Source organism: Cervus canadensis, chromosome 1, assembly GCF_019320065.1.
Source record: "Cervus canadensis isolate Bull #8, Minnesota chromosome 1, ASM1932006v1, whole genome shotgun sequence".
NCBI lineage: Eukaryota > Metazoa > Chordata > Mammalia > Artiodactyla > Cervidae > Cervus > Cervus canadensis.
The window spans coordinates 86,800,837-86,945,015 of NC_057386.1; the positions used below are offsets into that span (position 1 = coordinate 86,800,837).

Below are 144,179 nucleotides of genomic sequence, written 5' to 3' on the forward strand. Positions count from 1 at the left end.
AGTTGTTTTTCATGTTGTTATATGAGCTGTTTATACAGATTGGATATTAACCCCTTGTTGGCCATTTTATTGTTGTTCAGTCACTCAGTCGTGTCCGACTCTTTGTGACCCCATGGACTGCAGCACACCAGGCTTCCCTGTCTGCCAGTAACTCCTGAAACTTGCTCAAACTCATGTCCATTGAGTCGGTGATGCCATCCAACCATCTCGTCCTCTGTCGCCCTTTTCTCCTGCCTTCAGTCTTTCCCAGCATCAGGGTCTTTTTCAGCTCTTCACATCAAGTGGCCAAAGTATTGGAGCTTCAGCTTCAACATCAGTCCTTCCAGTGAATATTCAGGGTTGATTTCCTTTAGGATTGACTGGTTTATCTCTTTGCTGTCCAAGGGACAGAGTCTTCTCCAACACCACAGTCAAAAGCATCAACTGTGAGAGTTGGACCATAAGGAAGGCTGAATGCCAAAGAATTGATGCTGTTGAATTGTTGTGTTATTGGCCATACTATTTGCAAATATTTCCTCCCATTCAGTAGGTTGTTTTCGTTTATGGTTTCCTTTGCTGTGCAAAAGCTTTTAAGTTTAATTAGGTCCTATTTGTTTATTTTTGGTTTATTTCCTTTGCTTTAGGAGACAGATTCAAAAACATACTGATAGATTTCTTTTCATAGGTGGTAACAGTTTCACCAAAAAAAAAATTATTTACCAAATATCTACCAAAAAATAATAAATATATGTTAAATTGTGTTTAGCATTTATAAAGTGGTTGATACAATAGTGTATGATTTCCTGAGTCAAAATAAGCATGGCATTTTAAAGCATGGTGTTTGAGAGGTATTTACTTACTTTGAGTATTTGGGACTATTTGAGGCAAAGATATGCCCACCAGCATTTCATATGAAAAAGAGAAACAATTCAAACCGTAAAGCTGAAGTAGAGCCAAAATGAGCAAGAAACAGAGGAAAGACTACACAGAGGAGGAAAAACACCAAAGAAAAGATCTTCTTTGTGAAGAAATTGTCTCACATGGTTCTAATCCAGAAATCAGAATCATCAGCCAGATTAACAGGTAAAATAACCATACTTAACCCATAATTAATAAATGTCATATTTAAGATTCAGACTATATAAGCCAAGTAGTAGTGAGAATATTGGGATAAATCAGGGATACATTAGGAAGGATGGTATACTTTCTTCTTTTACCTTTGCTTATTTAATTTGGCATTACTTATTTATGAAAGCTAACCAGATTATTTACTTTATATCACAATAATACTGATTTGAAGGTTTTGCATAGTGTCAGTCTAAAGTTTTAAAACATTAGTTTTAATTGCCGTCATTGTCAAGAAACAGTGATTTTAGGTGATTCTCTTTAACTTTCCAAGTAATGTGTCAGGATATAGAGAAAATTATTCTTTGCATTCCTGATAAAGTGCTATTTTTTTATCATATATGCATATATTTTATATCTGTAAATGTGTGTGCATGTGTGTCCTACAAATGTATAGGACACTAAAGTATCTAATCCCATTCTCCCTAGAAGGCAGGAACTAACTGACCACAAGCCAAATATATCGTGTTATGTTCATAGTCATTCAACCAGTATATTAACATAGTATTTTAAACCAAGATAATTAGCTTTTCTTTATAGAAATTCATGAAAGTTCACATATAAAATTCTTCGTATACTCAAAAACACACAAACTCATCTATGTGAATAGATGAGTTTATTCTGTGAGGCAGCAGGGTCCTGGGGCTGGAGACTGGAAACGCTTGGTTCTACCACCTACCGACCCTGAGCACGCTGCTTAATCCCTGCTTGTCATGCTGTGAACTTTAAATAAAGTAATGCACATAAAATACCCAGCAGTGCTTCTGTCGTTTGACAAGCCCTGGGTAACCATCTGCAGGAGTCTGGAGGTCCTCTGATGACTTTGTGGCATGATAAAGTCAGTTATTACTGTGGAAGTTATCACTATGGAGATGGCGTTGGCAAGGCTGCAGCTAACTGGAAGGAGCAAGACTTGAATCAAGGAAGCCAGATAGAGGCTGCTGCAGTAATCCAGGCAAGAAATGCCATTGAACCATACGGCAGCAGGCAGTGGGAAACAAGAAGCAAGAAACACTAGAGATACTCTGTGTAATATGTACACCGAGATCACCACTGGGCTACGGGAGTTGGAGAGATACACATAGGTTCCAGGCCTGGATGGCATTCTGTTAAGGCAGGGTATAGAAAAAGGGTGAGTTCCCAAATCTCAAGCACCTGCACACGTCAAAAGAGGAAGTGCCTGACAAGCGGTCCCCTAGAACTCAGGAAAGGCTGGACCGCGGCCACACCACTCAGCAGCCCAGGGAACAGTCAGTGTCGAGGAAGCAGATAACACACTTGCTGTTACCTTCTTTTTCAGTCAAAGGTCTGGTCTGCCCCAGGCCAGGGTACATCATCAGATGCAGCTCTGAACATTGAAGGGAAACCACACTGAAGTTTTTGACCTTGAAGTTCATCGCAGTTTGCTGCAGATGGCGAATGTCTCAGAGCTAGCTGTTTTCTGAGTGATCCGAGTAAAACCGCGGACACGGGTCCCTGGCGCCACATTTCGCATCACATGTTGCACAGCTGCCAGCAAGAGGCCCTTCCTTTGGCTCTTGGGGACTTAATTTCCCTTGGGAACCATTGTGATTATTCAACTTGAAGACCTTGTAGGAAGAATCAGTTATTTCTCTCTGGGGTCTTACTCAGAGCAAGCAACACGGAAGTAAATAGTCACTAAGGAGGAACAAGGAGAAATAAGCATTTAGCCAAATTGATGAACAATTCATGTTATTATTAAAAAAAAAAAAAAAAAACACCACTGGCCAGTTTCACAAAAGTTTTAACTAGGAATTGTACTACTACCCTGCTGTCTCCTGTTCATCATAATATATATGAGAATTCATCTCTGTGTCACCCTCACCTCTTTTGCTGTTCCCAGCACAGAGGTGCACTGCATCACATGCTAATGCCTCCATGTAGAGGTTGAGTAAAGACTGTTTCCAGCAGAGAGAACACCAGACTAGGAAACAACAACTGGGGTTGCCCCAGTACTGCCAGTGCCTGATGCTGTGATCTTCTTTGTAAAGAATGGAGGTATCTGTTTTTTGCCATAATATTGTGGAATTCTGTGATCAAAATAATGCATTTAATGAAACCGTTCTTTGAAAAATAATTTTTAACAGTCTCCCTGTCATTCAGGAGCAACATGTATTTTTTTTGCCTTAGAAGGCTTACCAGTCAACATTATGTTGGAGAAATAAGTTTCTTATTCCTAATCATAAACATGACAGCCAAACATTTACTAACTGCCTGCTGCATGCCTTCTATGAGATGCTCCATGAGCTTGCTTTAAATACCAGAGCAACCCCGAGGAGATGGTAGGATGTCCCTCTTCTTTTTACAGACAGGAAAACTGAGGCTTATAACCATTAGGTGACTTAGCAAAGGTCACGTGGCTGGTCAACTACAGCTTAGCCTTTAAACCCACATGTCTCCAACCTGACTAAGTTGCTTCAACTGGTTGTTTTCAGATCCAACATTGTATTCTGTTAAGAACTCCGGCGACGGGACACCAAGATCAGACCTTGATTTGTCAGGGTGTCACCATCAAAGCTGAACCAGAAAGCAGCTCCGTGAGCCTGTGCTCGTCCGGTCTTGTCATGCACCCAGCAGTCTTCATGCCAGTGAGACAACCGACACGCACCATCACAGGAGACACTGGGTACATGTAAATCTAAGTATTTAGCAAAACTAGATTTCAAACGACACTTTAAAATGTATTGCAAAATGTACAGCATTTATTCACATACAGACAAAAAGGCACAAATTCTACTAAATAGTTCAACAAAAAAATACAGCTGTCCTCAACTAGTTTTATAAATACTTTCAAAAAGGGGGTAGAAATAAATACAGGATTGGGCCATGTAATATAAAATAGTCATCTCTACATATACTTTTTGTTTAATTCTGATTTTTAACTCTTCATGCACCTTTTTTTTTTACCCAATTTTAGCTGAATGGACACCAAGCTAGGCACATAGTGAAAAATCCTCTGTACAAGGTTACAAATGTAATGACAAGTTTGTCCATTTCAAAATAATTAAGATTTGTACACAACACATATAACCCTTCATTTAGATTTTGTGTTTATAACCTAACAAATGACATTCCAGGCAACTTTACAAAAGTTTAACTAGCCTACATTTTTGACATAATACATTGATCATAATCAAAGATATTTCTTGGTCAGGATGCACACGGAAAGATAAAGCTTTAAAAAAAGAAGAAAAGAAGAGCAAATGGTTCCATACTGAGAGTGCAAGTGGGCAGATTGGGTTGGTTGCCGCTCATACACCTCAGAGTTCCCAGCAGGACGTGAAACTGACTTACAGAGCTGTCATTACACTGTCAGAGAAACTGTACCATTTGCATTTCGAAGCAGGAATTAAAAGTGTGGGCTTTTTGTGTTTGTGTGTTTTGTTTTTGTGTGGGGTTTATTTTTGTTTTGTTTTCTTTTTGGTTCAGCATAACTTGGAACGTTTGAAAGCTTTTCAACCTAAATGTGGGGAAAAAACAGGTAAGGCATTATTTTTGCACAAAACTAGCATTCCTAATAGTGCAAATGAATCTGGTACCTCTTATAAATGGTGAGAGGTCATAGACTTACTAGAATTTAGATTTTCTTTCTATGGCTTGACAGATTATCCCTCTATATATCCTACTCTCACCCAGAGCTGTTGCTGTAGTCAAAAAAGAACTGTAAAGAGTCCACCTTCTTCTGTATCCAGCAAAAGGTTTCTTGCTCATATGCAAAGAAAAAAAAATCTGATTTTTAAATTATGCTGAGTTAATGTACAACTTGGATTCATAAGAAACTTCTAATATCTGTAGCAACAGTTTATCTGGACAACATTCTTTGAAAAATGAGCCCCATAGCTCAAAAATAGTCAATCTAAAAACCTGGGTCATTCTTTCCCCTCCCCTGAATCAGTTACTAAAATGTATTTGAAAAGTTAAGACTTAGTTTGAAAATGTCATACATACAATGGGGATGTATCAGATCTACTATTTGATCATCTGATAAAACTTGCATAGCAAGATGGAATTCAATAAGCCTTTTTTCCTTGTTGACAGTCATCTGGAAGACTTGAAAGGTAACTACTACAGAACTCAAAGCATCACTCGTTAAGTATCAGAATGTCCCTGCCACATGGAAATAAATGTATAAATGAATCAGGAATCTGAGTACTGGTATTAACAAACTAAGGGATAATTTAGGGGAAGTTGGGCTTGTTCCAAGTGCCCATAATTCTAAATCTCATTGCTACTTTTAATTTTCCTTCTTTTAAGTTTGATTCACAACTACATTGAATTCCAAAGAAAATTAACAGGACCTTAACACTATCCACTGTCTTAATACAAAACGCACTGCAGTGAGTGCAAAAACAGAACATTGTACTCAAATTTAATGCTAAATTTATTATTGCTGATAACTTACTAGTTATTGCCATTTGCAATCAGAAAGTCCAAGTTACGAATTAGAGCTTAGAACTCTGACTCCAGAAAACCTGTTACACTTCAATCTCTTTCCTGTATAAACTTGGTCAAGGGTTAAGAGGTTATCGCAACTTATTGCCTTTCTATTATTTTTAAAATATAACCTATTTGGGGTTTTTTTCCTTTTTTTTTTTTTTTCATTTTCTTTTTTTTCTCCCAAGGAATCCATTCACGTTGGAAGGCCGGATTCCCCAGCATATGCACTAGTGGTTGGCTCTGGAAATATGAGTCACCAGAGTCTGGAAGTTCATTGCTTAAACTTGAACAGCCATTGTGTTGTTGGAAGCCAGGTGGCCAGGTATTGCCAATGGCCAGCGGTCCCAAGCTGGCCCAGAAGGCAGTGGTTAGGGAAGAGAAAGGTCGAGAGGACTGGTGAAGATGGGACCTCAACTGCCCTTTCTCATGGATGGAATCATGTGATGGCTTCACTCTCCACCTGCCAGAACACAGTCAAGAGCTGCCAGCAGCAGGACCTTGCTTCTTCCATTTACCCTAAATCTCCAAGCTCCGGCAGCTCTACCCTGTACCTTCAGATCTTCCGGTAATGACCTTTTTAAAACTTTTCTCTTCCCTCATCTGCTATATTTACACATGAATCCCCTAGAATTACTGAAGCTTCAGAGCTACTGCCTGTATACTACAATGCAACAAAACAGTCCGTGGGCCAAAGTATAAATATGATTTCAAGATCCACCACAGTCCTAGAAAATAAGTTTTATGGGCTATTAAATGATTCGTGAGGGTTTCTCAAGAACCATCTCTGATTCCGTATATTCAGGTAACTAAGAGTTTGTGCTTTGGGAAGGATACAGAGGGCAGTAAGCACTCGTGAGGCTTAGTTCAGCCTAGCCCTCTTTAGAAACTTACTTCATCCATTCTTATTTTAGTGTTTAATTCAGCCTCTAGTCTTAGCAGTGTCTTACAATCTACTCTTGTGTTTCCTCAACAAGTTGCAAATAACACACTTCTCACAACAATGATTTATAAATGACTCTGAAAAGAAATTCAATCAGAATTGCAAGTAAATGTATTTGTGTCGCTCAGGAGTGATGGGTTTCCACTCGTCCCCCCGTGTCAGAGCTCCCGTCTCCTGCACCATCATGCCCGTTTCATCAAGAGGCCAGAATGCTTCTCCTGATGATGTCTGTCCTCCTGCTGATCGAGCTGCTGGCGTGGACACACTTCTTCTCCGAGGCCTCGCTCTCTGAGTCACTCAGCTCCGCGTCGGGGACGTACCCGTCGTTCTCGCTGTCGGGCCTCAGCTTGCTCTTGGCCCGCTCCTTGGCTGGGACTCGGCCGAGGCCCAGGTAGGGGTAGTCTGAGTGCTGGTGGCAGGCCCCCTCCGGGGCGTCTCCCGGCGGCTGCCGTTCCCCCTTCTTTGGAATCCGGAATCCGCCCCAGTTCTTCACTGGGCTGGCAGGTGTTGTAGGCACTTTGACTGCAGACTGGGTATAGTTCACTTTGATGAGGGAGCCGTTGCACTTGGGCACCGCCTCCTTCCTCGTGCCCGGCGCTGACTGCCCCGCCCCAGGGGAGGCGGCAGCTCTGGCGTGTTCCGCGTGCCTCTGGGACACGTCTGTGGACCTCAGAGGCTTGTGACTCTGTTTCAAAGGTCTGTCCTTTAAGTCTCCCTTGCTGAGGTCACAATGAAAACGTTGGTCTCTTCTGTTCCCGTGGTCTGGCGTCACCACGCCATTTTTCTGTTGTGCTGATACGAGCCGTGCTTCTGCAAAGGTCTTTTCAAAACCCAGAAAGCTCTCTGGGCCCACTGTCCCCTCCCTTCTGCCCCCCAGGTCTGGCTGCTTTAGCGGGGTTTTGCCTTCGCTCCCTGCGCTGTTCTGCAATGGATCTCGCTTGTGGGGCTTCTTCAGCGAGTGAACCAAGGAAGTACCCATTTGCTTCCTGAAGAACGCAGAATGCCACTTCAAGTCCTCTATCTTGGGAGCGTCAGGGCCCACAGAAGGACTGTTAAACAGAAGCATGTTTTCCAGTGAGGAGGAGGAGCAAGAGGAAGAAGGCACACCTGTGAACATAAAACCAGAGAAAAAGAAATTACAGCAGAAGCAAATCCAGAAAAATAAAATCTTAGACCCCTTAGCATGGCCCACTAATACAGACTTCCCACCCCAACAGTACAACATACAACCACCCAGTTTGTAAAAATTTGGTTTTTATAGTAAAGATACTACCTGCCTTGAGAATCTGAATGCTCTAGATGCTCTTTTCTAAAACAGCTTAAATTCACGTAATTTTTTTCATGAAACTGTCTTTTCAAGGAATACATTTGCCTTCAAACAAAATAACTGATCTGATTTTCATATGTGATTTACTGCAGAATCTTTCCATGGTCAAATAAGCATAGCCTCCACCACCACCCGGTCTCAGCACCTGCCTTGCCTGCCGCCTGGGAGCAGCACAACCACAGGGGCAGGGAGTGGGGCTGTTAAGCTGCTTTCTCCAAGTTATCTATCCCTCACAGGGCTCTAATGAGGATAAATACACATAAATTGTGAAATGAATAAAGGAAGGTGTTTAAAATCATTCTTGACACAGAGTACATATGTTTACTCATTATATGTACAGCACTGGTGGAATTAAACTGAATTATCATCTAAACAAGGATAAGTTAAATTGGTGTTTTTCAAGCACTTTTTATGCAAGTCACATTAAGAACTAAGTTGCACAATCATAACCCAGTAAAAGTGCACTTTTCATGCAACCATGTTAGCCTTCATCACCTGACGTGCACTCTGACATTTTCTGTTCTGTTTCACTTGTTTTAATGCTGGTGCTGACCTGCTAAAATGCATCTCACAACCCAGTAACAAACTGTAACCCCCAGTTTGAAAAATACTGGGTAAATCCCTAACATGCTAGAGTTCATCAGAAGGACCATGTTCCTGCAGAAGCCTCCAGAGCCTCAAAACAGTTGTCATATTCTCTGAGCCATGAGCCACCAGGAAACGAGGTTTCGTCCAGAGTAGCACAGGAGCCCATGTGAACCTACTGCTGAGCAGGAACGGACAATCGCATGTAGACAGAATGAGCTAGCAACTCTAATGGGAGAATCACCATGACCACAGGGGAGGGGCTTTTCCCATCTGCTGCTTCAGAAATGCCTGCTTTCTCAGTAACCAAACTTACCATCAACCTTCACACCACATTTGTATGTCTTTAACTCAGTCACCTGCTGTGGGAAAATAAAAAGGTAAGAGGTACTGTCCTCTGATTTCCATCGTGACTCGGGATCCAGGCCTCTGAGGAGCCTCTGCTTCATGACTCCCACCAGCACCGTCCCCACTGAGGACACTCACCCAAGCAGAACGGCCCTGCCCATCCCAGAATCACAGCAGAGTCAACATGGACCCTGGGGACACATTCGAGTCACGGCCATCTGCTCTGCCTCATTTGGAATCCTCTCTCTCAAAAGGTAGATCAGGTGAGGCACAAGTGAGAACACAACTGAAAGTCTAAAACTGGAAAAAGGAAAGGGGAGAAAAGGCATCCTAAGGGGCTTCCACTTCACTCCCTGGGACATGGCTGCCAGCCAGTCAGCTGGGGGCAGGAGGACCCCGCCCCCCATTCCTGTTGTGGAACGGCAGAGGGACTTTGGAACGGAGGCCTGCATCACAGCTGTTACACAGACCACTGCCTAACCTTCAGAGGCTCAACCACTTCCCCAAAGAAACGCTGCCATGAAATACAAACAAAAAAACAAAAATGCCCTACAATATCTGTAAGAAATCACTCAAGTAGAATCAGATGAAAGTATTCTTTACAGCTTCCTTTTACAGCTTATTTTCCAAGGCAAACTCACTCATTGGAAATCACTCATGACATAAGGGCCAGCAAGTCAGAGAAAGCCCTCCAGGAGCAAAACTCCGTGGGCACGGCTGTGCTGGCGATCCTGGGCCTCTGCTGGAGGACAGCACGCCACACCAGCCAAGTGGACACAGGCAGGGAGGGCCCCCTCTTTTATTCGCATTCAAGTAGGAATAATGAGACATAAGTTCACTTTGGTGAATCAAACTGCTGGTACTGGGTTGGCCAAAGTGTTCTTTTGGGTTTTTCTGCACCATCTTATGAAAAAAAAAATACAAACTTTTTGGTCAACCCAATATTTACGATACTCTACCTGAAAATTTTTATTTCAAAAATTTTAAAACTGAGCTCACAAATGTAGCTATTGATATAACCTTGACAGATTTGGGGAATATTTACTCTTGCAAAGGAAATTATCTAGGATAAAATTATTAAATAAGTTAGTGGTATCAAAACAAGGATATCTCTTAAAACTTGCCAAGCTTTTTTTCCTCTTTGTTCAGCTGACCAGTTACTTCTGGTCACATATATCCAGATAGTTTCAGGTAAACCCAGAATGTCAACATAATAGGTTACGATTATTTCTTTGTTGAGTCCATGTTTCATATTATTTGTACAAAGCCACAAAAGCAGAAGGTTAGAGTAAGCCGGTTGACTGTGCACAAGGAAAGCCGTGCAAAGAGAAGATACGAGCTCCCAAGACCTGGGTAGGTCTACACACTCAGCACTCTTCCTCCTCCTCTGAAATCCTTATAATACCTGCTTTCTGGGGCTTGTGAGCACAGAATGTTAGCACTTACAGGCCTTCAGAGGCCAGAATTCTGGACCAAACCTCTTACAGATGGACAGACTTCAGAGAGGTTCAACAACTTGCCCCACTATGCACTTGATCTCAAAGTTACTGAAGTGCTCTCCAAAGAGAAGGAAGTCCATATATTAGTTTTTTTCTTTGCCAGGGAAATGCAGAAATAGGTGGCACTAAATAAATACTTCGTGTGGAATCTCAAAAATATTCAAAATTCCAATTACACCAAAATAATCCACTGTAAATGTTATCTAAACGTGGATATGTGCGTTAAGTACCCAATCCTAGGTATATTTACCATATGTTACAGGTAGACCCAAAGGCTAGATAATCAATACATCTTTTTAGGTATCGCCAAGACACTGTACATTTATCAAGTGCTTTACAACACATAAGTTGCTCTTTGAGTCTCACACTAGTCTTCCCAGGAGGGAGCTGGAGATCTTATCCCAACATTACGTGTGAGGAAATGGAAGAGACTCAAACTTTAGACTCACTTGTGTTGGGCATGTAAGTAGGGAATATAGGATTTAACCCATGAGGCTGAACCCATAGCCCCGTCCCCTAGACCACAGTGCCTCAAATGCCTGAGACTTCCCTCAACAACAAAAGCCTTCCTTTTGACTCTTCTAGAGTAGAAAAGAAAATTAAAAAGACACTAGCATATTTTTCCCCCTTAACAGAGTGTTATGGCTTACAAACCCCTGCCCTGTTGTTTGACCTACCAGGGCTTAATGCATACCTGAAACTCTTTCTTGCTCCAAAAGCTTAGTGTAAAGATTGAATATCTGTTCCTGGACTTTGCACACAGATCGTTTAATCTTTTCCCTGCGGGTCACCATGTAAGTGAGGTTCCGAACCTGGAACGTAGAGAATAAAGATTCTAAGTGAGCAATATACATTATTACAGTACTTTTTTTTTTTAACCTGGGGGGGGGGCGAAAATGTGTCCCACTAGGTCCTTGACTGACTCTTGAAATCAAAATATAAATGTTTTATGTAATCTCTGACCTCCCTTTGGGATGCTAAGAAGTACCACAGAAAGGGCCTGTAGGAGGGAGCCATGCCCCCAACACCAAACCGGGCCAACGGCCTGGCCATCGGCTCATCCCAGCAGAGAGACACCCAGCGGTGTCCAAGGCCAGGCATACCAGCTCTTGCCAAAGGACTCTGCTCGTCACCCCCGATATCCTCCCATGAATTCTGTCAGAAGCTTTAGAGCAGTTCAGAAGCCACCCCAGTTGCACTTTATCAAGCATCTTCTGAAGATGCAACTAGGTCAAGGACCATTACAGGGAAGAGCCCCCCACAAAAACATTCTTGCGTGGGGCCCACTAGCATGCCAAGTCGTCACCAAGAATCCAAGTGAAGTTCCATCAACTGGACACTGAGCTCTCTGAAATACCTTGGAGTTTACAGGTAGCTAATTTGTTCCTACAGAGCAAACACCTAGGGAGGGTCCTTGCTTTGCCACAGATTTGCTACAGCAGCATCTCAAGGCCTGCTGTCTGCATCACCGCTGGAAACACTGACACTGCCTGCTTCCTGATCCATCCGTCGGTAACAGAAAGAGCCCAGCGCCACGCGCTCCACTTGGCATCTGATGTGCAGCCACTGGGGGACTGCATGCATATCCTCATTAACCTATCCTAACCAATCAACAAATGTGTTCCCCTTTTTCAAAGCCACCTATGATCAGTCAATACAGAGTCAAATTTAATAACTTAGTCAATAAACTCCCTTCAGTCTCTCAGTCCTAAAACTTATTGGTAAACCCAATCAGTTTACACGGGCCTGGAAACACAAATGTCAAATGCAACACACCAGATACACAATTAAATCTGTCTTCAAGATGTGGACAATACCATCCCACTAAGCTCAGTGGCAAGACCGAGAAAAAAGGCACAACTGTACTCTCCCACCACTTGGGCAGTCCCATCCCATCACCTTCTCGAAGGTCACTCATCTTTTGGCAGCGAGTGGCAACAAGACACACACAACCCTGAATTTTGGCTTATGTTCAGACACCGCCCCTAAAGAACCCTCACAATTCCATCTGTTCTTCCCCAGCTGTGTTAAAGGCAGCCTCCTTTGCAAAAGGACACAAGGTCAGCTGGCTTTCACGTTTGCATTTTACACATCATAAATGGTGTAATTTCCTGGCCAACAGCAGAAACACCAAGTCAGGCTTCTCTTGATCCGAAATGATTCACTATTTGTTTAGGAATTTTCTAACACTTGTTAATAAAAGTAATTGCAAAGAAAATCAGCCTGTCTCAGAGTAAATATTGTTTCAGTGTCATTCACCCTGGTTAAAACACATTCTGACAGCCTCACACTCCAGGCCAGGAAGTAGGTGTCCTTTTTAAGAATTCTGACCAGTTTGGGGATGGAGGTAGGCAGTGGGTGAGATTCTCTTTACAAATATTCCACCCAGAGAAGATTAAGAGTAAAAGCTCAAAAAGAGGAAGGAGTCAAACTGAGATCCTTATTACAGGCTCATTAATTACTGAAAAACAAATGAAGACATTAAGACAGGGAACCCAACTTGCAGAGATAGGAAAGGTAAATTCTCTGACAGCCCAGTAGTAGATAAGGTTACTCTTCTATTTAAGTCAGATGTACAATAGAGATACATCTCTTTTTCTTTAAAATTGTCAATGGAAATAGAGAACTTGCACTCTATTACTGAAATTTAACTTCGGTGTCTGCAACTTCTCCCAGCAAAGATGTCCACCCTGGCTGCTAAGTGGGAAAACCACACTTCCATTCCCCATGATCTAGGAGAGAGACATCTAACTATGACCCCAGGGTTTTCTATTGGAAAAATCAGCCTCTGAATAACCCAGGCCTGGGTGGCCACAGTAGAACAGTGAGTGCCCTAAACCTCACCTCTCTTTTAGCAGCCCCTGTATATCGAACTGAACTGAGGCTCCGTCAAGACACACACCTTGCCTGGCCTTTCTGTGCCCCACTAGACAGGACTTCCTTCCCCTCCATCTTCTCCCAGTCGCCAGCGAGGTGGTACCCAAAACCAGATCTCATACCATGTTAAACCCAGGACACAAAGCAGAGCTTCCCATCATGTAAGGGCCCTAAAACACAGAATGCTGGCCTCCACATCCGGAATCTCTGCAGTCAGAGGCGGGGTCCCAAAGTCAGCAGGTCACACTGCCGCAGGCTGAGGGCCACATGCGGAGAACCACTGCCCTCAGGACCCCAACAATGATCTCAAGTTTTCTTGAATCCCAATCACTGCTTGCAACATTAGAGCTTAACTTGCCTTTCATGGACAACTGTAGCCTCTATCCGAACGTCAAAAGTGACCATCCCACCGCATGTTGGGCAGAACAGTCCCCCAGGACCTGCTGTTTTCACTGCCCCAGTGCAGAGGTGGCACATTCTTATCTGACCAAAGTACTGCTTTTGCTGCTGAATTCATATTTAGTGCTTCCTTCAGAAGACAATGTTTTGGGGGAGAGCAGTCCCACCAGAGTGAAGTGGCAGCCTTGGCAACCTGGCATGGCACCCACCACATCGGCAATCGTGTCTTCAGGTTCCCACACCGTTGGGAGTCCATTCCTGTCACCTGTCTGGTCCAGAACTGGAACCCAGGTGTGCAAGGCGCCCCCAAATTGTGTATTTGCAGGAACAACCACCATTATCACTCAGCTTGTCTGCATTTCTAATGAGGCCTACTCACTTGTCAGTTCTGAAGGGACCACATGCCTTGATCCTGCTCCTTCATATTAACCACTATGAAATGTTGATTACCTAGTGTGAGTTACACTACCTAGCTAGTGTGTGAATTACCCAACACTCTAACTTATTTGAAAACAAATTTATGATTTGTTATTGTCACCCCTGCTCTGATGAGTCTTTTGCCCAATACTGTTTATAATTACAAATAACTGTACTCTCTGCAGCACAGCCAAGATTTCCATTTTTTTAAAGCCTCCACCCTAACAGGCCTTGTGGCACATTTTGTAAAACATGGTTTTCATTTTAATAAGCTTATTTTCAACTGACACTATATGCCCTAAAATCTTAAAGACTCTTTAAAATAAATGCAAGTAATGCCACACAGACAAAAATCCTGATTTATTCCCTATTCTCATACATCATTGGCATTCTACTTAAAAAGCAACAGTGATGACTCAAAAAAAAAAAAAAACTTTAGAATTACAAGTGCGTGTTAATCTGAGTATCTTAGGTACAGAAGAGTTAGTACACCACAAGCGTTTTCTACACTTTTATTCTGTGGTGATTGAGACACACACAGTCCAAACATCAGACTTCTCGTCCTCCCTCCTGAGGACGGACTCCAAAGCTCATGCAACCCCACGTACAGCAGTTGTCGGGCTGGGACAAGGCTTCTCACCAGGATTCCACTTTATCCTTCTGAATCCTTTTCTCATCTCTAACAAAAAGGTCCCACAGACCTGTGATTGAGGCGAGGTCGTCTTCACACTCACCACCAGGGGGGGCACGGGAGCAAGAGCGCCTCAATGCCGCGCCCCTCACCTCCCCCTGCCTGAATCCTGGTGGGCTGTCACTGTCAGGCTCTAGAATGGTCTCTTCTAAGGAAGGCCCACCAGTACTCTCACTGACATGCCTCCTCTGCCAGGTCAGTGCTGGTCTCCGTGAGAGCCGGGGCTTTTTGGTTCAGTACTTCTCCCACGCATCCCTATTCGTTGCCTACGCTCTCACTTCCAATCAGCTCTGAGTCAGATTCTCTCCCAGGCAGGTGAATCACTAATAAGTGAGGTGCATGGGGGAGATGCATTAACCGTTTCAGGCCACTTGGGTGCCTTTCAGCACAGGCTGCTCCTCCGTTCATCTCCCGTGCTCTAATGAATTTAATCGGAGCCGGCTGTCGGCAGTGGGGCAATCGGGAGCTGCCGCAGAAGGTGCTCGGAGACGCATCGCCAATTAGTGAGCTTCAGTCAAAAGCAACCTACAGGGAGCAGGAGGCCGGGGGGAAAAGACAGCCCGCTCCTGATTATTCCTGTAGCAGGAAAGGAGGTCCGGACGGGGACTCCAGAGATGCTGGAGAGCCGGGGAGATACAACGTAGCGACAGCAGAAGGGAAGTGCCGCCAGCGGAGGCTGCGGGCAGAAGTGTGATCCAGAAGCGTGAAACGGAGCGTGCTAGCGTGCCCAGGGGCTCCTGGGTCAGATCACAGGCCTCTGTGCACCAGCAGTCCCACCCCGCGCCCACACCAGACACAGCACACAGACACGTGGACACAGTCACACGTACAGACAACACATACAGCCTCAGTGACGACTTAGCACCTCGCTGCGGGAGAGCCCTGGGGAAGAGACACGCACGGGTGTGGCGGTGACGCGCACACTAGCACCCACACCTGCTCTGCTCAGTGACTGCAAGGGGGAAGGCCCCGTGAGGAGGCCGAGGAGCAGGGCTGGGCCAGGGAGCCAGTGACCAGCAGCCTGAACTTGCCCAGGCTGATCAAAAGACCTCCCTACCTCTGCCCGCCTGCCCCCACCCCCCGCACCATTACATCCACTCTGGCTTCTCAGCCTGTCAACAATTCTAAGCCCATCCCTTGGCCATTTCCCTGGGGCTCTGTTCCCTCTGGCCCTAGAATGAAGGAAGGGAAAAAGACACCCCATGTGATCTCCCAGAAGAACAGTTAAGAACTACAAGAAAGTGTTTAAAATTAAACCAGAGAAGCTCCCCATTCTGTGGTCATCTTGCGTGTGTGTACATCGAGTTTCCCAGCCCATAATATATGGAACCAACACCACCTCATGCTGCGGTATGTACAGGGTCTGAGAGTAAATGAACCGGCTACCGTCCCTTGCTCTGGGCAAGCGGCCGTCTCTTTGCCGTCGTCTTCTCTAGGTCACTACAAGGCGTCAGTGTCGATTATTACCCTCTCCAGGTCCTGCCGCAGGTGCGTGAACAGCTGCAGCCTCCTAAACAAGACGTCCTGCTCCCGCTTGGCCAGATTGTCCTCCTCGTCCTTCTTTGGGGTGATGAGGGGCTTGTTGAAGTTGACCTTCCGCTTCAGCTTCCAGTACTGGTACAGGAAGTCCACCACCTCCTCGGGCAGCCGCAGGGCCCTAGCTACGTCCAGCAGGTTGACGAACGTGTAGAACTCGTCCTCCAGCTGCTGCAGCTTCTGCTTGCGGACGCTGACCCGGTGGGCCTCCTCCCGATTCTGCTCGAGGCCAGTGAAGGGCTCCAGCGGATCCCGCGGGGAGCACTCAGGAGCCCCATTCTCCTGAGCGGTCCCCTCACCAAGGCCCTCCTCGGCTTTGCGATGCGAGCTGTGCTTCGGACAGTAGGACTTGAACTTGACTTCGTCGTTCTCTGCCAAGATGGTCTTCATCTCTAGGCCCCGGTCAAACGCACAGGTCACGTGGAAGGCCGTGCGGCAGTTCTTCACGGAGCACTGGTGAGAAAAGAGAGCGAGAAGTGGGGTTGGGAGCGACCGGACCCGAAGCCCTGCCGGCGGGCACCCTGGCCTCCCGCACACACCCGGGAAGAGCTGCGCCTGGAACACTCAGGGACAGGAAGGCTTCACGTGGATGACCCCGGGCAGATCTAATCGTGTTTTAAATAAGCTATGGCTTAGGATTCAGGAGGCTTTTTTTCATTAACCAAACGGTAACTCTCTTACAAAAGCAACTGCATCCAGAATCACCTCATAAGGCGGACGTAATTATACAGGTGGCACGTGCAATGTTCTCACTACACAGAGTGTATTCTGCGGCATTCACTTGTTTTATCAATCTGAGTTTTTTTAATGTGTGTATTAAAAGCCTGAGTAGTGAGAATCTTCTCAAGAAGGAGGACACTAGTCAGAGATGTTACGGGATCATGGGGGCCCTTCCTGTGCCCACCAGGACAAGGCCCAACACAGGTGGCACACTCCTTCCAGCAGTGGGGGTTACTCAAGACCCAGGAGGTGAATTAAAAACTCCCAAAGAGATGCAAGGAACCAGAGACAGCAGGAGACTAGCCTCTGCACCCTAGGGAAGCTCTGCCAGATGCAGAGGCCTCCAGGCCCATGAGGCCGAGCTCTGAGACCTGGGTGCACTGCGCCTGGCAGTGCAACCTGGAGGGACCTACTGCCAGCAGGTGGAAGGAAGGTCAGCCCAGAGGTCAGGCATTACCCAGCCCCATCTCCCACTCACTGCCCCACCAGGAGGACCATGTAGTGCCTTTGATCCACACAGCAAGCTGGAGGCCTAGCAGGAGAAAAGTGATTAACTTGTCCCCATCTGATCAGTGCTGGGAGAATGCTGGGGAGGAGGTTCCTGGTGGTGACTGAAGCCAGTCCCTTAAAAAGCAATACGGTATTGTGTGAGGCCAAGTGATCCTGGGCGCGGCAGGGCTGTAGAAAAGAGAAGAACCTGCAACCCAGTGGCTTGGGGCCAGTCAAAAAGCTGAATTAAAGTCATTCAATGGAGCCCTGCACAGCATCATCACAGACTGCAGAGGCTGGGGCTGGGGCTTCTTCCCCTAATTCTTCAGCATTTAAGAGGGGACTCAGTACCAGTCGTGACTTCTTCCATTATGACAAAGTCTCTTCTACCCTCAAGTACAGAAAATCTAGCTCGCTTCACAGAAAATCAGTTCCCCCAAGGGTACACACTTCAAGCACATGAACTAACATAAATCTGTAATTTTGTCTTTAATAATAACCTCAATTCCAAGCAACGTGTGAAATCTGCTTTAGTGGCAGCACACACACACACACCTGGCCACTATCAGTAAAAGGCCAAGTGCTCCTCCTCCTCAGCAGGCAGCCAAGAGGGGAGGAAAGTGGAACAGACGACGGAGACACTATCAGTGTTTGGCGCCAACAACACTTTAAATCAGCGCCCCGACCTGCAGGAGGAACACTCCACAGCAGAACATTTATGCTTGGCTTTGTAAAGACGCCAAATGGCCTTCCTCTGGGTTTTCCCATTCAGGTTGACTCAGCAAACAGATGTTACAGAAACGTAAGCCTGAGTCTTTCCAGCTGCAGACATCTCAGGCAGGAATTCTTTAATAAAATCAGTCTATTTTGTGAAGATATGAAAACTCAAACTTCCTTGGCCTCTCCTCCTTCAAATTAATGTCTGGGAAAAAGAGGTCAATGGCAACAACAACAAAAAACCATCATTTTATCATCTCTGTTTAAAAGAGAAGCATAGATCACAGTCGCCTGCCTCCTGTAAGCATCAGTGAAGGACCTGCTCAGTAAAGGGTGCAATTTCTATCCTCAGAACATCAGGTACCTCGGAAGAAAACGATTTCCATTTTCCTTGGTTTGCACAGCGTGTTTCCTGAAAGTGTTCACATGGGCAGTCGATACACACATACATATACCCGCTCCAAGGTCTTTTTTTTTTTCTTTTTACTTTGTGGCTTTTAAAAAATTTCTCCTCCGTGTCCTCTGAATACAATTCTCAGGCCAAAGGCTTTTGTCATGTTTTAGTTTTAAGCAGATTCCATTCACATACAAAAAAATCTGCACTATTTTCAAGGTCCACAGCCAAATCCCACCAGCTGTCTCCTGCCTCACCCTCTGAATATTTTTGTTACATTTTGGATTCTTGAACACCAGTGGAAGTGATAATGAAGAAAAGCACAACTGCTTGGCGTGTAAAATGAAAACTTTTTAAAAACCACCATTCATTGGATACCTTACCGAGAGGAATATCTATCAGCCAAAATACAAACTGATTTTGTCAAATGAGGTCATTTCTTTCAAACCCGCAACTGGTGGTCTGACGAAGCTTGTGCAGTGTACTGAGCTGCCGTGTTTCCTGCATCAAGAGAGAAGCTACCACCCCGAACCAACACCTCTGCCCCCAAGATGCAGCTCGGGGACTGAGGAGGAGCAGGGAGGACGGAAGAGGAGGGGGTAAGGCCATGGCCCTAAGGGGGCACCTCCCACAGGAGGAAGCCAGCAGGGCCACAGGCAGGACTTGGAGACCTTGGTGGAACAGCACCTCAGACCTCTTAAGACTGTCTAGATGCCAAAAATGTAAGGCCCAGAAATTAACTTCTCTAGTAGTGTTTTACACAACACGGAAAACCACCAGGCCGTCTATATTTTCTCCTTAATACTTCCTACATTATGACCTTCCGTGCTTGCCTGCGCATGGACACAGAAAATGCAGGCACAATTTTTACAAACAGGCTCCCCACCCCAACCCCACCTCCCACACACAGAAAAGGAAAAAAATCAGAAATCCAGGCTGTGCAGAACCCTAGGAGCAGCACCTCAGGGGTGCCCCCGACCCAAATGGTGCTCCAAGGAGTCCCTGTTTTACCAAACATAAAAGCATCAGCATGCCAAGCTGATTCCAAACAGTGCACCAGGACTAGGAACCCACGTGCACACCTCAGACACCGGCGGGGTCCCTCAGCAGGTAAGGGGGTGACTGTCCCTCAAGTGCCAAGCCTCCAGCTCATCCCCAGGGTTGTCCCCACGACCCCAGGCTTGTGGCAGCAAGGAGAGACAGGCACAGACGTTACTGCTGGGCAGCCCAGGCAGACTTCTGAGCTGTCCTGTGATGCTTACAGCTGGTGTTCCGGTTACAATCCACCAACAGACGTGTATACCGAGTGTGGCTGCACCCCCCACCCCAGCAACCTCAGAGGGCTGTGGGAACCTCACCCTGCTTCCTGGAGTCCAGTCCCATCTCCGAACCCTCTGAGAGTTAGTACAGACCCCTGCCCTGCAATGCAGGGAAGGGTGGGCACACTGTCCCAACTGAGCTGATTACCTGTATGGATGCCCCAAACTTCTCATTGCAGAGGCTGCACACAAGTGCCCACCGACTGCTGGGGATGTGGGACACCTTCGTGATGGGCTCCATCTTCTCGGGGCTGCCGATGCTCACCTGGAGGCCGACACAGCAAGACAGAGCGGCAGAGGTCATCAGACAGGCAAGGGCAGAGCACAGACAGGAGAAACCTCAGGATGTGTGCCTTCCCCACGACTCTCCTACCAGGGGGTCCCAAGGGGCCCGCGCCCTCCTAGCACAGGTAAAATCCCACTTGAAAGGGGCGAGTTCCACACCTGGGGAGAGGGGCTGGGTTTCTTCTGATGCAAACATCCTGTTTGTAAAGACATTCAGATATACCAACGTTCACTGCTCACCCGAGTGATAGCTCAGATGTGTACGTATCAGAACAAGGTAAGCGAGTACACCTCTGGCCCACAGAGACGTGGTCAAGGCTGGAAATCCATCTTAAATATACTAAACACATTGTGAGCAACTGAGCAAGTAAATACTGACTGCTTTTAAATCAGTCTCTCTCTCTCACTCAAGAAAAACCATTCTCCTCAATCAGAAATGTTTACTACATACTAAACAGAAAACTACCAAGATAAATAAGGTGCCCTCTCAGTGTTCGGCCTGGATCACTGAACTGTATCCTGTTAATACCAAACTGTGAGACCCCAAAAGTCCTGAAGCCTCACTTCAAATCACTCAGGTAACTTTTTTCCTCAGCAGGAAAATGCACCAAAATTACACACCAAAAAATGCTAAAATTTGACTCACAAATGATATTCTCAGAGTAAGCCATGCAAATTAAATTAGTCAAGGTCTGGGACTTGAAATAAATTACACCAGACCTGAAATTAAAAAGGTCAAGGCTAAGTAAGAATTTTAATAAAAATCACACAGATGTGACCTAGAGCAGTGGTTCTTTAACCACAACTGTGTGGCCTGCATGGTTCGCCAGCTCCAGGGGATTACAGCCCACCTCAGGGGAAGGCCACAACGTGAACGCCATGGGTCAACTCCTGGGAGCCCATGAGCAGCGGAGGGTCAGCTGCAACGGCATCTGAAGACAAACCTGAACACCTCCACCCAGGAATCCAACTAGCTGTGGCTCCCAGTTAACATTTCTACAAATGTACACACCGTAAGCAGGTGACCGTATGCTTCAGATTCAATTTAAGGTGGAAAAAGGAGCAGCAATTCACAGGTGTCTTTTTACTGATCAGCTACGATGAGGCCTGCTAATTAATGAATGGCTCCCCGTGACAACGAGCAGCCGCCGGCTCTGGAGCTGAGCCGCCCAGAAGGGCACCCACCTCCGGGATCCACAGCGCACAGCTGACGTGCACCCACTTGGTCCCACTGCGCGTGGGCTTCATCGCTCCTCCTTTCTTGGGACACAGCAAACACTTGGGCTGAACGCCCAGGGCGCACGTCCGGCACAGCCAGCTGCCCTCTGGGACCTTGAGGATTCCATAGCAGGCCTGTGAAGACACCGCACATCCCAAGGAAAAGAGAGAAGAGAGTTGTTTTTCCCGTTATGTCTATTAATTTTAAACACCTAGAAAGAACTGCCACCAAAGAGAACTGCCACTCCCTTCAGGAAAGGTGGGTGCCGCACACTCCGGGGGGTTGGGAGGAGCGCCTGAGAAGCACTCATGGACAGAAACGTCTAACAGAAATCTGCTGTGTAGCTAGATATCCTCTGTACCAAGTTTCTAAATATTAGTCAGTAAATCCTCAAAACACTCTTCGGGGCTAGATGGGGTAGGCCATCTCTCTGATTTACCGATGCAGGTGAGACAGAGTGAGGAGAACACACAAAGCAGCCGAGTCTCCCAAGGCGATTACATGAGACGCCTCCGGACAGGAGGAAGAACCAAGGGGCAGCCTGGATCCCCAGGCTGAGCACACTCTACCAGCCTGCTCCCCACACCTCCTCACCCCAAGCGAACACCACAGGCGCAGAAAAATGAGACCTTCTAGACAAGAAAAGAACTTGGTCTCTTTGGCTGATGTTCAAAACAAAGCCTGCTTTACATAAGACGGCAAATCACACAGGACGGCAGTAACTGCAGAACTCGAGGCGACTAAAAGCCACTAAGATGGGTCAAAGAAGAAAAGGCAAACGTCAAAGAAGTGGAGGAAGAAAACCGTGACGGTACCAGGGGCACAGTCAGAGCCGTTTAAAAACACCAAACTGTTCAGAACTTTATCCTTAAATGAACTAACTACGAGTCAGGAAGTGGAGAGACAGAGTAACACAGCTCCAATTCTCCAGACAGGAAAAACAGCCACTGTGCAATCTGAATATCCAGGACGCAAAAAGGAAACCACAGGGTGAGTGCAGCAGAGTTAAGTGACACTAAGCCTGGAGCTTAGGAGCATGTGTCCGTGCCGTGAATGAGCCACTGTCAACACAGACTTACTGGAAAAACAAAACAAGACAAAACTTTTTATAGAACTGACACTAAGGTTTCAAATACCAAAAAAAGTCTGTATCAGGCACTCCTGAAAAAAGTCTCATTTGAACAGGTAATTTTTTCTTTTTTACTGGAAAAACAAGTCTAAGTAAATTAGAAGATTAAACAAAGGATGCCTTAAAGACAAGTCATGAAGAACATCTCAAAAGAAAAAGGAACTCGAGGAAATACTAAGAGACAATGTGGTGTGGCCAAAAGAACAGAAGACCAGGCCGGGGGGTGGGGTGTCTAGAGCCCTCCCCCCAGCCCCCGCCCTGGAGTTCCAGTTTCAACTCTGCCAGTAACCCACTGTCGACTCTGAAAAGCCCACCCTGACACCAGTTGACTCATTCATAAAACAGGAGGTATGAGTAGTTTCCAAGCAAAACTCTTTTTTTTCAAACAAAACTTTTGTCAGGATGAGGGGGGAAAAAGTAAAACTGGCAAGGAAAAAAAAAACCAAATGTCATCCAAGTAAAATAGCACGAACAACAAAGGAGCAAAATGGTAGCCACAATGCTCATGATGTTGAGACAAAAAAACCTCTATGAGAATTCTCCATTGTCCCAAGGAAAGCTCTCTGGTCATCTGAAAATCCAGAGCTACAAGATGGCTATAATAGCAAAAGACTATGGTTCATGTGTCATCAGGATGAGATGGGCTAAGGCCACACAGCCTGTGAAGTCCTCGGGCAGAAGGGACCCCCAGGAGGCGGCCAGAAGGACAACCAAGAATCACAAACTTGATTCTTCTTCCCCAGAGGTCACCAAGCCACCATCCCACACAAGTCATCTCAGCATCAACATGTGAACTCAAACAAGTACCTCAGAATAGTCTTTTAAAGAGATTATATGAACACACGTCCCCACAGAAATACAGATTACTTTATTATTGTATTAAAAAATAAATGAAAGAAGAGTCAAGACTGAGAGTCTCCCAAGCTTTTTAAATTACCCTATGCCCATCCTTACTGAAGCAACCACCAAATCCTATTGACATCAGGGAGGACAGGAAATAACATTCAAGAAAAGGGGCTCAGTTTATTGTGATGTCAGCAAAAGTGACGTTTTGAATTGTGTCCGAAAAGTTTATGTTAAAGTCAGTCCTAACCCAGAAGAAAACGGATGCAGTCCATTAAGATGAGCTCACACTGGAACAGGGAGGGCCCCTCATCCACTGTGACTGGTCTTCCTACAAGAAGACGGCTAAGTGTAAAGACAGAGACACACAGCGAGGACGCCAAGCGATGACAAAGCCGGAGACCAGAGTGGTGCACAGGTGCAAGCCAAGGAACGCTAACGACTGTCAGCAAACCGCCAGGAGCCAGAAGAGCTGAGGAGGGACTCTACTATGGGTTTCAGAGGGAGTGTGGCCCTGCCGACACCTTGAATTCGGGTTTCCAGTGTCCAGACAGCAAGACAATAATTTCTGTCATTTTAAGTCATCCAGCTGGTGGTACACTCTATTAGAGCAGCCCGAGAAAATTAATACAGGATCCCATTCTCCTGGCTGTAAAAGCAGCAAGAAATACTTCAAACACCCGGTATTAAGAAAAAGATGGGCACACGTCCTCCGTCCCCGACCCTGTCTGTGGCTTCCTCCCGGGCCCCGCTGCCCACCTACCTGGTGCACGCAGATGTTGCACTTGTCACAGAACACCATCTCGTTGCCATCCTCACCATCGGGTGACTGGCAGACGTCACAGACGACATCTTCGTCATACTCGATCCCCAGGCCTTCCTCGGTCTCTATCGCGTGGTTCATGTTGTCATAGCACCGCTGTTCAAATTCCTCCAGGACCCTCTCCATGGTATATTCATCTAACTCGGGCATTCCTGGAGGAAAAATGCCACAAACCTATTTTGATAAATCCATATGAATAAATATTATAATATTAGTTATACTAATGAATTCACAGAGAATAAATAATATCATAAACAAATGTATCCTGAGTGTCCCAAATATTATCTGTTGAATGTCTCTTTGACCCTTTCAAGGAAGGATCTGTAAACTAAAAGGCAGAAAGACATATCCACACAACAGTTTGTTCTTTATGATCAGGTACTGAAGACACAGCACTGGAAGGTAGAAAAATGAAAGATAAATCCCAAAAGGGTTCAAGGATATTAAGTATTGAATACATTAGATTGTCATTTCATTACAACATTATATATAACAACTAACATGTAACAGACTTCAAAACCATGACCGTATAGTATGGCTTGGTTATTTTTTCAAAAAAACATTCCATTTTTTCAGCTTAAAATGGTGCTGAGAACAGATTTCACTGTGAATACTCAAAATGTTTTTACCTGGTTTATCCCTCCTCACCCTCTGAATTTACTAGTTGAGATGCATAAGCTAATCAGACCCATGAAAGACAGAAATACAAGCAATGCCTGAAGCAAAGACAGCTCCTTGTGAATCAAATAAAATGCATTCTTATGCAAGAAATGACCAAAATTAAACTTTAAGCGGTTATCATGGTTATAACTAGTGGTGGGATAAGACTTTTAGTTTCTTCCATTTGTGGATGTATTCCAAACTTCCTACAATGAAAACACTCATGCAAGAAAGAAAAAACAGGCTGTAAAAAATAGTAAAACACATCTAAGGAACAACAGAAACGTCATCAGAGCCAACAACAACTCTTACGCATTACCGTAAATTTAACTGACACTTCCAGTTTTTAAAAACCTGGAGAACACAATAGTGCTGGCACTGTGATAGGCCCTGATAAACACATATTCAAAAAAGCCACCTCTCATCTCAAACTCTATTTAATAACAAGATCGTTTCTGCGTGGCCAGACGCTTTCATCTCAATTCTTCCTACCAGTTTTGAAAACATCACTGGCTTTGAAAATACAACCCTATACCCTATAATTAATTTTCACCATTAAAAAGACCAATGAAAGCCAAGGTAAACGTCTTCAAGTATGTGTTCAGTACATGTTAGAAAACTGCATCACTTATCCTGCCAAAGCGCTCAGCAGTGCCTCGCTGTCTGACAGAGACCCAGCACTATCCCTTGAACCAACCACAGAAGCCCCCAGCCCCTGGCCATCAGTCCCTCTGCCTTAACTCAGGACACCGAGCCAGTCTAGTGGAATACAGGGGTTTCCACAAAGTCTATGAAGCTGAAACATAGTATTCTAACAGAAAACTCATGAACAGATTCTACAAAGCAACCTCGTCGTCTGCTAACAGTCTAGCCACTAATATCTAAAAGCAAGTCATGAGGAACGAATCAGCTTTGTCAAAATTCCTAGCTCAGTCCACAGGGTCTTTATTCAGGGGCTGGGGAGCAGCAGGCATGGCGTCACCCGTCACACGCCAGGCGCCACGTGAGGCTCAGGGACCCACACAGACACAGTCTCAGTCCTGCAGGGCTTTGAAATCCGTTCACCATTTCATAAATACTTACATAAGCTAGGCTGCAAAGAGCCTGTGCCACCACTTCCCGACCTTGACCTACCGCACAAAGCTAATTAATCCTCACAGCCTCTCATGGGGAACCCAGCCTGGGCCTCACTGACTTGCCACCCCACACACTTCAGGCAGCCCTCAGCAGTCAGCAGTGGCGCGCAAGCCAAGACCCACGTGTCATCCTGGTGGTGACACTAGGAGATGCAAGCCAAGGAGGTGCAGGAGCCCTGAGCTGCACACACACAGGAACTGACTGATGTGCAGAGAGATCACCGTGGGCGGGGGCACCGCGAAGGCGGGGCTTCACCCAGGGGGAGCCAGGACAGACACAGGGAGCACTCAGGTTTAGGAAAGGACCTCAGGGGAATCGCCGAGGTGAAAGCACAAGTGCCGTGTTTGGAAAACGGTGCGCTTGGCTGCAGTGGAGTTTACTGTGAGAAACAGCAGGTCAGTGCTGAAGAAGGGATCTGAAGAGCTCAGCCTCCTTACTTTCCTGGAGGTAAGGAAGCGGCAGGTTCAGGGCTGGAGGTCAGGGTGGGAGCCTGGAGCCCTGCTCCTCCCCCGTGGAAAACAGCCCTCCTCAGTCCCACCACTCGCCCAGGGAGCACACGCAGGCTCCGGGTCTGCCGCAGCCGGATGCGCAGGTCTGAGGCTGAGATGGAGCCGGCGCCCCAGGTGGTGAGGAGCTTCTCCCCTCACCTGCAAGCCTCTACTCATCACAAGGCAACAGAGCCATCTCTCACCCATCTCCTTAAACTCCTCGTTGGTCAGTTCCAGCCACGCGGCGTCCATGTCGTTGAGATCGTAACGACACACGCTGTCGGCCAGCGTGCGGATGTCAACGTAGCCCAGCTCTGGAGGCTCGGAGCCTGACGAGACAATGTACTTCTTGGGCCTGATGAACATGAGGGATTTCTCTTCAGATACAACCCTGGTTAAGAAGAAAAGGCAGCCGGGGTTACCCTTCCTGCCACAAGGAAGCAAGTCTGTCTGTCAGAAGGCCCCAGGTGCAAGCGTCCACCTCCAACCCCCAAACCCCAGGTCACCGCCTGGTTAAGAGTTAACACCCTAACATCACTAATAAAATAAAGTTGGAGTCATTAAAGCCCCTAAAATAAAACTAGATGACAAGTGACAAAACTACGGAAGTTGTCACCACCAGCTTCTTCCGTGTGGCTTCCCAGGACCCCGAGTGCCTGCCGCCATCTGACAGTGGGGCACACACACAAGAATGCACTCTGCCCTAAGTGTCAAGGGTTAACATCTGAAGCTCCCTCCACGAACCAGGCCTGCCCACCCCTGCTGGAGACCACGAAGCACAGGGTTCTCTGGGACACGGGGGAGACAAGAGCAGCCACACAGACAATGGCTACAGCAGAGCGCTGGGGAGCCGAGGGGAGAACCATCACCTCCAGGGCTAAAACTCAGGCCTCGACCATTACCAGGCAGCCTAAGAATCAGAGTCCCGGCCACGTTAGGGATGCTCCCAACACATACTGGGGATCCCAGGACAGAAGGCAAGGTCCCTCTGCTCCTCATCCTTCCACCTGTGAACACCTGGAGAATGCTGTCCTTGCACCCGCTCAGGAGGAGGACAGCACTTGAGACGGTCCAACCACTGCTGACTGGAGCCCATGGCGGCCCAGGAGCCCCTCACATCCACACTGTCCGTCCACCTCCAGGTCTCAGGGTGCCGGCAGTTTGCATTAATACCCAGCTGTCCAAGGAGTCTGTCAGAGTATTTCCAACACCCTTATAATACCAGAGTGACTTTATCTATTAATATATGACACTGAGATAGGCAAATTTAAGGGGGTTTTTCCTCCTACTCAACTAAGGGCAGGGTTTCAGGTGAAAACTTCCACAAGCTCTGTGGGTGTTTACTTGTCCTTTGCTGGGCTCGGAACGCCTGGGATGGGGACGCCAGCGCCAAGCAGTTCCATGGTGCCGTGCCCCAGGGGTGGGTGACTCCTGAAGAGCCCAGTGAACACTCCACTCACTCCCCAGATGGCAGTCCGGCCTGGGAGGGTCATTCAATCCTGCACAGTTATGGGGACATTTGCCCCAGGGACCCCTAACCCAATAATCAGACTCGATCATCTCAAGTGCCTGAGGACATGATGGGGGTGAAGGTAAGCTCAGTCCACACTCAGTGATGGTGAAAGAGGACGTTTCGCAAAGCAGGCAGCTGACTGACAACAAGAAGGCAGTGAAGCCAGGTGCTCCCTCCCTGGGAGGAGCCTCAGACAGGTGAGCAAACAGGCCCAGCTTCATGCTGAGGCGGGTCATCAAAGACCGACCCTCAAAACCTTTCAGGGGAAAAGAGGTTTGGAAGTAAAATCAATAGAAAGTCTCTAAGAACATGTGGGCAAAGTTTATCCAAGGAGGACTCTAAGGTTCCATCCACACAGCCCTAACCTGACAGGACTGCTCACCCCCGTCCTCTCCCTGAGGTGGAGGCAGACAACCCTCCCCAGGAAAGCAGCCTCCAGAGAAGAAGGAGCCACTGTGCCTACATCCAGGTGTCCCACCCCGCCCCCCACTCCCGAGGAAGTCCTGGAATTTACCTTCCTCTAGAGGAGAGCAGCACCTTCCCAAGGTGGAGGCCCACAGCACCACCTCTGGACCATTTCTCATTCCCCCAGACACCCTACTGCTAACTCCAACACTGCTCCCCGCAGCCGGCTGGCTCTCGGGGCAGTCAGACCACTGCTGCGGGAGGGGTAGCCCCTCTCCCAGGTACGTCTACCTGGCCACAGGCTGGGGGATGGTCCCAGGGCTCACTGGCACCTGGACCCCTTTCTCCCACTCCTGTCTCCAGGGATCCGCCAGCACGTAGTACTCGTCCGGGTTCAGCTGGTAGGAGTCATGGAGCTTCATGGCAGTGATCAGGTCTGTCCTAAACACCTGGACACGGAGAGAAAAGGGTCATTGACACTGGGTATTTGCATTCTTCTTCAGAGCACTGGCAGCTGCAGGGTAACCATGGTGCTGCCATGTAACCAGGTCACTGTTTCAACAGAGAACCAGTCTGACCTACTGAGGAAAGCCCGGGGCCTGCCACACCCTGGACCGTGCTCAGGACGGGAGCGGCAGCAGCTCAGTACCCTCACCCCCTCCCTGGCTCTGCAAGACGGCCATGTCTGCGCCAGCCACCAAGACTCAGGAACCTCAGTGCCCTCCTGCGAAACTGCTAAGAGACTCCCAATTCAGCAAGCAGGCTGCTGAAGACAATGCGCCTAAAAACCCCTGGAAGGAGACATTTCACTCAAGGGCACCTTCCTGGTAAATATTTAAGAACCAGAACTCCACTAACCATGTAACAACACCAAGCCAAAACCCAGGGCCACCAAGGCTTCTGTTCCTACCCTCAGGCTGCCTCCACCCGGCCCCTGCCCGCTGGGCACCAGGGCTTCTGGTAAGGTGTCTGGAAAGGCGGGTTTTGGGTGGCCAATGCGAGGCAGAGCAAAGGCTACAAAAATCTAGGAGAGAAGCAACAACAGAGCAGGGGAATCCAGGCAGAAAGGAGCTTGTAAAGAATGTGTCTGCACTCCCTCACCTAGTGTAACTTCTGCCAAGAAAGCAGCATCTGTGGGGGAAGAGGAGGAGGAGGAGAGGAAAAGAAGAAAGCAAGCTACCCGCCTCTCCTCACCCTGCCAAAAACAGACCACAAGATTCCAAGGTACCCTCTGCCAAGAGAGCACCTCAATGCCTCATCACAGGTCAAGGGGGGACCAACCACAAAGGGGACCCCCGCACGCCTGCTGTTCCTGATGGAGACTCCCCACCAGGGCCTCGCCTCAGTCCGCGCAGGTCTCAGCACTACAGGAGGAAGCACTGACCCTGGCATTAGCAACATCCCGAGTTGTATTTGGCACGAAGTGAGCCTGCATCTGTAAGCTACATTCTCTGTTTACACAAGTCACAATGCTGAACTCTCTCTTCTTGGGACAGGGAGTTCTTTCTTGTGCTGCGAAGTACAGCTCACATTATATGCCTGCTAATAGGTCCATATTTGTTTTTCCTGGTGACTTTTCAGGCTGGTGATCACTTTAATAAACTTCACCATAATAAAGTCTGAGGCAGTGTCTGAATAAAAGGGCCGTGTCTCCAGCCTGCCATTTTGGATCTGGACTTTCCCCTGTGTGTCACTGAAGTCCCAGGAACCGGCAGGAAGCGGGCTGTGCGCCTTCCACAAAAGCGCCAGTGAGGCCAGGGGCCCGTGCCCCAGGGGGCGCGAGCTGTCAGTCACACCCTCCCCACCCCCGAGAGACAAGTCCTTTCAAGTCCCAGCTCTACATCTTCAGGAAGCAAATTAGTTAAAAACATATTCCAATTAAGTCTGATGAGTATCAGTAGTTAATAAGGGAATCTGCCAAAGAAGGGGGAAAAAAATCAAACTGAAGCAACAAGAAGAGAAAAAGCAGTCAGTCCACTCTTCCTGCACTAGAGACTTGGGAGGGGGTGCTCAAGACTGAGGCAGACGCCCGCAAAGGGACGTGAGCTCAGAGGTCCCCAGCAGGGCTCAACCTCGGCACTGCAAGTATGGAGTCATTTCAACTCAGAAACTTAAAAACAGCAACAGCCTGGAACAAAACACAGGTCAGGGCCACGGCCACGCCCCCCACACTGCCCAGTGCTGACACCGGGAGGGGTTCTAGCTGAGGGACTGCTGCTCCCACACAGGTACCAGCTTCCTACAGCGCGTGCACGCTCAGTCGTGTCCAGTTCTCTGCAGCCCGCCAGGCTCCTGTCCATGGGATTTTTCAGTCAAAAAAACTGAAGAATATAATTAATAACAGCTAACATTTACTGGGCACAATTTACCTCTGTGTATTAATGCTCTTAATCCTCATAAGGATCCTGTAAGGTGAACACCTGTATTATCCCCATCTTACAGATTTGGAAACTGAGAAAGAGGGGTTACATAAGTTACCCAAGAACGCACTGACATCAATACCAACAACCTGGTGTGTGTGTCAACCATACACACTCACGCACACATGCAGGACAGGCACAGTCACGCCAGCACTCGGGAAATACCTCTGAAGGCTTTCGATCTTCAGGTCTGGAGCATGAACTTCTCCCGTGCTGGGATCGGGAATTCTGGGACCAGGTAGTCGACAGGCCTGAAGACACAAATGTCCCAAGAAAAGCAGTCAATCAGAGGTACACAAACCACGGAGTGTTCGCAGCAAGGCGCCCGCAGTGCCACCCCAGGAGACGGCCGGTGCCCCGCCGCGCTCTCCCCTCTCCCCAAGAGCTTCTCCACCCCCACCACACTCACGTCCCGTCCCACAGCAAGCCAGCAAGACCACTCCGCACCCAGGGCTGAGGGCCACTGAGCCACAGCACACGCACAGAGGGAAGAGGCCGCTCATGAACACCATGGAGGTGGTGCCTTCATCCGTAAGCCTGCATTTCTTAAGAGGTTCAGAGTCTCACAGTGGTAAATATAAATCCAGAAACTTAAAAAAAAAAACTTTCAGGAACTTTTCAAACGCTAACATCATTGTGCTATATCCTAAATCCATACCCTAAAACATTAGGAAAAAAGTTCTGACTCCACAAAAGAACTTAGCAATTCCTAGAACAGGGAAACTCCAGCCTGCCACAGACTAGGGGCTGCGGCCAAATCCCCTTTACAAGTGCCTGCTCCCCTCTCCCAGAAAATGCCTGCCGGCATCGGCTCTTCTCTGAGCTCAAAGGACAGGAAGTGGCCCCTTCCCCCACTAAATCAAGGGAACTGGGAGCCCCACCAGGCCGCCTGTGTCTCCTTAATGCCACAGCGTCTGAGTCCTCTTGCTCCAGGCCTCCTTCCCCAGGGAGGGCGCGTCCACACCCAGAGTATCACCCGGGAGACTGTCAGACCTGCATTCCCACACAAGCGCCAGGTCCACGTTCACCTTCAGATCAGACATCAATCAGGCCCAGAGTGCTCCTAAGGTGGGTCACCTCAGCACTACTGTAACTGGCCTCAATGTTTTAGTCAAACCTGATTTTCTTCTTCTTCAAGAGTCATTCTAAACTCTCCTCGCTCAGCACACATCCGATTAATGGCCGAGTGGAACTCGGCTGCCCAGTACCTCAGCACCTCAGCCCCTCTTCTCCACCCCTGTCACTGCCTCCAGTCTCTGGATGCTGCATCACTGCCTGAGATCCGAAACCACCCTCCTAACTACTTGCAGTGTGTCTAACTTCCTAATAACTCTCCTCCATGTTCAACAGACTGTAGCATTTCCCATAAATTAACACCACTCTCCCTCCCCCCAAAATAAAAGCTAAAACCTGAGGGGGACTGCCATTCTATCAACAAAATCACTTTTCACTCAAACAGGAAACTCTTATCTCTACAGATTCTAGAGACAAGAGACACAATCAAAGCACCCTTAAGACCTTGGGGATATAAAGAAATAGATTCTGCGTATAAGCCTATCATCAGATTTGCCATGACGGAGACTAAGGGGATTGCCAAGTGTCCCTCAACAGGCGTGAGCACTACCGTTGATGACCAGTCCTGAGGCTTGTTTACTGGGTCAACTGACTCTGCTCTTAGGCCAGCAGAACAGATTTCCTACCAGTAACCCTACTGAGTGGTTCAGTATTAGACTCCTGAATGAACATGAAAGTTTCACTCCCACACTAAAGGAATATTCTGGGCATACTGGGGTAAGTCTGACTTGCAGGAAGTTCTAAATCTGGTCATTATTGGAAAAAGGAAAACAGAAACCAAATTAGGAACCCAGAAAGGAAGGCCGCTGGGCAGCTCATGTCTCTAGACAGGCCTGTCTAGCCCCCTCCAGTCCTTGGGCCCGGACAGGGGAAGAGCACAGGCATACTCTGGACGGACCGCCCAGGAGCCCGAGGAGGGGGCCGAGATGAGGGCGGAACGGGGCGGCCCCTCTACCGTGAATCGCTAGCTGAAGTGTTAGGGACAACCTCCAGGCTGGTTCCCAAGGTTCCATGCAGCTGGCACAGAACTCAATCCAAGGAATGGTGATCATTTTCAAACTTTTCCTAGGACTGCTTTCACATTCTTGAAAAATGTTGCCTGTTTTTAAAAACAGATATTCAAAACTGCTACAAATTTGGCATCTAATTGTATTACCCAAGAGAAATGCTGGTCCACCCAGAAATAGTCTGTTTCTCTTCCTTTTAATTTGCCTAATGCAAAAAGAGGAAGAGAAATAATATTAAACTCTCCTTTGCAGAAAGGGCAAGACTGGGGGGAAAGCTAAGCTTAAATTATCACTGACATAAAGAATGTTCTTAGTTTACATATGAAGTCAAAAACCAGAAAGCACCCAAATAGTGGCATATCCATACCATGGAATACTATCCAGCATTAAAAAAGAATGAGCTGTTGATACATACACAACATGGATGAATGTGGGAATAATTATGTAGAGTGAAAAAATGCCAGATAAAAAGAGTACATACTATTCCATTTATATAAAACTCTGGAAAATATAAACTAATCTATAGTGACAGAAAATAGATCAGAGGTGACTGGGGAAAGAGGGAAGGGAAGGATTCTCTTCGGTTTTATGATTTCATGGGTGTAAACATGTCAACATGTATCAAAGTGTACACTTTTAAATGTGAGCAGAAAATAATTGATGATTTTCTGCCATCCATTTAGAATAAAGGAGAAGAAAACGCTCCATTTTACTCTACGCAGGTGGTCTGTACAGAACCTAAACTTTGCTGAATAGTGAGAAGCAGCTGGTCCCTCCCTCCCTTGTCCAGCAGCAGATCCTTGTTGCTGGCGATTTCCTCCCTCTAGTTCACTTTAAAACTATGTAATAACTATTTACAACATCCAGTACACCTAAGTCAGTGCTGTGCACACAGCAGATGCTTAATGTTTTAAAAAATGTCTCTTAACTGGACAAAAAATACAGTGTCACTGTTGAGGACTGTAACCCAGGAACTGAAGGTGGTAGGTACTCAGAACGCACCGCTGTTTTACCTATTAGAAGACAGGCTTCTGAGCTCAAGGAAAATGAGGTCACGGAAAATAAAGCACTAATGCCTTTAAAGACAGCATGGTGGGGCCACTGCTTCCTGCCCAGAACACACCTCCATCTACAAAGTCCACAGGAGACTCCAAGCAATGCCTGATGTCCCTATACCAGTTCTCTCTCAGCCACGTTCTCTCCGGTTCCTCCAAGACCATGATCCAAGCAAAACAATTCACACTTATTTTTAATTTTAAAACGTTATGTTATAGAACTTTTTAAGTATGTTGGGTTAAAAAAAAAAATCAGAGTATTTCTAACACGAAAGGACTAGGAGACAACAATTTACACTGCAGTAAGATACTGGCCACTCATTAGTTCTGAAAAGCCATGTGCTAAGATTATGCTGGGTTAAAAGCTATATTTTGTTTTTGTTTTCAGAGTGCTGACATTTACTGACAAGCTAAGAATATGGCAAGTAAATTTTTGTTTTATTTTCTTGTTGCTTTCAGGAGAAGAGTTAGGAACTCTAAAAATTCGGCATAACATTTAAAATTACCTTACTTCCCATACACAAGGTATTATTACCTAAAGTTAAGTCCACTCTACTGACAAGTGACTTTTAAATTCTTGACATGTACTTTGAGTATCAGCAATTAATCTCTATTAAAACACAGAGAAGAATTAGCGAAAAATAAAGCCTTGCTTTGTTTTATGATCCCCATCTTCCCTTAAAACAGAAATGCAGGGGTGGTGAAAGCGACAAAAGGCTCGCAGGCCACAGCACCGTGAGCATGATCCTGTGCGTGCTCTGCACTACTAACCCTGCTTTCTGGTTCTAGGCTGCACTGACCTTCAACGCTGTCCTTTGAAATACAGTCATGCTGTCTTGCCTTAAATCTAAAAGAAGGGAAAAACCTCAAGAGTAAATCTAATACATATTGCACACACCTCCAACATTTGGTAGTTCGTGTGTGTTAAGCCTTCCAGGTGGTGCAACGCATGAAAGGTTCAGCAACAAGAGTGAATGGCAGCTGGTGGTGCCACACCACCACAAAGGCAAGCTATGAAGGAACCTCACCCCCGACCAGATGGCGCATCTCCCGTCTCAGACCCCGCTTCTAGACCCTAAATACCACGCTGGTGTTTTTAGGAGTGTTAAGCCAGCTTAACAAAATAAGATGCTTGGGACCAGCAAGTATGGGGCCCAGAGAGCCAGTTGATGTCACAACAGTGCAGACTGGAGAGAGCTAGGCGCGGCCTTACTCTTACTGTACCAGTAAGGTGGTGCTACACAATGTTTCGTCTGAGAAGGGAACAGATTTAACAGTTCCTATTCGCTTGCACTGTGTGGTAGAAGGCCCGCCTCACACACCCCTGCTCTTTCTACCAGGGCCTGACCCCACATCTCCCACAGCCCAACCCCTTTCCCTCCCAACATGGCTTGTTAGCTCTGCGGTTTATCTTCCAAAGCACAAAGCTTGATGGGTGCACATTCAGAGCACTGGCCCAGGATTGTTTCAACATACCTGGGCCTTCAACCAACTGACACAAATGTTTCATAGTCACCCAGCCCTTCTGTTAAGTTCAAGTCCATGGAGCAGATCAGGTGCTACTTGTTCCTTGAGCCCAAGATGATGCTCTGCCCGTCAATGTCGACAAGCCACAAGCTGGGTGTGAAAAGGGATAAAACCATCTCCACGTGCCTAGAGACAGGCATACAACACACACTCTGCAGTACTTGAGCCAAAATTCCCACATTTCAAGAATTCCTACACAACTCCTCGGTGTCACAAGATTCAACTGATGGTGGGAAAGGAGCAAATTAAAGGTCCAGTCACACAGGAATAGAAGCGGAAGCAGAGTCATTAACCTTTATGCAAAAGAGAAACCACTGAGGACCTCTAAAGACTTGTCATGAAAGAAACCAAGCAGAGTCAAATAAACAAACAAAGTGAAAGCAAGTCATTAAAAAATGTAACTAACACAAAAGGTCCAAATCAGAAAGTGTGTTTCATCCACACAAAACTTTCGTCTTTCTTCACTGTTTATCTGTAAGCTGGAGAGAGCCCAGGAAAACTAAAGTCCTCACATGACGTCATGTTTGTCACTCATCAACCTGCATTGCTAAGTGCAAAATCAGTCGGTTTGACTTTTTACTCAGCTGTTTTCTGTGTCTTTGTCATCACAAGTGAGGGAGCAGAACTTGGTTGGGTAACTGGGAAAGACAGAAGTCTTTCAGGGTCAGCACAGGTGTGGAAACCAGACCAGGTAAGGCGTCCCCAAGGTGCCCGGTCCCATGACCCCTGGCCACACCCCAGGCCTTCCCATAGAGACGTCAACACAGCCCTGTAATTTGGGGCATGAGGCAAAATTGGTTCCTAGACCCCATTCCAATATGCGCTTGCGGAAGCTTCCACATACTAACAAGCAACTGTCAAGTGCCAGCGGGGTGTCCAAAAATTCAACTCAATTCTGACATGGAGACAGAACTAGATTCCAGACTCAGTCCCACAAGACCACCACCCACTTCAGAGGCCAGCCGCCAAGCCCAGGTTGTTAGCTATGCTTCTGACCGGCAGGGGTTCCCAAGACCCTCTCCTCGAGTCATTTGTTAGAGCATCTCACAGAACTCAAAGAAACATGTTCCATATTAGATAACCAACTTATTATAAAAAAGATATTGAAGGGGATGAATCAATAGCCAATAAAGAGACACACAGGACAAGGCCTGGGGAAAGGGCACGGGGCGTCCAAGCCCTCTCAGAGCACACCGGTCTTTCCCAGCCACCGCAGGTTCACCACCTGAAAGCACCACCTTGGAGCTTTCAGATTTTTACCGAGGCTTCCTTATCTAGGCATGATTGATTAAATCACTGGCCACTGATGACCAACTCAATCTCCAGCTCCTCTCCTCCCCCCTCAGGCTGGATGGAAACGCTAAAAATAGCTGGTGGCCCCACTGTCGCATTTGCCAAAACCCCTGAAGACGGAGGCCCAAGGACTCGGGAGGAAATTAAGCACTTGTTTCCCGAGGCTGCACCCTGGCACAAGGCATTAAACTTCCAAGACTAGCTGAGCCACCCCATCCCAGGAGCCCAGCCTGTGAACACCCCAACACGGTTTCATCCAACTGCGAGGCTGGTAGTCCAGGGCACCTGGAGAAAGGCTTCCACAGCTATGCCTGCAGCTGGAGGCGGACTTGCACTGGCGCAGAAAGTGCCTGTGCATCCCCAACTGTAAATACCATGCCGCTATTCCCCTGGACCAAGCCAGCAATCAAAGCAAAGGGCTCCAGCCCAGGAGGCCAGCCGGGTCCAGCCATGGCTTTGTGGGCGCCCCAAGCTGACGTCTGCAGCTGTCTCTTCTCCACTTGGACATGCGAGGCACTGGGCTGGGAGCTGCTGCCAAACTTCTGTCAGAAATGCAAGCTGGAAAGGCTGGGGAGGGGCCACTGCACTGACCCAGCCCTTGTTATGAGCAAGGCTTCCAAACACCCAGACTCAACTAAGGGCAGGCTCAGTTCTGGGTACCTGAGTGCAGAGGCAGAAGGCACCCTACTCACACCCACCACCGAGTGCTACATGAGAGGATGGTCTCCAACGCACACAGGCAGGCTGGTGGCAGAGGCCCACACAGGACAGCAGTTGCTGTCAGAGAAGGTGGAAAGTGTGTTTATGGTGTAGATGTGTGCATGTGTCTATATGACCCGGCGTTCTAAGGCTTTAAATGAGAGCTGTTTGCCACAACCATCACCCACCCTAACGACCAAATCAGCAGGCCGAGACAGGCAGCCCAGCCACAAAGTACCATCACACACTTTCCACTGGATCAACCATGACGAGGCCAGCCTGCCTCCCTTCTATCAGCAGCTATCGTCTTCATCCTCTACCACCACCACTCAATTTCCACATGGAGCCTAGGGCAGAAGAAAAACCAGCTTTGTGGTCTGCCTACATCAACCCTCCAGCACATTATAAATATCTACCTTAGTCCTCCATCCCTGCTTTCTTCAGGGAGACCAGCATAGACACAAACATATTAGCCGGAGGACAAAAACAGCCCATTACAAAGAAGGTGACTTGATGGATACACTTTTGGTGGGGACTTTGGACACCTTTCCTCCTCCTAGAACTCTGGGTGAAAAAACAGGTTTAGATGAAGCATCTGGTCTTCTATGGGCTGAACTGTGCCCCCTGCCAAATTTCTTATGTTGAAACATAACCCCCCAGTACCTCAGAATGTGACTGTATTATATTATTTGGCCATAAAGCCTTTAAAATGGTGATTAAAATGATGGATCCCAACCCAGTGTCACTGGACCACAAGAGGACATTTAACCACACAGAGACATCAAGGATGCTCATGCTCAGAGGAAAGACCTGTGAAGACTCAGTAAGAGGGTGGCAGTCGGTCTGCAAGCCAAGCAGAGAGGCCTCAGGAGAAAGCAAACCTGCCAACATCTTGACCGTGGACTTACAGCCTCTAGACTCGTGAGAAGTAAATGTCTGTTGTTTAAGCCACAAAGGCTGTGGGATTCGTTATGTCCGCCGGCAATGATGAATGGAAGGGCCTCTGGACAGCTGAGAAGGCCTGGACTGGGTCAGGGTCCAGAACTACACTGTCCACTATGGTAATCACTAGACATGTAGCTTTTTAAATTTTAATTAAGATTAAATAAAAATTTAAAACTCAGTTCCTTACTTACACTAGAACATTTCCCTTCTATCGTGCAGCTCTACTCCAGAAAGCAGAAGGGTCTAAGTCTGAGAGAACATCCCAGGAGAATCTTTTGTGACCCAGCCCTCCCAAGGTGGACAAGAGGCCCGAGTCAGAGCAAGCACAGACCTGCTCCTCAACCAAAAACGCAGGGGAAGAGGCCTCTCTGAGCCTTTCATCAAGCACTGGAAGTAATTCATGAACCCTTCTTCTGATTAATTCTGAACCTAAAAAGCAATGGTTTCTTTTTGCAATTGCTGCAAGACAACACCGTGTACTCAGTAAGCAGCAAGCACTTACGGAGTGCATACAACTCCAGAGGACACTTTGACAGGTACCAGAGGTGCAGAAAAGGAATGCCTAAGCTCATTTTTGCCTCAAGGAGTAAAAAAGCCTAAGTAAATATTAAAGAAAACAAGTAGCGAGGGTCGTGAACCAACAAGCACCAAGAATTTCAGAAGGCATTCCCAACGGCTCGCACAGGTGGGGTACAGCCCCTTCACACAGTTCCCTGAAACAGAAGGCAAGCCCCTCTCCCAGAGTGCTCACTCCTGTGTCTCTGCTTTCCCCACCCAGTTCACTCCTCCCTCATGCCAAAGGTCAGCTCCTACTGCCTGTCTGAGAGGGTCCCAGCCCTTCCCCATTTGTCACAGCTTTCCCATCACCACCATTTCTCCTCCTAGCTGCTCCATGCCTGCACCCGAAGCTCCAACCAAACTGTATTTGAGTTCTTCTGTTTCTAATAGTCCTGCTGGCTGTCAGTGTGGGTGCCCACAGCAAAGCCTTGCTCTCTAATTTTCTGTTTTTAATTCTGCTTTTAATCTGCAGAAAGTGAAGAAGAACTAAAGTGCCTCTTCATGAACCTGAAAGAGGAGAGTGAAAAAGTTGGCTTAAAGCTCAACATTCAGAAAACTAGGATTATGGCATCCGGTCCCATCACTTCATGGCAAATAGATGGGGAAACAGTGGCAGACTTTATATTTCTGGGCTCCAAAATCACTGCAGATGGTGATTGCAGCCATGAAATTAAAAGATGCTTAATCCTTGGAAGTAAAGTTATGACCAACTTAGACAGCATATTAAAAAGCAGAAACATTACTTTGCCAACAAAGGTCTGTCTAGTCAAGGCTATGGTTTTTCCAGTGGTCATGTATGGATGTGAGAGTTGGACCATAAAGAAAGCTGAGCGCTGAAGAATTGATGTTTTTGAACTGTAGTGTTAGAGAAGACTCGAGAGTCCCTTGGACTGCAAGGAGATCCAACCAGTCCATCCTAAAGGAGATCAGTCCTGGGTGTTCATTGGAAGGACTGATGCTGAAGCTGAAACTCCAATACTTTGGCCACCTGATGTGAAGAACTGACTCATTGGAAAAAACCCTGATGCTGGAAAAGATTGAAGGCGGGAGGAGAAGGGGATGACATAGGATGAGATGGTTGGATGGCATCACCGACTCAATGGACGTAAGTTTGGATAAACTCTGGGAGTTGGTGATGGACAGGGAGGGAGGCCTGGTATGCTGCAGTCCATGGGGTCACAAAGTTGGACACGACTGAGCGATTGAACTGAATGTAACTGAATCTGCCCAACACTTGGAGCACAGAAAAACAACCGTTTGCATAAAACAACTTCATCCTTCAGGATCTGCTCAACTTCGGCCTCCTCTATAGGTTTCCCTGGCCCCTCCCTCCTCTGAATGTGTGTCTACATATACTCATTTCCACAGTGCATAAGAAAGGCATCTCCAATTGTCCTGATAATATCCAGCTCTGATGGAAAGTCATGTGTCAAAGACAGAGTTCCTTGAAAACAGGCCCAATACCTTTCCCATCACTCAGCAGAGTAAGCATTCTTTCAAGATTTCCCAAATCTGATCTGTAATACAAAACATAAGATAATGGGCCAGAGCTCAGGCACACTGCTAGGTTCAAAATTTCCTTGTTATCTGAAAGACACTCTTCCCTGGGTCGTCTGTGAGCTTCCCAATACACAGACGCTGTGTGACATTTATTTTGACTGCCTGGAAGCCAACTAACTTCTGGTTCTCAGCTGCACTGTGAAAATATGAGGATGCCAGAGAGCTGAGTCGCAGACAGTAGTATTATTAAATACAGTCATGTTCAAATCCACTGAAGAGCGCTGACTCGTGACCTACTAAAAACCTGTGCTTGATATTTTCACATCACACCAGGCAGCCCAATCTGCCTTTGTATCAGGCTGGACTAGTTAATAATTAACTGGCTTCGATTAAGTTCCCTTTTCATAAAGAGCAACTGTGAAGTGCTGTAAATGATGTTTAGGAAAAACAGACACACTAGTGACTCTGGAAACTGGATTATTCACCTTTGGACAACAAACAGGAAGCCTGAGGAATGCCGCCCGCATTGAACCTCACCCAGGAAGATGAAGGCCTGCAGCATCCCACTCAGATGTGACACTCAGGCCCTGGCTCTTCTCTGACCTCACTGATACATGAAGCGCCTCAGCTCTTTAAAGCATTACATTAAAAAATCCTGTTTTTACATGGACCCAAACCCTGGTAGGCTCCAAGAACAACAAAGCAGGACTTACTGCCATTGTCGTCAGAATCCTCACTGCTGCTGGGAAGGCGACCTCGTTTCATGATCTCCCCGGGAAGCAGCAGGCAGCCTGCAAAGCAATGAGACAGCACTTAACCCAAGATGATAATACACGGCCATCGAGCTGTGCTTCAGATGGCAGCCAGGATTCACAGCACACAAAAAGCAAACAGTCGGCTTTAAGTAGCATGTGAATTATAAACAGTAAAAAGACCAGAGAGACATGATTAGGTGCAATTATTAACAGAACAGGTTCAAAAGGGAGGGGGAGAGGTGGAGAAATTACACATCAGCAGGTCTCCCAAAGGTGCCAGGCTTCTCTCTCGCTCCTCTGACATTATCACTACAACTACTCCAGGAGCCTCTTTAGCTGACTGGCAGCAAGCTCTGCGGAAAAAGCCCATGGCAATGAGCACAGTACTTCCTCACTACATACAGATTCATATTTTACACGTGTATTGGGGGTGGGGGGTTAGGGATGGGGCTATGCCGGGATGTGTGGAGTATTTACACTGCTTCTCGGGCAAATACTGCTGAAAGAATCCTAAAAACTGAATACCTAGAATTCTAGGAACAAAACAAACGGGACCCTGGGAATGCAAATGCCTATCCTTGTCATCTCCAACCCCCCAGCAATTCATTCTTAGCCAGACTCCTCCCCCTTTACTCAGGAGGAAACTCAAGTCCAAAAGGTTTAAGCGCTGACCTGCCCAAGGTCACATTGTGAGCAGGCAAAAATCCAATTTCACTACCTTTTCCCCAACTCCTTACAGGCCTTGCCCAACCCAACAGTCTGAGCAGACACCCCGCCTACCCGGCCAGCTCCTGCCAGACAGCTGGTGGTACCAGGCCTCCAGCACCACAGAACGGAGAAAGAGGGCAGTGGACTGAGACCGAATGGCCACCACCGAACACCTACAGATGACCGTGAGGTTATATTCAGACAGGGTAGCTTTCTAAACAAAACCAAAAAGCTTTTCCAAACTAAAAATTACTCATCACCTTGACATCTTTCGGGCCCAAATATTACTGCCAGATCGGTAATTCCCAAAGAGAGAGGAGGGCTTTCCCAGTCAAAGTATGGTTAGTCAGCCATCCCCTCCCCACTCAGCCCCTCAGTAAAGTATATCCCAACCTCTCCCTCCCTGGGAATCCCAGCCTCACAATGTGATGAATTTCTAAGAGTGGGGCACACAGGAAGCGTGTGGGGAAAGAACGTGGAGCATCACTATGCTAGAACAGGCCAAGACAAAAACCACTCTACGAGGCAGAAATAAAAACCCAAAGGTCTGCTCTGAGCGAAACTGGAAAACTGAAGTCAAGAAAAGCTGAAAGTATACCATACAATGCATCTGCTCCCACCTTCAAAACAGACATATATGATTCTTTCAAATAATCAGGTCCCTAGTCTATACTGTAAATTTCCTCTCTGAGACACTCACTAGTTAAGGTTTCTATGTTTTTACCACATGATTCTTCAAAAGATGATTAAAAGAACTTTCAAGAGGAAGCCAGGACATGAGTCCTGATCCAGGTTACAGGTAGCGTCAACAGTCATAGAATCTACAACCACTGCAGCCCCACCCGCACCCCTGGCTTTTCTGCAGAGCCCTCTTCACCCATAACACTAACACCCAGCAACCGAGGACAGGCCCACAAGTTCCTGGCAAACTCCTGCGGCCCACTGCCCGCGTGATTACCCTCCCTGCCCCGTCACCCTCTGCCAGAACGCCAGGTGCTGACAGCTGAGCTGTCCTCCCGCTTTCTAGAAGGCACCCCTGCCCCCCACAAACTGTCAGGAAGCACCAGGAGAAAAGAGAAGGGCAAAGACCCACTTGTTACCAGGAACAGCTTCAGCTCCCTAAATCCTACTTTGCAAGAGAGCTTGAGAACAAGAAAAAAAGAAAAAGTGTTTCCTAAAGAGGAATTCCTTAAGAATCACAGTGTGAAGCATCAGGGCAAGAAGAATGCAGTCCCCCCATCATGAGCAGGTGTTAAGAACGGTGAGGAGAAAGAGGCTGAGAAAGGCCATAAACCCTCCCTGGCCAGAAATGAGGCAACAAATGTTGGCTGCATCTTCACTGATTCAGACAACTAGCATTTACCTAAACAGAAGAGTTTGGAATCTTTTTAAACCAAAATGCTCTCCTCCTAGTGTTCATACACAGTTCTCAGAGAAAGCACACGCTTTCAACAGTCACTATATGCAAAATGCAAGCACTGGCCAAAATGGATGATGCTCCTAACACGGAAATACTTGCAAGCAAAATTACGCAAGTAAAAGAAAAGTAAAAATAGCATTCTCCTTCTAATGAACTCCATTCTCACCAGCCCTGAAAGAGCCTGAGTAGAGGAGGTGAAGAATGCGGTGCGTGCCGCACCTCTCCAGGGAACCTGCACGGTGATGGGGAGAGCGCACGCCAGCATCGCCGCCTCTGGGGCTCTGAGGTACTTAAACCTTGACATCAGGCTGATTTACCTCACCTGGGGTTACTTACCCCTTCAAGAAATTAAAGTATGCACATGTTACTGTCTTTAAGACACACAATACAGTGGTTGTAAGCTGCAAACATCTGTCCAATGAAAACCAATGAGAGCAAGCAGAGGGCCCTCAGCATCATTCAGGGCACTCGCTGATTATTATCTGGATGGCAGTAAGATAAGTAATAATCAATTAAAAGGGCTACTTGCAACGCTCCAGAGAAAGCAGCAAGAAAACATAATAGCATATAATGCATCCCACAAACATCTGAATGTCTAATATATGAGGAGGTGCTGGAGCACAATGACTGCATCTGATCTCAGGGAGCTCCTGGTCCAGCTGAGGAGACAGACTGGTCAGCAGGAATTCAACATGGTGGGTGCTTGACAGTGGTCAATACAAGACTAGAGAAACACATGCTGATGGCGTTGGTAAGATTCTGAGCTGAGTCCTGAAGAACAAAGAGGAGCACAAAAAGCGGCAGCACATTTTGGGCAAAACACTATAATACTTAACATATATATATATGTATATACAATCTAGCATATTACTCTCTGCAGTGCCTTCATATTCAGAATCTTACTATTTGCTCACTTATTTACTAATATGTGTCTCTTCTTGAGCTTCCCAGGTGGCTCAGCGCTGAAGAATCCACCTGCCAACGTACGAGGCGTGGGTTCGATCCCTGGGTCGGGAAGATCCACTGGAGAAGGAAATGGGAACCCACTCCAGTATTCTGGCTTCGGAAATCCCATGGACAGAGGAGCGTGGTGGGCTAAAGTCCATGGGGTCACAATGAATCATGACTAAGCAACCAAGCAATATCAACAACAATCCCTTCTTACCTTTCTGCTCAATTGCAAAGGCCCATCATTTCATAATATGTGACCCTTCCAAGTCCCCCTACTGCCCCACCAGATCTTTAGCCACCTACACCTAGATTGCTTTAGGCATTGGGAAGATCCCCTAGAGAAGAGAAAGGCTACCCACTCAAGTATTCTGGCCTAGAGAATTCCATGAACTGTATAGTCAGCCCATGGGGTTGCAAAGAGTCGGACACAACTGAGTGACTTTCACTTCACTTCCTTTCTCCATGCCCACGGTTTTCTTTGTTCTTGTTTTGTCACTAAGTTGTGTCCAGCTCTTTGCAATTCCATAGACAACAGCACGCCAGGCTTCCCTGTCCTTCACTCTCTCTCAAAGTTTGCTCAAACTTGTGTCCATTGAGCCGATGATACTATCCAACCATCTCATCCTGTCACCCTCTTCTCCTCCTAACCTCAATCTTTCCCAGCATCAGGGTCTTTTCCAATGAGTCGGCTCTTTGCATCAGGTGGCTGAAGTATTGGAGCTTCAACATCAGTCCTTCCCATTGATATTCAGGGTTGATTTCTTTTAGGATTGACTGGTTTGACCTCCTTGCAATCCAAGGGATTCTCAAGTCTTCATCAGCACCACAGTTAGAAAGCATCAATTCTTCAATGCTCAGCCTTCTTTATGGAATTATTACAGTAAATTAATCCAGCCTATGAGGTGACCTCTCCAGGCTATTTCCTCTGCCAATCTCTCCCTCTGTTTCACACTGCAAAAGGCTCCAGCTAGAAACCCAGGTTTTCCACCACCTGGCCCCTCCCCTGGCTCTATCCAAACATCTCTCCTACCAAGACCCCCTAACCAGCCCACCTGGCCTCTAACATAAAACACCTCTTCTTTCCAGCCTCAGCCTCAGCTCCCAGAGCTCTTTGGCCCTCTCCTCCTCACCCATCCATCCCAATCCCACCTCTTCTCCAGGGCTCAGCTCAAAACCACTAAGTACCATCCACCACTCCAATTAAAACCATTTACATTCAGTACCACTCATTTCACCTTTTTCATCTTTTAGAACTTTTTCACTCAGCCTTTTAACGTACTATTTTCTTTAACACGCAATCAAACTCCTGCCTTGCATCATCACTCAAATGTTTTATACATGTGTGTCTCTAAAAAGTTACAGTTAAGTTCTAGAGAACAGAGATTCTCTTGGATTAAATGTGAAATAAAGACTTCACAGAAATGGGTCTTGAGCAAAACTTCAAAAAAAACAAGATTTCAAAGGGCAGCTAAAACAGACACCCCCAGAACTCTGGGTCCAGTCCTCAACAGGGCTCTTCTAACATCCTATCTGATTTCATCAAAACTGGCTTCAAAGTGATACAATTTACAGGAGCCTGGAGTGTCCATTTGCCATGAGAAGCATAACAGCTAGGTAGACAAAATACTATTAGGCATTTGGGACTTTGCCCAAAAAGCAAAAAGACTACCTAGGAAGCCTGATTATAAACACTGCCTGGAAAGGCCCAGTAAGAGGAAGTCACTGGCCAAAGACCCTGGCTGGATCAGTCAAGTGACAATCCTTTGGAAACAGGCAGGATGAGCGGAAAACCAGGCACATGTGGTTGTGGCCCAGGGCATCATCTCCTCGGAAAGTAACATCCTGCATGCGGATCGCTCTCTTTCGGCCTCTCCTGTCACATGGGTTAAAAAGCAGTGGATTAAAAAAAAAAAAAAAAAAGCAGTGGATTCGTTAACACGTTCATTCAATTAAAACTGTATCAAGTTAGATGCCAAAGATATGATGAACAAGGTAGGGAATTGCCCAGAGGGAGATACAGTAAGCAGACATCTAGATAAGTAGCTTCAGTGTGATAACTGTTACGAAGACCTGGTTTCAATCCCTGGGTCAGGAAGATTTCCCAGAGAAGGAAATGGCAACCAACTCTATCATTCTTGCCTGGGAAATCCCAGGTATAGAGGACCCTGGCAGGCTACAGTCCACAGGGCTGCAAAGAGTCAGACATGATTGAGCAACTAACACTTTCACGGGATATGTGAAATCTGAGCATATATGAGCAAGCTGCCTCAAAACCCTCAAATTTATGTTTTCCTTGGACTGAAATTAGGGTGGGGAATCGGCAAGCACTAAAGAGCAGCCCTTAGCTGAAGGAACCCACCCCCAAGTGGTTCAGGAATTTGCAAGGGAACAAATTTAGTGACCTGGGTGTGGTACCAGGGAGGCATGACTGGTATGTGACTCTAGCCAAGAAGAATGAGAAACGACCCTGGAGGACAGAAAGAAGAACTTTTACAAAAGAATAAGATGATTAAGAACTTCAGGATGTTTATTCAGTGCTACGCCTGGGAAAAAGACAGATTTGAGGAACTGTCCAGTTATCAGAATTATTCTGTGGTGGAACAGGGACCGTTTATCAGGGCATAAACTCTACAGCTATACTAAGGATTGCACCCTAGTGATTTTAATTGCTTATGGTTTATATGCAGAAAGGCTATTTTTTTCATTCAAAGTATCAATTTTGTCCACTATGTTTTCAATCTTATTTATTTCACTCTCAAGAAGTTCTAGAAAGTACTCAAAGACCTCTACATATTCCTTCTCTGTGTATCACTTAATACATAACTAATGCAGGGGATGAACGGGGCTTTCCAGGTGGCACCAGTGGTAAAGAATTCACCCATCAATGCAGGAGTCGAAAGAGACTTGAGCTCGATCCCTCGGTCAGGAAGATCCCCTGGAGCAAGAAATGGCAACCCACTCCAGTATTCTTGTTGGACAATCCCAGACAGAGGAGCCTGGTGGGCTACAGTCCATGGGGCCACAAAGAGTTGGACACGACTGAGTGACTGAACACACCCACACGGTGTAGGATGAAAGACTGAGTTCCTGTATGTAAACTCCATCCTATGTTCAACTCAGCTTTATAGAATTTGAGACGCTTCACTTTAATATCCAATTGACCTTTAACTGGAGTAACTTCTATTTATTTTCAAATTTATAAGGTGTCCTTCCATTCTCTGTCAAAGTTAATAATCTAATATTTAAATGTACTATATTTTAAAATGTACTTAGAATATGTATAATATAAAAATGTACATTAAAGAACGGACTTTCAGACACCAAGAAGTCTTACATAAAGACAAAAGTATTTTGTAATGAGGTGGCTCTATCTGCTAAGTTCAGACAATTCAACTATTATTTTTAAACACTATGCAACATGATTTGGTCCCTTAGTCACTGGTCATAGACTATTAATACTTCCCCCATAAAGACAGACTCACATTTTCCTAATAGATCTTCTTTCTTCTTATCTTCAATGAGTATGAAAGTGAAAGTGAAAATGAAGTCGCTCACCAGTAGTGTCCAACTCTCTGCGACCCTGCGGACTATAGCCCACCTCCATCCCTGGGATTCTCCAAGCAAGAATACTGGAGTGGGCTGCCATTTCCTTCTCCATTCAACGAGTATACATTACCCCAAATAGAATACCCAAATATAATAATGACCTATACTTCAAAGTAATCTCTTATCCATAAATGAATGTGAACAAAATCAGCTGGTTTCTTATCTCAGTTTTTATAGCAAACATTAATCTCCTAGACATAAAGTTATCAAATTAACAACACTATCTAAATTCAAATGCTCAGAGTTTAAAAATACTAGTGTGACTGTAACTCAAACCCAGATTTCTCACTTTAACCAGAAAATTATATCTGGTCAAAAAGACAGTCATAGATTTGATATAACTGACAAACTGCTTAGATCTTAAGTGTTAAAAGCTTTAATCTTGTCTAAATATTTCAACTCAGAAAAAAAGAACTTACAAAAATGTGTCTGTTACAATGTCATATATCAAAATTTGTTTAAAGGACATGGTGCCCAAGCTACTACAGTCTCTGCAGAGACATCTACTTGAAAATATTCAGCTGAAAAGAGTTTATATTAGCAACAAATAACCAACCACCTCTCTCAAAAAAAAGATTTTAGTAACTGCCCACATAATCATAAATGAAATATTTATCCCTGTCAATGTTACTAATAAAAACCAAGTGCTGTAACACACTAGTTCACCATTAAGTTCTTTATAAATTATTTTTAAAACCGGACTTTGAAAGTAAATAAAAGATTTTAAGAAATTTATAAATGTGAGTGGTTCTGAATGAATCACAGCAGCTCCCATTTGCCTTTATAAGTATTCCAATCTCTGTTCATGAGCCCTAAAATAATCCATTAAATCCCTCCTAGGTCTCTGTAATTGATGACAATTAGAGTCAGCACCTGAAGAGCAGTTATGACAAAACATTCCAACCATCTGTATTTGGGATGTATTTTTGTTAACTTCCCTTTCCATGAATTCACCCCAAACAATATAGGCAACCAGACATCATGGACTCCAACCCTGAACTTCTACCCCTGTTTCTATCTACTCAGAATTCCTTTCTAGTAGATCTGTATGTTCAGATGCGGAAGATACCAAAAGACATTCCAAGAAAGAAACCACCACAAACTGCAGGGGAGAAAAATGGAATTATCAGCCCATTTACATATAAAAGAGGGAAGAGATATATATACAACTGCTTGCGTATTCATAGAAAATTTCAGGAGTGACTGCAGTGTTCTAGGCTGAATAGGTTGGGAAATTTTACTTCCATTTATGACCTTTTACAGCATATGACCTAGACAGCATATTGAAAAGCAGAGACATCATTTTGCCAACAAAGGCCCATCTAATCAAAGCTATGGTTTTTTCCAGTAGTCATCTATGGATGTGAGCTGGCCTATAAAGAAAGCTGAGCACCAAAAAATTAATGCTTTTGAACTTGGGTGTTGGAGAAGACTCTTGAGAGTCCTGTGGACTGCAAGGAGATCCAATCAGTCTATCCTAAAGGAAATCAGTCCTGAATATTCATTGGAAGAACAGATGCTGAAGCTGAAACTCCAATACTTTGGCCACCTGATGCGAAGAACTGACTCACTGGAAAAGACCCTGATGCTGGAAAAGTTTGAAGGCAGGAGGAGATGGGGACAACAGAGGATGAGATGGTTGGATGGCATCACCAACTCAATGGACATGAATTTGGGTAAACTCCGGGAGTTGGCGATGGACAGGGAGGTGTGGCGTGGTGCAGTTCATGAGACTGCAAAGAGTCAGACATGACTGAGCGACTGAACTGAACTGAATGACCTTTTAGATTATTTTAATTTTTTACCATCATCCTGCACTATGCTATTTGTAATAGTAAAGATTTAAAATCCAGAACTGTTGTTTCTTGCTCCTCACATTAGAGAAGACCCTAGGAGCACAGCTTCTTGAAGGCCCCACACAGGCACCAGCCTAAAATGAGCAGCTACCAATAAACTATATATATATTCCACCTCCTTCCTGAGATGGGGTATCAAAGGCTTATATTGTTTTAAAATACCTCATGAAATAGCATAGGAGGAAAAAAACAGAAAAGGTAATAGGATAATGCTGTAAAATGCTACTATCACTCATTCATTATTTAATTCAAAAGTGAAAGTTTTCAAAACATAAGAATAGCCAGTGTGCCAGTAGCAGGTCACTAAAAATATATGCAGTAAGAATACAAAAACTAACTCAGACAAGAAAACTAGGGTTTAAACTACCTTTAAAGAATTCAAAGTCAAATAAATACTCAACCTCTTATCCATTTCAAGAGCAGTACTATTTTTTTGGGGTGGGGGGAGGGAGCTACATTCCAGAGATGGTTACCAAACACACCATTTCCTCTACCCATGGCAGGCATGGTTAATAAATTAGGTCATTCTTTTTTTCCACAAGCCCAGGCGTGACCTCAGAATCCTCCTTAACACTTAACACAGTGCTGTCACTGTGTCAAAACTCAGATGAACGATGCTGTCTATTTGCCCTATAGGTCCTCTTTTCACACTTTTTTCTTTTCTTTTTCATCAAATTACTGGAGAAAACGAACATAAGACCAATCTCTTCAGAATACATGAGAAGAAAGTTTATAAAACACTTCACTGAAGTCAGAAGTTTGTGTTTCATTCAGCCTTGGGATCTCTGAACCAAATTCTAATTTTTAACACATACACACACTCATTCTTCAGATCAAACTCTAAAACTTCACTGAAGAATAACACTTTAAAAAAAACTAAGTGTTAGTTAGCAGGAGATAGTTCTGAATGAACCAATGTCAAAATAAGGATGGGAAAGGAGTCTACACTCCCTTATCTGACTCTTGGAAGAATAAGCCAATAAATGCAAAGTGACTACAGGGTAATTTTAAAAGATTTTTAAATGCTCAAACCAGATGTTCTTATACAGGATATACAAAGCAGCTTCTGCAGAAACCAGACTCAACCAGCTAATGACAATTACACTGTGCACAGACTGAAATGCAGCTGTTTTGAGAAACTTTGTTCCCTGATTATAGCCGGTTGTCAGAAACTATCAGTTACCACTAACAATGTTAAGTCACCAAAAAATTTTAAAGTACAGTTTAAAAAAAAAATCCAGACTTCCAATGTTGTACATTTGAAGATCTAGATGACTCATTTAACAACAAAAACTGCATTTACACATCATCTGAATTATATATTAAAACAAACATTTCATCACAGTTGTACAAGTCTTGTTAGTACAGTCATGGAAATGTAAGACAGTCTCAATACCGAGCAGCAAGGTCTGCAAAGTATTCTCTGAGGCTAAAGCTGAAGACAGTCTCAGCCATGGATTGTGTCTACAGGACATCTTCCCCAAAGAAACATATAAAATCCTAACTTAATCTCTAGAAAATGTTTTGGAGGTAATTTACCTTTCCTAATTTTAAAAAGAAGTACGGAAAAACAAATAAATAAATAAAAAGAACTACGTACAGTAAGTTCTGGAGAGGTTAGGCAGCAAGAGCAAAGACACAGAGATGGGTCGAGGGCAAAGCCAGAGGCTGAATCAAAGACCCATCCCCAAGGTGGGTGGCCTCCTGTGCCATCCATCCTCCTCCCAGGGGATGGGACCATGGACTTCCTGCTCCTGGGCACCTCCTGAGATTTAGAAAGAGGTTATCGCAAAGATTAAGGCCATGGACTACACGGTATCAGGGGTCAGACAACTAAAATGTACTCAACAGTCTGTTAACTTAGAACTTGAAACATACTTCCTGACAAGCTGATGTTTAGATGGCTGCAAATACCATTTTGCCTGCTGGAGCAGACACAAGGGAGAGCTGGACAGAGTGCACACGAGTGGCTCCCTGAACACTACCACATGGCTACGTGTCCTCTGAGCAGCAGGTACTCACTTCCGGTTGGTGTGACACACACCCTATGTGGAGAGACATCACACTCCTCTGGATACGTCTCCCTCTGGATACAGTCCCAGGTCAAAATGTATATTCCCTCACACAGGGCTTCTTGGCCTGGCCTCCCAGCAGGGTGTGACTACCCAGCCGTCTTTTGCAAGGTACATGGGGTCCTGTATTATACATCCTACCCTCAAAGGCTAGTCTAGGAACCAGAGAGTTAGGAGCCATTGCCCTGAGATGAGTTAAGTGCCTTCATACTCATCAAACAAACTTCTGATTTCAACTTCTTGTTTCAGTTTCCTATCAGAAACGGAATTCAGTCCCAGCAGAAACAATCTGGTGACTACCTAAAACTGTATCACTATACTATACTACAGGCTTCCCAGGTGGCACTAGTGGCAAAGAACCCGCCTGCCAATGCAGGAGCCGTAAGATACATCGGTTCAATCCCTGGGTCAGAAAAATCCCCTGCAGGAGGGCACAGCAACCCAATCTAGTATTCTTGCTTGGAGAATCCCGTGGACAGAGGAGCCAGGCAGGCTAAGCTCCACAGGGTCACAAAGAATCAGAAATGACTGAAGAGACTTAGCACGCACGCATGCACATACTACACTACAGGTACATGCTGTCCTACAGGAATATATACTATTGTACAAGTTTTCAATATATATATAGGTATGGCTGTGTCATTATAAATCAGGGGTCTACAACCTGCTGTTGTTCAATACATAAGAATAGTTTTTACGTATTTAAATGGTTTGGGAGAGGGAATCAAAAGAACATTTCAGAACACCTGAATATTATCCCAAATTCAAATTTCACTATCTGTAAATAAAGTTTTATTGGGACACAGTCACAACCATTCATTTACTTTTTGTCCACTGTTTGCTTTCGCACTTACGATGGCAGAGTTGAACAGCTGTAATAGGGACTATCAGGCCCACAGAGGTTAAACTATTTGCTATCTGGCCCCTTTACTAAAAAAGTTTACTGATCTCTGCTTTAAATCAACAGACTGGCAGTAAGGGGGTAAGAGGGTGAGGTAGGAGGGTTGTGATCTAAGCAACTTAAATTAAATCCATGTCTAGAAACTTGTGAATTTTTCTCAAAGGAAAACCCCTGAGGCTCCTTCTTGGGGCCAGTGTACACTAAGTTATAAAAACTAATAAACTTATCTGATTTTCAAGCCAGTAACCAATAAGCAGAAAAATGACTATTCTAGACAGGCATTTTAACTATACTGTGTGGTTTAACAGTGATGTAAGAGGGTAAGAGAGAAATCATAAAAAGAAGTCACCAGAATTTAAATGCCAAATTGAAATCCAAGGATGCACTTAAAAGTATTCATCCAGACCCTGAAATGACATGTAAATTTTTGAGTAACTCACTTTTTCTGCTGGAGAGGTTCCACAGGTTTTGGATCTCAAGTGTCCTTGACCTTAAAAAAGTCACAAGTCACAAATACTCAGCCTACACATCTAAAGTGCATCTTTTTATTTCAGCACTGAAATAACTGATGGTCATAAAAATGACCATGACTAATCAAGAAAAATCTTAAATCATGTTAAGTGTACTTTGTGCTAAACAAACGCAAATCAGGCAGCTCAAACTCCAGCAACTTGTTAACCTTGCCAATTCTTGCTGCTTACTCTGGAGTAAGGAGTAAAAGAAAAAATGTTCATTTTATTCTTCAGTTTGGACTCTCATCAGTGAAATCTTCACTTAAAATAACTGCTTAGAAACTGTCTTAGAAGCTGTCATGAATTTTCAAATTAATAAAATCTCCTGTGCAGACATTATTAAATGTCTGATCCTATGCAGATCAGTATTAAAAACTATATATTACTGCCAGTTGGAAGTGCATTCAAAACAAGAGAAAACTGATTTAATTCCTTCAACAAAATCAGCCTGAAAGAACCTAAAGTTTAAAAAATGAACTTACTTTAACTGCCTTCAATCACCTTAACAGTCTTTAACTCTACCTGAAGAACCAAAAGCAAAAAAAGTAAACATGTAACTTGTTTTAGAGTATTCATTAAAAGCTTGGTCCTTGAACATTTGTTAAGTGCACATAATACACCACTAGTCTAGAGTTAACAGAAGACTCAAAAATGGAAATACCCACTCTTCCTATGTTTGTTGCTTTCAGGTAAGGAAGACATCCTGAATAAACTTTCAAAGTCTAGGCTAGATAAAAGCCAAGCCACAATAACATGGCCAGAGTCACAATCAGCATTCTCTTAGACTAAATTTTCTCTCTGTTCCATGGCAATCAACCCTGCCCGAACTTAAACAAGATGCCACTTCAACTGAAAGGTAAAAAAGGGCTCCAGGACCAGAGTTTACTTATTCCATCAGAATCAACCATCTGTGAAAATACCAAAATATAAATCCCTCACAATCACATATCAATATTCTTTGTATAAATACACCAAGCAAATGGGATTCCCAAATTGGCAGCTAGTAAAGAATCCACCTGCGATGCAGGAGACCCGGGTTCAATTCCTGGGTCAGAAGACCCGCTGGAGAAGGGATAGGCCACCGACCTCGGTATTCCTGGGCTTCCCTGGTGGCTCAGCTGTTAAAGAATCTGCCCGCAATGCAGGAGACCTGGGTTTGGTCCTGGGGTTAGGAAGATCCCCTGGAGAAGGGAAAGGCCACCCACTCCAGTATTCCAGACTGGAGAATTCCATGGACTGTATAGTCCACAGGGTGGCAGAGTCAGACATGACTGAGTGACTTTCCCATTCACTTTCACCAAGCAAATAGCAAGATTCTCAATTGTCTCAACTTTTTGAAATTTTATATACTATATATAATAAACCTATCAACTGTCCAAATTTTAAACACATTACCAAATAAAGCGCTGCCAGGTCTTCATATGGGCTTCCCTGGTGGCTCAAACAGTAAAGAATCTGCCTGAAATGCAGAGACCTGGGTTCAATCCCTGGGGCAAGAAGATCCCCTGGAGAAGAGAGAATGGCTACCCATTCCAGTATTCTTGCCTGGAGAATTCCATGGAGAGAGGAGCCTGGCGGCTATAGTCCATGGAGTTGCAAACAGTCAGACAAAATGCTTTTACAATGCTTTCAAACTGTGATGCTGAGGAAGACATCTGACGGTCCCCTGGACTGCAAGAAGATCAATCAGTCAATCCTAAAAGAAATCAACCCTGAATATTCCCTGGAAGGACTGATGCTGAAGCTCCAATACTTTGGCGACCTGATGAGAAGAGCCGACTCACTGGAAAAGACACGCTGGGAAAGATTGAGGGCAGGAAGAGAAGGGGGTGACAGAGGATGAGATGGTTGGATGGCAACACTGACTCAATGGACATGAGTTTGAGCAAACTGTGGGAGACAGTGAAGGACAGGGAAGCCAGGCGTGCTGCTGCCCACGAGGTCGCAAAGAGTAGGACACGGCTTAATGACTGAACAAGGTCTTAATATAGAGAAAATCAGCTGAACACTAAAACTTTAAAGGAAACAACTGTCTCAGGAACTAAAACTTTCCCCATTAAGGTTCCTATCGGGCTTCTGATACAATCTAAGAAACTAACAACTCCAAGCAAAGTCCGCCTTTATTTGAAATTTTTTTTAAATTTACTGTTAAACAAGGCAACAGTGTTCTGTCACAAGCTTGAAGCGAGACGAAAAGTAGTTTAACACTGGTATAACTCCCACTGTTTGACCAATTAAGTCAAGCTTTTCAATGCCAATCCAAATAAGCGGCAAGATATTGACAAAAGTGTTATATTTTCCTCTAGAGAATGTCTTATTTTATTAACCATGCAGGAAAACTGGGCATATAACGCAAATTCTTACAGACCATGAACTGTAATAGTGTAACAGGTGCCCCATATGACTGAGGAAAGAGCTTCACCAACAGAAAGGAAGCAAGCAAGCAGAACTGTGAGAGTCATCTGTCTCCTCCTCACTCCTGACAAAGCCTAAAAATACAAGATTTGGTCAGTGTTTGATGTCTAGATGTTTGTTGTTCTAACCACCTCAGTACTGAAAGTTAATTTTTTTCTCACCAAGTGTGCAGATAAATGCACCACGCAAATTTCTTTAAAACCGTTTTCAAACAAATAATCTCCAAACTGAAGACTCTAAATTACACACAAAAAATGCTACTTTAATTCTAACTTTTTCAAATCCAGTCATGATTAACTCGGAAGACATGCCTCCTCAATGTCAGAGGTTCTGTCAAAAAGTTACTACAGATTAGAATCTACTTATAGGAAATAACGAGATGCAATGATCTTTGATTGGACAGTGTTTTAGACAAAGCCACTGTTATATTTGGAGGCGACGTAAGAAAATCTGAATATATCCCAAATAGACACGCTAGCTAACAGGAGGAAAAAACACTCCTTACACAACTGTACAGACAGTGTGATTCATTATACGTATGTATACACAATTATCTGGAAAATGGTAAAATGATGACTTCTAGGTGATAGGAATGTGTTTTTATATTTGCTTCTATAGTTGAAAACATGTACATGTAACACCATTTCTGTAATAATACTTTAAGCTACTAAGGGCTCTTTGAAGTAAAAAATCAATTATTTATGAAGGTGAAACACATGGAGATGTGTTTGTATTCTCACCAAGTCCTCCAAGTTTTGTTTGCTTTTTTAGTTAATCCTTCTACCCAAAGTCTCTGGGCTAAGCAACTGTTGATTCTAAAATACAACATGTCCTTAAAATCCAAAAAGTTTTTTCTCCTGTTCCCACTTTTCACACACTCATCATTTTTCACTATTTTCCCTTTATAGCTACTCTTTCAACCTCTGCAACAGGAAACGAAAATATTCACTTATACGCTGAAAACCGGTCTGGTGATGGAGGAGGAACTTGTTGGCGGGGGAATCTTGTTCTTTCTAAATGAACATACATCCACTTTTGTCGAAGTTAAAAATCTCTGTTACAACCCACTCAAATTTTCTTCTTAGAAAGCAGCCTATGACCTTAAGATGGAATCAAGTTCAAATTCTACTGAAACCTTTATCTCTGGCTGCTCTGAGGAGGTATGTATGCCAGCTTATCAAATACACGTATAGAAACACATAAACTTAAGGGAGAAAACAAAATAACAAAGTCAATCTGATTTAAAAGTGACATTAGATGAGATTGAAATCTTTGGGACAAAAGGGCATTAAGAATTTTCGGGTGCAGGTATTTGCTACACCAAGTGTCACACACAGAACATGCAGTGTATCTGTCCAGTATGTGTTGCCCACTCTACTACGGTAAATTATTTTATCAAAAGTGTTGTCAGTCTAAGTATAGTTACACTGAACGCTCCCTTTCTCCAGCTAAAAGTGATTAAATCTTGATTAGCGGCGATCTGCTCAAACACAGCTTCCTAATCTCTAACCACTGGTGGATCACTACCTAAACCAGCTTCCAGAGAAGTAATTTCTCTGTATCTTAAAACTAGTTCATTAACTTTGAAAGGTATTAGCCTTGAGGTACAAGTAACTAGAGAGCTAGCCGTTCACAGCGGGTTTTCTAAAAAGGAAAAATAGTTCACCTAATAAAAACCTTTGGGAAAGAAGCCCCTAAGCATTCCCATTAATGGAAACTTCAGATTCTCTCTCAATTTCCTAAAAATGTAGCCGTCTTAAGTCATTCAACTGCAGCTATCACTTTACAAAGAGAAAATTTAAATTCCCCCTCGGCTGTGGTAAATAGAAGGCGACAGACCCTCGCCCCCGCCAAAGCGAGGTGGGGCGCCTGCCTCCTAGTTACTAGAAAACCAGCCAAAGCTGCTTTTAAACGGTCTCGTGGTGACGACGCATTCCTAACGGGTTTCGAAGGCACGTTTAAATCGCCCGCTTTTTTGTTCGCTCGCTGCATTCACCCGGTGCCGGGACTACGGCCGCCCCCGCGCGCCGGGGAGGGGAGCCCAGGGTGGGAAAGCCGGGGCGGAGTGATGGGGTACGACCGGGGAGGGGGGCCCGGGGCGAGGAGAGCCGGGGGCGGAGGACTCTGGGATGCAGAGCCCATGCCGGGGGGAAGGGAGGGGCTGGAGAGAGAAAGCTGAAGACCCCAGGAAGGCGGGGACCCCGGGGCGGGGAGAACTGGGCCGCCGCCCCGCACCGGAGAAAGCACCGCGCGGCGCCCGCCGGGGTGTGCGCAGAGCCGCGGCTTCGCGCAGCGACGCCGCCCCCTCCCTCTCTCCCTCGTCGTCGCCGCCTCCTCCTCCTCCTCCTCCCAAGGCGACAGAAACAACAGCGCGGGAGGAGGGGAAAGTAACTCCCGGCACCTCCGCCGGAATTAGCCCCGGTGCAGTGATGACACCTTCTCGTGGCGCAATCAAGCCCCGCTCCCTCCGCAGCGGCGTCCCCGCCGCCGCCGCCCTCTCCGTTTGAAAGTGGCCACCCCCCGCCGCCGCCGCCGCCGCTCCTCCCGCCCCGCCGCCGCCAGCTGCACCAATCCGCTCGGCCCCAGTTGCAAATCAAACGCTCCCTCGCGTCTAGAAGCCACTTGCGCCGCTGGAAACGGCCGCGCCGTCCCCCCCCTCCCCGAGTCCCTCCCGGGCGGCACCTTCAGACTGGGGCGGGCGCGCCGGCGAGAAACGGCTGTGAGATGGGAGCGGGAGCAGCGGTGACGGCGAGCAGCTCCGAGAGGACTCGGCTCCCGCTCCCGCCCCCAGACAGTTCTGGAAACTGTGTATCACCTCTGTCACAGGAAGCCATCCGGCGAGGAAGGCGGCGCGGAACCAACAAACAAACGCCTGCGGCCGCCCGCCGGAATCTACGCGGGGACCGCGACGGGCTTCGGGCCGTTCCCCGGGCGTGAGCGCGGTGGCCGCCCCCGCGCCGCGGGCTTTGTGCGGGGCTCCCGCGGCGCGGGCGCGGTGGGCCAGGCGTCCCCGCCCCCGAAACCCCCCACCCCGGGCCCCGGCAGCGCTGCTGGGACCGTTAGGTGACGCTCCAGCGCGGCTGAGAAAGCAGCGCCTCGGCCGCCGCCCGCCCGTCCCCATTTCCACATGGAGCCGCCTCTCCTCCAGCGCCAGAGGCGGGCCACAAAAGTTGGCCCCGGGGCCACCCAGCACCTGCCCACGTGCCGCGGAGGCTAGCTCCCGGGTCTCCCCCGTCCTTGCCCCCCCGCCGCCCTCAGCCGCCAGGTCACCTATTACCGCTGGGAGGGGAGAGAGGCTGCTATTTAAACGCCCGCGGAAGTTGAGGCACCCCCACTGGCGGGTGCCGTGCACCTGCCTCCCGCCGCCGCGCTCCGCCACTTTGAGCAGCAGCCGCGTCCTCGGCCCCGCCTCCTGCCCGCAGGCGGGCGGGGGGAGCGGGAAGGAGGTGGAAGGGATCGAATTTCTCCAGCAAATGGGACCGTTCCGACAGGATTCGGTTCCCCGGTCAACATTCCACATTCCATCCCTCTCCCGCATTTGCAAGCCAGCGCCAACAACCAGGAAAGCCTGCTGGCTACAGAACAACAGCCCCCCAACTCACAAATACACACTCACAGGCGCAGGACACGTGCACTGAAGGGCTTCGCAACTTGCAGTCCCGGGGTGCACACTGCACGTTTTCAGGTGGACCAAGCGACACGACGCCACCCTCACAATTTGCAGACGGTGCCAAAGGTTGCAATTTGCTATCCGTTTTAAGTTCATGGTTAATCGGTAGTTTGGTCTACCAATGCAACTCCTTCCTAATTTCACCGATAAAGGGTTTTACACTTCACAGGCAGTCTGGCTGTAAGTAAAAGGTCCGTTCACTGGAAACCCAATTGGGAAGAATCTAACTGCTAAACTGTCCCTGCACCCCCCACCCCTCCCTCACTGCCCTTGAATTGATGCAATGAATAATTTGGACATGTGTTGACGCGGTGATAAGAGATAGGGCTGCACCTACCCTACACAGATGTACCTATATCCACACCTATGTTTGGACTATACAGTCGACGTCCCTTCCCCCCGCACCACCACCACGGTCACACACACTCTGGATTCATATATGTACCCGGACCTTGTTCTGCCATTGCCATCTGTCTACCAAGTTGCTATTATGCTTTCCACTTCCATGCAACCTAATGCACTTTGGCTGTTTAAAAAATTCTATAACTAAAGCCAACTAAACTGGGTTTCTGCTCCTGAACGTGTTTTAATTGATGATTCGCCTGAAAACCGCATGTTCTTCGCAAATCCAAAAGAAAAAGCTCTTAAGTCTTCAGCCCCCAAAACTGAAAAATAATCATAATAAAACTTACTGATCCAACACAGATCAATTCTCAGGATCCAAAAATCATCCTCTCCTCCTCCTCCTCTGGCCCCCGCCCCGGCAATGCCCAAGTTACTGGTGGGATAGTAACGCTGCGCTCGGCGGCTGCCGGCCCTCCCTCCTTCGCTACATATCGAGAACCCAATCTTTTGGCGCCATATTAATGACGTACTATATTATTTCCACTAGGCAGCGACCTTCGGCATTAAATTACTCCCGAGAACTCCCGAGCAAAGCAACAAAACCATCAAATATGGCTGAGCCTCTCAGCTCGTCCTGCAGCCGCCGCCGCTGCCGCCGCCGCGGGATCGGAACGCGCACACGGACCCACACGCGGACACGCGCGGACTCTCGGTCGGCGCGCCCTCCCCGCGCGCCCCCCGCGGCCCGCGCGCGTACCTGCTGCGGAGGGGTTCGGCCGCGGCGCTGGGCTCCTCGCCGCTCGCTCCGCGCCGCATGAGTTCGGGCCGCGGCGGGCTGGCGGACGGAGTGGCGGGCGGGGAGCCGGGCGGGCCCCTGCTCTCGCCGGCGCACACACACCCGGCGCTCGCGCAGGGAGGCACTCTCGGACGAGCGTTTGGCTTGTTATGGAGGAAGGACTGTGTGAATCAAACTCATTTCTGGGTCACTGCTGCCACAGGGGGGAGCACTTTAATCCCTTGCCAAAACGAGAGGGTGGGGACGGGAGGGCGGAGGGAGCGCGCCGGGAACCGCGGTGCGGGGGGCTCTGTCCCTCGTTAACTCTTCGCGGCCCTCGCCGTAGCAGGCTCGGCCTGTGTCAGCAGGGGCTTGCAAAGAGCCGCATGCTTCAGCTTTTAAAAGCTCTTCCTTCACCTCTCTTGTGAGCCTAGACTTTCTTGAGCTGTCTCCAAGAAGGGTGGTGGGCTTTTAAATTATCCCTTTCAAACTCTCCCAGTCTGAACTCTTGTTTGATATCACTGCACTAGAAAAGGATTCTTTCAAATTATTTAAAATTATGTAGATTAAATTGTGGCTATTAAGGAATGTAGTTTGGGTGAGAGGTTTTATTTTTAGATTGAATGGAAAAATAAATAGTTCTTTCGTAGTAACAGTTTTGGGGAGCTGCGGGTTATAATGACATTTTTAAATATAGAAAATCCAGTTTTGGAGCTGGAACACTTCTTTACCTAAGTTTGTATCGAAATGATAATTGCAAATAAGCATTAATTCATTAGGAGACAGTAAGTATTTGTAAGTTGACACCACCGTTATGTTACACTGTGTTACAGAACTGGACATTGTCTTCCAAATAGGGAGAATTGAGCCTAATGCTAAAACTGGAGCTACAGACTAACATAAAATTAGTCAGATTAATTCAGGGGTATTTATGTGTAAAAAAGGTATGATTACTGGTTTTCTGCAGAACGCAAACTTTTTCATGTGGAGATTAACACACTTCTCTCATGAAAGTACAAAAGTGTTAGCCGCTCAGTCATGTCCAACTCTTTGCGACCCCATGGACTGTAGTCCACCAGGCTCCATGGGATTATCCAGGCAAGAATACTGGAGTGGGTTGCCATTCCCTTTTCCAGGGGTTTTCCCGACCCAGGGGTCAAGCCCTGGGGTCCTGCATTGCAGGCCAATTCTTTATCCTCTGAGCCACCAAAGAAGCGCTTTTCTCTCATGGACCCCCTTAAAGAAATGAGTCTATATGATATTCTGCTTCAAAAGGGAAAAGAAAAAAAAAAAACTGGGGTACAGGTTGAAAATACTATTCAATAATCCAGAACATAGATCACTGATTACAAAATTGAGTACCAAACCCAAAGGCATACTTATCCACTGGAAGAATTCTTCTGAATATATCAGGTTTGGTTTCACAATATCACACACCAACCCATCCACCCACATCAGGATCATAGTAATCTGATAAATGTGGGAAAACAAAACTAATTGAGTCTTTCAATTATTTTTCAGAAAGCAAAGTAAACCAAAGGAAATCTTAGGTATATGTCCTTTTTCTCTCTTGCCTGCTTCACTAATGAAGTACAAAGACACCTTATCAGTCCTGTTTATGTGCTCACTTAATCCCACATATGTAAAGCACTATGCTATCATTATTACTGTTATTAATGTTGCCCTGAAGTTACTGCTGTTTTCCTTGGTTCACTTTACACATACTCTACTGCAGAAGTAAAAGGACACATACTTCATAGCCAGACAGACCCTGAACTGAATCTGACTCTACATGTTGTCAGCCATGCAACTGTGGGGTAAATTACAAAACTTCTCTGAGCCTCAGTTTCTTCCTCAGTAATAAAATGGGGTTAACAGGCCCTACCTGAAGGGTTGTTAATTGGAATAACTCCATAAACACGCCCAGCAGAGACCCTGGCAGTAGAGAGCCATTCTTCCTATCTCTCATTCTTGGTCTTCTCGAGCCTTTGAAGACTGCAGCTTTTCCACATTCCAGGGAAACTTACTTCACTCATTCCCCTGCAAAAAATAAAAATAAAAAATAAACTACACTTGCCATTCAGCCTTTTTTTTTTTTTTTCTGACTATCCCCACTCCCAAAACATCAGGCCACAAAAATGAAAGTGTGCTGAGTAAATAGATGAGAATAAAAGGGGGTAAAAGAATACATGAACCCTCAACACTGATTAGATGATTAAGGTGGATGGTCCCAGGAACATAATAAGGTAGTGCCATGTGCCATAAACAGCCTTGGACTAAAAGTCTGCAGCCTCCTGTCAACTCACACTATGACTCTGGACAAATGTCTTTGGATCTTAGTTTCCCCACTGAGATGATAGACAAGATGAAATTCAACACCCCTTGTTTTATTAACATTCAGTAATTTCTGATTGTTCTTACCAAACTTACAAGTTGATGATTATTTGTAGAAGTGGAGGACAACTTGTATCAATAAAGAATGTGTGAAAACAATTCATTATTAATGATCAGTGATTGACATTTTTTAAATAATAAATGTCTTCTGCCAGATCACAAAGGAAACTTTTATACACCCTATTTCTAAAATGGGACAGCAGTGTCTTGTGGCAGCATATTTAAAGAATAAGTAGTACTAAGCTGGCAATTAGGAAATGAGTTTCTGCTAACACTCTGTCACTTATTATCTTAACTTACCAAATCATTCATGATCACAATTTCCTGGTTTCTAGAATGGTCCTGTCAATTCACACTTTATTATCAGAGATAAAAAGGACATTCAAGAAAATAGGTACAAAGTAGTCAGTGTAGTTATCAAGATTCAAGTCTTTTCTGATCTGATCAGTGTTCATGGTGATAATTACCATTCTGTATATCGCTTTCATTTTGCTATTGGCATACACAGTTTAATTATTCCCTTCCATAATAATAGGTTTATAGAAATACTGAATACATATATTCATATTCCTAATTTTGAAATCATACATGATTAAACTTATAAATATTTACCTAGTTATTTCATTTGTGTCTACTCTTCAGGTAAAGAATTATAAAACCTTGATACGAAATTCAGAATTGTTCATTTTTGAAATAAAGTAGATATGTATGCTAAAACCCTATAAATCTCATTCCTTCAAAGAAATTGAGCAAGACATTCTTCCTGGCAAATACCATTGCCAATTGGTAAATGTTATGACATGTGTATATACAATTTTTATTGCACAAGTGCTCTCATGGATAAAATGAGTTGTGTTCTAAAAGTTTATATGTACTTTAATTGTCTGGAACTTTTCATTTATTCCCCAATACCTTGTTACAAAGCGAGCTTAAGTTGTCAAGTAGTTTTAAAAATAACTCTGATAACTAAATGACAGAAAAGAATAACTTTTTTGAATGATATTATTTGGGGAACTGAGCTCCCTGTCTAACCAATCAGTGAAGTCACCAGTCATGAACAGCCTGGTAATCCCTCTGAGTAGGTGGTTACAGCACAGAAAATGATTGGAAGACCAGTGACCAAGATGCTTTCTTGCAGGTGTCAGGACTGACTAAATTATTGCCTTTCTTGAGGTTCTTCATTTTTGGTTTTTTTTTTTTTTTTTTTGCTTGTCTTTGATTTGGTTATTTTAATTTTGTTGATTTTCATACTTTTAGCACAATGCAAGATATCAAAGAGAAACAAGTCTGACAGAGAGACGGAAGAGGAAAACTTAATTCAGCCAGATGGAAATGTCCAAGACTGCATAGGTTCAAAATAGGAGAAGCTTTTCTCAATCATGAATGGAAAACATGATGGAGAGAATTTTCAAATTTTAGAAAGGCAAAGGATGATGATAAATCGCACCTATAAGGGTAACGATTATAAACATTGCCATATATTTTTCCGTTTTTTTTTTCTAGGCATTTTTAATAATGTCACATATTTGAATGATGTCACGTATTTCATTTTACAATGTTTCTTTCACTTCTTTCATTTTTATCTTTTCAGTATTTTACTTTTTAAAGTACTTTTTTTTTCAGGTCTTGGCCAGCCTGCATACCATAACTTCATCTACAAGCCACCTCAACCATATGTTCTCATAGTTACTCCCTCAAACTTGTCAACCATTGGAAAGTTTTGCCAAACTTAACATCAAATTCAAATATCTCTCTTAGCCACTGCCTCTATGACTTCCAAATTTTGTTTCCCACGGACCTTTCTTCTTACTTAAAAAGTCACTCCAATCTACCCCTCCAGTCCTCTCTAATTAGATGCAGAGCAGTGGTAACTCAAAACGTGATCTCCAACCAGCAACAACAACTGCTCCTGAGAACTTGTCAGAGATTCATTACTTCCATCCCCACCCCAGACCTACTGAGTCAGAAAGGGAGATCCAGCCATCTGTGTTTTAACAAGCCTTTCAGATAATTCTGATTTGGGTTTAGCAACCACCTGAGTAGATTTTACTTTCATCCACCATGTTTGAGGTACATGACAAGGCAAGGGAGACAAGGATGCAAGTAAATAGGTAAGCAAGTCTATTCTCTGTCCCCAGTGATGGCGATGTAATAGCTTAGTCCTATTGGACTCTTGTGACCCCATGGACTATAGCCCACCAGGCTCGTCCGTAGGATTCTCCAGGCAAGAAAACTAGAGTGGACTGCCATTTCCTTCTCTAATTTTTGCCCTTAGGGCAGTTAAAAATACAAAGGGGTGATGACAATTAACTACAGGGTGTGGAGAAAGCATAAACCTAAAAAGATTACAGGTGTTAACCAGATTGGGGGTGCAGTGGGGATGGGGAGGGCGCTCTAGTGGTTTTCTTGATTTGGAGGTTTATTTTTTGTTTCTTAAATAAAGCCCCTGGCTTTTGTGTGGCAAAAGGATGGGGGTAGAGGTGAGACATGAGGTAGGGAGGCTAGTTAGGAGGCTTCTGCAGTTGCCAGGTGAGAGGCTTGGATGACAGCCGTGGATCATGCAAGGGAGACGACGAGTAGGCACAGCAGCCTGTGAGAGGGGCTTGGGGAACGCAGTCCAGCTCTCCAGGGGCCTTTGCTCTGGGCAAGGGAGAGCTTCTCCCCCTAGCCAGTTCGGTGTCCAAGGGATGTCTCTGGGGCTAATGGGGTCTCTGTGACATCTCAGAAGGGCGCCCACTTGGTAGAGGCAGTTGTCCCTAGAGGAAGTAACATCTAGGCAACCAAACAGAAGTCCTGTTGGGCAGTGAACAGCTTGAGCTGTCCAAGCCCTGTCCCTGCACACAGTATGGAGTCTGAAACTGTAAGCCCCCGGGCAGACAAGGAGGGGGCCCCAGTCAGGAGGACTCGGGCCCCTTGCAGGGTCCTTCTAGGCCCCTCTTCTCAGAAAAGCCTGGATCAGATTCCAGACCCCTCCTCTCTGGGGTCCCAGGGTCCCCACTCCAGTCTCTTTATCCCTCCACCGGAAAGCTCCATTTTCCTCTTTTCTTCTACAAAACACCTTAATGGTCCATTATAACCTGAGCCCAAATCATTAGCAAATGAAAAACTGGCTCCCATTTTCTCTGAGGCCACAGGATGTTGGGGAGGGGGGGTAGAGGGAGGAAGCTGGGAGGGAGGCACCCCCACACACACTGGTTTGGTTCCAATGTTAATGAAGCAAAGAAAAGGAGGTAAAGCCAACACTTTAGTTTCTGTGTTATAACCGTTTGATAATTCACTGTTTTTTTCCTGCCATGAGGCACATCTGTGTGTGATGGATTGGACGTCAGAGGTGAAGAAGCTAGAGTAAAAGATGGCTCCCAAGTCTCTGGCTTAGAGAACTGAGTGGACTCCTTCATTTGAAATTCCAACAGATGTTCATTAAACACTGAGCAGGGCTCGTGGTGAAAACTACAAACCCCTGCCTCTGGGGCAAAGGAAAAGAAGGAAATTCCTAAGGAAAGAAAATGCAATATAGTTCAGCTTGAGGAGGCAGACAGTTGAAGATGCCCACAAGGCCAATGGGATCAAGAGTCAGCTGTTCTAGAGGAAGGATGGGTTGTGAGTATTGGTTTAGTTTGTATTTAGTTGTATTTAGCTGTGAGTATTGTATTTAGTTATCAGCATAGAGAGGTTTACTGAGGTCATGGGAGTGGATGAGCTCAACTGGAAGTGTCTATAAAGTAAGAAGAAAACGGAGCCTAGGCTCCAAACGAGGGAGTCACCAGTAGCAGTCCAGGTTAATTGTCCTCATGCCTGAATCAGGATTTCAAAGTACCACAGGAGAAAATCACAGACCTGGGCTGGTTGTTTCCACAAGGTGTTCCACCACTTCCACCGTGTCCTGAAATCACTATTTCCCCAGACAGCTCACTCTCCTGTTCTCACTGGGATCTTTCTCAGAGCTTTCTCCCTGTCCTTGCTCTGCCATCCTGCCACTTCCCTAGGCGTTTTCAGCAGAGCTCCTAACCTACATCACACCAGTAACAGAAGCCACTGAAGAGGAAATCCTCTGATCTTCTAACACCAAACTTACAGAAGGTCTTTCCTACAGGCTCGCCCTCCCCTTTTTCTATCACAGTGGGATGCACATGTCCTTCCCACCAACTGGGCTCAGAATCCTGAGACTAGCTCACCTTTCCTGATCTCTTAATTCAAGATTATCCCTGCTCTTTCAGGTATTTTCTACTTCTCTGGCTACTAATTCCTTCCCTAACACATTTAAATAAACTTCTGTCTCCCACTAAAAACAAACAAACTCAAATCTCCCTTATTCTCTTTTATTTCTGTCTTCCCTTTTACAGTCACATGAAAGAAGATCACCATTGACATTCTTTCTTGCTAAATTCAGAAGCAATTTCTCATCCATATTTTACTTGACTTTTCACTTCCATTTGACACTTGTGTTGCGGTCCGTGCATGGGTTGGGGTCCTTAGTCCACTTTTATACCCAGGGTACAAGGACTGGGATAGGGGTCTTGCGGGTCATTTGCTGATAGGATGAGGCACAGATTCTGGGTAAGGCAAATACCTTTCTCCCTAGAGAAAGGGGTAGGAGGAGAGACAGGTTATACTGCTCAGGAGGACCTGAAATCTGTTAATAGTTACAACATGGGGGAGGGAAGGACGATAAGGGTCTGGTTTTTCTGTTCCTGCATTCCAAGACCCTCCTTGGTTTTATCTGCTCTTTCGTCCTTGGGTCACCACAACTTGTTCCTTTGTGCCTTGTTTCATGAAATACTTTCACCTTGAGGCAGGAGGTAGATGAGCACACCCCACCCCGACCCCACTGCGCACACCCGGGGTAAAACAATTGAAGATTTATTCCCTGTGGATCAAAACTCCAAGACCAGACATGTGCACAGACCACACATGTGCACAAAGGCTCCTTGGAGGCCAAAGGGGAGTTATGTCAAGGGATGTTCTACCCTTTTCGGTAAAATCCATCCTGGCTAAGAGAGGCCTGTGCACACATGGAAGGATCCTGAGATATACCAAATAGGGACTGTGAGCCAGACAAGTCAAAACGATTGGCCAAAGGAAACCTGGAAGAAATGCCCCATAAAAGTGAGTCATACTGCCATGAGGATGAGATTCAGCGACTCTCTCTCCCTGAGTCTAGCTGTGCGTCCCGTCCGTCCACAAGTTCTGTATTTTTTCCTCTTAATAAAGAGTTTACTGGTTTCACTACTTTCCGTCTTTGTGGGAATTCTTTTCTGGAAAGTCGAAGGGCCAGAGTCCATGTCACTGACCACTGGTCTAGTGGCTAGGATCTGGTACTTTCACAGCCGTGATCTGGCCTCAATCTCTGGTTGGGAAACCAAGCCCGGTTCCAAGCTGTTGCAGGTCGAGGCCAGCCGAGATCAACATGGCTTCCGTAATGTCAACAGTCTTCTGGTTTCTCTCCTATCTCTCTGCCCTCCTAATTCCCTTCCTGAGACTCCTCTTTCTCTTTGGTTAAAGCAATGCCTCAGACAAACTGTTTTTGAGTAAATGAGAAGCTTTCAAAAACTTCAGCTGAAGGAGTCATTTTGGTTCAGATATTTTACAAGAAAAAAGGAATGATTCACCAACCATGTTTAGAATGGATACAAAAAGAAAAAAAAAAAAAAAAAGAACATCTGGTTAAAGATTATTAGGCTAGTCAATCAGCTGGATGGGTAACCCTAGCTTCCCAGAAGGAGTTCTCAGTCTTATTAAAGTCTGTCAGAAAACTGTTCACGCACTTTATCAGGAATGCTAATTGCTTCCCAGAAGGGGTTGTAAATTACATCACACAAAAAATTTCTGTCCCACACCAGCTTTGAGTTAATTTGCTTTCTCACTTTCAGTCTCTTAAATGTTGGTTTTCCTTAGGGTTCTCCCCTAAGTCCTACTCTCTTCTCATTCTACATGTATCTCCTCTCATGACCACCCCCCAAAACATACATCTGTATTTGTGTCTTCAACAACTTTTCTGAACACCCCGGATACTGGACTCCCCACAGGTGATTCAAACTTGGTGTACCCCAAAAATGAACTCATTTTCCCTCCCATTTCGTGACTCCCCATCTGTCCCAGATCTCAATAAGTGGTATCACCGTCCATAGCTGCCCAAAGTGGGAGTCAGAACATCATCCTTGGCTCTTGCTTTTCCTTGACATCTCCTCCACCATCACCACTAATCCACTCTATCACCAGACCACATCTACGTCAGGTTTATCTCTCCACCCCTAAAGCCACCACCATCATCTCAGTGACTTAAACCACCACCTAACTGTCTCCAGTCCTGTCCTCTTCTAATTCATTCTCTATTCAATAGTCAGTGTGATCTTTTAAAGCAAAAATATGATTTACAGCATTCTCATTAACACCATTACTTGCCATTTTTTTTCTTTGTTTATCCTTAAGGATAGAATGTGTCATCAACATAACTACTTACCTTTGCTAGCTTCCTCCCTCCCCCTGCCTCCATGGCTTGTCACATTCCTTCAGTAGTATCCATTCAGAACCTTTGAAAATCTTAGCCCTAAACTTGGAACATTCTTCCCTATCTACACCACTTCTTCTGGCTCTAATTCACTCAAGTTCTACCAAAGAGACTTATCTCACCTCCCTAACCCCCACCTTTTTCTAAGGTTCCATGACACTCAGTATTATCACTATATTATTGGTTCTATCACTGTTTTGTCATTTTTTGTACCCCTCACTAGACTATCTGTGATTCAATGACTTTGTCAATTATTCTCTCCATTATGTTTCTAGTACTGGGCCTAACAGCTGGTAGGCAGTTAATGAATGTATTTAATGCAATGGATGAATGATCAATATATTTGTGTAATTAAATAGCCTCCAAAGCACCATTTAAAAAAACAGATAATGTTCATTCTTATTTTCTAATGCTGAAAGTATTAAATATGTTTCAGAGAAGACAAAATTGAAATCACCAAAAAGCTATTACTCAAAGATAATGACCACTAAAATTTTGATGTATATTTTTACTGCCTTTTGTATATTTGTGTGTGCGTATCTTAATAGACATGCATAGTTTAGACAAATGGGGTCATACTGTATTTGTATTTTCTGACAATATTTTACTTAGTTTATCCATATAGTTGGAGGTTTATGTTATTTCTGTGTTTTTGCTAGTAGAACGAGTATTTTAGTGAATATCCTTATATCCTTATAGTTCTATAATCCATGATTAGGAAAATGAAGTTTTATTGACAGTATAATATTCATCATATACATGAAATCTGAATGATTCCTGATTCTTTAATGTTACACATTTATGTTTTTCTAAATCCACATTTTTACAAATAAGGCTGTAAATATTTCTATGCATAAATTTTTGTTTATCTATTTTACCATTCTTGGGATAGATTTTGAAGAAGTAAATTACTAGGTCAAAAGTTTTAAGGCTTCAGACTCATTGTGCCAAATTGCTTTCAATGAAACAGGTTGTAATTTAGATTCACCATTGTCAATGATTGGGGACTTGGCTGCTGCTGAGTTGCTCAGCCGTGTCCGACTCTGTGCGACCCCACAGACAGCAGCCCACCAGGCTCCCCCGTCCCTGGGATTCTCCAGGCAAGAACACTGGAGTGGGCTGCCATTTCCTTCTCCAATGCGTGAAAGTGAAAAGTGTCTCTCAATAGTGCCGACTCTTAGTGACTCCATATCCTGTAGCCTACCAGGCTCCTCCGTCCACAGGATTTTCCAGGCAAGAGTACTGGAGTGGGTTGCCATTTCCTTCTCCAGGGGACTTGCTGAGTATTTGCCAATTATTCAGCATAGAGCTAGACTCTGTAGAAGGCGAGAAGTATGCTCTCAAAGAGACATGTATTTGGAAAGCTCCATGGGCTTCCCGGGTGACTCAGCAGTAAAAGAATCCTCCTGAAATGCAGGAGACATGGGTTCAGTCCCTGAGTCAGGAAGATCCTCTGGAAGAGGAAATGGCAACCCACTCCGGTATTCTTGCCAGGAAAATCCCATGGACAGAGGAGCCTGGTGGGCTTCAGTCCATAGGGTTGCAAAGAGTCGGACACGACTGAGCACACACACGTAATACCTACAGAAGCAATAAAGGTAACCTGACCACATATATACATACCACAGTAACTTGAAGATAGGTAATTCTATACAATGCTGAAATAGGTTAAGCAGGTTTCATAAATGAAGTAGAATAATTAAGAACAAAAGAAGTAGAAGGAAAGAAATGGAGATTGTGGGGAAGGTGCCCGGAGAATCTGCACAGGGAGGCAGAAAGAAGGAAAGAAACAATTATTGAATGTTTTCTGTGCACGTGCCAGGCACTGCACTAAGCATTTCACACCTAATATCTCATTTTCTTCTCACAACAACCTGAGAAGTAGGAATTATTATTTTCATCCAGATCCAGATCTAAGTGATGTGAAAAACTGACATTCACGGGGATTAACTAATTTGCCAAAGATCATAAAGCTTCTGAGAGGTGGCACCAGGAATTGAACCCAAGCAGTTTGCCTCCAGAGTTCACGCTTTTAAGTATATGACTCAACTAAGTCATTACAAATTCAGAATCAAGTACCCAGTCAGAAATTGTACTGTGATTTAGTATCAGGGACGTGAGTCAGTTGGCACTCACTAGATTGAGAAAGAAAATGAGGGCAAAAAGGATTCCACATGCTAAGACTTATTTCAGACAGTGGAGATGTAAAAAGTTACTTTAAAATATGTGGCACAGACTTAAATGTAAAATTATAAAACTTTGATAAAAAAAATATAGGAAAAACTTTGGGATCTAGGTCTAGACAAAGGGTTCTTACACTTGACACCAACAACAGAATCCATATTAAGGAAAAACTGGTAGATATGGGTCTCTCAAAATTAAAATTTTTCTCTCCAAAAGTCCCTGTTAAGAGAATGAAATATCAAGCTATAGGCTGAGGAAAATATTTGCAAACCACATATTCAACAAAGAACTAGTATCTAGAATATATGGAGAACACTCAAAACTCAACAATTTGAAAAAAATCAAACAATTCAATTAGGAAATGGGCTAAAACCATGAACACATTTCCCAAAGAGGATATACAGATGGCAAATAAGCATTTGAAAAGATGCTCAATATAATTAGCCATCAGGAAAATAATGCAGATTTAAACCACAATGAGGTATCACTATACTACTATCAAAATGGCTAAAATTTAAAAAAAAAAAAGTGGCAACATCAAATGCTGGCAAGGATGTGGAGAAACTAAATTGCTCATACATTGCTTGTAGGAATGTAAAATGGTCCAGCCACTCCTTAAAGCTGTTTGGCAGTTTCTTTTAAGACTAAACATGCAACTACCACAAGGCCCAGCAATTGCACTCTTGGGCATTTAGCCTAGAGAAATGAAAACTTATGTTCACATGAAAGCCTGTACACAAATGTTCATAGCAGCTTTACTCATAGTAGCCAAGAACTGGAAACAACCCAGATGTCTTTCAATGAGTGAATAGTAAACAAACTGCAGTACATCCATACCATGAAATATTACTCAGCAGTTAAAAAAAGAAAAAACTATTGATACATAGACGAATCTTCAAGAATTTATACTGAGTTTAAAAAGCCAATACAAAAAAGTTATTCACTGTATGATTCAATTCACATATCATTCTTGAAATGACAAAATATAAGAATAGAGAACAGATTAGTGATTACCAAGTGATAATGAGGGGGGTCAGGGAAGGAGGGAAGCCTGTGTGACTATAAAAGGGCAACATGAGGGATCCTTGTGGTGATGGAAACATTATATAACTTGACTGTATCAATGCCAATCACATTGTACATGAATGTCTCCTACAGTAATAGTACTATAGTATTTATAAAATGTTATTATTGTGGGATACTGGGTAAAGTGTACATAGGATGTCCCAACAGTATTTCTTATAACCATATGTGAATCTACAATTATCTCAAAATGGAAAGTTTAATTTTAAAACAATAGGCAATCGGAAAAGAATTTAAACACTAATATATTCCTAGAAAGTAGCCTAAAAGGTAGAGAAATCTCCCAATGTCATTCAACAGAGCCACAGGAATGAAAAATTCATGTGGCCTAAGGTGATGCAGAAGTGTAAGTTCCTGTGATTTCTGCTCTGCTGCAGGAAGGCTCACCTTTTCAGTACCAGTACAAACAAAAGGCTAAGCAGGGTTGCAGGGGTTGCAAGAGAAAAGGAGCATTGAAAATTTTTAAAAAGGAAAAAAGAAGTGGTTCTTCCTAGAGCCCTTTACAAATATTCTCTGTCACCTGGCTTTCTGTTTTCCATCTAAGTGGCCAAGAAGAATTAATGACTATGCCTTTTCTATGGTAGAGACTCACCAGGACCCTGAGGGCAGGGGAAGAATTTGAGTCTTGCCTCACATCAGCCAGATCTTACCTAATCTCTCACACATATTTCTCCACTCCAGCTCCAAGGCTTCACCCTCGATGCCCTTCCCACCCTACCAGGGGCCTGTTCCCTAGCAGCCCCGCTGCCCAGAATAGAGCATCCGTGTAGACATCTAATATATCACTGACTGACTTCTAATCATGGGTCAAGCCCACTCGGTCACTCTGTAACATTCATCTTAGTTTTAAAAACATGAGAGGGACATTGTTGGCAAAAATCCAGGAGTAATGAATTCTATGTTCTAGAAACAGAGAAACTGAACTATTTCAATTTGAAAGTAAGAGTTGGCAGGAAACCAACAGAAGCAAAGTCCTCTGGGGAGGAAAAGGGGGAAGCAAGCTGGTGAGTTAACTTGTAGGTCTGTAAGGTGGGCAGATTTCTTTAAAAAGCAAACAAAGCAGTTTTAGACTTGAGAGACTTAATTGGCATCCAAGGCCAAGAATATGAATAATGTTACATAAAAACCTTGCTCAAGTGAGAATTCTGCAATCGAAGCATTCTGACTGTAATAGCTAAAGTTTAAGGGAGAGGAATATAGAAAAAGATGTTTATTTTTCCAGTCATATATCATAACATATGGGCTTCCCCGTTGGCTCAGTGATAAAGAATCCGCCTGCAATGCAAGAGATGAGGGTTCGATCCCTCAGTTGGGAAGATCCCCTGGAGAAGGAAATGGCAACCCACTCTAGTATTCTTGCCTGAAAAAATTCCACAGACAGAGGAGTCTGGCAGGCTAAAGTCCCTGGGGCTGCAAAGAGTCAGACACGACTGAGCAACTAAACAACAACAATTATAACACACACCATTCATGGTATAAAGATTTAAATCTCATTTTTTTTTTCATCATCATGGCAAGAAAAGTTTGATGCTTTTCAGAATTTCAATGTCTAAGAAAATAGTTAAGCTGGTTTTGAAGGTTATAGACAGTGCTAGGATACTAGGATGCATTCGCTCTTCCCTCCATTAAATGAGAAACTTCATGTATGGATAAGGTAAAATTAGAGAATCAATAATGGCTCAGGGACCTCCCTGCTGGTCCAGTGGCTACCAGTCCATGCTCCCAGTGCAGGGGACCTGGTTTCGATCCCTGGTCAGGGAACTAGGTCCCTTAAGCCACAACTAAGAAGTTCACATGCCTCAACCAGAAAAGATCCCATGTGCAGAGACTGAATATCCCTCATGGCACAGCTAAAACTGGCACAGTCAATAAATAAATATTTATATATATATATATATATATATATTTTTTTTTTTTTTTTTAATGGCTTAACAGCAATTCCAGGTCACTTTAGTAATGACAGACATAAATAGAATTAATAGAAAATTAAAAATCTATTTTTTATGGCTCTTTTCAGTTTATTGCATTAAGGAGTTACACTAGTCCAAGTTAAAAGCAGACCCCAAATGGTTACATTATACAAGCTGTGAAGTTTTTAAACTTGTGACAAAGGACAGAAGGGAAACTCTACTCATTGCCAGGAAATCCTCACTTAAGCTTCAGTGAGCCAAAAGCCCTTAAAACCCATGAACCTTCAGCTGGTCGTCCTCAGTCAGTCCAGTCTCTACCAGGAACTGGCACATGTTCTTGCGCTGGTCACCCTGTTGCTGAATTACTTCTCCATATTCTGGATGCTCAATTCCAGTACCATTGCAGGCAAATTTCTTCTTAAATGCCTTCACTAGTTGTTTTGTTTTGTTTTTATTGTAATTATCAGCGATCCCTTGGATAGTAGTAAGGGTCTTCCTGCCGTTTCTCTGTTGAATTCTTATATGGATATAAATCCTCAGTGCCAGCAGGATGCAGATCATCACCCTTACTTCATCAACAAGGAGTCGAACAAGCGGAGGTTCTGGATAGCAGACCTATGATAGGATTCCTTTTCCTCAATGGAAACAGCCAGCAGAAGGCAGTGGTGGGAGAAGGCGGGCAGAGGGGGCCAGAGAGTGGGGAAGCCAGGGGGCTCGACGGGGGAGGCTGCTGAATCCTTGGCGGTGGCTGAGTGACTGGGCAAATCTATTTGTTTTAACCCTTTCCCTTTCTTATACCCTCCTCTGTCCACCTAAAATAGTACCAGTGAAATGAAAGAAAGGCACACAGGAAGAAAAACAACAAAGCAAGGGCCTGGGGAAACTTATATCTATGTTATATTCTCTCAAATTATAACAGTTGTTATAAGTATCATTGGATAGACAGAGATTTATATAAAAATGCCCATTTCTGGGTTATTAATTTTATTATAGCAAAGAAGGGAAACAATGTAATGTCCAAAAATAGGAAAATATTTAAGCATTTTATGGTATGTTGATATGGTGGAATGTTTTGCAGCCATTAAAAGAAGTCATAATTTCAGATAGTAAAAATTAAAGAGTGAAATACCCACCAATCGTGGGAATAAGGAGGAAAGGGGACTCTCATACAATGCCAGTAGAAAAGTGAATTGTTACAGCCTTTTAGGAAAGTAACCTGGCAACATCTATTAAAATTAAAAAATACACTGTCCAGACAAAGACCCTGATGTAGGTAAAGAGTATTTGAAAACACAAAAGCAAAAGCAGGTAAGGACTATGCCATGGAATCCTCTTATACAAACATGGGATGCTTTTCATGGAAGTGCTCCCAACTGAAAAAGCCTACTTCCAACTCCCTGACCACTCATAAAGTCTCTGGGGTCTACCCTGTGGGGTCCTCAAGCCTTGCGTTTCCCTTTAATGCCAGACCTCCGGGTAATACTATCTCTCACTTGGCAACCACTCAGCCATGTTCAGGGACCACCCATATTGTACAGTCACCTAGATGCTTCCCTTCCTTTGCTCACTTCCTCCCACCCACAACATATTAACTGCCAAGTCTGGTTAACTTTAAGTTATTTTCTTGGGCTCCAAAAGCACTGCAAACAGTGACTGCAGCCATAAAATTTAAAGATACTTGCTCCTTGGAAGAAAAACTGTGACAAACCTAGACAGCATATTAAAAAGCAGAGACATTACTTTGCTGACAAAGGTCCGTATAGTCAAAGCTATGGTTTTTCCAGTAGTCAAGTATGGATGTGAGAGTTGGACCATAAAGAAGGCTGAGCACCGAAGAATTGATGATTTTGAGCTGTGGTGCTACAGAAGGGCTCTTGAGAGTCCTTTGGACAGCAAGGAGATCCAACCAGTCAATCCTAAAGGAAATCAACCCTGTATATTCATTGGAAGGACTGATGCTGAAGCTCCAATCTTTTGGCCACCTGATGCAAAGAGCCGACTCACTGGCAAAGACCCTGATGTTGGTAAAGATTGAGGGCAGGAAGAAAAGGGGGCAACAGAGGATAAGATGGTTGGATGACGTCATCAATTCAATGGACATGAATTTGAGCAAACTCCAGGAGATTGTGAAGGACAGGGAAGCCTGGCGTGCTGCAGTCCGTGGAGTCACAGAGTTGGACATGACTGAGTGACTGAACAACAACTGGTTAACTTTGAATTTGCAATATGTCTCCCACTTGTTCCTTCCTCCTCTTCCCATACCATCTATCCTGACTCAAGATGGTATTTCCTATCACTTGAATTATCCAATGGTAAAACTGGTGTTCCTTCCTCCTTAGCCCTCCTGGCCCGTTTATTTAGCACACTGTGACCAAAGCAATCCTCCACGAAACTCTGACCATGATACTCTCCTGCATACAGAACTCAGTGCCTCCCCTGTGGGTAGAGAGCAAACCTCAGCAACCTCAGCAGGGCACTCCACCTCCTCAAGCACCTGGCTCGAAACAGGACCTAAACTTGTAGCCCCAGTGCCTTTGTGTGTTGAACAGTATACTTAGTTGAACAGTATCCCCTCAAATTCATGTCCACCTGGACTCGCAGAGTGTGACCTTTGCGGATGTAATTAGTTTAGATGAGATCTTGCTGGAGAGTGAGGGCTCTAAATCAAATGACTGGTGTCCTAATGTGAAGGACATATGAAGACACAGAGAGACATACAGAAGGAAGATGGCCACGTGAAGATGGAGGCAGAAATGAGAGTGATGCAGCTACGAGTCAGGGAATGCCAAGGCTTGCCAGCAACCACCAGAAGCTAGAGTCAAGGAAGTAATCTTTTCTAAGACTCTTCAGCAGGAGCATGTCACTGCTGACACCTTGGTTGTGGACTTGTACCTTCCAGAACTGTGAGAAAATAAACTGTTGTTTTAAGCCACCAGGTTTTTCATTCATTTCATTCATTCATTTCATTCATTGCAGCAGCAATAGGAAACTAACACAATTCATTAGGAGAATTTAAAAAAAAAACCAAAGACAACAACAACAACTAAAAACAACATCCAAAAAACTCAATTTAGCTTAAGGGAAAAGAAATTTATCAGAAAGGTATTACTATATCTCAAGGATCCCAAGAACAGAAATGCAGTTGAACCTCAGGAATGTCCAAAGTGAGAGACACAATGGTCACCAGGATTCTCAGTCTATGATGTTTTTCCTCTCTGTATGTGCTCCATTTCTTTTTCTTACTCTTCCTTTCTCTTTTCCGCTTTTCTTTCTCTTCTCAAGGTCATAGTCATTGGGAGCTTCAAAACTTAATTTCTGTTAACCAAGAGAAAGTGACTACTTTTTTTCTTAGTTTCAGTTCAAAATTCCCAAGGAAGAACTGATTGGCCCATTGAGTAAGAATTCCACCAACATTCACCAACTAATATTTTATGGTCAGAAGATGATTCTTAGAGAAACCATGTGATCACACGGTACCAAGAAGATGATTTTTATAGAAATACAACTAGGAGGGGGAAGGAAAAAGGAATAATTTGTGTCCTTTGATATTCATGCTTCTCTTTTTCTGGAAGTCATTTTTTATTCTTTATCTCTGCTTGCTGAAACTGAGCAGACCTTCCAAACTCTGGCTTAAATGTTACCTTTTCCACAAAATATGTTAATCTCTGCCACTAGACCACAAACTCTCAAAAGCAGGATAGGAAGTGGGGAGGTGCACCCTGCACTGCTGAAGGGCAGAGTGGGGGCAGGGGGCGAGGTGGCGGGGGGCCTGGGGAGGGGAAGAGGAGGCCCCCGGGAGAAGTTGGGATTGAGAGGTTGTGGTGACTCCTTAGTCAGCAGTAGTGGATGCTAAAACTGGTGGGAAGGCCAACAGAGCCAGCACTGGACAGGTGCCACTCTGAAGAGCAGGCCATCCTCTGTCAGATAGCAGCCCCTACTCTGGCACTTGGCACTTCCAAGGCTCTTCTTAGGCATCCAGATGCCATCTCAGGCAAAGAGCATGAACTGGGAGTTGAACTTTGATGGAAGACACAAAAAATACAGCTAGTGGAAAATTTAAGAGCACTCCTGCCCACAACCCAGCTGGGTAGGAGGTTCAGGCTTATACTGAACCTTATCAGTTACAGTAAATTTAAAACTTCAATATTACAACCAAAAGCTAAATGTGAGTCCGTGCTATAACCCGTACTAATCAATGTTTGGCTATATTTTTGTTTTATAAGTCATATTATGACAATGTGGTGAACTTGCAGCTTTTATGTCTAGGACTTGCTGATGTTCTTTTTTTTTTTTTTTACCTGTACTCATTGCTTAATACAGCCACAATTAGTCCTGCAGGTCAGTTAGAAGTCCCTTGGACAATCAAAGAACAAGTTAATAAAGACCAGTATGCCATGTGCTCAGCTTTTTTGGAGAAAGAAAGAATCATGCTGTGACTTGGAATTGAGGCTAGTGCGGCACTTATTACATGCATGGAGCACGTGAGACCAAGGAGGTGGGAGGGGGAACAGACAACACCTGCAGAGGTCTGGCTCCTTGCCCCCTCCCCCACCCTCAGGCCCAGGCAGAGAAGAGTTCTTATCCGTGGACCAGCTCGGTCATCAGGCCAGAGCACGAGTCAGGCCCATGCTTCTCCAGGCAGGGTTGACCCATCAGTCAAAATCTCTCTTACTCTGCTTCCCCACCTGCCATCCAGGCGAATCTATTTACTCAAGGTTAACTTTAGTGCATTCAAGGAAAAGTGTTCCAAAGTTATTTTGGTTTTGAAAAATTAATGCTTGCCTTTACAAAATCAAAATCCAAGGAGATATTTATGTTAGCTTATATATAGATTTACAAACTTTTATAGATATAGTTAAATTTAAACAATTCCTTCTAAGGGGACTTTTGATTAATGGTTGGTCACATTTAATTAATCTATTTTAAAAATTTATAACTGAATAAATATAATATATAAAAATATATATATATATTAAGTTCTTCTGTTGAATGACCAAAAAATCCAACTGAAACCAAAAAACACTTTCCAAGTACTTAAGTAATTTACATATATCTAATAAATTAATCTTATAAATATGTTAATTTTAAGTTCTTTTAAATGTCTAATGTTGCATTTACATTTGAAACATTTCCACTTAAAATCACAAATGCAAATCAATTACTTAGTTACACCTTTTAAATAAGCATTACACACATAATGTGTTATTATTCCATTAGGTCTTCTCCTAAACATTATAAAAACTTAAAATACTAAATATATAGAATCCTTTACACAAAAATACTAATACTGTGTGTTTCATTTTTAGTATATTTCTATATTTAATTGTAAGCTTTCCCAATGTTTTAAAAAATGCTTATTGTTTAAAAAAAATGTTTATCTTCTCAAATTCTTTTGACAATATTCTAAAGCTGGTTGAATTGCATATAAGGTCTGGAGCCATAAATATCTAGGGGAATTTTCCTCATGTAGCACCACAAAGAAGAGTCCCTTTATACTCTTAATATATCAAAAACTACAAAACCTGAAAAGGGACTTGACACCAGCCTCCAAAATGGCCTCCAATGAGGCCCGTTTGTCTCACTCACTTGACTAACTATCCTCCCGTTAGTCACTCCCCTGTGTAGATACTTCTACTCTGAATGAGCCTGACCTGTAATGAACAGGATATTGTGGAAATGATGCAGAATGACTTCTGAAGCTAGGTCATAAAAGACACTGCTTCTTCTACCTTGCACACCGCTGGATTGTTTACCGTGGAGGAAGCCAGCTACTCATGCAGCCCAGGGAGAGGTCTATGTGGTGAGGAACTGAGTCCTCCTACCAACAGCTAGAATTAAATTGCCATGTTTATGAATCTGGGAAACAGCTACTCTAGCCCCAGTGAAGCCTTCAAATAACTGTAGTCCTGCCCAAAATATTGACCGTGACGTTAGGAGATATCCAGACTCAAAACTCAGCAGTCTCACCCTACTGTGTGGTCCTGGTGTGGAACCTGGTCTCAGCCTCAGCCTTATTGGACCAAGGAATCCTCAAAGTGAGAGGATTTGAACTGTCATGAAAATGTGTAAGCAAGATTCCAGTGTCCTGCATGCTGAAGAAATGTACTTACTGAGGGAGTAGGTAGAGGATAGTGGGGCTAAAATACCACTTGCTACTCATAAAACTAAGTCAGAAGAACATACCAAGGAAGAAAAGCCAGACACTGAGAAGGCAGAGGAAAACATAAAGACAAACAAACTTCCAAGTGAAGGAAAGTGCTAGTCGCTCTGTGGTATCCAACTACAGCCTGCCAGACTCCTCTGTCCATGGGATTTTCCAGGCAAGAATACTGGAGTGGGTAGCCATTCCCTTCTCCAGGGGATCTTTTCAATCCAAGGATTGAACCTGCATCTCCTGCAGGCAGATTATTTATGGTCTGAGCCACCAAACAAGTGCATACCAAGTGAGGTAAGTAACACCCTCTTCTAACAACACAAGAGAAGACTCTACACATGAACATCACCAGATGGTCAATGCAGAAATCAGACTGATTATATTCTTCACAGCCAAAGATGGAGAATCTCTATACAGTCGGCAAAAACAAGACCAGCAGCTGACTGTGGCTCAGATCATGAACTCCTTATTGCCAAACTCAGACTAAAATTGAAGAAAATAGGGAAAACTACTAGACCATTCAGGTATGATCTAAATCAAATCCCTGACAATTATACAGTGGAAGTGACAAATAGACTCAAGGGATTAGATGTGATAGACAGAGTGCCTGACGAACTATGGATAGAGGTTCATAACATTGTACAGGAGGTGGTGATCAAGGCCATCCCCAAGAAAATGAAAGGCAAAAAAGCAAAATGGTTGTCTAAGGAGGCCTTACAAATAGCTGAGAAAAGAAGAGAAGCTAAAGACAAAGGAGAAAAGGAAAGATACACCCATCTGAATGCAGAGTTCCAAAGAATAGCAAGGAGAGAGATAAGAAAGCCTTCCTCAGTGATCAATGCAAAGAAATAGAGGAAAACAACAGAATGGGAAAGACTAGAGATCTCTTCAAGAAAATTAGAGATGCAAGGGAATATTTCATACAAAAATGGGTACAATAAAGGACAGAAATGCTATGGACCTAACAGAAGCAGAAGAGATTAAGAAGAGGTGGCAAAAATACACAGAAGAACTATACAAAAAAGATCTTCATGACCTAGATAACCACGATGGTGTGATCACTCACCTAGAGCCAGACATCCTGGAATGCGAAGTCAAGTGGGCCTTGGGAAGCATCACTATGAACAAAGTTATGGAGGTGATAGAATTTCAGTTGAGTTATTTCAAATCCTAAAAGATGATGCTGTGAAAGTGTTGCACTCAATATGCCAGCAAATTTGGAAAACTCAGCAGTGGCCACGGGACTGGAAAATCTCAATTTTCATTCCAATCCCAAATAAGGGCAATGCTAAAGAATGTTCAAACTACCACACAATTGTACTCATCTCACACGCTAGCAAAGTAATGCTCAAAATTCTCCAAGCCAGACTTCAACAGTATGTGAACCATGAACTTCCAGATGTTCAAGCTGGATTTAGAAAAGGCAGAGGAATCAGAGATCAAATAGCCAACATCTGCTGGATCATCAAAAAAGCAAGAGAATTTCAGAGAAACATCAACTTCTGCTTCATTGATTACACCAAAGTCTTTGGCTGTGTAGATCACAACAAAGTGGAAAATTCTTCAAGAGATGGGAATGCCAGACTACCTTACCTACCTCATAAGAAATCTGCATACAGGTCAAGAAGCAAAAGTTAGAACCGGATATGGAACAACAGACTGGTTCTAAATTGGGAAAGGAGTTCATCAAGGCTGTATATTGTCACCCTGCTTATTTAACTTATATGCAGAGTACATCATGCGAAATGCCAGACTGGATGAAGCAGAAGCTGGAAACAAGATTGCTGGGAGAAATATCAATAACTTCAAATATGCAGATGACACCACCCTTATGGCAGAAAGTGAAGAGGAACTGAAGAGCCTCACGATGAAAGTGAAAGAGGAGAGTGAAAGGCTGGCTTAAAACTCAACATTCAAAAAACGAAGATCATGGCATCTGGTCCCATCACTTCGTGGCAAATAGATGGGGAAACAATGGAAACAGTGACAGACTTGATTTTGGGCTCCAAAATCACTGCAGATGGTGACTACAGCCATGAAATTAAGACACTTGCTTCTTACAAGAAAAGCTATGACCAACCTACATAGCATGTTAAAAAGCAGAGATGTTACTTTGCCAACAAAGGTCCATCTAGTCAAAGCTATGGTTTTTCCAGTAGTCACGTATGGATGTGAGAGTTGGACTATAACGAAAGCTGAGTGCCGAAGAATTGATGCTTTTGAACTGTGGTGTTAGAGAAGACTCTTGAGTGTCCCTTGGACTGCAAGGAGATCCAACCAGTCCATCCTAAAGGAAATCAGTCCTGAATATTCATTGAAAGGACTGACGCTGAAGCTGAAACTCCAATACTTTGGCCACCTGATGCGAAGAACTGACTCATTGGAAAAGACCCTGATGCTGGGAAAGATTGAAGGCAGGAAGAAAAGGGGATGACAGAGGATGAGATGGTTGGATGGTATCACTGACTCAATGAACATGAGTTTGAGTAAACTCCAGGAGTTGGTGATGGATAGGGAAGCCTGGCATGCTGCAGTCCATGGGGTCGCAAAGAGTTGGACATGACTGAGCGACTGAACTAAAGTGATCTATATAAAAATGTAAAGTGTGATTGAATCAAACACTGATGCCTGCCAAGGAATGGGAGATGAAAATGGTTGAGATAACAGGGGATGATGGATCAGGCAAATGATAAAAATGTGGCTGCCATTAAGGCCCTAAATGATGGTGAGCTACAGAAAGCCACTGACTTGTTCACAGATGCCATCAAGCTGAATCTTCTCTGTATGCCAAGAGAGCCAGCCGTCATGAAATTACAGAAGTCAAATGCTACCATCTGAAACTTTTTCAGAGATACTGAAATATATCCTGATTCAGCTCAGCCTTACAAGTGGGCAGAGAAAGCACATGTACCTTTGGGCCACTGGGTAGAAGCAGTCCATGGTCCTGCCCTTGCCTGTAAACTAGATTACAATGAAGATGTTAGTGTAATGCTTAAAGAATTTCAACCAAGGGCCCAGAAAAGTGCTGAACAACAGAGAAAGTCTGAGTGAAACCATGAAGACCAAAGGCTCAAAGAAAAAACGGAAAGGGTTAAGAAGGCTTGGGAGGAACAGAAAAGACCCCAGAAGGAGGGAGAAATCAGAAGACAAATAGGAGCTCAATATAGCTGTTTTTCAGGTGGCTTTCCCTGGGCAACACCTGGTAATTTTCCTGGAAGAATGCCTGGAATGGGATGGGGTATGCCTGGAATGCCAGGAATGCTTGGGCTCAATGAAATTACTAGTGATCCAGAGGTTCTTACAGACATGCAGGTTTCAGAAGTTATGACGGCCTTCTAGGATGTGATCCAGAACGTCAATATATTGAAATATCAGAGCAGCCCAAAAGTTGTGAGTCTCATCTGTAAATGGTCAGCCAAATTTGGAGGGCAAGCCTAAGGCCCTTCTGACAAATAAAGCCCATGCTGAAGGAAAAGCAACTGAGATCACTCAATGGATGTCGCAGTAGTACAATCCAGTGTACTTCTGACCTGCTGCTGAAGGGAAAGCTATGGTGCTCTGAAGATAGTCTCTCTGCCTCTGTTCCAAATGAAGCTGAAACAATTTCCAGTGGTTTGCCATTAAAACAATCATTCAGATAATATTTTCCTACTGGGAATTAAAAACTTTAAATGTTTTTAAAACCTGAAAAATATTAAAACAAGAACAACTATTAAGCAGCCCTTTCTATTGAAAAACAAAACCCACTAAGCCGGTCCCAAATTCCAGATCCATAAACACTGTGTAAGATAATAAACATTTATATTCTTTTAAATTTAAATTTGGGGTAATTTGTTATATAGCATTAGATAACTTACAAGGAATGGCCATTTTAGCCCATATCCCTAAATCCAAATCATATCATTATGTAATTTTCAAGCCTGATTGGTTCTCATAAACCTCCAGTCACGTGATTATACCACCGGCTTGGATTAAAACTATTTATTGTTTCACTTCATCCTGAAGTTTTTTTTCCTGTCTTTTCTACGTGTTGGGTCCACAATGATAGAGAAACATTAAAATATATCTAATTCTCCTCCTCATAAGTCTGTTACGACTCTATCACAACTTCAAGGAACTACATTCTACGGCCACCTACCATCACAGCAATCTCCACTTGACCAGATTGAAAGCTTTTTTCTTTTTGACTGCACTACACAGTTTGCCACAGCAAGTGTCACAGTGGTAAAGATGCAGGTTCGATCCCTGGATCAGGAAGCTCTCCTGGAGAAGGAAATAGCAACCCCCTCCAGTATTCTTGCCTGGAAAACTCCATGGATAGAGGAGCCTGGTGGGCTACAGTCCATTGGGTTGCAAAGAATCGGACATGACTGAGCGCAGCACACGATTTGCAGGATCTCAGTTCTCCAAGCAGGGACTGAATACACGCCCCTACAGTGGCAGCACGGAGTCTTAACCACTGGGCCACCAGGGAAGCCCTGAAAGTTTATATTTTTTTTTTTTTTTGAAAGTTTATATTTTAACAATGAAAGATGGAAGCATGTTTTCTAGCAGTCCACTACTAAAATATCCACAAAGTCTAATAAACATCTCAGACTTAACATGGTTTAGAAAAGCTTTTGATTTTCCTCTCCCCTAGCCTACTCATCCCAGTCTTCAACAGCTCCGTAAGTGACATCATCAACCATCCAGATGCTTATACCAAAAGCCTAAGAGTCATTCTTGATTCCTCTCTCCTTCTCACAAAATCAACAATGGGGTTTCCGCAGATTCTACCTCCAGAACATATCCTGAACTTGCTGACTTTTCTTCACCTCCATAGCCTGTTTCCATTCCATCTCCTATCTTTCGTCTATATCTCCTTAGCCTAGACTATGCCATCATCTTTCACCAGGACACTGCAAAGAGCCTCCTAACTACAACCCTTGTTGCTTTTGTCTATAAACATTCACATACAGGTCTTTTTGTGACACAGTTTATTTCTCTTGGTAAACATCTACATGTGAGATTGGTGAACCATATGGTAAGTACCTGTTTAATTTTATCAGAAACTACTTAACTAATTTCCATTTTGCACTCCCACCAGTAACATCTGGGAGTCCCAGTTCTTTATCCTCTTCAGCACCTGGCATTTTTTAAAAGTCATTCTAGTAGGTGCGTAGTAGTCCTTTTTCATTTTTTGAATTAGTATAAAATCCACGTATAATGAAATGCACAGATCCTAAGTGCACAATTCAAAGGAGTTTTGATAAACATGTATACTCATGTAATCAAAATACACATTTCCATTACCCTAATAAATTCCCTACTAAACCTCTTCCTGTTGTCTCTAGCCCCTAGAGGCAGCCTCTTCTGATTGCTATCACCACAGATTAGTTTTACCTTTTCCTAAACCTCATAAGAGGATTAGTATAGTATATACTGTTTTGTGTCTGCCTGAGTTTGCTCAGTATAATGGTTTTGAGGTCCATCCATGCTATTGCAGTAGTTCTTTGTTTTTATTGCTGAGTGGTATTTTATTGTATGGACACATCACAGTTTATTTATCCATTCACCTTTTGATAGACATTTGGGTTGTTTCCAGCAACTCCATTCCTAGGTATTTACCCAGGAGAAATGAAAGCATATGTCCACAAAAAGACAATAATCGCCTGCTTCCTCTCTTGATCCTCTATAGTCCATTCTCCATGTAGCATCTAAAGGAATCTTTTAAATAAATTACTCAAATCCCATCTCTCTTCTGCTAAATACCCCTTAGTGACTTCCCATTCCACTTTAGAAGAAAACACAAACTCCCTACCCGGCTTGTGAAACCCAGATATCACCAATTCTCAATCCTGCCTGCACAGAGGCCTCTGTAAACTTCTGTCGCTTGGGCTCCACCTCAGATCAAGTGAATCAGAATCTCTGGAGGAGGGATCCCAGCATTTTTAAAGCTCCCCAGGATGTTCTCACAGGCCCCCAGGTTGGACAGGTCTTGCCAGGTGAGCTGGCCCATGGCTTTCCTGCTTTATCTCATCCCACTCTCCCCCTCTGATGCCGCACTCCTGCTACACTGGCCTCCTTTCAGCCCTGTGAACGCAGGGATTTTATCCCTACCTCCGGGGCTCTGTACTAGTTTGTCTTCTGCCTGGAATGTTCTTTAGATCTTAGTGTAACTGGTTCTTTCTTGTGATTCAGGTCTCAGCTGAAATGTCACCCGCTTAGAGGAACTTTTTCTGCCCACTCAACCCAAAGGAGCCACTCTGCAGCGTGTCACTTGTTCAAATACTCTAGATCACATTTATGTCTAACAGTGCCCTGTTCATGCATTTTTCTTTGTGTTTATTGTCTGTCTACTCCGTCTAGACTATAAATCCCATGAGAATAAGGACCTTGCCTGCCTTATTCTCCACAGTACCCTTAGTATTTATAATCATGCCTGGCACACAATGAAAGTTTCAGAAATATTTGTTGGAAGCATGAAAGAACACACGTACAAAATGTACATATTACCTGAGAGGGAGGGCAAAATCCACAAGCGGTCTCCTTTCTTTCTTTCCCCTAGCTGTTAGCATGGGATCGTTGATTTACAGGAAAACAAAGAGACTCCAGCAGAAGGGAATTAAACCCAGATACTAGATTTCATTAGGTCCTAAAAGGCAGAGAGACTGTTTTTGACTTCAAGTATCTTAACTTCCGTCCTAACCTGAGGCTGTACACAGTATAGATACTCAATGAATTTATTTCTATTAGCAGTGAAGTGACCGTGCTCTGTTTTGAGGGTCTAGAGAGGGTGTGGGAGAGAGGGATGGGAGGTAGAGCATTTGAGCAGGGATTAGCGAACCATGAGAAAAGGAGACAGAAGTATATTTATGCCTTTATCCTCAATTTATTGAGCTGTCACCAACTCAAAGCGTGAATTCAGTTTAATCTATCCCAGCCAATTGGACTTTAAAACACTATCCTATTCTACATGTAGTTTCTCTTTGTAAGCAAGGCAATATGTTAAAACAAAGTTTTAAAGAAATTTTAAAAGAAAGGAGAGAAAAAGAAGAGTGATCCAGGGAAGAAGAGAGAAGGCAGTAGGGAAGAATTCAGGAACATCTCCTTTGTGCTATACACAGTATTAGGCATGTTCCGGCATTTACTTATTTATCACAACCCTATGTGAAATAAATATGGAAACAGAATGAAGCATAGATAAATGTAACTTACCACTTAACTGTTAAAATACTAGACAAAAATAAACAAGATATACATATCAAATATGCAGATGACATTAACAATGGAAATGTCACCTAATGTAAGCAAAATAAATCAAAGATTCAAATTAATCTTACAAGGCTAGTGGTTAGCTACAATGTAGTACATAAATTAAATCTTGCAGCAAGCTACACAGATACAGAAAGATGGAGACCTAGTCTGACCAGAGCTTGTGTAAAAATATCTTGTGGATTTAGTTGACTGCTAGTTTAATATAAGCCAATAGTAGATGCTAAAAGATAACCCTTAAGTATTGCATGAGAGTCCTTATCTTAAGCAACTTCTTTCAGTATTTATCACTGGAGATATTTTTTTTAATTCTCTTCTCTCCTGACTGCTGTTACATCTGATTATCTTTCCATCTCTGAAGCAGATCCTCATTAATACAAACGCTAATAAGACAATAGCCCTCATTTAATAAGGGTTCTGTGCCAACTACACAATTACTATATCTAATCCTTCCTCTTAATAGCACTAATGAAATAGGCATAATTATTTCTGCCATCTTTTAGATGAGAAGACAGATTTAGAAAATCTAAGTAATTTTCTCAAGATCAGACAGGTAACAGCATTCTCGGAGCTCAACTATAGCAGCCTGACTTAGAGCCCAATGATTCTAACCACTATTCCTTCTACCCCAGACTTTCTTTCAGAGCATGCCTTTCCTTTGCTCATTTCCTAAGTGTCAGTGCACATAACAGTCCAGTCCTCAGGTCACAGCTCATTTTATTTCATCGTCTCTCTGGCTAATCATTGCTAGATCTGGGACTTTGATGGACAACTTCTACACTGATGAGTCCTATGACAGCCACCAATAGTGCTTCCCTAATACCCCTTACCTTTTCCACGGCCTTTTTTGTTGGTTGATGCCTCCATAACCTTCAGAAGAGGCTGAATCCAGCCCCAATCCTGGCTCCAGAGACAGAATCACGATTAGTTTCAAACAGAGGACGTGATGTTTCCTCTGCCCCATGTTTTCAGTGACTAGTTTAAGCACTAGAAGAGAATCAGCCAAGAGATTTTTCAGAAAAGTTTTCTAGGCTCTTAAATGGAAATATTCATCAATAAGTAATCTCTTTTCTATCACTTTGTTATGTCTGTATGTACCACGGAGGACTAAGTCAGCTATCTTGGAGACTTCAATAATTTTCAAGAGCATAAAGGGCGCTTGAGACCAAAATATATGAGAATTGCTGCCTAGTCCATGCCAGTATCATCCTTCACCAAGTTATTGAAACAGTTTCCTAAATGGTTTTCCTATGATAAGCTGAGCATGACCAACCCCAATAAACCTGCTCTCTGCATTGCTACCAAGGTGATCTTGCATGCGTGTGTGCTAAGTCACTTCAGTCATGTCCAACACTTTGGGACCCTATGGACTGTAGCCCTGCCAGGCTCCTCGGTCCATGGGATTCTCCAGGCAGGAATACTGGAGTGGGAAGCCACGCTCTCCTCCAGGTGATCTTCCTGACCCAGGGATAGAACCTGAGTCTCTCATGTCTCCTGCAATGCCAGGCCATTTCTTTATCACTAGTGCCTGGGAAGCCCTAGGGTGATCTTACTAAATGCTAATCAGACACCTGCTTAATCCTTCAATGACTCTCTGTGGCTTTCAGTTTAGCACCTAACACTCTACTTCTCTTGTTTTATTTGTTCCTCTCCCCTCATACAACTGTTCACCCCAGCCATTCGCAAGTAATTGCCGTTTCCTAACAGAAATGATACTGTCTGTTATTTCTATGCCTTCCCACTTTTTTCTTTTGCTTTTTTTTCCTCTTTTGGTCTTTGGAACAGAGGACATTTACTATAGTAAACTGGTTACAGAGCTGATGAAAGAGCTAAGAAGTCATCAGGATGGTGAGGCAAGCAGAAGCAAGCAACGATAGCAAGCCACAACCAATGGCAAATTCTGTGAGTGGAAAAAATAACAGGAGGAAGTAATGTCACCAGATTCCAGAGATCAGGGTTACCCAGGGAATTCCAGAACCACAGTAGACCGATTCTGCATGTGCCAGGACTGTGAAGGAGCCAAGCCACTGCCAACAGTGCCTTCCAAAGCTAAGCTTCCTCATTTGCTCTTAAGGTCACACTGCCATGTCCTATCCCTTCATTCTCTAGCTAGCTAACTTCTACTTATCCTTTAAAACTCGGCAGAAGGGTCGTTTTCTACAGGAAGTTGTCTCTAAGCCCATGGTATAATTTACTTGTCCCTTTTCCATGCTTCCAAAGCACCATTTGTCAAAGTGGTCACCAGAAAGTAGTAGAACAATAAGCTCCTTGAAGACTGGGACAGCCTCTCTTTCCTTGGTATTATTTAAGCCTAGGACAGTGTCTGACGATAGTGCTGGGGGCCATTATATGTGCTCAGAAAATGTTTCACAAACATAGTCATGAATTACCTCTGAGGTAATTTGCTTCTGGGATGACTTGCATTTTCTGAAGCTTTTTTTTTTTTTTTTAAGTGTGTCCAAGGCCTGGACAGTTCAGGGCATTTTCCTTCACATACCAGCTTCTTCATGTAGCCCTTGAAAGAAAAATTATTTCACTTCTTAATACCATCTCTATACTGTGGGATATATAAAGATGCTTTCTGAAGCCTAAGTTTCATGGTCCCCTTCAAACTGTGCTTTCCTAGGGTGTAGGCCTCGCCTCAGTGATTTCTCCTAATTCTCACACTTGGAACATTTAATTTTTATTTTACAAACCACTTTCGAAAGAAGCCAGAAAACTGTTCTGTTGGTCTTTTGTGCTTTTTTCATAACCTTTCTTCTGCCACTTCAGATAAAAGTAATAGGTAACAAAAGCTTAATTATATTTTGGGAATCGGCCACTAATATTAGTGCCTGGCTATCTGTTTGAGACAGTCTGTGCATGCACAAGTACCAGGGAAAGCTTTTTGGACACCATGAAGATGGTGAGCATGGCATGAGGATGACCAAACTGCCAGCGGACAGTATTTTTTCCTTAACAGCTTCATTGAGATGTAAATCACATATCATATAATTCACTCATTTGAAGTGTACAATTCGATGGTTTTTAGTATATTCACAGGTATGTACAACCATCACCACAATTTTAGAACATTTATATCACCTCAAAAAGACACCTCGTACCCTTTAGATAACTTCCTCCCCCACGGCCCCCACCCCCCTTCCCCATCAGCTCTAAAACTACCAGTCTACTCTCAGTATCCATAGACCTCCTGTTCTGAACTTTCATATGAATAGGATAACATATTATGTGGTCTCTGAGGACTGGCCTCTTTCACTTAGCATAATATTTTCAAGGTTCACACATGCAGTAGCATGTGTCAGTACTCCATTTCTTTTGGACAGTCCTTTCCAAACATGGCAACTGGACTGGCCCAGCACAGTCACTAGAGCAATTAGTGTGAACTAATTTGGTGAGAAGATTTTCTGCTGTGGTCCCTTGCTGGTGACTCTCACTGGAGTCTGCTACATGCACCTCTTTACCTAAGCTACCACTATGAGCTGGCATTGGGCCTTATGTGAAAATGAGGAAATTAAAAATTAATCAGAATTACAGACAGAATCCCCAGAATCATTGTCTGACTTTTGAGCATTAGAATTCATAAGAAAATCACCTCAGACTGTTTCTTCACAGAGTTCTAGTGGACTCTAGACATATCCAGCAGGGAAGTCCAGGCTTATGTGAATGTTGTTAGTTCCCTGGTTCTCAGTACAGTCGCTCAGACCAGTAGCATCGGTATCACCTTAGAAACTTGTTAGAAGTGCACGTTGTCAGCCCACCTACTAAATCAGCGACTCTGGGAGTTCAGTAAATCTGTTTCAACAAGCTCCCAAGTGATTCTGATCTTAAGTTGGAGAATCACTGATTAGTTAATGAGTATAATATTAATACTATCAGTATTGGCATATGAACACAAATTAATTACTGACTCATACCCCTGTTTTGTATCAAGTGTGTATACTCAGTGGATGAAGAAAAATCGCTGGTACCTAAAGTGTAGATTATGGTACATAGGCTGAATTTCTATACATTCATATGGCAGGCAATTAATCTCATTACTCCCCACTTCCCATCTTTATTTCCTTTTAAAACAATGCTTTGATAAAAACTTCGTTAAAAAAAAAATCTTGATAGGGAATTCCCTGGTGGCCCAGTGGCTAAGACTCTGTGCCCCCAATGCAGGGCCCACCCTGGTCAGGCAACTAGAACCCACATGCCACAACTAAGAGTTTGTATTTCAAAATTAAAGATATCCCATGCCACAACAACAACAACAAAAAATCCTGATAAAATTGTCTTCTTTATGGAGTTTATTTCCACTTCAGACTGAGTAGATGTTTAGATCTTATAGGTAGCATCCCTAGAAGATGGTATTTCTACACATTTTTCATGAAAAATTAATTCCTATACATATTTATATTAGACACAGATCTCTAGAGATGGTTTTTCAGAGTGAATGTTTTGTCCGCACAGAGACAGTATCAGGGAGTGCATTTTTAAAGCAATCGGTAACCTGATGCCTGTATCGATGAAATACCTGAGTTCACTTTGAACACACCAGGGACTTTATCTGTCCTTTGTTGTTAAGGCCAAACATTTTTTAGATAGTCTGAGGACAGTCATTATCTCTTTCAGAAAGAGTACAGGAATGGTTTACTCTCGGTTAATCTGGATAGATTTGACTCATGGCTAGTTTTAAAATTCTGCTAAAATGTCCTTTAAATACTCAGATAAATAAAAGTGTAATTCTTAATAAAAAGCAATTTCATTTGTAAGGATGCACTACTGTGTAATTCTTTTGAAACAGTATTATTTCCTCAGCATCCATTTTCATTTTGCTTTAAATACCATTAAAATTGATTTTTTTTAAACCTCAGACACATAGAATCCTGTCATGAGGTACTTACCACACACGGCCTTATGCTTTTAATTATTATTTTGTACATTTCTGTCTCATCCCTCAACTATATTTACCCTCCCTAAAGGCAGTGACAACTTCTTGTACATATAATGTCTATCAGATGTCCTAAACATAGCAGGCATCTGTCAAATATGTGTGTATTGATTGATAGTTTTGAGAGTAACTTGAAACAGTCAGTCCCATTGTCAGGAATAGAAGCTCTCTCAAATTACGTCAGTTAAGGAGCAATAACAACGGACCACTTCACAGATATCAAGGACATAAGAAAGCAAACCTAGACCATGCAGGCCAGGGGACTTGATGTACAGGACCCAAGGCTAGTCCTTTTCTCACAGGACCCTGCGGCTTCAGGTCTCTACCTCTACCTGTGTAGCTCCTTCTTTCTCAGTGTTTTTAGTAGACTGACTTCCTTTTTATTGTGGTTATCTCCATTCTCTGAAAATATGCTCTTACATTTGCTTTGGATCTACTCAACTATTTTACTTCAAGAGCCCATCACAGCATCTAATTGGTTAAATTTTAGTGGCCCAATTCCAAATTCCACAGAGATATCATGTGATTAGGGTAGAGTTTAGCTCTAGTACAACCGGCCATGAGTAGCAAGTAGGAGGTATAGAGGAAATCAGGTAGCATATAAAGTTATTCTCTGGTGGTTATTCCCATAAATAGGGCTTCTCTGGTGGCTCAGAAGGTAAAATCTGTCTGCAGTGTGGGAGAGCTGGGTTCTAGCCCTGGGTCAGGAAGATCCCCTGGAGAAGGGACTGGCTACCCACTTCAGAAATCTTGCCTGGAGAACTCCATGGACAGAGAAACCTGGCGAGCTACGGTCCATTGGGTCACAAAGAATCAGGCACGACTGAGCGATATCTTATCTGATAAAGTTATTCCTCTCCAAGAACTGAGGGGAACAGGTTCACTAAGAGGTCATGTACAAGGAGATAACAACTGACACAGCTACTCCTGTTTATCTACCACATCCTAGAACTCAGACAAGCATACAAAAGTTAGACATCAGAGGTAACTATGGTCATGGGTAAACTTCTCCCTTAGTCTAGATGAGGGCTTGGCAACCATGACCCTTGGGACACATCCAGCCCGTGGTCTGCTTTTGTAACAGTAAAGAGTGATCATTACATGAAGAACAGGCAACAGAGATTGTAGGTGACAAACATTAAAATATTTACTCTCTGGCCCTCGACGGGTTAGTTAGAGTTTGCTAACCTCTGCTCAGATGACCTTTCTTTATTCTTTATTCATTCATTTCACAAATACCCACTGAATATCTACTATGTTCTAGACACTGTTACAAGTATTGTAGATGCAGTGATGTCACAAAGGCAAGTATGGTTCCTATCTTGGAAAAGCTTAGACTCTGCTGTGGGAGAGAAGAGATCAACAGTCAGCATATACATTAACAAATAAATAGGACAATTTCAGATTATAAGTGCTAGGAACATGATAAGCAGAGGATGTTAATAAAAAGAGAAAAACAAGGGAAGGGGACAGGTTGCGGATATCCTATCTGTGGAGGTGACGTTTATGCTAAGACCTAAAAGATAGGAAAGAACCAGTCACGAGGAGGCCAGCATTACAGCCAGGGGAAACGAGGGCCAAGTCTCTGAGGCAGATAAGAGGTTGGCTTAGCCCAGGGACTTCAAACAGGCCCATGGTATGAAGGCAGAGAATGGTAGCAAAAAAGTTAAGATGGTAGGGAAGGGCCAGATCATCTATAGCCCTTGAAGGAAGCCACTGAAGATGACACAACCTCATAAAAGGTATGATGTTTTTTAAAAAAAATCTCTCTGGCTACCACAAGACAGAGTATAGAGAAGTAAGAGTGAGTTCTATTTAAGAGATTATTGTAATTGTTCAGGTGAGATAGGGCTGTGATTTAAAGTAAAATGGTGTCATGGGAATGGAGAAAACTGGATGAATTAAAATATTTTAAGGGATGTCCCTGGTGGTGCAGTTGTTGAGAATTTGTCTTGCAATGCAGGGGATGTGGATTTGATCCTTGGTCATGGAACTAAGATCCCACATGCTGCAGAGCAACTAAGCCCATGTGCCACAACTACTGAGCCCACATGCCACTAGAGAGTCCATGTGCCGCAATGAAAGAAATCATATGATGCAACTAAACATGAATCCTAGATTTCTGTTTGAGCAGCGAGGTAGATGGTATAGGTCTTGTCACCTTATCCATATTATCTCTGATAACTGAGTAATTCAGTCTCTGGAACTAAGAATCACACTTATATATTAGAAAAATTTTTAAAGTAAAAAAAATTATTCTCAGTATTGAATCTTCTTAACTTTTATATATGTTCTCTTCTACAAGGGATAACTGAGCAAAAAAGCACTTCTTTTTTTATTTATTTATTTATTTATTTAAAAAAAAGCACTTCTTTAGCAAACTCCAGACTACCTACTTGGAAAACTGCAAGCAGTCTCCCCTCTTCAGAATAACAGCCTGTGTGTGCTCTCTGAGAGTGGAATGACCTCTCAAGGTTGCCAGTTTGACCCTTGGTGTTGTGACTCTGTTCCTCCCTTTGGGAGATTGCTGTGAAAAGGAGAGAACCACAGAGTCACTGTCCAATAGGAGACGCCTGACCCACTCCCTCTCCCCATCAACAGCTGTGTGCAAGATGAGAACCGGCACTAGCCTAGAGACACTGAGGTTTGTTTTGAAGCATTTAAAGAGGAATGCTCAGGGGAAGCTTTAAATTTCTTTCTACTTAAAGAAGTTGAATTGTAAGAGCCATCTCTTTCCCCTTAATCACCAGGTCTAGTGTGAAGCCAGCCAACTTCAGAGAGTTAGTAAAAGAAGTGAGTAATGACTCAACTTTCTCCTCATCTCCCTCTCTCTTCAGGTTTGATCTTACCAGACACTCAGGCTGCACTTTCTGGCTCTCACAAGACCTTTTCCAGTGTACTGCAGAGCCCCGGGAGCTCTGTATTTAGAGGCTGGTCCTGTACCACCATCCAACTGACTGATGGCGAACTTCAGTGCCCAGAAGCCTGGGCACTGAGTACAGTGGAGAGTGGTAGAGTGAGTGTACCAGGTCTCTAGAAATGTCCGAGTCAACAGTGATGGCTGAGACATGACCTGTATCCCTGGGAGGACTTGATCATTTTAGTTTAACAATTTGATCCCTATTATATAGAGAAGCTTTTTTTTTTTTTTTTGAGAATCTTTTTTGAAGTTAGTTCTTCTAAAAGTCTGCTTTTGTCTCTGCTCACTGACTCCTATAAGGATTTATTTTAGAAATAAGCTTTCATGGTTATTCCCATTGTTCCAGTTTCAATGATCAAAACATCCAGGACTGCGTTTTGATTCTACTTCTTTGTAGTTATTTATCATAGGCATTTCTGAATCTTAGATTATATGAAGCAGTTATTAGTTACTTTCAATCCACAGATTCACTGCATAATTCACTGCATAATCGCCATATAATTTTATTGGGCTTCCCAGCTGGCTCAGATGGTAAAGAATCTGCCTGCGATGTGGGAGACCTGGGTTTTATCCTAAGGTTGGGAAGATCCCCTAGAGAAGGAACGGCTATCCACTCCAGTATTCTTGCCTGGAGAATTCCATGGACAGAGGAGCCTGGCAGGCTACAGTCCATAGGGTTGCAAAATCGGACACAACTGAGCGACTTTCACATAACCAATTATTACTCTCTCAAGAGCCTGCCGTCAGAGTCAGCTGTTCAAATCACACTTATTTCTAATGACGTCCACTCTCCTCCACAAACAGGGGCTCCTTCCACTCCCCTTCACCATAACTGCATGCTTCCAAGAGGTCCTTTGCCAACATCTAGTCAGATGTATCTTAAGTAATGAAGTTAACAGGCCAAAATAAAGGATGGAAATAAACCCACTTAATACCAGTGAACTTATTTCACTATTTAAAAGTGTATTTCAAAGTGTAAGTGTGTTGCAACGTGTTTTGTAAAGCAGTGCTTATAAACCGTTGTGTTTTCAAAACAACTTTTTCCTATTAAGCCTGCATCAAGAAGTGGAGTTAATTTGCCAGAGTACTTTTTTGTGATAATTACAGAAATTGTAGATTAGCAAAAATGAACTGAAAAGATTCTGAGCTAATAAAAATACACGCAAAAATTACAATATTCAACTGCGTCGAGATTCCTCATGAGGAAAACATTAACCATCCCTGATAGGCCAGTTTTGAGTTCAAGCCAGTACATTAAAAAACACTTAGGGAAAGACACCTTTCAAGTGACATGTGGTCCAACATTCCCTATAATGAAAGACACAGTTCTGTTATTCAGAGATTTGAAACAAACAGTAGATGAACTAATAAAGGATAAATTTCATGAATTAGAAGATATTTAATAAATGCTTTTTTCAGGTGATAATTATTTTGCCAGCCAGGCAATATAGCTCTTTACTTCTTAGAACCAGATGTAAAATGTTGTAATCTGTCACTGACCTCTAGGAACACATTACCATTTACTTCATGAACATTTGCTAAGTACCTACTGGGTGTCAGGCACCATGCTAGAAGCAAGAGATGAAATCTCCAACAGGTAACCCTGTCTGAACACTTTGCTCAGAGATCCTATGACTAGCATCACTTATGTTACTTCAGATTGGCTGAAACTATCATTCTAACTGCACGTGGCAGAACTTTGAGGATTGCAAAGGAGTGAGTCCCCTGGTCTAACATGTAGAAGCTCCTGGCCACCAGTGTACACTACTGGCCATTTCTCAGCTGTCTTGGGAATCTCTCCAAGTTCCAACTAATTATATAGTTATATTATCTATTGAAGGGTTCTGAAGTATTTGTCTTCAACTTTGGCAAGCTCACTCATAATCCCAAAAGTGGGAGAAGAAAAACACTTCCTGTGTCTCTGAGCAAAGATCTCCTGTGTTTAGCAAAAACAAAAAAGTAATAATAAAGCAAAACCAACAAAAAACCTTTCCCAACTAGAAGAGAGGAAAGAACATTTTTGCCATGAATTCCATTAATCACCAACTTCAGGATCCTTTCTTTTTTTTCTTTTGGTCATGTCAGGGATCGAACCTGCATCAGCTGCATTGGAAGCACACAGTTTCAACCACTGGACCTCCAGGGAAGTGCCTCATGACACTCATTCCAAGAACAGTTTTAGATTTTATAGAAAGAATGGAGATGGAGGGTTTCCATAATACATGCCAACTCACCTAACCCCCAAGTTTCCCCTATTTTTTGACATCTTACATTAGTACAATAATATAATTAATGAACCAATATTGATACATTATTAATATCTGAAGCCCATTCTATTTAGATATCCTTAGTTTTTACCTAATGGCCTTTTTGTGGTTCCAGGATACTACATTATATTATTTGTCATGTCTCCTTAGGCTCTTCTGGGATGTTAAGAGTTCCTCAGACTGTCTTTGTTTTCGATGACCTTAACAGTTTTGAGGAGTACTGATCAGGTATATTGTAGCATGCTCTTCTACTGGAATTTGTCTAATGTCTTTCTCATGATTAGCCTGCGATTATGGAGTGTTGGGAAGAAGTTCACTGGGGTATAGTGATGTTCTCATCACATCATATCCAGAGTACATACTGTCAACCAGATTTACGACTCTTGACATCGCCCTTGATTACCTGGCTGAGATAGCATCCGTCAGGTTCCTACACTGGAAAAGGACTCTTTTGTCCTTTCTGCCCTTCCCCACACTGCCCTCTTTGGAAGGAAGTCACTATGTGAAGCCCACACTTATGGAATGTACAGTTATGTTCCTCCTTATTGTGTGTGGAACATCTGCATCAATTATTTGGAATTCTTCTGCATAAGAGATATGTCTCTTCTTCTTCATTTGTTAATTTATTCAATAATTTATTTATATTAGTAAGAACTCGTGGATATGTATTTTGGGTTATAGTTCATTACTACAGTACCTTATTATTAAGTTGCTTGAATTGTTCCAATTTTGGCTACTGGTGTCATTCTCCCCATGTTTTGGTTTCTTTTTTGAGTACTTCATGACCCCCCTTGCAGACTAAGAAAGAATATTTTATGGTCAGTCTCTTATATTGAGATTCATGCAATGGGAGAGATATTTGTTCAGATAATTGTGTCTAGTTTCTCAAGTCCTGTGAGGAAGGTGCCTATTTTCATCCAGATATAAATTGTTTCTACTCTTCACCTCCCATCCCTACCCCTGCATGGGCATAGAAAGAGGGTGAGGTTTATCCCTCAGTTCATGGTATGTTATCATCACTGACACAGGTACGTTCTCTCTCTTGTTCTACTTATTTATTCGTGTCTCCATGCTCCAGTCCCATTTTCCTTCTCCCTCCCACTCAAGGAAACTATTCTAATGTACTTGATGTGTACAAGTTTGATTGTTTAAAAAGCCCTTACATGACTGTTGTTATCTTGGGAATTCCCTGGCAGTCCAGTGGTCAGGATTCAGTGCTTTCACTGCCAGGAACAGGATTTAGTTCTTGGTCGGGGAACAAAGATCCCACAGGCTGCATGGTATGACCAAAAAAATTATTATTATTATCTTTTATAGGTACACTGATGGCATGGTAGATATAAATAGAAAATGTGCCCATATTTTTAAAATTACACTGTGGACTATATTGGATGAAATTATATGAAATCTTGAATTTGTTTTAAGATACTTTGACAAAGTAAAAATTTTAATGAAAAAAGGGTAGAAGAAGCAAACATGACAAAATCTTACTAATTTTAAAATCTGGGTGATAGCTATATGAAAGTTCATTGTTCTATTCATCATACTTCTGACATATTTGAAAATTTTCAGCATGAAAAAATAAAAAACAAATTCATTCCTTCCCCTAGGTCACAAATAGTTTTCTATATTTTCTTTTATTAATTTTATAACTTCAACTTTCATGTTTAGGCCTTTAATCCATGTGGGATTTTAGGCAGGTATCCAGTTACATTTTTTTTTCTCATATGATGAGTAAGTTTTCCCAAAACTATCTACTAAATTATCTTCTCTTTATCATTTTTGTGATACCACAAAATTAATAATAATTATATATACATTAGTGTATCTCTGTCTATTCTGTTCCATTCATTAATTTATCCTTGTGCCAATACCACCCTGTTTTTATTACTCTTTTTTAGTATAATTTAATATCTTTTTACTCTTTTTTATACTCTTGTTTTTAAAATTTAGCTATTCACATGTTATTTTCATGTAAGTTTTAGGTATGGTTATCAAAAATATTTCAAGTCATTTTTAAAAATTTAGTAGTTTAAGGTTATAATATAAATCAAATTTGAAATTTATAGATACAATTTAAAAGAACTGAAAGGTTTATAATTGTTTTATATCTATTTTCCTATCATACTGACTTACTAAAAGAATGATTCTATATATCTTCTATCAAAATCTGGCCAATCCATATTGTCTATTAACAAGCTAGCACTGTAGTAAAACTAGGTAGATCTGGTTTTAAAACACTAAGTGGATGGCAAAAAATCAGAAGTCAAAGTTAGTAGAAGATATTCATTCAACTCTTAATTATTCTTGATGCTATGCTAGAGTCTACACCAAAAAAGACTACATCCTTTGGGGGATTACATTTAAGCAGACAACAATGAGTGCATAAATGTACAATCTTTAGCACAAAAAGTCACAAGAATCTTTAGCATACTGCTGCTGCTAAAGTCGTGTCCGACTCTGTGCGATCCCAGTCAACTAATCAGTGAACGGACTAATGTGTTTCTAGCACACAAAAGTGGAGAGTAAATGCATATTCAGTTCAGTTCAGTTCAGTCGCTCAGTCATGTCGGACTCTTTGCAACCCCATGAACTGCAGCACACCAGGCCTCCCTGTCCATCACCAACTCCTGGAGTTTACTCAAACTCATGCCCATCAGGTCGGTGATGCCATCCAGCCATCTCATCCTCTGTCATCCCCTTCTCCTCCTGCCCTCAATCCCTCCCAGCATCAGGGTCTTTTCCAATGAGTCGGCTCTTTGCATGAGGTGGCCAAAGTATTGGAGTTTCAGCTTCAACATCAGTCCTTCCAATGAACACCCAGGACTGATCTCCTTTTTAGGATGGACTGGTTGGATCTCCTTGCAGTCCAAGGGACTCTCAAGAGTCTTCTCCAACACCACAGTTCAAAAGCATCAGTTTTTTGGCACTCAGCTTTCTTCACAGTCCAGCTCTCACATCCATACATGACCACTGGAAAAACCATAGCCTTGACCAGACGGACCTTTGTTGGCAAAGTAATGCCTCTGCTTTTTAATATGCTATCTAGGTTGTTCATAACTTTCCTTCCGAGGAGTAAGCGTCTTTTAATTTCATGGCTGCAGTCACCATCCGCAGTGATTTTGGAGCCCAAAAAATAAAGTCTGACACTGCTTCCACTGTCTCCCCATCTATTTCCCATGAGGTGATGGGACCAGATGCCATGATCTTAGTTTTCTGAATGTTAAGCTTTAAGCCAACTTTTTCACTCTCCTCTTTCACTTTCATCAAGAGGGTTTTTAGTTCCTCTTCACTCTCTGCCATAAGGGTGGTGTCATCTGCATATCTGAGGTTATAGATATTTCTCCCAGCAATCTTGACTCCAGCTTGTGCTTCTTCCAGCCCAGAATGCATATTAGGAGTGACAAATAAAAGAGTGGACAAAGACAGGAGAGACAGCCAGGGCAGAGAAAGTACTAGAAGACAGCAAGATTTATTGTTGCCTGAAAAAAGTAAGCTAAATAATGTATAAACCAGATAGCCATTTGTGTGAAAAGGGGAAGAAAAAGTGTGTATTTATATAATTTTTCTTGTATATACATAAAATATCTCTGGAAGGATACCAAGAATCTAATAGCACTGATTGTTTGCAGGAATGGAAATGGATTGGTTGGAATGAGAACAGAGAGGGGAGAAAGATTTTTTACTGTGTACTCTTTTATATACTTTTTAACTGAATTATGCAAATTATTTAAAATTTTTCAAGTTAAAAAGTTGATGGGTCAGAAAAAAAGTTTTTACAATTATTTATAATATGGAATAGGAACAACAGGCACACGTGCATACACATTTGTACACATACATCAAAAGAATTTTGTTCCACTAATTCAACCACTAGTTCAACCATACATTAGTAAGAAAAAAGGAAGAGACCATGATAAAAGTTCCAGTGTGTTATCAACATCTATAAACCACACAGAATAGAACAGAACCAGGAACAAGATATTGAAGAGGTGGGTCTAAGTCATCCTTGATGTCCTGATGGTCTTTTGAATTTTATTTTATTTTATTTTTATTTTTTTATTTTTTTGGTCTTTTGAATTTTAGAGTCTGAAAGATATTTACCCACAAGCTACCATCTCAGTTTGCTCTCCTACACCACCTGCCACCAGGGTGTTGGAAAAACAACTTGGTCAGTTTCTTTCTCAGTCAGCTGAAATCTATGTCCTAAGTTTAATGATGGAGTATTGATCTGTATAGTACAAGAACTGAAAATCACTCAGCTATCCCAGCAAGTTCACTGACAACCATTAAAAGGTTACAGATAATACACTGTAAACAATACGAGAGAGATTTCTACAGCCTCACAGGAGCAAGAGCTAACAGTAAGGCTCAACAGCCTTTTTCCAGCTCATAGTCAAAATACTGTATTTTGCAGGTAATTCTTTCTCTGAGTGACAGATAATTCCTAAATTGATCTATATATTTTTATCCTTTCTACCACTGGAGAAGGGAATGGCAAACCACTTCAGCATTCTTGCCTTGTGAAACCCATGAACAGTATGAAAAGGCAAAAAGATAAACCCCCCAGGTCGTATGTTTCTAATATGCAATTAGAGAAGAAGTGGAGAAACAGCTCCAGGAGGAATGAAGAAGCTTAGCCAAAGCAGAAACAACACTCAGTTGTGGATGTGTCTGATGGTAAAAGTAAAGTTTGATGCTGTAAAGAACAATACTGCATAGAATCTGGAATGTTAGGTCCATGAATCAAAGTAAATTAGAAGTGGTCAAACAGGAGATGGCCAAGAATGAATATCAACATTTTAGGAATCAGTGAACTAAAATGGACAGAAATGGGAGAATTTAATTCAGATGATCATTGTACCCCCAGGTAGCTCTAGTGCTAAAGAACCCATATGCCAATGCAGGAGACTTAAGAGACCCCAGTTCAATCCCTGGGTCAGGAAGATGCCCTATAGGAGGTCATGGCAACCCACTCCAGTATTCCTGCCTGGAGAATCCCGTGGACAGAGGAGCTTGGCAGGCTACGGTCCATAGGGTTGCAAAGAGTCAGATACGGTTTTGTGAGGCTGTGCCATGACAGGCAGCCTAGATTAGGAGTAGGCCTGGTTTTCCAGGGTAACATGATTATCAGGCCACCTGGAGCCAGCCAATCAATATGCGCCCAGTAAGGAAAAGGGAACCTATCAGGGGAAAGCTGAAAAGCCCGCTAACGCCCAAGTTTGAAAAAAGCCCGCGAAGGTTTGAGCCAATAAGATTACTTTGCAAACATGTAACCAATCCGCTTAAGCCAGCTACCGACTGCTTATGCTCACCTTATAAACCGGGTAGCAGCTCAGGCTCAGCGCTTTCTGACCCCGCATCACTGCGTTGGATGCGGCGGTAAGCCCTGACTCGAGCCAGCAATAAACTTCCCTTTTTTGCGAGTTGCATTGTCTTGGAAGCCTTCTCTCTTCCCGCTCGGGGATTCGGACATCGGGCATAACAGTTTAAGTGACTTAGTATGCACACACCCTAGCATGCATGTGGGCAAGAATTCCTTAGAAGAAATGGAGTAGCCATTACAGCCAACAAAAGAGGCTGAAATGTAGTACTTAGGTGCAATCTCAAAAATGACAGAATGATCTCTGTTCATTTCCAAAGCAAACCGTTCAATATCACAGTAATTCAAGTCTATGCCCCAACTATTAATGCCAAAAAAGCTTAAGTTGAATGGTTCTATGAAGACCTATAAGGCCTTCTAGAACTAACATCAAAAAAAGATGTCTTTTTCATCAGAGGGGACTGAAATGCAAACACAGAAATTCAAGAGATACCTGAAATAACAGGCAAGCTTGGCATTGGAGTACAAAATAAGCAGGGCAAAGGCAAAGAGAGTTTAGCCAAGAGAACACACTGGTCATAGCAAACACCCTATCCAACAATATAAAAGACAACTCTACATATGGACATTACCAGATGGTCAATACCCAAATCAGATTGATTATATTATTTGCAGCTGAAGATGGTGAAGCTCTATACAGTCAGCAAAAACAAGACCAGGAGCTGACTGTGGCTCAGATCATGAACCCCTTATTGCCAAATTCAGACTAAAATTGAAGAAAGTAGGGAAAACCACTAGACCATTCAGGTATGATCTAAATCAAACCCCTTATGATTATACAGTGGAAGTGACAAAGAGATTCGAGGGATTAGATTTGATAGACAGGGTGCCAGAAGAACTATGGACGGAGGTTGGCCTCACTATACAGGAGGTGGTGATCAAAACCATCTCCAAGAAAAATAAATGTAAAAAGGCAAAACAGTTGCCTGAGGACGCCTTACAAATAGAAATGAAGAGAAACAAAAGGCAAAGGAGAAAAGGAAAGATATACCCATCTGAATGCAGAGTTCCAAAGAATAGCAAGGAGAGATAAGGAAGCCTTCTTAAGTCAACAATACAAAGAAATAGATGAAAACAACAGAATGGGAAAGACTAGAGATCTCTTCAAGAAAATTAGAGATACCAAGGGAATATTTCATGCAAAGATAAACAAAGGCACAATAAAGGACAGAAATGATATGGACCCAACAGAAGTAGAAGATATTAAGAAGAGGTGGCAAGAATATGCAGAAGAGCTATACAAAAGGGGTCTTAATGACCCAGATAACCACAATGGTGTGATCACTCTCCTAGAGCCAGACATCCTGAAGCATGAAGTGAAATGAGCCTTAGGGAGAATTACTACAAACAAGCTAGTGGAAGTGATGGAATTCCAGTTGAGCTATTTCAAATCCTAAAAGATGATGCTGTGAAAGTGCAGTACTCAATATGTCAGCAAATTGGGAAAACTCATAGTGGCCACAGGACTGGAAAAAGTCACTTTTCATTCCAATCCAAAAGAAAGGCAATACCAAAGAACATTCAAACTACCACACAACTGCACTCATCTCACACACTAGCAAAGTAATGCTCAAAATTCTCCAAGCTAGGCTTCAACAGTACATGAACTGAGAACTTCCAGATATACAAGCTGGATTTAGAAAAGACAGAGGAACCAGAGATAAAATTGTCAACATCTATTGGATCATAGGAAAAGCAAGGGAATAGCAGAAAAATATCTACTTCTGCTATACTGACTACACTAAAGCCTTTGACTGTATGGATCACAACAAACTGTGGAAAATTCTTCAAGAGATGGGAATACCAGACTACCTTACCTGCCTCCTGAGAAACCTGTATGCAGGTCAAGAAGCAACAGTTAGACCTGGACAGGGAACAACAGACTGGTTCCAAATTGGGAAAGGAGTGTGTCAATACCATATATTGTCACCCTGCTTATTTAACTTATATGCAGAGTACAACATGTGAAATGCTGGGCTAGATGAAGTTCAAGCTGGAATCAAGACTGCCAGAAGAAATATCAATAACCTCAGATATGCAGATGACACTACCCTTATGGCAGAAAACAAAGAACTAAAGAGCCTCTTGATGAAAGTGAAAGAGGAGAGTGAAAATGCTGGCTTAAAACTCAACATTCAAAAAACAAAGATCATGGCATCTAGTTCCTCTCCTTCATGGCAAACAGATGCAAAAATAATGGAAACAGCAACAGACTTTATTTTCTTGGGCTCCAGAATAGCTCCAGAATAGATAGTGACTGCAGCCATGAAATTAAAAGACACTTGGTCCTTGGAAGAAAAGCTATGAAAAACCTATACAGCATTATTAAAAAGCTGAGACATCACTTTGCCAACAAAGGTCCATAAAATCAAAGCTATGGTTTTCCAGTAGTCATGTACATATATGAGATTTGGACCATAAAGAAGGCTGAGGGCCAAAGAATTGATGCTTTTGAACTGTGATGTTGGAGAAGAATCTTGACAGTTCCTTGGACAGCAAGGAGATCAAACCAATTAATCCTAAAGGAAATCAACCCTGGATATTTATTGGAAGGACTGATGCTGAAGCTCCAACACTTTGGCCATCGGATGAAAAGAGCCAACTCAATGGAACAGACCCTGATGCTGGAAAAGATTGAAGGCAGGAGGAGAAGGAGACAACAGAGGATAAAATGGTTGGATGGCATCAGCAATTCAATGAACATGAGCTTGAGCAACTCTGAGAGACTGAAGGACAAGGAAGCCTGGTGTGCTTCAGTCCATGGGGTCTCAAAGAGTCGGACACGACAGAGCCACTGATCATATCTTTTCTACCACCACAATGGTAGTAGATTTACATTACCTTGACAATTTACCTACGATATATTTATAAATACCACATCCATGTCATAGCTGTATATGTCTGTGTTAAAATTCCCCTAAATTAAAATTTGCATATTGATTTTTAAAATCACTTACTTTCATCAAGTATATACATTCTGATCTTTTAGATTTTAATCTTAACAGATTATCTTCTTGCTTTTTTGAAATTCTGAGTTATGTTCTATGTTATGGTTTTGCTTAGAATTTTTCACATAAAATGTTCTTCTCTGATAACTATCATTTAACAGTTGTCTTATGTTCCTTACTGCTACTGTTGAAAGTTTTGTGCTGGATTTTTAAGCACTCTTCATTATAACTTCTTTGGAATCATGAATATGAGCAAAGATCTGGAATATGATCAGGTCCATACAAAATTTTTAGGTTGCCCATAACTTGAGACTCATTTTCTACTGAAATGTTAGAGAAATAAACTTCATCTAAATCTTGATAAATGAAGGCAAGTACAAATTCTATTAAAAAATCAAAATGCTACTGCAGTTAATTACATGGACAGTGTAACCAGGCTGCTTGGGATCAAATCCCAGAGCTACCACTTACCAGCTGTGTAACTGTGATAAGAGACTTATCCTCTCTGGGCCTCATTTTTCTCATCTGCAGAGTTGGGCTAGTAGTGGTTTGTGAAGAAGATTATGAGTAAATATACATAAAGTATTAGAACTGTGTTGATGTAGTAAGTTTATTATTTCTGCCAAAATAAGTAATTTGTGGGTCAATTACCTGGGAGTTCTTTTACCTTTTTACAATTTCTGTTTCTTTACTTTCTTTCATACAGTTTTCCCTTTTTAAAATAGCTCTAGATCCCCCATCATCATCAAAGTATAGTGTATTATTCAGTGCCTATGCTGGTGTACCTCAATTTCCTATAGAAAGAGTTAGCTATGACTTCATCAATGTTCAAGGTCAATTTTGATAAGGTAACATAGTTTTTTTTTTTTTCTTTTCTTCTCATTCTGTTCTTTCTCTGAATCTTTTCTTCTCATCACGAACCAGATGCCACGTAGGGTGATAATCAAATTGAGAAGTGAAATACAAAGAAAAAGGCAATATGACTTTTACAGCCCTAAGAGAGTTTATGAGCCAAATGAAGAAAGAATCCAGACATTATACCTAGTGAATGCCCAGGAGGATAAAAAGGACAACAACCTCAACCAATAAAGCACAGTAACTACAGAAGCTTTTCCACATCACAACACACCCTGACCTTACTCGGAGAGCTTTTCGTTACTTAATCTTTTCATGGATGTCTTATGCACCAGAGGGGACAAGAGCAAGAACAGAATAAGCCATAGAGTTTCAGAGAGAATAAAGTACAGAGACTCAGAGGAAAAAGAAAATAATTTTTTATTTTTTAAAAAAGAGGCAAGTTTTGACAAAAAGGAAATGGGAACAGGAATGGAGATGGAAATGCCATATGAAAACTGCATATCCAGGGAGAAATATGGGAATACACACAGTGCTTAGGAGATGACAATAAGCACCATTCTACTCTGAAAGGAGAAACCAAAAGAAAAAAAAAATCAGAGAACATGTGGGAAAATACATAGAAAGCACCTGAAAGGATGAACCTGGAAAGAAGAAAAGAGCTTAAATTCACATTTGAGTGAAGAAAGGCTTTCTTCCTTTTCAAAATCCCCATGCCCGACCAGCAGCAGTCTTTGTGGTATTCACACCTCCATCCCCATTGCCCCGTCTTTTGACATTTATTTTCATTCAAATAGGCTGCAAATCACCCTTACTAGAAACTTGCCAAATCGTATTTCAAAAGTCTGTAAGAGATGATGCTCTTGTCATATTGTCTTGGGACTGGCTGTTAGGCCGCAGAGCTTTAGGCTCTGCCTCAAGAGCCACAGCAGCAGGGGGCAGGCTGAAAGTCAGCTCACCAGGCTAATCTGAGCTAAGGGCTCAGATTTCTTCCTCAGGCAACCCAGTTGGCTTTGCCAGCTTTGTGGCACAAACTGAATCTCTAGTCCCAGCCAGCTGTCGAAGAGCTGCCAATGGCCAAAGGATGTCTGGGCTCTTATACAGCCTGATGATTCCGCACAGTTTAGCCCAGAGAGCATCATAGCTACAACAACAGGGAGGATCAGGATTAGAACCCAGTGTCCTGGTTCAAAAAAGCGCTTTCACTTCGGAGGTGAGATTTCTGGAGTCTAAGCATGGTTAAGTAAGGCTTACAAGAGAACTTTCATTTACTGGGAGAATACTGTTTGGGCAACTGTTTTTTTTTTTTTTTCCTTTCCTTCTTTCCTACCTCAATTAGATGGATGAGGTTTTCTGGGCTTTTTTTCTCCTGGTCCTCTTGTCCTCCCATCACCCTATACTGGTTTGGAAGCTATGATGTTTCATTTCTTTTAGTGATTTCCATTAATTGAAAAAAAATACAATGGGATTTTTCAAACACATATAAACAGAGTGAACAGAATAAATTTCCCAACGTACCTATTGCCTAGCTTCATCAGATATAAATAAACTGCCAATTTTGCTCCACCTTTGATTATTTCAAAGAAATCCCAGAGAGTACCTCAATTTATCTACACATATGTTACTATGTCTCTCTAAAAGATAAGGACTCTTTTAAAAATATATACATAATCACAATGGTAGTACCACACCTAAAAATATTAAAAATAATCCTTTTATATTCTCAAATACCCAGTCAGTGTTCATACTTCCCGGATGGCCTTCATTTGTCATCCTTTTTTTTTTTTGGCAGTTCACAGTTGTTTGGGTCAGTATCTAAGTAAGGTCCATACACTGCAATTCTTCAGTAAGTGTTTCAGTCTCTCTCTCCTTTCTCTCTGTTGCCATTCTTTCTGTTTTTATCTTGTAATTTGCTCTGTTTGTTTCTCCCAAGTGTGAGTTTATTTCAAAATTATGAAGATCTATATATTTTTATTACATATAATAAAGCAATCTTTAGCTTAAAGTAAAAACTTTCACATTTAAAGTTTTTGTTTTAAAAAGGTATTTTTAAAATGTAGACACTTAAAAACCACCCAAAAAGAATATATCTTGCAGTATAGGCTTATCCTTAAATATTCACATCCCAAATGCTGTTTAGAAAAGATTTGAAAACTGGCTAAAAGTCATTTACAATTGGCAATGATTAAAATCCCCTTGTCTCTGGAAGAGCAGATTAATGACACATAATGAATTTACTGTCACAGCATTTAACAGTTTAATCAGCATGTAGTTTTTATCAGTATACAAAATGGTCTTAGATGGTCAGTGCAGTTGTTCTGTAGTGAATACTGTATCAGGAAAAGTACACTTCACCAAAAAGAGAACATAAAACAAACAAACAAAAAAACCCAGAACATCAACTTTCTTTTTTTTTCTTTTTATTTTTATTTATTTATTTTTTTTATTAGTTGGAGGCTAATTACTTCACAACATTTCAGTGGGTTTTGTCATACATTGATATGAATCAGCCATAGATTTACACGTATTCCCCATCCCGATCCCCCCTCCCACCTCCCTCTCCACCCGATTCCTCTGGGTCTTCCCAGTGCACCAGGCCCGAGCACTTGTCTCATGCATCCCACCTGGGCTGGTGATCTGTTTCACCATAGATAGTATACATGCTGCAGAACATCAACTTTCAAATGGCCTTTTCAAAGAGTTTCCTTCTTTACAAAGAGTTTTCAGCTCAGGAGAGAAGAACAGCACTTAATTACTGCACCCCTTGTATATGGGATGTATGGCAGACTATACCAAGTCGTCGACGGGAACTGCAATATGCAGAATAATATAGCCATTCCCTTTTTATGCCACCAAAAAGCAGTGCACAGTGTGAGCACCAAACCCAAAAACATAATAATCATTGGAAACAATCTCGTTGTTTCAAACATTTTCTTCAGTTGTTTCATGGGTCCCATTAAAAAGCATGAACTGGCTAACGCAGCAGTATCTCCAAAGGTATAAAACACCAAAAAGCTTTATGCCTCCAGGGAGCCACAGCAATCCAGTTCCAAGGATGGAGAAGATGCCGGTAACAACGCGTATCGCAAACCACTTCAGCCTGGTGTTGAAACTAAGGGATAAGGCATCAAGGACCTGCACGGTCAGGCCCCGCTCCCTGTTGTCCTGGATTCTCAGGACCCACAGCAGCTTCTCCATGTTCCCGCTCTCGGATCACAGCAGCGGCAGCTGCCCTGCCTGCCCCTCTCGCCTGCTGAGAAATCTTGTAATTTGTTTTTTAAGTGAAGAAACTTTTTTTTTTTACCTACGAAGTTTCCCACATTCTATGTTTTGCTGACTGCATCCTTTAATGTTTTGTAAGAAAATATATTCCACTGTCTCTTATGTTTCCTGTGAAATTATAGTTAGATCTAAAGTATGGAGCAGATTCAGGGCTTTGTTTATTTATATGTGTGGTGGTGTTGGCAAGATAGCTTCATGGATGGAGCTGCGCACATGTATCAGGGGACATATAACGTTCAATTATGACATTACGATATTGATGGTCACTACCCTAGAATCAGTTTATTAGAGGATAAAGATGATCATATATTTTTCTTTTTGCTTCTTTATTAGCTGGGATTTTTTTTTTTTTCTTTCTGGTAGAAAAAACATTTCCCCCAGCAAATATTGAGTTACACTGAAATACAGATAATATGGGAAAAAGAGGATAAGTTCTTAATTCTATTAATCACATTTTTAATTAGCTGCTTCTAGCTTCCTCTCAAGGTGATCAATAAAACTGGGAGTCTGTATTTGTGGGTGGGGAGGGGAAGAATCTCACTGTGAACTAATGGATTCAAACATAAACTGTAAGCAAATAAATAAAATGGTGTGGTTTAAACCAATAATTTTGGAGTCGTTTGTAACATGGCAGTACATAACTGCAGCAGTCCCCTTTCATTTAAAGAGAAAGCTTTGTGAATAAAGGTGTTCATTAAAGCAATCTGTCTTTATCCTTTTTGCTGTACCCATGAGCTAGTATTCCATCCTTGATGGGCAGATGGCTTCGCCGTTAGTTTTAGAAATCACTCCCCATTTGTGCACATCCAGGTTGCCTGATCAGTCCGTGTTACCCTCATGTCTTGTTTGGCATTACTGCCTCATGGATCATGCACTACAGTTGCCTCTCAAGAGGCAGTCCCTTGCCCATGGCCAGGTTATCTGGTTTCTGCCATTGCTTCTAATTCACTAGTGACTCATTTATTTCAAATCAGATGTCCAGGAGGCTCTTTTCCTGAAGACAGAACTTTAAGCAAAACTGGTCAGTCTCTTTCAGTCACAAAAAAAAGCCATATTTAATTTGCAGGATACTTTTGATATTACTAGAACTGTATTCCTGTCCGAATGACAATGATTTGTGTGCAATTTCATTTGAGTATGAGGCACTGACATACAGCTTTCTTGATAACCAGTCTCTGGAAGCCTATGGATTGATGGTAGCGCTAAACAGAATAATATTCTTACAGTAAATTTTTTTGTTTGTTTTTTTTTTTAGAGTAAAATTTTAATGGCTGTGTCTAGAGACTTCTTGAGTATCCAGATCTCCAACATTTTGTAATGAAGACACAACTAGGTTTGTTTACTAGCTAAGTGATTCTCACCCACCAGCTTTCAAGCTTGGCTGATTCTTTTCTGCAAAGTACTTTAAAGGCATCATCTCATCTAACTCTCACAAAATCCCTAGGAAATGGGATTCCTGATTACAGACAATAATACACCAGCACTTTTCAGGTCACCTGCAAATAGCAAAGTTGTAAAAGTTAAATCAAAATGTGCTAGGGGTTTGCCCCACTGACTCTAGTCTGAGTATAGATCACTCTTGTCATCAAGGTATGTTGGAACCCTAACTAGGCACTAAGAGGGCTACTAAAAAGGTATAAAACAGAACCTGTAACTTTGGGGGTCTTAGCCCTTTAAACTGTTAGGTAAATGAATGACACACACTTGCTGACTGCTCTGTGGACACTCCCAGGGTTCTGATGTGTATAAATTCCCCAGACGTGAAGGGGGGAAAAAAAAGCTAATCCTAGGCAGAGAAGCTGGGGAGAGAGAAGCAGAAGAAAGAAAACAAAGAAGAAAGAAGGCTCCTTGACATAGTAAGACTTATCCATAGACCACAGTATATATAACTCAGGCCAGAAGGAAATATAGATTTACATTGCTTCTTTCTATGTGTTCTACTGTAGTACCATAAGATTGTAGCAAGAAAGGAAGAACAACAAGAAAAACACTGAAACACCATAACAACAATGTTCTGATAGGCAGCTTATCCCCCTGATGGTGATGTTTTCTTTGATCAAGTTGCTCACGTTATGATTGAGAGGGAGGGTGGCTGTGGGGTGGAGGTAGTGAGTATACCCAGGAATAGTTCTTAGAAATCCTTGATCAGGTTCAGTAGCATCTTGCTAAACCTCCAGCCTGGTAATTTATATACAGTTTATGCAAAAACACAGACAAACTCTCCTGCCCTGGTTTTTTAGCAAAGAGAAGGCAGCTTATAGCTTCAGAGAAAGCTCACATTACAAAGACTTCATTACTTTTACAAAATATGCACCCAAGGACATTTACTAGTGTATTGAGAGCTATTATCATAAATAATTAAAACTAAACTATTCTACTCTAAATAAATGTATAAAGTACATTGGGTGATTCCGAGCACTAAGCTTTCTCAATACACTGTTTTGTAGACTTACAATGCAAGAACCCACCCAGGCCATTAAATTCACATTCCTGGTTTTTCCAGAGAGATTTTATAAAGCAAATTTAGATGGGGCACAAGAACTTAGGACATAGAACTCATATTTTCTAATTGGTCCTTTTATCCTACAGTAGTTATTTACAAGGAAGTGAAAATGTTTATAGACAGCTTTGCAGAAAGGACTCTCACAATAGTATTTTGCACAAATACTCTGATGCACAGTTCAAAAAGCCCATGTGTCAAGCAACATGACATTTCTTAAGCACCACTGCTGTCTTGGAAGCCATTGTAATTTGTGTTGAGGAGTTTCCTTCTGAAGTCTTTCCTTCCTACTCAAACAATATAAAATGAACAGACATCACAAATTTACAATATGACTGAAAGGATTTCCTATGCTCATGAACCTAACATGCACTCTGATATGTTGCTCAAACAGTAAACTGGATATCTAATAACTGCTTGACTTGCTCCTACATTAGTCTTTGAGGAGACTGAGGTTGCCTTGACAGTGAAAAGCTATTTTAGGGTTGATTTCTATAGGCAGGATTCTCCACATTTGGTTGGTCAACTTCCAGGCTTATCCTGATTTGAATCTTCTGAAGATGAGTCTTTTTCTGGGGCTCTGAGATATCCCAGAAACCTTGAGGTCCTCTAGAGTTATTCTAACCCAGTTAAATTCTCAAATCTGAGCTTTAATTCAAAAGCAGCTTGCAAAGAATCTAACCGAGATTTTTACTTCTGGGGTCTCTTTAAGCCAAGCTAGAGCTCTTCTTCCTCCATCCCTCTTCAATCTTTACACTTGGCAGAAACCTGCTGAAGAACTCAGGCTCTGTATTTTGCAGCTCTGTTACCTAAAGACTGTAATCACTCATGTAAATCAAAAGAATTCATACCAGACTTTAGGAAAACTCATGTCAAATAAACATCATTTTCATAAGTTAAATTAACAACTACAGGATAAGCAAAGACATTAGAGAAGATTGATATGGTACAGAAAGTAAAAAAGTTTCTCATTCTTGTCTGACTCTTTGTGACCCCATGGACTGTAGCCCACCAGGCTCCTCTGTCCATGGAATTCTCCAGGGAAGAATACTGGAATGGGTTGTCATTTCCTTCTCCAGGGGATCTTCCCAACCCAGGTCTCCCGCACTGCAGGCAGATTCTTTACCATTTGAGCCAGCAGGTGCGGACTTCATTTTATATATCCTGAAGCTCAGTATCAGTAATCAGAGATAGCATAGCAAAATGAAGTACAAGCTTCATTTTGCCCAAACTGTTAAACCCATTCTCTCTCAGTTTTTTCATGAAAGTTGCACTTATTGTGGTCTTCTGACTTGCCCTGTTTCCTTCCACTTCAACCATGTCACCCACCACCAGCCTGAGCAGGATCATAGTAGTTTAGGATGTTCAAACACGTGTTGAGTCCACCCTCTGGTCTTGATTTTTGGCTTATTCTTTCTCCTTCCCTACAACATTTGAGAGAAATACATAACCCTGAAGACATATTTGGGTTAACTGTATCAAAATGGCTCAATAAACACATCACACTTCAGACTTCCCTGGTGGTCCAGTGGTTAAGAATCTGCCTGCCAATGCAGGGGACATGGGTTTGCTAAAGGTCCAGGAAGATTCCACATGCCACAGGGCAACTAAGCCCATGCACCACAACTACTGACGCTTGCAAGCCCTAGACCCTGTGCTCCATTCTAAAGAGGCCCACACACACTGAAAGTAGAGAGCAGCCCCCGCTCACCACAGCTAGAGAAAGCCCATGTGCAGCAACAAAGATCCAGCACAGCCAAAAACAAGTAAACACAGTTTTTAAAAAGATCAATTTAAGAAGTGTCACATTGGGCAGATCTGTATTCCATCGTATGTAAGATGTTCTATCATCCATACCATCATGGACTGTAAGTAAGAGGAGCATCATCAAAAGGTGACCAACCAGAAGGCAAAACCACCAGGGTACATGACGAGAAGCTGAGGAGTAGGGGCACGGATTTCAGGGGCACTGAAAAGCCTTCTCAACCCAAACTGTCTTCTATTATTGGTTCCTATCACAGACTGTTTCCACCATGGTGTTTGAAAAACGTCACCTTACCCTCCCTTTGGGCTAAATAAGGTTAGAAAAATATGTGGCACCCCCCCCCCCCGCCCACCGCCATCACTCCCCATTCCACTCTCAGGGTAGACAGCACTAACCCACTATGATTTTCTGTTCTGCTAAATGCAAAAGTGTCACTCAGACAGCCACTACCAACTGTTGGTGTTAGCCTTCTAGAAGAAGCTGCTTGCTATTCTGAGATTAAGGCTTTGAAGTCTTAAAAACTAAATGAAATGTCAGACATAATGTCATTCTCGGGCATAAAAACTGTAAATCTCAAATGTTTGTATTAACAGATTATAAGACCTGCAAAAATGGGAAAGTATTTGGCAGTGAAGAAAGAAAGGAAATGTCGGGATATGAATTGGGGGCAAGGAGTAGCTCTCTGTAAAATATTCTGAAAATGGGAAGATTAGTCTGCAATATGAATAATCACTCTCTCCACTGTCTGTCTGCTACAGATGAAGTTTTCATAAAGCAGTAATTTTTCAGAATGAAAACATTAAGATTTTCAATCCATTTGTTACTCAGTTTTACTTAATCAGAGACTAAGATATAGTGTGTTTTTATAAATACTTAAAATGTAGACAGAATGGAGAGATCAAGAAATTATCTTATTTTCAACAGTAAGTTTTCCATTCTCACCTCTCCTGTCAAGTTTGTCCTGTTCTACAAGTGCAAAAGTGAAGAAAACTGTTGAAGGACAAGTTCAGAAGGCAGAAAAGTATGACACAGGGTGAACACATAAAGCCTGGTGAAAATAAAAGTCAAAGAATCTTAGCATAATTACAGCAGCAGGAGCTTTTCCTATCAGGGAGAGGCTGAACCTTCCAGTGTTTAAAGTTGGAAATCTGCAATTTGGGGGACTGCTTCTGAATTCTGGGTGGGGGCAGGGAACTGGAATTTGTCCTTAAGTCAAGTCCTCATTTCTCTTCAGGAAGTACCACTTTGGTAAGTGTTTTAGGACAAGGTCGGTTACACCCACCTGGATTAATCCATCTGGGCTGCTGTAACAAAACAGCACAGACTTCCTCCTTGACCACATTTTAGACTCCTTGGAATCTCTTCTGGACTCATGGTCAACTGTGGCCCCCAACTTCGCTGTACAGCCTAAATGTATCAAGAATCCTGTTAAGTCAGTGTAGAGAGAATCTCCCACCCGTGATAACAGATCACCATCGCCTGCCTTTAACAAGAAACCTGTTAAGTCAGTTTAACAACAATCCCCCTACTCTTGATGCCTCCTCATTAATCTTCTACCCAGGGACTCATCCCCTGGACCCCCTGCCCACTCCTTGGCTATAAATCTCTACTCATTCTTACTGCATTTAGAGTTGAGCCAGTCTCTCTCCCCTACTGCCATAGTCTTGATCACCTATCAAAATAGTCCTGAATAAAGTCTTTATTACTGTTTTAACAGGTGTAGGAACAACTTTTTCTTTGACACTTATGGTGCTACAACTTAGATGTGATCAGATTCATCATCAGACCCTTGGGCTGGAAGTTCTTGCCTCTTTGTTTCAAATGGTGATTTATTCTCTGACTCCTGGGCTGGAAATTTGTTTCCTAGCTCCTTCTGAAGCCTCTTTGTTCTCTCTGTTTGATTCCTACTTCTCCCACAGAACCTCTCAGTTGACTGAAACCACTTGCTAACTACATGCTCCACCATTACTGGACTAACTGTACACTTCCTTTCTTGTTGGCATGATATGATGAAGGATAATTTGAAACCAAGGATCTCTCTGAACTGACTCATCTAAGACTTCTCCCTTTCCATCACTTCTCTTTCACCACTTTCCCTTTCCCTTCATTCCTTGAATCTTTTGATAAATCCACCTTCAAACAATGCCTTCTTCACTCCTCTACTTAACCCTCTTAGAACTTCTCTTTCCTGTCTAGGCCCTCAACTCCCTACAGTCAGTAGAATTTTAAGCCTCTGGCCCCTATGTGGGCTCTCAAGGGACTCAGGGATCCCCAGAAGCAACTACCTGAGGAAGAAAAGAAAAAAAAAAAAAAGAAAGGCTAATTTTAAACAGACTGGGTATTGTATCCACTCAGATGAGCCTTGGAAACATTTAGACAACTGACTGAATATTCCCTCAGTCTCTCACCTAAAGTTCATTCCACAACCTCCTTTTTTTTTTTTTTTTTATTGAAGGATAATTGCTTTACAGAATTTTGTTGTTTTCTGCCAAACCTCAACAAGAATCACCCATAGGTATACATATATCCCCTCCCTTTGAATTTCCCTCCCATCTCCCTCCCCATCCCACCCCTCTAGGTTGATACAGAGCCCCTGTTTGAATTTCCTGAGCCATACAGCAAATTCCTGTTGGCTATCTATTTTACATATGGTGATATAAGTTTCCATGTTACTCTTTCCTTACATCTCTCCCTCTCATTCCCTCTCTCCATGTCCATAAGTCTATTCTCTATGTCTGTTTCTCCATTGCTGCCCTGTAAATAAGTTTTTCAGTACCATTCTTCTAGATTCTGTATATGTGCATTAGATTATGATATTTATCTTTCTCTAACTCACTTCACTCTGTATAATAGGTTCTAGGTTCATCCTCCTCATCAGAACTGACTCAAATGTGTTCCTTTTTATGGCTGAGTAATATTCTATTGTGTATATGTACCACCACTTCTTTACCCATTCACCTGTCGATGGACATCTAGGTTGCTTCCATGTTCTAGCTATTGTAAATAGTGCTGCAATGAACAATGGGATACATGTGTCTTTTTCAATTTTGGTTTCCTCAGGGTATACACCTAGGAGTGGGATTGCTGGGTCATATGGTGCTTCTATTCCTAACTTTTTAAGGAATCTCTATAGCATCTTCCATAGTGGCTACATCAATTTACATTCCCACCAACAGTGCAAGAGTGTTCCCTTTTCTCCACACCCTCTCCAGCATTTATTATTTGCAGACTTTTTGATGATAGCCATTCTGACTGGTGTGAAGTGATATCTCATTGTGGTTTTGATTTGCATTTCTCTAATAATGAGCAATGTTGAGCATCTTTTCATGTGTTTGCTAGCCATCTGTATGTCTTCTCTGGAGGAATGTCTGTTTTTCCCACTTTTTGATTGGGTTGTTTGTTTTTCTGGCATGGAGTTGTATGAGCTGCCTGTATATTTTGGAAATTAATCCTTTATCAGTTGTTTCATTTGCTATTATTTTCCCCCATTCTGAGGGTTGTCTTTTCACCTAGCTTATAGTTTCCTTTGCTATGCAAAAGGTTTTAAGTTTATTCAGGTCCCACTTGTTTACTTTTGCTTCTATTTCCATTACTCTAGGAGAGGGGTCATAGGAGATCTTGCTTTGATTTATGTCATTGAGTGTTCTGCCTATGTTTTCCTCTAAGAGGTTTATAGTTTCTGGTCTTACATTTAGGTCTTTAATTCATTTTGAGTTTATCTTTGTGTATAGTGTTAGGAATTGCTCTAATTTCATTCTTTTACATGTAGCTGTCCAGTTTTCTCAGCACCATTTATTGAAGAAGCTGTCTTTGCCCCATTGTATATTCTTGCCTCTTTTGTCAAAACTAAGGTACCCATAGGTGCATGGGTTTATTTCTTGGCTTTCTATCTTGCTCCATTGGTCTATATTTCTTTTTTTGTGCCAGTACCATACTGTCTTGATGACTGTAGCTTGGTAGTGTAATCTGAAGTCAGAAGGTTGATTCCTTCAGCTCCATTCTTCTTTCTCAAGACTGCTTTGGCTATTTGGGGTCTTTTGTGTTTCCATATGAATTGTGAAATTTTTTGTGCTACTTCAGGACTTCCCTTGTGGCTCAGCTGGTAAAGAATCTGCCTGCAATGCAGGAGACCTGGGTTTGACCTGGGTTGGGAAGATCCCCTGGAGAAGGGATGGCAACCCACTCCAGTATTCTGGTCTAGAGAATTCCATGAACTGTATAGTCCATGGGGTTGTAAAGAGTCAGACACGATTGAGCAACTTTCACTTTCCCTTTGTGCTAGTTCTGTGAAAAATGCCATTGGTAATTTGTTAGGGATCACACTAAATCTGTAGATTGCATTTGGTAGTATAGTCATTTTCACAATATTGATTCTTCCTTCCCAGAAACATGGAATATCTCTCCATCTATTTATATTATCTTTGATTTCTTTCATCAGTGTCTTATAATTTACTGTGTACAGTTCTTTTGTCTTCTCAGGTAAGTTTATTCCTAGATATTTTATTCTTTTTGTTGCAATGGTGTATGGGATTGATTCCTTAATTTCTCTGATTAGTCATTGTTAGTATATAGAAATACAAGTGATTTCTGTGTATTGATTTTGTATCCTGAGACTTTGCTAAATTCACTGATCAGCTCTAGTAATGTTCTGATAGTGTCCTTAGGGTTTTCTATGTACAGTATCATGTCATTTGCAAATAGTGAGAGCTTTACTTCTCCTCTTCCAATCTGGACTCCTTTAATTTCTTTTTCTTTTCTGATTTCTGGAGCTAGGACTTCTAGAACTATGTTGAATAATAGTGGTGAAAGTGGACACTCTTGTCTTGTTCCTGATCTTAGGGGGAATGCTTTTAGTTTGTCACCATTGAGAATAATGTTTCTTGTAGGCTTATCATATATGGCCTTTACTATGTTGAGGTAGGCTCCTTCTATGCCCCCTTTTTTGAGCGTTTTAATTATAAATGAGTGCTGAATTTTGTCAAAGACTTTATCTGCATCTATTGGGATGGTCATGTGGTTTTTATCTTTCAATTTGTTACTATGGTGTATCACATTGATTGATTTGCACATATTGAAGAAGCCTTTCATTCCTGGAATAAACCCAACTTGATCATGGTGTATGAGCTTTTTGATATGTTGCTGAATTCTGTTTGTGAAAATTTTGTTGAGGATTTTTGTATCTATGTTCATCTGTGATATTGGCCTGTAGATTTCTTTTTGTGTGTTGTCTTTGGTTTTGGTATCAGGGTGATGGTGGCCTCATAGAATGAGTTTGGAAGTGTTCCTTCCTCTGCAATTTTTGAAAGAGTTTTAGAAGGATAAGCATTAGTGCTTCTCTAAATGTTTGATAGAATTCTCCTGTGAAGCCATCTGGTCCCGGGCTTTTGTTTTTTGGGAGATTTTTGATCACAGCTTCAATTTCAGTGTTTGCAACTGGGTTGTTCAAAATTTCTTTTTCCTTCTGGTTTGGTCTTGGAAGATTGAGCTTTTCTAAGAATCTGTCCATTTTTTCCAGGTTGTGCATTTTATTGCCATGTAGTTGTTCATAATAGTCTCTTATAATCCTTTATATTTCTGCATTGTCTCTTGTAACCTCTCCTTTTTCATTTATAATTTTGTTGATTTGATTCTTTTCTCTTTTTTTCTTGATGAGTCTGGCTAAAGGTTTGTCAATTTTGTTTATCTTCTCAAAGAACCATCTTTTAGTTTTATTAATCTTTACTATTGTTTCTTTCATTTCTTTTTCATTTATTTCTGCTCAGATCTTTATGATTTCTTTCCTTCTATTAATTTTGGGGGTTTTTTGTTCTTCTTTTTCCAGTTGTTTTAGGTGTAAAGTTAGGTTGTCTCTTCGATGTTTTTCTTATTTCTTGAGGTAGGATTGTATTGCTATAAACTTCCCTCTTAGGACTGCTTTTGCTGCATCCCATAGATTTTGAGTTGTCATGTTTTCATTGTCATTTGTTTCTAGAATTTTTTTTTATTTCCCTTTTGATTTCTTCAGTAACCTGTTGGTTATTTAGAAACGTGTTGTTTAATCTCCATGTGTTTGTGTTTCTTACAGTTTTTTTTCTTGTAATTGATATCTAGTTTCATAGCATTGTGGTTGGAGAAGATGCTTGATATGATTTCAATTTTCTTAAATTTACTGAAGTTTGATTTGTGACCCAAGATGTGGTATATCCTGGAGAAGGTTCCACGTGCACTTGATAAGAAGGTGTATTTTTCTGCATTTGGATGGAATGTCCTGAAGATATCAATGAGATTCATCTCATCTAATGTATCATATAAGATTCATTTCCGTATTAATTTTCTGTTTTGATGATCTGTCCATTAGTGTGAGTGGGGTGTTAAAGTCTCCTACTATTATTGTGTTACTGTCAATTTCTCCTTTAGTTAGTGTTTGTCTTATGTACTGAGCTGCTCCTATGCTGGCTGCATAGATATTTACAATTGTTATGGCTTCCTGTTGGATTGATCCCTTGATCATTATGTAGTGTCCTTCCCTATCGCTTGTAATCGTCTTTAGTTTAAGGTCTATTTTGTCTGATATGAGGATTGCTACTCCAGCTTTCTTCTGCTTCCCATTTGCATGGAATATATTTTTCCATCCTCTTGCTTTCAGTCTATATGTGTCTTTAGGTCTGAGGTGGGTTTCTTGTAGACAACATATATATGGGTCTTGTTTTTGTATCCATTCAGCCAGTCTGTGTCTTACAGTTGGAGCATTTAATCCATTTACATTTAAAGTAATTATTGATACATATGTTCCTATTGCCATTTTCTTAATTGTTTGGGGTTGATTTTTTAGATCTTTTTTCTTCTCTTGTATCTCTTGACTATGTAAGTCCCTTTAACATTTGTTGTAAAGCTGGTTTGCTGGTACTGAATTCTCTTAACTTTTGCCTGTCTGAAAAGCTTTTTATTTCTCCATCAACTTTGAATGAGATCCTTGCCAGGTACAGTAATCTTGGTTGTAGATTTTTCACTTTAAATATATCCTGCCATTCCCTTCTGGTCTTTAGAGTTTCTGCTGAAAGATCAGCTGTTAAATGTATGGGGTTTCCCTTTTATGTTATTTTTTGCTTCTCCCTTGCCGCTTTTAATATTCTTTCTTTGTGTTTAATCTTTGTTAGCTTGATTAGAATGTGTCTTGGCATGTTTATTCCTGGGTATAGGACTCTTTGCACCTCTTGGACTTGATTGACTATTTCCTTTTCCATGATGGGGAAATTTTCAGCTATAATCTCTTCAAAAATCTTCTCATACCCTTTCTTTTTCTCTTCTTCTGGACCCCTATAATTCAAATGTTGGTGCGTTTGATATCATCCCAGAGGTCTCTGAGACTATCCTCAGTTCTTTTCATTCTTTTTACTTTATTCTGCTCTTCAGAAGTTATGTTCAGCATTTTATCTTCCAGTTCACTGATTCATTCTTCTGCTTCAGATATTCTGCTATTGATTCCTTCTAGAGTATTTTTAACTTCAGTTAATTGTGTTGTTTGTCTCTGTGTGCTTATTCTTTAATTCTTCTAAGTCTTTGTTAACTGATTCTTTCATTTTCTCAATTTTGTTTTCAAGGTTTTTGATCATCTTTACTATCATTATTCTCAATTCTTTTTCAGGTAGTTTGCCTATTTCTTCATCATTTATTTGGACTTCTGTGTTTCTAGTTTGTTCCGTCATTTGTGTAGTATTTCTCTGCCTCTTCATTATCTTTTTTTTAACTTATTATGTTTGAGGTCTCCTTTTCCCAGGCATCAAGGTTGAATTCTTTCTTCCCTTTGGTTTCTTCCCTCCTAAGGTTGGTCCAGTGATTTGTGTAAGCTTTGTATAGGGTGAGATTTGTGCTGAGTTTCTGTTTGTTTTTCCTCTGATGGGCAAGGCTGAGTGAAGTGATGACTGGGTTAGTATTTTTGTTTTGTTTGTTGTCTATATGAGGCAGCCTGCACAGGGTGCTACTGGTGGTTGGGAGATGCCGGGTCTTGTATTCAAGTGGTTTCCTTTGTGTGAGTTCTCACTATTTGATACTTCCTTGGGTTAGTTCTCTGGTAGTCCAGGGTCTTGGAGTCAGTGCTCCCATTCCAAAGGCTCGGGGCTTTATCTCTGGTCAGGAACGAAGATTCTACAAGTGGTTTGTCATGGCCTTAAGTGAGATTAAAGCAAATATTCAAAAACAAGAAACCAAAGATGGATCCCAGACAAATGGCAATTACAAAATAAGGCAAATAATAATTAAAATAATGTAATATACACATATACATATATACCCATGAGCAAAGTCAAAACAGTCCAAGAAAAATAAAGTACAATAGATTGACCCCGCAAACAAAGGAAATAAAAAATTATATTTACCAGTTAAGAACAAAACTAACTAAAGCACAAAGTGGAAAACAAAACTAAAGCAGGATGCCAAGTGGGGAATAAAGCAACAAAAACAAAACTAACAAATATGTTGAGAGGAAAGGAAAGAAAGAAAGAATAGATATGGAAAGTTAAATAGAGGTAGATGAAGAAGATATATATATGTTAAAGATTAATTGCAAGGGGAAAAGAACAGGAGGAAAGGCAAACAAAAGAATAAACATAGAAAAAATATAATAGGTTAAAAAATTAAAAATTAAAATTATAAAAAAGAGGAAAAAAAATGGAAGAAGAAAGAAAAAATGGAAAACTCTCCAGAGATGCAAAAGCCCAACATAGAGGCAGAGATTTATAACAATAAAAAAATGTGACTGAGGAAAAAAAAATCTCAAAAGCTTAAATAGATATCATAGTGCCAATAAAATCAGCAACTACAGCAGAGAGGGGGAGAAAAGGGGGAAAAAGGGGAAAAAAATCCAAAAGAATCTACAGGACAAGTCAAAACATAAGAATAATAAGTGTTTTTCTTGAGTCACTGCTGCCAGAGTCCTTTCCCTCACTGGGAGTCACAGTCCACCTCACCTCCCTAGGATGCCCTCCTACACTGTGCTGATCTCTGGACCTGCTGTGAGGTCAGCTCAGATTCTCAACTGGTCCTGCTCCTCTGTGTTCTTGCCTCCAATGCCCACAGCTATCAGAACTAGTGTGTTTTCTTTTGTGGGAGCTTACCTTTTACATATTCCATAAATACAGAGTCTGCCTAGTTGATCTTGTGGATTTAATCTGTAGCTTATACAGCTGGTGGGAGGGTTTTGGGCCTTCTTCCTTAGCCACACTGCCCCTGGATTTCAATTGTAGTTTTATTTCCACCTCTGCATGTGGGTTGTCCACTGGGGTTTGCTCCTGAGGCTGCCCTGGAGGACTTGGGTTTGCCCCTGTGAGGGCCAGGTGTGGAGGTGATGCAGCTGCTTGGGTCACAGGGGTTCTGGGAGCACCTGGTACTCAGGGGAGTTGGCAGCTAGGGCAGCAGGAAATATAGTGCTCTAGAAGGGTATGGCAACCAGTATTGGCCAATTTGCTCCAGTATTCTTGCCTGGAGAAACCCCCTCCCTGACAGAGAAGCCTGGCAGGCCACAGTCTACAGCGTCGCCGTTCAGGCACTTAGAGGGCTTCCTTGCCTGGGGTCCTTCCCCATTGTTTGGTGTGTCTGGCACATAGAGAGGCCCCCATGGCTGGGGTCCCACTCTGTAGATCGTTGTGTCAGGCACTTCAAGGGGCACCCTGGATGGGATCCTGCTCTGTAGTTCCCCCCATCAGTCACTTAAAGGGGCACCCTGGGTGGGGTCCTGCTCTGTAGTTCAGTGCATCAGGCATTTCATAGACCAGCCTCTCTACTGTTCATCTGCCAATGCTGGCGTGTTGGGGGAGAGAGGCTATCGTGATGGCTCCACCCCCCACGTATGACTCAGCAGTATCACCTTACTTACATGACTGCCCGGCTTTTCTCCACAGGCATTTCCCATCACAGCCTCCTCTCTCACATCCCCTCAATCCATCTCTCCACAGTCAACAGCAGCCCTCGCCCAGGGATTGCTCCATAATCCCTAAACTCCAGCTCCCAGCGGCTGCACCTTCCAGGGGAATATGTCCCCGTCTGGGGTATGTATGGCTGTGGCAAGGACTGTCTGATTCTCATTCCATTTAGGCTGCCACAGATCAGCTGTTTCACTCTCAGCCTTAAATGTTTCTCCTCTGACTCAGACAATTGCCCCGATGTGGGGATCGGATCCCTGCTTCAGTTCCCTCACCTGCAGAGGGCAGGTCCAGGCCTACTCACGCTCCTATTTCTCCCCCAAGTTCCTTCCTCCTACTGAGTTTTGTGTTGGTCTGTATATTCTCTTCCGCTGGTGAGGTACTCCTGTCTGCTCTCAGCTGATGTTCTGCATGTACTTCTGTGTCTGAAGGTGTATTCCTGATGTATCCATGGAGAGAGACGCACTTCACATCTACCTACTCCTCTGCCATCTTGTTCTCTCTCTACAGCCTCTTTAAAATTACACATCAGAGCAAAAGAAAATCTTAACGTTTCCTCCACAAATATTGGTAAAGTCCTTTAAGCTCTCTATTGAGCAAATAATCTTAACTTTTCCTGTTTGCCAGAAACACAACTCAGATAAAAATATAAAGTGGAGCAACTATTTCATGTAAATCGGTGAGTTCACCTTATTGTGTTTATCAGACTCATCACTAAAATTTCAGAATGGGAGCTATTTGGTCTCATGTCTTAATATTTGTATATGTTTATGTATGTACATATGCCATGTATATGTGATGTTTTTCTACTTCCAGATGGTATTACCAAATTAATTTACACAATCTCATAAAGTAGCTCTCAAATTGGTTTAAAGACCTTATATAAATAAAATATTCTTAAAATTCTCAGAAATATAGAAACAAACCCAAATGTTTTTGAAATTCATGTAATCTGAGTAAATTTTTGACTAGTCTGGTATCATAAAAATGACTATGTCATCGTGTTAGCATTAAGCATACTTTTTATTTTACTTGGGTCAAATAAGGTAATAGTATATCTATTAGATGTTTAAGACTATAAAAATTATAAGAACAAATGGACAAGATGCAATATAAATAAATTTTGTGATATCCGTTATCCATTACTTTACACATATCAAGCATAGCAGTAAAACAAAAGAACCCATGTATTTAACTTTAATAGGTTTTGCATTTGTGATACATGCCTAACATGCATATGCTATAAAAATAGTTAAGAAGGAAATAACTTGAGATAATGATTAACTTTGTTTAATAACATATCTGCCTGAAAATAGTTTCCAAAGTCTTTCTGGTAACATGTAAACTTTGAGTTATGCTAAGTTAAGTAACAGATATGTGCTAAATATCTAGATCATTTCTAAGATAAACTACTGAAACATTCATTACCAAACACAAGGTTACATACTTTTGGCTTTTTATTTTATATGGAACACAGAAGCTAAACATATTTGGATTTGTTAATAAACATGCTTTTTTTTTTTTTGGCCACATTGAAAAGTTGTACTATGAGGAAGCTTATACCTATAAAAACTGTAAGATGGGGTGATGGTTAATTTTATGTATCAACTCGACTGGGCTAAGGAATATCCAGATGGCTGGTAAAACATTATTTTTTTGTGTGTCTATGAGGGTGTCTCTGGAAGAAACTAGCCATTGCTTCAGTAGACTGAGCAAAGAAGATGACCCTAACTAATGCTGGTGGGCATCATCTAAATCAACATGGGTCTGAATAGAACAGAAAGGTACAGCTCTTTTTACTTGTGCTGAGACATCCGACTTCTCCTCCTGGACATTAGAGCTCCTACTTCTTGTACTTTTGGCATCAGATTGGGACTTATACCATCCGGCCCTCGATTCTCAGGCCTTTAGACTCAGACTGAATTATGTCAACCTTACCTGGCGCTCCAACTTGGAGATAGCTGACTGTGGGACTTCTTGGTCTCTGTAATTGTGTGAGCCAATTCCTATAACAATTCTTCTCTTATCTATATATATCCTATTGGTTGTTTCTCCGGAAAGCCCTAACTCATAGATTACATATTCATTAAATTCACTAGTCTACAGAATAGTGGTATGTGACAGACAATCATAACTGCCTACTTCCTAATTTTCCTATGTTGAAAAAAGGTTACAGCCTCTCCAATAAGTGGTGCTGAGAAATCTGGACAGCTACATGTAAAAGAATGAAATTAGAATACTATCTAACACCATACACAAAAATAAACTCAAAGCAGATTAAAGACTTAAATGAAAGATAGGACACTATAAAGTTCTTAGAGGAAAACATAGAAAAAACACTCTCTGACATAAATCACCACAAGATCTTTCTTGACGTACTTCCTAAGATAATAAAAATAATAATAAACAATTGTGACCTAATTAAACCTAAAAGTTTTTGCACAGCAAAGGAAACCATAAACAAGATGAAAAGACGACCATCACCATGTGAGAAAATATTTGCAAACAAAGCAACAGACAAAAGATTAGTCTCCAAAATATACAGACAGCTTATGGAGTTATATATCGAAAACACAAACAATCAAAACAAAAATGGGTAGAAGACCTAAACAGACATTTCTCCAAAGAAGACATATAGATGGCCAACAAACACATGAAAAGATGCTCAATATCACTAATTATTAGAGAAATGCAAATCAAAACTACAATGAGGTGTCACTTTACGATGACACCAGAATGGCCATCGTCAAAAAATCTACAAACAAAGGCTGGAGAGGATGTGGAGAAAAGGGTACTGTCTTCTACTGTTGGTAGAAATGTAAATTGGTACAGCCACTGCAGAGAACAGAATGGAGGTTCACTAAAAAACTAAACATAGAACTAACATATGACCCTGCAATTCCACTACTGGGCATATACCCTGAGAAAACTGTAACTCAAAAAGACACATGTACCCCACTGTTTATTGCAGCACTATTTACAATACAGCCAGGACATGGAAGCAGCTTAGATGTCCACTGACAGATGAATGGATAAAGATGTGGTACATATATACAATGAAATACTACTCAGCCACAAAAAGGAATGAAGCGGAGTCACTTGAGGTAATGTGGATGAACGCAGAGCCTGTCGTACAGAGTGAAGTATGTCAGAAAGAGAAAAACAAATACTGTACACCAGCAAATATACGTGGAATCTAGAAAAATGGTACTGATGAACCTATTTGTAGGGAAGGAACAGAGGCACAGATGTAGAGAATGGACTTGTGGACACAGGTGGGGAAGGAGAGGCGGGGGACGAATTGAGAGAGTAGCACTGACATAAATACACTACTATGTGTAAGAGAGCTAGCTGGTGGGAAGCTGCTCTATAGCAGAAGGAGCTCAGCTCCCTGCTCTGTGAAGGCGTAGAGGGGTGGGATGGGAGCGTGGGAGGGGGACTCAAAGTGGGGGGATATATGTATCACATGGCTGATTCACAATGTTGGCATATTCTCTTTTTTTTTGGCCTGACAGCATGTGGGATCTTAGTTCTCTGACCCAGGGATGGAACCCATGCTCCCTGCACCGCAAGCACATTCCTAACCACTGGACCGCCAGGGAAGTCTGATTCATGATGCTGTACTATTCATGATGCAGAAACTAACACAACATTGTAAAGCAATTACATTTCAAATTTTTTTTAAAAATCAATTTTATGGAATTCCCTGGTGGCACAGTGGTCAGGGGTCTGTGCTTCCATTGCCAGGGCCTGGGTTAGATCCCTGGTCCGGGAGCTAAGATCCCACATGCTACACAGCATGGCCGAAAATAAAGAAAGAAAGAAACTTTTAAAAATGTCACTAATGGCTAAGAATCATCGTATGTAAGTAAAACTACTACAGACAATAATGATGAAGAGAAATAACTTTGCCTGAAAAGAAGGAAATTGTAGGAGTAGTTTTGTTCAGGGAAGAAGAGTAATTTTGTCCTAAATTAAATGACCGGTTGCTCCAGTATGAGAAAAGGGAAAGTGTAAGACAAAAATTGAAAGACTATAAAGTTTTTCTGTGGAAAGTCTGCAGAAAAGGAATCTTGAAAAGGAAGTCTTATCTCATGTGGTCAAAGCAGACTCAGATTGGATGTGCTTATTTATAAGTTTCTTAATGAACTTTGATATCAAAAGAATACTGATGCAAAAATAGAATTTGATTTTCTCTCTGCTGAAAATGGTAAGATTTTTTTAGATTGTTGTTCTGCTCTTAAGAGATTGTAAATCTTTTTCTTTACCTTTTGCATAATATGCTTAAAGAAAACAAGATTTTGTGTCATATCAGAATTTTCCTGTGCTTTATGTAAACATTTATCACACTCTTGACTATTTATGAAGACCAAGTCTTCTCATTTTTTAAAAGAGCCGAAAAGGTTTTTTACAATCATGTTACCTTCTATAGTTATTTTTGAATTATTTTGTCACTTTGTTTAAATAGGTAGCTCAGTATCATTTCACAGTGATTTATGATTTTTTTGATTTATGATCTTATTTAATCAAGTGTTCAATTGAAATTTTTGACAATTTCGCCTTCCTTAAACAAAATTCTAGATAAAATTTTGATATTGAACTGACTTTGAGATTTCTGAGGGCTTCTGGAAATTTTCAAAGGTTTGTTCTTTTACCTTGTAAAAAGAGAGATATTAAAAATTAATTAGATTTATCTGTATGTTGAATGACATGAAAATCATTGTCAAGTAAGAAGAGACGCTTAACCTTCCATAGATTATATTTGCATGGATAAATGTCATTAATATATTTTAAAAATTGTGTGAAGTTTATAGAAATTTGTCAGTACCCTTGCTGTCTATATGTCCAGTATAATGTTATCAGTCATAATTTCAGTTATTATTTTTAAATGTTGCATACCACAGGAATAACCAAATTCCCCCAAATGAACTCCCATCACATCTTTAACAATGGTCATTTTAAGTCTTTTGTCATTTACAAGTAGTTATTCTTCTACTGTGATACTTTCTTTAAAGTGTTTGCAAGCAACTACAGGCCAGAGTGCTTCATCTTCAGCAAAAAGAGACGGACTCAGAGACTCATGGAAAAGAATGCAACAGGTACTCCGGGATACAGGCCAAAAGTCACCAAAATGGCATTACTTAAATAACGTTGAGACCATACCAGTGAAATGAGTAAGAATTTCCAGAACTCTAGTTGAGAAGCTACAGGTTCATAAAACTGCTAACTCAAGATTAAGCAGAAGAAAAATTAATTACATGAGACTGAATGAGCTGATTAAGGATAATTATGGCTTTGTCTTTGGAACTTTGCTAGTTCTTTAATGTTCTATGTTGTGATAGTACCCTTTTTCCCTTTTCTTAACCCACAACAATTTAATAATTATATTTTTATAAACACAAATTGAACACATTTTTTTCTTCCTGGTCTGGCTTCTCCAGAATTAAGAAATTCTCAGAGTATTAATTATTTGCATAAACTCAGTAAGAATCTGTTCTTTTCATAACACAGCATAATTGGAAAAATTATATAACCAAGCTTTGACTAGATGTCATTTTTAGAATGATGTACCTAGAATCAGATATGACCAGATAAAATCAGATAGTTTTAAAAAACTGAGATTGACTTTATGGAGCCAGTGCTTATGAAGCCTTCTTGGAAAAACCAGCCTGGTACTTGACTTACTGGATTCCTAGTCTTACAGGCAAACAAATAAAGTCACTTCCTGGCAGGCCCAGGAAACCTAGGATATTTTGAGGGGCCTCAAGAAAAGAGGAAATCACCCAAATCTACAGGTATTTCAGGTAAAGTATGGTAGTATGCTTTTGGTTTGGCTTCCTAGCTTCAAGAGGTTTCTAAAAGTCTTTTGAGATTCCCTACTAAAAGTTCCAGCAAAATAGACTTAAAAGAAAAAAAAAAGCCTATGTGGTCAAATACATTGTTGCCAAACCTATGTAAATTATTGAGTCAAATATAATGAAATCAGATTTATTTTGTAAACAAGAATCAAAAAGGAGGGTGGCTATATAAAGAAATTTAATGTTTCATAAACTATAGGAAGTAGGTACACTTCATAAATTATAGGAAAACTACAGCACACCCTTGTGGGTTATCAGATTCTGGTCTGATTCATTGTCTATGAGGTTTTGTTCTCTATCTGTAAATTAAACTAGGTCCTGCTCTACTGCACTTTTTGTTAGTCCTTACTAAATTTTCAATTTTTCTCATTTCCTCCAATATCTGGCTACAACTCTCCAAAATAATGTTTTCAACTTTTCTTGCACTCTCCTGCCTTAGAGCTACTCAGAATTAGAATCTGACTGTCCAGGTCTTTATCTGAATTCTGGGTCATCTTGTACCTAAAGAAGTCCTGCTCGCTAAAGCCGGACATTGAACACCCTCTGTGCCCGGAGCTGCTGCTGTGTGGGCCACTTGGAAAATTCACTGGAAGACTTACATCTTCCATGCTCTGCTTCAGAAAATAACCACAATTGTGAAAGAGGAGCCTGGCGGGCTATAGTCGATAGGGTCACAAAGAGTCGGACACGATTGAAGTGGCTGAGCATGTGACACTGATGTCTGTCAGAGACATTCAAACTACAAGCCAGGAAATCGATCATTATCACCCCTGTCCTCGTTCCACCATCTTAGGATGTTTCAAGGCCAACATCTAGAAATCTTCTCAATTGGCTGCCAAGTCTCAACAGATGGTTCAGCTAGTCCCTGAACAAAAAGCGACTGACAAGCAATGGACTTAAATTATCTGAGGGAAGAAAAAAATGTGTCTTCTTTCCTTGAATGAGAAGAGGAACTGACAAAAACTTTATTTGACCAAACTGTAGACATGCTCCTCTGAGCCCTCTTTTTGACTATGCCTTGGCCCTCATCCTTCCTGGGCCTGCAGAGCTCAATTGTAGGAAAAATCCTGCCTGCTTAGTCTGTTTAGAGAGAATCCCCTACTCTTGATGTCTGATCAGAATCCTCAACCCCTGCTCTTAACACCTAATCACTCTGTCTTCAGTAAGAATGCTGGTAAGTCAGTTCAACAAGAATCCCCCACCTTTGATGGTAATTTTCCTATCTATCTGCGATTTTCCATCCATTGACCCCTCTCACTCTTGCTAGTTAAGTGTTAGTCGCTCAGTCGTGCCCGACTCTTTGTGACCCCATGGACTGCAGTCCACCAGTCTCCTCTGTCCATGAGATTTTCCAGGCAAGGATATTGGAGTGGGTTGCCATTTCCTTCTCCAGGGGATCTTCCCAACCCAGGGATCGAACCCGGGTCTCCTGCACTGCAGGCAGATTCTTTACCGACTGAGCTATAAGGGAAGCCCACTCTTGCTACTTGGCTATAAATCTGCGCTTCTCCTTGCTGTATTCAGGGTTGAGCCTGATCTGTTTTCATTATCACCAGTCTTGACAACCTACTGCAACCGTCCTGATTAAAGTCTTTATTGTTTTAGTAGGTGTTTGAATAATTTTTCTGGTAACAGTACTTCAGGTTCCCACTCCGAGACTCCGAACATGGACACACGGTCCCTTTCTGCCACATGTAGGACCACATGCTGTGCCCACCCGGGAACAGGGAATTGAAGACAGGTATCTGTGCCAAGAAGTTCAAGGTACCTGCATCAGGGATGAGGGGAAGGCAAAACTTCCTCATTTTTCTGGATCAGAGGGCAAGTTACAGACCTCAGTGGGAGATACACTTGGAAGACAATTGTGTCCAGTATAATGAACATCTCACAAGGGTCACCAGCAGCACAGGCAAAAGAAAGGGATTTGAACAGAAAACAAAATTGAGCAATATTCTGGAGTACCTGAGAGAATTCCCTGAGAAATCTCCAGAAAGAGCAGAGGAAAGACTTAAAAGGACTACATTTCAGCAAACGGATAGTGACAATTTAATTATAAAAAGGAAATGTAACTTCATTCTGAAGTTACACATTGCTGAGACAAAAATGTATGGATTGTGCATTTCAGAAATCATAAACAACTATGATTATCATTCCTATTCCAATGTGCAAAGAACAAAATTTATGCTATTCACCACTTTAAGAAGCAGAATGGTAATGATTTCTTGAATGTAACATCAAATACACAGGTAACAAAAGGAAAAAGAGACAAATTGGAGTTCATCAAAACTGAAAACCTTTGTGCATCAAAGAGTTTAAAAAAAGAACCCACAGAATGGGGAAAAAAATTACAAACCACTATTTGATAAGGGATTAATACCCAGAGTATATAAACATTTATAAGGTATATAAAGGTGTGAATAGTAGTTATTGTTTGATGGGTTTATCAGTATGGGGTGATGAAAAAGTTCTGGAGATGGATAAAGATGATGTGAATATTCAAATGGGTAAAATTGTAAATTTTATGTATATTTTATTAAAATAAAAAAAGAATAGCCTAACTACCAAGAAACCTGAATTTACTAAACCAATAAATTAGGAGATTGTTATTGGACTATAAAAGGATTTGTCAATTTTCAAATTATTTCCTTTAAGGAAGACTCTTTCCTAGAGCTTTACTGTCTTTTCACAAAGCATTAAACATTTGTTAAAGCAGTCGAAAGTAGGGAAAGGAAAAGGTGAAGAAAAAACGACCTTTGAAAAACTGTTTGTCCTTTTACAAGGCTACTGAGTATTCTGTTTATATGGGTTTTCTGAATGTTTTCTTTTGAAAAAAACGAAGAACTTATATAGATCCAGTCCAATGAGCTTCTGTATATCTGTCACCTGTGTTCATCAATTTATAACACTGTCTTCCTCTCTCTCAATATATATATAATTGTTATAATTTTATTACTTTTGATGAGCTCAAAAGATTAGCGCATAAACTCTAGTCTTGATTTTTTACCCCTAAATAATCTTAGCATGTATTTCATAAGAACAATGACTTCTATTTCATAGATATGGTACAATGATCATATTCAGGAAATTTAACATTGGTGCAGTTCAATACAATGCATATTCAGTTTTTTCTAGCTGTCTCCTTATTGTCATTTATAGAAAAGAATAATTATCTTTTCTATCTAGAATCTAGCCTAGGATATGCGTTTAGTTCAGATGCTGTGTTCTTTAGTCTCTTTTAACCTAGAACAGTTCAACCTTTCATGATACAAATAATTTTGAAGAGCCAATTACAGTATGTCCCTGAATTGGAGTTAGTCTGATTCGTTTTATGATTAGACAATGCATTTTTGGCAGGAATACCACACAGGGATGTCGTGTCCTTCGCAGTGCATCATATTAGGAGACACCTGACATCAGTTTGACTATTCTGTGTTCCCTTAATTAAGGTAGTGTCCGCCAGGTTTCTCTACTAAGAGGTTACCAAAGATTTTCCCTTTGTTATTGTAATTCATAGGGAAGTACTTTGAGATTAAGTAAATATCATGTCCAAGTTGAATTCAATGGTTTTAGCACTCACTGATGATTCTGGACTGAATCAATTATTTCCATAATGCGTACAAAATGGCAATTTTTAAACTCTACCATTTCTTTTACTACACGTTGTTTTAAAATGTAATGTTTCAAAAAATAAATAAATAAATAAAATGTAATGTTTCATAGCAAAATAAATGCAATCTTTTATATGGCAGATATACCAGAAATAAATTTGTATTACGGTTATTAAGGTGAAAAAAGTACATCACATTTTTAACTTGCAAAAGACATAAAAAAGGAAACTAAAGAGGTATGGGAAAATGGACAAGTTATTTCCGTATTCTTTCCAAAACGTAAACTTCGTTTGGTTTCTGAAAGCAGTCACCCAAAACTCACTAGTGTTTCAAATAAGGTGGTCTATCTCTAAGATAAAGATTCAGAGAGTGGAGGAAACATTTTAAAGTCTGATTATAAATAACCAAGCTTAGGATAAACATCAATTGGTTGCAATTAGAGCTTCCCTGGTGGCGCTAGTGGTAAAGAACCTACCTGCCAATGCAAGAGACATAAGAGATGCGCGTTTGATCCATGGGTCAGGAAGATCCACTGGAGGAGGGCCTAGCAACCCAACCCAGTATTCTTGCCTGGAGAATCCCACAGACAGAGAAGCTTGGGTGGGCTACAGCCCATAGTGTCACAGAGTCAGACATGACTGAAGCAACTTAGCATGCATGCAAGCAGGCGTTAGTTTGGTTCTGGGTATTTATTTCTTTAAAGATTATTTAAGATATTATCTTAAAATAAGGTATGGTAGTTCTTATTGTATTTAACTCCGTTTCAAAAGTACACTTAATTTTTTCTTTAAAAAGTAAGAGTGTGCTAAATGTTTTTTCTTAGTTTCTTCTACTTGAAGCCTAGCTAGACCATGACCCACAGAACTAACGAATCATTACTCATGTAACAGCAGGATACAGTAATAACACATAATAAACTAGAAAAAAAAATCTTCAGATGCTGAACTTGCAAAATAAATATACTAAGTGAGAAAGCCCTTAACTCCGTTGTTCTAAACCCTGATAGCATGCAAGAAACACCTGGGAGCATTTAAAATGCCAGGCCCCACCTCAACCTATTTATTCCCACCTAGCACTGATATTTGAAAGAACTCCCCAGGTGGTTCTAATGTGCAGCTAACATTGAGGACCTCTACCTAAATCTATCACCTATTGAGGAAACAATTAGACCTCAAGTTGGTTGAAGCTTCCTACCAACTTCACTGCTTTTTTCATCGCAGGCTAAGATCTTTGGCTCTTCCCAAAGCACTTTGGAATTTGGCTAGAGGACCTCTTTCTGTAGCCATAACCACTTTTCCTTCCTCTTCGAGTCCCTCCTTTGAGGCAGGACAGTAAATATTTCCATTTCTCCTGATTCCTCTCCTGCAAAGAGTTCCTTTAAGAGTTTTTCAAATGCAACGAATGAAATAATAAAACATATACTGCAGAAATCGTGAATACTGTGAAAAATTTTGTTAATTTTTAAAACAGCTATTGCTTATTGAAATATAAACAAATTTTGCCTTGCTTTTTTACATTTCCACTCCTCTGATGTTGGAGTGCTTCTTCCCACAGTGGTCTTAAGGAGCTGCAGTTTCAGTAAAGAAACTATAATGTTTCTCTAATACTCATTTACTTGCCTTTAAAGCTTCATAATTGCATGCAAAAGGCCATCCTTGTTTTCATCTGCAAAGCTGCACCTGATGAGTTTTGTGACCTCACTACAGCAGAACCAAGTAGGGGTCAGGCAGGTAATCTTCCCTCGGCCCTTCAGCAACACAGTAATACTCCCATGCCCACCCTGATCTAGAACAACACTGACTTCATACTTTATGTCTTTGAACATAAAGTGCAGCTTTTGATAACAGACAGGCTTCCACAGAGGCAAGGCTAAAATCACAATCACTGACTTCCATTGAAATAAACAGCACCAAATGCAGTGGCTTTCAGAAAAATCCCAAGCTTGTTTTTAGTGATCAAGTCAAAAAGCTTCTAAAAGCTCTGAGTCACTGTGACAAACAGCCTGGCTGAATGTTTCAGTCTCTACTGGACACTTGATTTAGGCGTGATGAGAAGAGAAAAAATAATAATTTTCCAGTTTCATTATTTTATTTCAAAAGAGAGATTGTTACAGTGAACCTGAGTACTTATTTTCTGACCTCAGCAATTATCAACATTTGCCAGCTTTGAGGAAAAGAAGAAATTTAATGCTAGGGAGAGCTCCAATAATTAAGACAGTCACAATGAAAATATGACAATCTGATCTGGAAATTTTTACAGGAGGAAAAAGAAAAGGACGGTAGTCAATTAGTAGAAACTTGCTTTCCTCTGGCCCAGTGTTCAGTTTTAATACTGTAAAAGAAACTGCTGAATGGTAAAGAAAATTTTCAGCTGAAAAAACAACGTAAACATTGCTTTTTCTCTGTGGGTTTTGTGAGACCCTGATGGGGAAGAACGGCACTGCACTTCTCTCAATACTGCTGCAGGGTTCTAGTTTCACAAGATCATGGCGGATGTGAGAAATGGGCAAAGAGAGCTCTTCTTCTAGAGGTATTCTGTGACAGAAAAAGCCCAGGATGAAACCTGCAAAGATTTAGGTTCTTCCCTCAGTTCTGCAGATAGGTGGCTGGGTGACTATTAATAGAATAAAGCACCATAAAAAATAGGGGTTAAAAACAAACAAACAAAAATATGTAGAAGGAAATTATGTAGAGTCCAAGATCATACTAAATAAACTATAGCAGACTGGGCAGATTAAGGTTTAAAATGGGTGCCTTGCTAAAGAAAAAAAAAAAAAAAAAGATCTTGAATCTAATCAACCTCTAGGCTTAACTATCAATTATAGGGAGTAGAGGTACAAGTTAAATAACCACAAGGAAAAAGTCAAAAGCAGAATTGGGGACATCCTACAGGAAAACGAAGAGCCAGTTTCCACAACAAATTGATGCATAAGAAGAAAAGAGTTAGGGAAATAGGAAGGGGGAAGCCCTTACAGAATAAAACAGACTTAAGAACCATAACAAACAAGTGCATTGTATGGATCATCTGGGGATCCTAACTCAAACAACCCAACTGGAAAATACATCTTTAAGAGAGCTGGGGAAGTACTCTGTGACAACCTAGAGGGGTGGGATGGGGAGGGAGACAGAGGGGCTTTCAAGAGGGACGGGACAACTGTATACCTGCGACTGATTCATGTTGATATATGGCAGAAAGCAACCTAATATTGTGAAGCAATTATCCTCCAATAAAAAAGAAATTTTTTTTTAAAAGAGCTGGGGAAATCTAAAGATGGCCTAAGCATTAGATATTAAGAAATTATGCATAATTTTGTTAGGTATGATAATGGAATGGTGGTTTTTTTTTTAACATTTTGTTGGAGATATTTCCCTGGAGAAGGAAATGGCAACCTACTCCAGTACTCTTGCCTGGAAAATCCCATGGATGGAGGAGCCTGGTAGGCTACAGTCCATGGTGTCACAAAGAGTTGGACACGACTGAGCAACTTCATTCTTCACTTTCTTTCACTTAGAGATATTTACTAAAGTATTTACAAGGGAAATGACATGTTTTCTGAGACTATTTAAAACTTTTCAACAGAAAGGAAGGAAAAAAAGGAAGGAAAGAAATAGAGGAGGGAAAGAAGAGTATGTAGGGAGGGGATAGATGAAATGAGACTAATAAAATGTTAATCTTTATTGAAACTGTGTAATTAATACATGAGGTTAGATTATGCTTTTCTGTCCACTTTTGTGTATGTTTGAAAATTTATATGATTAGACATATTTTTAGTGGATGTTATGGGGCATTTAGGGAGATGCTGCTGCTGTCAAGTCCGCCTGCTCCTTGGGATTTACAGCTGAGAATTTTTCATTTTGTTTTAAAGCAAGCAATGTAGTAGCACTTAAAGGACATGGGCAGCCACGATTTAGGTCAGGCTTACCTCAGCGTTGTCTTTGTGTCATAATTTACCACTGTTGAAGGGCTATTTATTTCCTGCTTATTTGCTGTTTCTGTACCACAACATTTTCTAGCTCTTGAATTCTGTGCTTTATGAAATACCATTTATAAATTAAACACTGTGTGAGTCCCCAAGTTGGGCCATTTAGATGAAACCAAAGGTGTTCTTATACCTCCAGAATGCCCAGGAAAGTACTTTTCATTCTGAGAACACACTCATGGACTTAGATGAAAATACACCATGGAAATTCTGAGCTTTACTAGTTGAACTGAACAAAACTTGTCAACTCAAGGTCCTAGCCCTGAACAAATATGAATTATGGCTTTCTCCCCAACGCTACATGAGAATTTAATCTTGTTCAATGACAAATTTTGGTTTCACCAAGGGCCTCTGCACCATATAAGCAGAAGCTACTAGCCAGGAGTTGGCAGCGGTGTGACTTTCTCACCTACAAAATAGGTATCTCTCAGAACAGAAAATCCTGACAAAGGCCTCTATGAAGAAGGCAGGACTTCCCTGATGGTTCAGAGGTTAAGAATCCACCTGCCAATGCAGAGGACATTGTTCCCTGATCCGGGACGATCCCACATGCTGTGGAGCAACTAAACTCATGCTCCAGGACTCCTGAGCTCACACTGTAGAACCTGGGAGCTGCAATTACTGAAGCCCAGGTGTCCCTAGAGCCATGCTCCACAACAAGAGAAGTCACCACATTGAGAAACCCGTGCACCACACCTAGAGAGTAGTCCCCACTCACAGAACCTAGACTAAGCTACAGACAGCAATAAAGACCCAGCACAGGCAAAAACCATATAAAAAGAAAAAAAAAAAAAAAAATGAAGGCACACAACAAATAACTATTTGAGATCTGAATTTAAACAAATATTAGCCAAGTTTTTGTATACTAATTTGCTTTTAAGGTAAATTTCCAACAGAATTCTAAATATTCTAGAGCAGCTGTTAAATTATGAAAGTAAAAGTGTTAGTCGCTCAGTCGTGTCAGACTCTTTTTGACCCCATGGGTGTGGCCCACCAGGCTCCTCTGCCCATGGGATTCTCCACGCAAGAATACTGGAGTGGGTTGCCATTTCCTTCTCTAGGGTATCTTCCTAACCCAGGGACAAAACCTGGGTCTCCTGCATTGCAGGTGGATTCTTCACTGTCTGAGTCACCAGGGGAGCCCATGAGTGAACCAAAATGTGGTTAATTTTTTTTCAAAACTGGAAGAAAAGCAGGAATTTTTTAAAGATCTTTAACAATATCTCTAAATGCTCATTCTCTTTTGAACAGAGGCCCAGCATGGGAAAATTATGGCAAGTTTTAGAGATGCCAAGAACAGACTCTAGAATTAAAACACCACCACCAATTGACATATGCTGAAATATAGCCCTTAAAACATCTGGTATATATTTTCACTATCTTTTTAATAAAAATGTGCAAATATGCACGTAAGTGTATAAAGAATTTTCCCACAGTGATCACAACTATGTATCCACCACTGAGATCAGAAAACAAAAATATTACCCAGCAGCACCCCCTTGTTCACCACCAGTTTCAACTGCCACAAACCCACTGTAAGTCCTATTTGGTGTTTGTTCACCACATTTTATTTTTTGTCTGTTTTAAACTTTACATAAATGGAATCATGTAGGATGACTTTTTTTATCTACCTCTTTTGCTCAACGCTGCTTGTCAATTCATCCATATTGTCTCAGGAGCTGTTACTTTCATTACTTCACTTCACTTCATAGTATTTCACTGTGTAAATACCCCATAGTTTACCTGTTCCCTATTGAAGGGCATCTGGGTTATTTCCAGTTTGCAGAACTACAAATGGGGCTGTTATGAAACTCTTGTGCTATCTTTCAGGGCACCACAAGTGCACCATATCCATAAGAATGCGTATCTATTGAATATATGTAGATAGCATTTGTTTTAATAAAAACTGAGACTCACAGTGCAGAGACTGTATTTTCTTTATCTTTGTGGTCCCAGGACACACTAGTGCTTGGTACTTAGATATTCAATAAATCTTTGCTAAATGAATGAATGAATGCGTGCTATCTGTGGCCCATTCTCTTTCCTTCAAGACCTAATGCCACATCACCCAAATCAGTGTATTTTGGGGTGTCTTTGAAATCTTACTGTTTATCTTAGTTTTCCTTTTGTTAGGTGTTAACACAGAGGTTTTCTATAGTAGGTATCTGTGTGTTGTGACTGAAATGATTGATGCCCTGCAGGCCTTTCAGACAACAACATGCATATTAAGACTGCCCTCTGCCTGGTGCTGTTTACAGCTTGCTTTATGCTTTGTGAACTGCCTGACGTTCCTGCTCACAGAGTCATTTGTCACGAGGCTGCATTCTACATTTATCTGTCTGCTACTCTTTTTTTTCCCAGTATACCATAATATAATAAGACTTTTTTATTTGAATTATCTCTGGTTATAATATTAGCTCTCATAAGTTGGTTACATAAACTTAAAAAAAAAGTGAACTTTAAACTAAAATTTTGACTTTTATCTTTTTGCAATGTAGGCGTGGGACAAAAAAGAGCATTTTTTGAGATATATTTATATGAAATGGGAAATGCTATGGCATATGTTGCAGGTATTGATATGTTGCCAAGAGAAATGGCTAGCAATATTAGAATCATACCTTATTTTTCTTTCTCTAGTGCAGTAAATGCTACTTTTTCCACTGTGGGTGGCATTCATTAATATAATGAGATGATAGAACAAGACAGAAAAATATCACAAGCCCTTCATGAAGCTACCGACACTGATGAAGTGCCCACCCAGGTAGACTTCCAGAGGGTGGCAGGGCTTGGGGTTATGTGACTCTTAACATTAGCATTATTTAGAACAGGAGACCCAGCATCACTGGTGGCTCAAAAGAATTAGCTCTAAAAACATAAAAAATTAGAAATAGCACATGACTTGCTACACATTTTTGCTAAAGACGAAATATCTTCAAGAAGGAACTGGTTTAGAGACATCAACCCACAGGTCTTTCAAAGGAAGAAGTTATCTTAAAAGAACAGTCACTTCTGCTTGTCCAATTAACTTAGAAATATCCTTGACATTTTTCCTCTGGGAAGAAAGACTTTGGGTGACAGTATTTTATATTGCTGTTGTTTGGGGTTGTGGAATCTTCTCCTTCATTGTTGTCAAGCCCTTAAGCAATGGGAAATGGCCTTGAACCTAAGCTCTGGAGTTGTGTATCTCCTTGCATGCATGTAGCTACTTTTTGGGTCACTGTACTTGTGGTTACCTTTTTTTTTTTTTTCCTCCTAAAGTCACTTTAATATCTCATCATCATTTAAAAACTACTGTTCCCAAAGGCCTCCCCTAGTGGTCTTATAGATGACTGATTACAATCAAAAGAGGAGAAAGAAGTAAAATAAACTTTAAAATAAACCTAAAGAGAAAATGGGAAAAATCCAAACCATTTAAATCAGTGCCATAAAACTATTTTAGAAAACCAGCTTTCTATATTTTAATGCTTTCCATGTCTGAGGCATTTCTCCAGACTTTGGTGCTATAATTGTAACACCATCTTGACACTTCTACTTTTAAGCCACAAAGTTTTTGCCTTTTCCTTTTTCAAAGAAAAAAAGTTGGAGCCAAGTGACCACTATGCATACTCATGACTCATAGGTAACGGAAGAGGCAGCGAAAGGCCCACATAGACAAGCAGATAGAAGCCTATGCTTTCTGATGGTGCACGTTTAGGGAAGGTGGCCAGGGCACTGAGGAAAGGAGGATGGTTGAAGTTTACACCTGCTCTAATGCGGACAGGGGGTGGGGGAATGGCTCGGAGACAATGTCTGCAAGGATGATTCCATGGTGAGATTCAGAAAATAGGACTCTCTGAATTGCTCCTTCAGAGTAGACCCTTTAGGAAAGAGCCTCCTTTTCCAGCTGATGCAAGAGAGTATCAGGCCAGATGTCAGAGCCTCTCAGAGCCCTGGGCCAAGTGCTGGATACAACCTATGCAATCAAGGCTGTTACCACCGCTGCATGGCAGCCTTGCGATCCACCTTCTTCTGGCTGGCCCATCCGGAAGCAGCATTTGTCCATGTCACGTCTAAGTCACCCAGCAATGGCCTTCCAGCCTGCCCCACTGGCGTGTGAATTTTGAGGCATAAGCAGCTACCTGAGCACAGTTTAGGGTTGGTGGAGAAGGGGACAGGGACAGATTGTGACTAAGAGACTCAAGACCTTCTTAAAAAAAAAAGTAAAAAAAAAAAATCTGTCACCTTATGGATCCATACTTCTTTTCTCTCTTCTATTTCAAGACTCTCTGGTTCCACCTTTTTTACCATTCAAGCCAAAGTTATGCCAGTTACGCTATTGCTTTTATTGGACACCAGGTCTTAGAACACTCTGGTTCATATTAATGTGTTTCTTTGATTTTAATTTTAGTTAAGAGAGGTCAGCTCCTTCCCTAGGAAAATTCTCTAAAGATGATTTCCTTATTCTTTTCAGCAAAAAGCTCTGCTTATCAAGGGTCAAAACCTGCCTGCCTTTGACAGGTCCCCCAAATTTTCATCATATCCTTCCCCCAAAAATGAATATTTATGCATCCTAACTCACAAAACGAAGGGGTATCAGTCACCCAATGCTGCATAAGGGACGTCTGTCTGTTCCTAGATGACTTGTTCTTCCACCCAGAGAAATGGTGGTCACCTTCTGGTTCCCAGATACACCATCTTCATGAGCAGGAATGTCATGTACATTTGTGTAGGTTGCACACTGCATAAGGACATTTGGTTGAGAAGAGGGCACTGTCTTCTAATAAGGACAAAGGAGCTGTGTGATGGCCAAGCCACTACCTGCAGGACTGTGCCTGCCCAGGCACTGTATGAGATAGCTATGTACCACCTGTTTGTGACGACAAGACTTTAACTAACTTCTATTGATCTTAGTCTTCTCATCCATAAATGTAGGTAAATATCCAGGATCTATGCTTTCTCTTCAGTAAGATAAGGAAAATACCTTACCTGGAGGATAAGGAAGAATAGATAGGTTTTAAAGTTCTCCACAAAGTCTAAGAAATTCTGCCCTATTTTCTCTTTACAGAGACTCTGCGACCTGTGACCCAATCTAAAACAGTCACAGTCCAGAGCCATTCTCTATTACATCATATTATATCACCTTGCTTATTGTCTATATTATCTGAAAATATTCTGTTTATTTATTATTTACTTGTTGATTGTCAGTCTCTTCCCCATCCCCCACTGTTTTAGAGTATGAGCTATACAAGATCAGGAGCCTTGCCTCTCTTGTACACGGCTCTATCATCCAAGAGTTCCTAGCACAGAATAGGTTGTTGCTGCTGCTGCTAAGTCACTTCAGTCATGTCCAACTCTGAGCGACCCCATAGACAGCAGGCCACCAGGCTCCCCCATCCCTGGGATTCTCCAGGCAAGAACACTGGAGTGGGTTTCCATTTCCTTCTCTGATGCATGAAAGTGAAAAGTGAAAGTGAAGTCACTCAGTCATGTCCGACTCTTAGCGACCCCATGGACTGCAGCCTACCAGGCTCCTCCATCCATGGGATTTTCCAGGCAAGAGTACCAGAGTGGGTTGCCATTACTTTCTCCCAGAATAGGTTGACAAATGGTTAATTTTGATAGTACTGTGAAATTTTTAAAAATTTCCGCAAAGTACTATTACTAATAGTAATTCAGGGCTTTGATAACTTATATTTCTCTCATCGAGAGCTTGGCTTTTCTTTAAGCCGACTTATCACTTTTACTATTGAGACTTTTATGAAGTTTAGAATGTAGGAAGAACAGGAGTGAAAGACAAAAGAAAGGCTGAAGTGGCAGCTTGTAGATGAAGAAACCAGGAGTTATTTCTTTGCTTTCATGCTATGCCTGAGTTGAAGACAGCAGTTACATTGTTTTACCCATTCAGGAACACCATTTTAAACACATGTCGTAAAGGTCATCAGTTCAGGCTTTTTGCCACAGTAGAAGAAATCTGCCAAAGAATAACCAAGAGACTGCTGCCTTGCTCTGAACGTAAAATGGAAGTTCACAGGTGATTGGAGAGCCTTTATTTGTTTTGTGTGCAGAATCCCCCAAAGGCATTCCTCATTTCAAGAAAGGTCAGGTTTTCCACACTCCTTATAACCTCTCT

General features: G+C 42.3%; 1 protein-coding gene, 1 long non-coding RNA gene and 2 pseudogenes across 8 annotated transcripts; 2 read left to right on the top strand and 2 right to left on the bottom strand.

Moving 5' to 3' along the window:
- Window positions 1-375: 375 nt before the first annotated feature.
- LOC122452792 lies at window positions 376-4,577 on the top strand. The gene is made up of 2 exons (XR_006272851.1): window positions 376-3,123; window positions 3,561-4,577. It is a non-coding gene; the product is annotated as an uncharacterized LOC122452792 (long non-coding RNA).
- On the bottom strand, window positions 3,806-62,365 carry JADE1 (jade family PHD finger 1). Of its 7 annotated transcripts, none has more exons than XM_043486400.1 (11): window positions 62,272-62,365; window positions 41,114-41,191; window positions 30,908-30,993; window positions 28,614-28,771; window positions 26,608-26,795; window positions 24,060-24,271; window positions 21,291-21,458; window positions 19,969-20,085; window positions 16,113-16,634; window positions 10,956-11,073; window positions 3,806-7,609 (listed from the first exon to the last, which is right to left on the bottom strand). In XM_043486400.1, exons 2-11 carry the CDS (start codon window positions 41,163-41,165, stop codon window positions 6,699-6,701), a joined length of 2,532 nt encoding a protein of 843 aa, XP_043342335.1. In that variant the 5' UTR covers window positions 41,166-41,191; window positions 62,272-62,365; the 3' UTR covers window positions 3,806-6,698. The 7 variants fall into 7 exon arrangements, with proteins under 7 accessions (XP_043342335.1, XP_043342333.1, XP_043342332.1 ...); XM_043486398.1 differs by lacking the exon at window positions 62,272-62,365 and adding an exon at window positions 60,369-60,579; XM_043486397.1 differs by lacking the exon at window positions 62,272-62,365 and adding an exon at window positions 59,959-60,102.
- Window positions 62,366-80,520: 18,155 nt separating this feature from the next.
- Window positions 80,521-84,057, top strand: LOC122452771 (annotated as a pseudogene).
- Window positions 84,058-109,763: 25,706 nt separating this feature from the next.
- Window positions 109,764-110,383, bottom strand: LOC122452782 (annotated as a pseudogene).
- Window positions 110,384-144,179: the final 33,796 nt, after the last annotated feature.

Excerpts from the sequence above, each read along its gene's own strand:
- JADE1 (XM_043486396.1), bottom strand. Across the intron at positions 24,272-26,607 it reads CGAGGAGTTTAAGGAGATGG|GAATGCCCGAGTTAGATGAA; the intron begins GTGAGAGATGGC and ends TTTTTCCTCCAG. Across the intron at positions 16,635-19,968 it reads AGTTTGGGGCATCCATACAG|TGCTCCGTGAAGAACTGCCG; the intron begins GTAATCAGCTCA and ends TTTTCTCACCAG.